Raw genomic sequence first — 114,581 nt, 5'->3', positions numbered from 1 at the left:
ATGGTTTACTAAGTCAACATGCTCAGTGCAGACTACAGGAAAGAAGCGATTCTATTTTAAAGATGACATGTTTTAAATATTTCATGCTATGGGAACCATGGTGTTCTAGTTTGCAGGACATCTGACTGCCACGTGGGAGAGCTTGGTTTGATTCCTGGGGTGAGTGATCTTCTTTTTTGTAGCTAATCAGTGGTGATTTATTCATTCTAAGTTTTTTTGGACTTTTAACCACTGTTATTTAAAAGAGATTTACCAACGTTTCGGAGGCTGCATCTGCCTCAGTCTTCAGGGTAGCGTGTCTAAATGGTTGCCTTGGAGGATTATTCTAGGTGGCCTAGGCTCCACCGTGTCCGTCGGTCACAAGGACCTCTAGTATATACAAAGTTGCCAGGTAGGATTATCAGTGGCCAGGCTCCACTTCTTAAAATGACCACGTCGAGGTCACGCTGTATATACTAGAGGTCCTTGTGACCGACGAGCCTAGGCCACCTAGAATAATCCTCCAAGGCAACCATTAAGACATGCTACCCTGAAGACGGAGGCAGATGCAGCCTCCGAAACGTTCGTAAATCTCTTTTAAATAACAGTGGTTAAAAGTCCAAAAAAAATAGAATGAGTGATCTTAGGTTGAAAATTTTCCGGCCTTGTATAAACTGACTCTGGGGCTCACCCACACTCAAATATGTACACTTCCCAACATCTTATTTGACCGCCCCGAAAGAATTCTAAGTCCCGATATCGTAAACTTACCAACATTGCACTTCGGCTCCAGGTGAGAGTAGCCAACTTTGGGACGAAAAACGCTGCGGTGAGAAGTTTTCAATTTATCACTTTCCATGAACTTAGAAACTATAAACCGCTATTATAATACACAACCAAACAGAAATAATAAATTGGAAAAAGAACCTTGAGAGATATTTATGATTCTGCTTGCTCGAATTGAAATTTGGGAGGTTTGAAACACTGAAGAGAGTTTTTCTCCACCTGGAGGAAATTGCCATCAAGTTTGTGCAGAAAGGAGGAGTTTATGCGACATTTTATTTACAATAGCTTGCATAATATCGAACAGTTCTCAAAAAATAATATTTTTCACGACTTGTGAAGGAAATGAGCTTGGAACACAGGAAGGTGGGAGTTTTCATAAACGTCAACATGTTTTTAAGGGCAGTACGTCATGAAGTTAACGTAGAGCAATTGGTTAGGCGCTGCTATCCTTTCTTTTCGTCAAGCGTGAAAGGTCGCAGGTTCAAATCCCACCCTCTTTTTTTTTTTTTTTTTTTTCCTGAACAGAGACAGTTGATATTAGAATATTTAAAAAAATAATCCGATGCACACTTGAGGGACGTCCCTTCTGCGCATATTTTCCCTTAGAAGTTGCAGATTTCCAGTATTTAAAGTTAAAACTTTTCTTTTTAGTTATTGGTCATATGTTGTGTTAACACACACATCATGATTAATTCACAAATCACATATATGTATTTAGGATGCAAAATGTATGTTATTTAAATTATGTATTGTTTGTTCTTCACTGACACCTAAAATATTGATTATTTGATTTTGATATACTAAAAAAAGATATACAGTTATTTTAAGTAGTGATGTAGTGCAGTACTGTAACGAAAGAGAGCGTTTAATGAGTTCAAATTGCTAAGATTGGTAATTTTATGTCCGTTCCTTCGTAATGACTGTTGTCAATCCCCTCACCACCATCTTACCATGCTTCTAAAACTAATAGTAAATCGCTAATTAACATAAGTAAATAGTTATTGTGACGGAAACTACTAATAAGTATTTATATAGCGAGTGACAAACAAAAAATACAAAACCTCATAATGATCGTTAATTCGTCACTGCTTTGTATGTAAAATGTTTGTCTTATTTGAACAGAAAGTACGAGTATCAGATTTAACAAACTTTCCCTACTGACTTTGCAATATTCGAAACCACTATTACAGACTTAGCTCTACGTAACTTGATAATGGGCATTCCACGTCGCATGTGACTTCCTCCCTCCTATCATCGAAATAACTTCCTCTTACTATTTCCTTTCACCTAGTGAAATACAGAGACCAATGTTAAACTCTTAGCATGGTAGATAAACTTTACTTTCAACGATAAACTACTGAAAAAATCCTGCCTAGGTGGAGGATCGAACCTACAACCTCCCTTGTGAGAATCAAGCATGCTACATCTTCTCCAGGTAGCTAATGTTAAAATTTGGTTCCAGTTTGAAGAAACCAATTCACACATAATGTCATGTCTCCCTAGGTATAATTTCCTCATGGCAATTTTCATGAGGAATCAAATTCAGAAGAAATCGAGAAATGCTGAAAGGGAAAAATGATGAACATGCCTATTGGTGTTTTGTCATATTTTGTAAATTGCGTAACAATTCCATGTTTTGAACAAGCAATCGTTTAGTTACGAAGTCTTTTGTCGTTTGTTTAAAGTAGGAACAGGAGAGCGAAAAGGAGTAATTTGAACCAGAACCGGTTGCCAAGAAACTTCAGCTTTTCTTCCAAAGACTGTATGAAAAGAGAGAGGAAATGGATATTCAACGTATGGAATATAAAATATGTTTGAAATGAAACCAATGGAAACCTTGCAAGATAATACTAACAAACTTCAAACTATGAAAATCATATTCTCGTGGTGGAAAACTGCAAGTCATTTTCGAAATATGAACTTGATTTTTTTCTGTATTATAAAGTGGAGATATGGGATGATACGACCCCTCAGCAAGAAAAAATTAAGTAAGCCGCCTCCTTCCCTGCAACTTTTTCAATGGTCTTAATTAGTAATTAGGGTCCGGAAGTTGATGAAAAATCAACTTTTTTTCTGACCCTTAAAAACAATGCTAAACTTGATATCATGTCTGTTTCCCTTCAGTTAGAGCATGAAACACTTTCTATTTTACATTTTTTTTACATTTTTCGGCTTTTAGTTTATTTGTTAGTATTTTTAACAGTTTTTGTTGCATTTTTACTTATTTTTGAGGTTTATTTTTGTCCTCCCCTGTTGTTTCGTGCTTTTTAAATGCATTTAGTAGTAAAACTTACATATTTAGATATCTTGACATTATCCTTTTAGCAAATTCACCATGAATCAAAAATACTGTCAATGGAAAAGCATAATATTATTCTTTACTGCAATGTTTGGCAATGGATTAAAATACTTTGTGTGAAGACTACTTTGAGGTTCTTTTTCTGGACACTATTATCGCTTTAATCTGTGGTTTTAAAGTAAAATTAGTCACAATATTACATGAAATTATACTCTGGTATACGCGAAGCAGAACTGTATTTGGATGCTGGCCGACTACAGTATCATAGAAGGTCCACTGTGAAAGGAGATGAATTGATTGATTTGGTGTTTTAAGTCAATTTTATGGACAGTAAAGCTAATCGAGACTAGACCTAAAGTTTAAAGTGGGATCCGAACCACTATGTGCTTCCACCAGAACGTAGATGAATGATTTATAAAGAAAAACTTTGAGGTATATTTTATGTAACCTTGAAGTAAACAAAGAAATCTACATTATCACTTAGTTGCTCTTTTCCCCTTTGCTTCAGTAGTTTCAACCACCAAACAACGGGCTTCATTGACTTATTAGATTACTTCCTCTCTTGTAATTTATAACAAAGCATTTCCGGATGCAGAAGGATGCGATGTAAAGTCTGAGGTGGGTAGTTTCAAATGTTGAATATATCATAATATTTGTGATTGTATCATTTAAAAATCCGACATATATTTTAGGTCTGCAGTGAAGAGCACAAACAAAGAACATCGTATCTGTGTGGGTGTGTGTAATATGGTATGTGTGTGTATGTGGTGTTGTTTTAAGTCTACCTTATGCACAGATAGGCTAATCGGGACTGGACCTATAGTTTAAACAGGAATCCGAACCACTGTGCAATGAGCCTCCACCTGATATTAAAACGGGGACACCTTGATTACAATATGCTGTTTAAGAACATGTATTTATGATATATTAATTCTTAATGTGTGTTAACATAGCTTTTGACAGCTGAATGAAAAGAGAGGTCTTGCCAAAAATCCTGCCAATCACTGAAAAATCAAGAAGATGAGCAGAAACATTCCCGAGGTATGCATCGCATAAATGTTTACAGTGATTTGATATAATCTTATATTACATTATTACAACACTTCGTACTCGGTAAATAACAATAAAAAAAAGAATCAGGAGTGGGTGAGATTTGAACCTATGATGTTTCGCTCTCGACGAAAAAGTAAAACGAGACGACTGTCTAACCAACTGCTCCAGGAGATTACTAACATGAAACTCTGTAAAACAAGTTGGTCTCAGTTGAAATAACATATTGCTAGAGTTCCAAACTTTTTTTCGCCAAAGATCAGGGAAAATACACACTTTGTAGAATCGTCCGGTATTGTGCAATTTATCTCTACTGTAATTTAACCTAAAATCGAGAGAAATTTGCTTCATTGCATTGAAATGTGATTTCAATTCTCTCCAGGTGGTGGAGAACGAGTTCAGTGTTTCCAACTGCACATTAATTCCGCTATTTTCTATTTCTGAACGAATACTCTCTAAAAAAAATATCAACATTTGTATTTCCAATTTACGATTTTTGTTTAATTGCGTATTATATTACTGGTTTAGGGTTTCTAACTTCATGGAATGTGATATCATGAAAGAAATTCACAAGAGCGTTTTCGTTCAGAAAGAAAAAACTGTGTCTAAGTTGGATACTATTTGCGGACTCTGAAGTGCTATGTTGCCAAATTTACGAATTCAGGACTTTGATTTTTTTCAGGGCAGTCAATTAAGATGTTGCGAAGAGTACCTGGAGGGCAGTGGCATGCCCAAAAGGGGTGGGGGGCGGGGTTGGTGGACAGTATTTCTTAAAAAAGAACGTGAAAGGTAGGAAAATATGACAAAATGAGGGCTGACTACCAAGAAAAAGTATACATTACCCCTCACTTTTGAAAATCCTGAGCACACCACTGCTGGGAGGTAAAGGCAGCAGGAGCATGGTGTTGATCACATCACCTCCAACTTGGCCGAGATGATTGGGACCCTACCCCCACATCCCCCTATGGCATGGTGCAAAGTGCAAGGGGAACTTTACCTTACCTTACCTTGTGCTATGTCTTCACAATTTTGAAATGCCTTCCCATATTTCCATGAAAAAGACTCATTCTCCTTTGCCATTTCTTCCAAATAGGTTTCAAAATTTGAATTATATTCTTCAAGAGAAAATACACATATTCAGTAAGTTTTTAATGCCGAAAGAAAGTTTGCATATAAAACACACACTAACATTGCCATCATAAATTAAGTGGGAGGAAAAATATTACATGAGGGAATGTTCACTGTTGATAAAATCATAAATATCAACTAGAAATGTATATTTTGCGCAAAGTTTTATCCATTAAAGTGGTAGCAGTGCAGACTGGTGGTCCTTCATGTTGTGCCATTTCTAAAAAAAGAATCAGAGATCTGAGGGAAAAATCCTGTCTCAATCTCAACTTGGGAAATTATTTCCTGATTTTTGAGACCCTAAACAGTCAGGAAGTGGCCATATATTAAAAGTGAATAATTGTCTAAGTTTCCTGCATTCAGGGTTGGAAATTTCATGGAAATGTCAGCTTTCTGTTCAGAAATGTGAAAAAATCACTTTAGGGGAAAATACAGCATAGAAGCCGAAATTTTCATAGTTGGGATATTCTGAACATTTCCCATCTCAAATGTTTCGATTTTTGTATTTCCTGCCAAGAAAAAAAAATTCTGCCCTACAGATACCCTAATCATTACTGAACGTCTAAGTTCGAAGTGAGACGTGAATCATGGCTATACTGGGGATAACCTGAGACCCTTTGATTAATATAGACAGGGACGTCGTTAGGGGGGGCATGCGGGGGCACTGGCCCCGCCAAACGTCCACGTGGCCCCGGGAAACTGTTCTGTCTTTGCTGGAAATTTTACATTGATGACAAATATTACAAAATAATTCTTCAGTAAAATTTGGTTGCAGTTTGAAACACTTCTTCAATTTTCAGTAGCACAAACCCAAGCAAGGCATTTCTTTCTTATTTCCCTGTTTCTTGCTTGTTGAACACAAACAGATGTATTGGGAGGGGATGCAGTTAATGGTTTTGTGGTCCTCCCCGGTCAGGGAAGTCTGAGACCTATTGAAAATGCACTTTTCCTCCCTGCTGCACACCAGATCCAGGATCCCCCCAAAACCAGCACTTTCTCTTCATCTGGCCGGCACTGGCTCCATGGGCGCCCAAAAGAACGACACAAACAGGAAGATTTAGCTACGGGTGGCTAGAACTTTCTACGTTAATTATTTTACGGTTCAGAAAAGATATCCCCATGCGTTTCAAATTCCATTAACAGAATTCTATTGCTTGTCCCTTTTTCGGCGCGGGAATAAATGACATAGCGGTTCTTCTCACATGCACTCAACCCTCCTGCTAATGACCTGCCCTGCAAGGAGGGAAAGGCCACTTTCTGAAAATTTGGAGAAACATCGAAGCGGTCGGTTCATCTGTTGATTTGGTGGACAGTTGATATCTGTCAGTTTGAAGTAGGATTTGTTGTCCGAGCGGTGTAAACTTCTGTATACATATATACACTAACATGTTCGTGATTTCGTTTTCCTACATCGCGAGTAAAATGTCAAATGAGAAGCTGCCAGATTGTCTTCCTCTGGAAACAATGGATCAGGATCGACTGATCGACCAAATATCCAACATATTGGCATTCTAAAAGAGAGTCTGACTACCACACAAGATCCTTGGTTCGACTCCCAGGGTGGTTGATCTCATGTATAATGAAGAATAAACCACGTTTCAATTAAGGAAGGAAACTAGGTATGTAGAAATTGTTTTTACACCCTATTGCATGCTCTATAAGTATTATGTTACATAATGTGTATATATTTCTCACTTCCTGTGATTTTTCTTTATTTAGCCTCCACCTGCAAATGCGGAAGCTGCTGCTGCTTAGGTGGCTAGGTTGGCTAGACATACAAATATAATTAATCCCTAGTTATACAGCTAATAATATTTATAATATAATCATGATTTATGGAGAAGCAAATAACTTATCAAGCATGTTCTGTTGTGCAGTGGTTAACAAGGTGCATTACGATGGTAGGGGTCTTGGGTTCGAAACCCGGACTGGGCGTGTTTGTTCTATATGATGGTCCTCTCATCAATTTTACATCACTCATTGTCATCTTCATCTTCACGATTAGCCAAAAAGTGTCAGAAAAGCGAAGTAAAATAAACCAAATCAATCATTTATATATTTCTATATTACGGCGCTTTTCTACCTCTTGGGTTAAATGCGACGATGAAGATGATTGATGAGCCGAAGGAATGGTGATGGGACAGACATGATACAACCATGCCTGTCCAAGGTCCGAACCTTGGACCTCTGGTTTCGTAGCGTGTTATAGCCTACTCGGTGGAATTCTTAGGAGGAAAAACTGTAAAAGTAGAGTGAAAAGAAGCAAAATTGTACGATGCATAAAAAGCCATGTTTAGTTCTTCTAAAACCTTCCAATTATCGAGTTCGTGTTTTAAGTCCACTTTGTGAAGGCTAATTGGGAATCCGAACCACTATGTGCCTCCACCGGGTGTGGAACCCGGGACCCCTTGATTGCAAGGCGGCGACGCTACCACTGTGTCATCGAGGAGGCCGAGAAAAACTTACAATTAGTCAGTAAAATTAATATTGAGGGACAAGGCCTGCGAGAGTTCTTTCATTCGGTTGTGCGTGGTCATCACATCGAGTCCCATAGTTTCGAGAGCAGAATTTGCTTCTATATCACTTTCAAGTACTTCCCAAATTGTCCTCACGATATTGGAACAGCACAGAAATTTTGGAACTAATACAAGCAGGCACATACCCAGGGAAGGGGCTCGGGGGCTGGAGTCCTTTCCCGAAATCCTACAAATATCTGATTTTAATAATGTGTAGTAGTAATTAAATTTACTTCATTAACAGGATTAAACATCTTGTATATGGTAAGTTGCAATATACCAAGAAATTCATCTTCAGCGCTTTTACTCCTCCCCCCAACCTTTTCGTCTTTTGCTAGCGGCTGCCGATAAGGGATAAGCCCCTTCCGAAATCAAATTCTGGCTACCGGTCTGACCACCAGCGATTGAACCTTGAACCTTTCGATTGGTTGATTAATTGAACTGGTGTTTTAAGTCCACTTTTTGCACAGTAAGGCTAATCGGAACTGGACCTACAGTTTAAAGTGAGATCCGAACAACTATGTGCCTCCATCGGGAATCAAACACGGGAAGGTTGTTGAACCTGCCGAACCAAGGACGAGAGCGTAATCATTTGAGCATGTGGGAACTTTGTTTTATCCAGTGCCATCATATATTCAGTTTTCCACACACAAACAAGATTAATTTTAAGAAATTAGACGTGTGCATATAATTTCTTATCATCATAATTTCCCAAGTGAACAATCAGATGCCATAGAAGACTCAGGCCCGCCCTTGAACTAAGAAAATACCGGATTCGATTCCGGTATGAACTGTATACATGAGATGCCTAGCTTGAACTCATTACGCACACATTTAATATTTGCACTGTTGCCAATACTTGTAAACCTGGTTCCAGCACTTTATATTTAAAACCACGGAAAAGGGTTTTATCTACTTCTCAATTTTTTCCCCAGCAAATTTACAAATCTAAAGACTAATAACATTGTTCTTGGTGTATCAGCCATTAAGCTAATGAGTTCATTCTGCATTTAGTTTCCCGAAAAATGGCTGCGGATTATATAAGAGTATATCCGTAGACTGTTGGGGGCTACAGAAGAAAATGATGTTCCTTTCCAATTTATTGATTGATTGAGTTGGTGTTTTAAGTCCACTTTATACACAGTAAGGCTAATCGGGACTGGTTCTACAGTGTAAAGTGGGATCCGAACCACTATGAGCATCCACCGGATATCGAATCCGGAACCTCTTGATTACAAGGCGACGATGCTACCATGCACCACCGAGGAGGCCCTTGATCCTTGTCTTTCCAAGACTATATATATATGTATACACACACACACACATACATATATAATGTATGTATACAGCATAGGCCTATATGGTGTATAAATAGTTTGTTAATTTATAATACTTTGATAGAAAGAATCTTACGTTTGGGCCCCCCCAAACTGATCAACCTAGCTACGTCCCTGACTATAGAGCAACCGCAAACAAAAGAACCTAAGGCCAATGTCTGTCATGCACCTTCCCCTTGATCCGTTAAACTGTGCCCATAAGGAAGCCCCCTCCATGTGGGAGTACGATGCACATGAGTTTTGGGTCTGCACAGGCTCTTTTGTTGGTGGTTCCACTATAGCAGTACTTCCTTCCAGGGCGGTGCCAAGGATGTGCCATGGGCCACCTGAAATGAGGATTGCCCATCCTCTCAGAATGTAGTAGGTAAATTTTATGACAAAAATAAAATCTAATATCGTTGCACCAATGCCAAAACCGAGAATGTGCAAAATTTAACATTTCTCCTAAGTACATTTTCTGAATACTTTTCAGTGACTGATTCCTATGCCAGAGTAACACATGTGTATGATCACTCCAATGTGAGTTATTTTCAATTCTTAAAACACTTATGTTCTTCAAGAGTAGCAACGAATGTGTCACATTCATGAGTTTGGCATTGGACTTGTAACAAAAGGAGCACATTCAGTCATCTGTATGTGCTTCAAGACAATGTCCTACAATGTCAAAGCAACGAATGTGCCATGTACGTGAGTTTAGCATTGGACTTGTAACAAAGGAGAACAGTCAGTCATGCTATTACAAGAGAATGCTTTGTCTTGTTTTCTTCCTGCAATAATGTAAGGTACCATTATTGTGGTTTCTTTTGAACAAACAAAAATAAATTTATTGTCGAATCATTAGTAAGAGTAAGATGGAGCTGAGTAGAGGTGCAAGATGTGTGGCTCTAGCGCTTCGTGCTTTGAATGACAAGGATTTTGATGAATTCAAAGATTCTGTGAGTTCATACCATCCTTCAGGTGATGATTCTGCATATGACAATGCTGATGAAACCAGTAGTGCGTTACATCCAGGAGCAGATAACAACGAAAGTGACATACCTAGAAAGAGGAAAGGAAATCCGTCTCAGTGGAAGAAGAGTGGGAGAAAGCCTAGACGGCTGAAAGGAGAATTGTATACAGGACACCGTGGAATTGAACATGCTGCTCATCCTATGTTACCTGCCCCTTGCTCTAATAAAGTGAAGCACAAATGCTCACCTTTTATCAGTAAAGCCGATAGAGAACAGTTGTATTCGGAGTTTCGAAATCTTTCCACTATTGACGACCAGCGCCAGTTCATAAGGAACCACATAGAACAGAATCCAAAAGGAAGAACCACAAGAAATATTAGAGATTCAAGAAGACAATTCTCAAATTGCTATTCCTTCACAGTTCAGGATGTGAAAAGGCCAGTCTGTCGAGAGTTCTTCATGTTAACTTTAAATGTCACAGATGCATTAATAAGAAGTTCCCTAAGGAAGTGTACCGCAATAGGAATACTGGAGAAGGACAAGAGTGTGAAGCACATCCCTCATAATGAGCTAAATTTGGCTGCCAAAGAATTTATAAGAAAGCACATTACCTCATTTCCAACTGTGGAGTCTCATTACTGTAGGAAGTCATCCACAAAAAAGTACTGGGATCCTTCGTTAAGCATAAGTATTATGTACAGGATGTATAAGGAAGATTGTATCAAGAACAACCATAATGCTGTAAGTTTGGAAAAATGTAGGCAAGTGTTCAACGAGTACAATCTTGGGTTCTTCAAACCAGAAAAAGATGCATGTAAAAAATGTGTGGCTTATAACAACATGACCAAGGAAGAAAGAAAAATGCATGATGATGATTATAAGCTTCACATGGAAAGAAAGAACTCCACAAGGAAGGCTAGGGATGAAGATAAAGCATTGTCTCATCAGGATTCAAACGTATTGTCTTTCAATTTTGACCTTCAAGCAGTATTAAATACACCAAAGGGACCGGCAGGTCCAATATTTTACCTGCGCAAATTGGCAATTTGTAATTTGCCAATATACAATTTGGGAAATCAGAATGCACGCTGTTATGTCTGTGATGAGACTCAAGGGAAGAGAGGAACGACTGAAATTGCTTCTTGTGTTTAAAATGACATCCTTCTTTGCAAATCATAGATGATAGATTTTTTTGAAAGTGGACACAGAGAAATGGAATGTGATTCTGTACATTCAGTGATTGAGAGGAAATCAAAACATGTTCTGCTTTACACCACTGAAGGATAGGTGCAGCTGCCCGAAGCAAACCTTCGCCACTGATTGTGAAAACTCTACTTCATGACGATTTTGATGACTTCAAGTCATTTTCTCAAGATCAAATTCCGAAAAAAAATTCCATGGAGAAGCATTTGTTGGTTGCAATACCGAAGAATGGAGACCAGGAAAATATTATTTAAGCTTAATTTCAATTCTGATTTCCATGAAGTCATCCTGAAGCAGTCAAGAGGCAGACCAAGCGACGGCCCACTACCAAAGGTCTACAATGAAGAACTTCCAATTGCTGAAGCCAAGTTATGGGACCCTTCAAAAAATGTGTGATGACTTAACCATTCCAAGGGAGTACCATCCATTTTACAAGTCACTGAAAAGCAACAAAATGGTTTGTAATAGCTTACCTGAACCTGATGAAGATTCGGATTATGAATAATAATTGTGTGTTCTCCTTTGTACTTTTTACAATACTATCTGTAACTTAATGTCATTTCTGATGTGTGTATTAATAAATGTATACCTACACTAAATAGTAAAAACCATAAAAACTGGGACAGGTGCGCTCTTTGAAATTGTAACTATATTGTAACTGTAGAGTTCATAAAGACAATCCCATTGGTTTAATCCTTTAAATATCCTTAAGGAGAGAAATAAAAGACATAATTTAACACACCATAAGTGGGTACAAATTTCACCAATGACAATATTTACCTAAATGTAAAACCTGATTTTTCTTGGGTCCTAGAATATTAAAATCTGTTTATCCCAAAACTAACATTTTGCACATTCGTGGTTTTGGCATTGGAGCGATGATATGATAGGAGGATTTTAGTTTGGTTCATGTAACAGCAATGTGAATATCAGTGGTGCAGAAACAGGGAAGAGTACATTGTACACCTCCAAACTTTTGGAATGGGTACAGTATCCCCTAAATCATTTTATCCGAACTGTATTCTCCCCAGGAGTACTATATTTCATGAGTGAAAATCTGTAATACTGGTGATTGGAAGGGGAGGGGTTTGGGGCCGGACACAATAAAGTCGTATGTATGTACACAATAATTATTATGAACGGTCTCATTGTCATGTTCTTTACACTTCTTTATAAACGAAAAGTTATTTTGAAATCTACCATTAAACTAACAATTTCTTTTCAGTGTCATAATGAACTAAGCTTCTATCTCACAATGTCAAAATTTTGAAAACTGCAGGCTGAACAGATAGGCACTCTAGCATGGACTGCTTACAGTAAGAAGCTTACTATACATAGGGGACAATATAATGGAATATTACTGCAAACAGAAGGAAATAAAACTAGCATTATTACTAATTGTTGTCGGCAAGTACATTGAGATGTGCCATTGTGAAGTCAAAAGATCTCTGCAGCACATTTTTGTAACTTATTATCCTCTTCTATTATTGAGAGGGAGAGGATCAATGTACAGTTAAATTGTTTTGTAAAATGAGCATTTTAAAATTAGGTCTCGATCATTTCTGCTTTCACACCTGATTTATTGGATATTAAGTGCGTCCCAAAGAAGCTTTTCGAGACACTGGACAAATGATACCATTCTCGGATTGTCCTGGAAAATCCAAGATGTATAGCAACCCAACCCTACCCCCCAATAATTTGGCAGACTTTTAAAATGCTACCATATAATTTTTTTTTAGCTAAATACAAAAACTTTATTATGTTTATGTTATCTCCCTATCCAAAAGAAGTCAAACCAACGTGAACCTAATAAACTATATTGTGGTACAGTATACTTGTTACCTCCCTTGAGTTGTGCTCTCGGATGGAATACTTTATAAGGTAGTAAAAACTGTTTAAAATGAGGACAAAGGGATGAAATAAATGTGGAGGGATGTATTGAACTTTGTTTTAAAAAATACTGTTAAAACCATATTGAAAATAGTTATATTTATTTTTAAAGAAAAATCAAAAGCATTTTGAAAATGTTATTATTATTATTATTATTGGCAGTACATCAAAATGGCAAAGATCATCCTAAGCATTTGTCCATCGCTTATTTTCATTATTTTTTTCTGTTTTAAGGATTCGAAGCAATATCTAGATGTTGCACTCTGCTGCACATGGCATTTTTTTCTAATTCACTTGAAAAACAGACTGAATAAAAATGGTGATGGACAATTCTCTTTTTTTCCATTTTATAAATTGAAGCTATGTGGCCTGTCCTGCCCAGCCCCACCAAATAAAAAAAAAAAGAAAGAAAGCTTGCTTGTGAATATCAATATACATTTTTAATTGTAAATTTGCCCTACCCAAATCTATGAAAGCCATCAGGCAGCCCGGCCCGCCCACAAAAGTGTTATCACTGAATGTACTGTTTCTTTCAGTAGATTTGTAAAAAGTTAATACAGAATATTTGATAGTCAAAATACATTTTCTGTACATTTTGTAAAATCTTAAATGAGTGGATCAAATGGGTTTTGACTCCACCCCCCCCCCCCTTGGGCACGTCACTGCGAAATATCATTTAATTTGTAATTCTTGTAGTTGTATATATTTTATACATATATGCAACGAATGTTATATGATCTATTCGTAATGAGAAACGTATTAACAAAGAATTGGTGTTTTTTCCTCCGATAATGGATAAATCGGAGGATCCATTTTCTGGTGGTTACTTCATACAGCTTGTAAACAAAACAAATTACGATTTTCGTTCAAAAGTGGGTACGGGATTTAAAACAAATGTGGGTAAATATATTTGTGCTTTGGGATATTTTTATTGTTTAGTGTAAGTGTATGTCGTAAGGGAGCATAAGTACGAGCTTGAGGGCGTAAGTGGAGACCTGAAACCTCTGTGCGTGAAACACAATTACTCCAAGCCACTGAATACTCAACATCACTCGTCTTTCAAGAAACAAAACTGCGCACGTAAGTAATTATTTATTCAATTTATTAATTGGTTATTTCTTGACAGTGATGCAGATACTTATCATACATTAGTTTTGCATTTACATTTGCATTTTTTGGTGTTAATACATTTGAGATTGCTATGTGTGATCAATATATTGTTGCTTTCCTGCCATGATACACATTTAAAATTCGGTAATGAATGTTGGCCGCTCTTGAAAGGAAAAAATGACATGGTGGCGCACATTCCTGCACAAATCTAGTGAAAGCAAAAAATGCCTACGTTGTTAGGTAGCTAGGTTTAGTTCTCTTAGCCTGAATAATAATTTGTCATTGTATTTAAGCTAATGAAACCTAACCTAACCTTGTAGGCATTCCTCGTTGAAATAATGGGTACTACTTTACTATACCTGAGACACCTGGGAATCATTTCTTTCGCACTTTTTTACATTGCTAACGTACTATTCTGCGTTCCGGAACACTTATTTAGGTGAAATAATTGAATTTGTTAGGAAAGTAATGTATATTTCTTACATTTACGAGTACTTACTGTTCTGGTTTATTTCCACACACAACATGGCGATAGCTTACCGTTGATCGTTCCTTGAGCCAGAAAAACCATTGACGTTAGCCCAAAATTTCACGATAGCCCCACAAACCATCACGGGGACGAGGTATGCCTACTAGGTTAGGTTAGGCCTGTTAGGTTTGGTTCCATTAGCACTCCTTTCGTTCAATTTAGCATATACGGACAATACGAGAGCATATTGTGCTCTCATGCAGGAAGCAAATGGCGGCAGCAGCAATAGCGCGTCGGAAATAGATTTTCGTACAAAACCACATGCATTCGCATTAAAATGAATCAAAATTACATTCCCGAACATCAAAAACGCTACAGAAAATGATTTGCGTAAGTACTTTCTCCTGTAAATTTGAAGAAATCTGTCTCAGGTATAGTAAAGTGTTACCAAATAATGAAAGTAACTGTGCGTAAACAATATGGACGCGAACGAATAGAGAAATGCATTGCTTTTAGTAGCAGGAAAAACATTTTTCATTGTATTTATGCTATTGGAACCCAACCTAACAGGCCTAACATAACCTTGTAAGCATTCCTCGTCTGAAATAATTAAAGAAACTGTACGTGTGTGGGTGGAATCCGGAACGACAAATCAACTCGGAATTCAGTGAAACGAAGGGTCTCACTTATCGCACAACACTTGAGCAACCTTGTGTTCTGATGTCACGGGAAAAAGCATTTTTATTTTAGCCTAGCTTGGTATAGTTCTCTTAGCCCAAAGAATAATTTTTCATTGTATTTATACTAATGAAACCTAACCTAACAGGCCTAACCTAACCTCGTCTGACTTCGGAACACAAGGTAGCAAAACTCTTGTGCGGAGAGGAAGACCCCGAAACAAATGACAGCAACTGTGCGTATTGCGTCAACAGTGTGGACGGAAACAAATGGAGAAATGCATTGCTTTTAGCAGCAGGAAAAACATATTTTACGTGCAATAATATAATAGTGGGTACTAGTTTACTATCCTTCGGACAGATTTCTTCATTTCTACAGAAGAAACTACTTACCATAATAAGTTCCTGTAGTGTTGTCTAACATCGGGAAGGTGTTTTGTGTGAAGTTCAGGTAAGTTTTCCATATCCTGGAAACAGATTTCTTTAAGTTTAAAAGTTTGGGGCAGGTGACTCTGGCCAATTTCTAACATGCCTTTAAGAGGGAGTCTATAGAGAAAGCCGGGGAGCCGGAGCGGAGGTGGGGCTGCGTTAGCAGTTGGGGGTGGTAGGTCAATTACACCAGGGGCGGAGCCCGGAATCGGTGGGAAATTTGAGTCAAAAATTTCAAACGAAAATAATTTTTTTGTTTAAATTTCGCATCGATTCCTGGATGGATAGCCCTAAAAACCATTCACGCAATGTTCCGCGAAGCAGATAGGTAAGTACAAATGTCAAAAATTGACAAAACTCAGAAGTTATAGGTGTCCGACGGATAGTAAACTTTTACCGCCTTTTCTCGTGTTACAAAATGTTCTATACAAGTACAGTAATGAAAGGAAATTTCAGATATACTGAGGGAACCAAACATCACCCACAATCTAAAAATTACAATAACAACAAAACTAAATAACCTAAGCTACTCGTGAAAGCAGGCAAAAGTAGAGACAATTTCCATGTTGGGTAATTGCACCAATGATTATGACTAGCGAATGGTAACTGTTCAAAATGTTGAGTGGTTTTCGCAAGTTTTACAGGCATATTAGGAAGTGTTTTGAAATACTGGGAATGATTGTGAAAGTAAATTTGAAGCTTGGAAAAACCAATTAGTACAGTTAAAAGCTACACTAAGTATTATTTAATGGAGAATTTTATGATTTGAAAAGTGGCCTCGCTTCCCAGAAGACAGCCGTTCTTAGCTTATGGTCATTTTGGACATGAAATATTGGCACATTTTTTTTTTTTCCCCGAGGCTTGAAGAGGGTTTTCTGATTCAGACCAGATATTACGTGATCCGGTTTGGCAGCATTTAGGGACATTATTTTAATGCTAAGAATCCTAAATCTGACCATCATTTATTTTTTTGGCCGGTAAATCATGTATTTTTCAAGATTAATGTCTCTCTGATGCACAGAAGCTGTTGCCTCTATGTCCTTCCACTACGTGAACTAAATGTTGCATGCGTTTGATGATGTAACCCCCGGTCAGTGTTTCTAACCACGCCGTTCTTTTGCAAGAGCATGACAATTTTGAAGATGACAATTTTAACTATGTTTTCCTAACCTAATGTAACCTAACCTAACCTTGCTGTGCATGGTTCGTGGGGCTATCCGTGAATGGTGTGTGGGGGAAAGTAGGTATTTTTCAGTGAAGAAGGGTGGAAACACTGCATACCCACTGATGATAGACAACACTAGTCAAGATTGCAAGGGAAAAACGAATGAACAATAATTACTCGATATGTGGAAAATTGAAATTGTTTTAGTAAATAAAGTGAAATCCCACCTTCAAGAATCCTTAGCAAAATAGAATACGTAAGTAGGAATGTGAAAAACAAAATAAACAAATTTGAGACGTTTGGTGGAGATTGAAATTTTAATCAAATATGCTCATAGAGGAAGGATTCTCCATAAAAAATACAGTGCTGATGAAATGTGTGTTAGCATACATAAATAGAAATCGAACCATCGCCCATGCCCAGGCTGGAATTTGAACCTCGGACCCCTCGTGTTTTAGCATGGTGTGATAATCACTCAGCCACAGAGGCCGGTAATGTATAATTTATGTCCAGGGATGAATGTAAAATTGTTCTTAGGTCTCAAATGTAAATACGAATTAGGCTTTTATGTGTATTCCATATTTTCTTTCATGACATTGTGGCTGAGTAAAACATTAAATTGACATTGGTAACAAAAATGCAGTAAGCCAATGTTAGGATAACAAATTTTAGACACAAGGGAAGTGCATGGAGTTGCTGCTCAGGATCTTGATGTACTTTGCTTGAAGAAAAAACATAATCCGAGTAATTGATATGATAGGTGCCTGGTTTTGCAATCGTATGTAGAGACAATTAGATGGATATAAAAGTTGTGGTATATATGCATGCAACACATAGTTCGCTACAGCTGATGAATATGCAAAGTAACCTCTAGTGGTTCCTGCTGAAACCAGTATAAGTACTAGTCTCTTGATTAACAAGTAGTGCTGGTAGTCAAGCTGTTCTGGCAGATCCATGGAATCACCAATAAAGAGATGTATACTGTAAAAGTAAAGGTAAAGTGCTCCCCTGTGCTTAGCACCATACCATGAAGGCGTATAGGGAGTGTGGGGGTAACGCTCCACACTTTTTTGATCCGGTCGTGAGTGGGGGTGATGTGATCAGCATCATGCCCCTGACCGCCTTTACACCCCCCCCCCCCCCGGTTTCCCCCAGGTACCCACGTCATTCGATGCTGGGTGGGGGCGAGGGCCGCTTCCAACATTAGAAAAGTTCCCGGATTTGAACCGGCGGGGGATCAAACCCGGGACCTTGTGCATGGTAGTCATATGTGTTACCGACTGGGCCACCGCGGCCATATATACTGTAGTGTCAAAATATCTGTGCACTCAAGAGACAAGGGAGGGTGTTTTCCCCTGTGATAGTACTTATAAATACAGCAACGAATTACTGTTTCTTTCCATTTTCCTAAGCATAAAAAGGTACCAAACAGGAAGATACATATATACAAAATTCACTCCCCTCCAGACACAAGATTATTAGAAAGTTGTTTATCTGGAACATTCATTTCCAGGTGTTCTAGCAGGTGGCCTTCCCCTGTTATTTGTTGTTTCACCTGACAGGGGATTGAGATTTCATCTGGAACATAGTTGGACTCCTTATCTCATGTTCTTTTTCCTTTCTTTCTTCATTCCTCTTTCTTCATTCCTCTTCCTTCTTCTCTCCTCCTTCACTCTTGTCCTTTCCACTCTTTCTAACACCTTCTTCCATTCCTTGTTTATCTTCAGTCCCCCATTCCAGTTCATTGTGTCTTCTTCACCTTTCTTCTCTATTTCTTTGGCCTCCTTCCATTTTCTCACTAGTACTCTCTTCTCCCTTCCTATCTGATCTTCCTGTTTTGTTCCTTATGTCATGTCCTGTTTCTCTCGTGTGCTTAAATATCACATTTTTCTCTCTCTCTTAAGTCATGCTTCATCAATATGTTCTTTCAGTCACTTTTTTTTCTGCTATGTACACACTCTGACATTCTTTACACTTCACTTCGTAGATAATCCCTTCCTCTTCTCTGTTTTCCTTTTTCTTGTTTGCATTATTCACTATTTTTAAGATGCTTCATCCTCCCTTCCAAGGAAATAGAGAAGAAAGGGGAAGAAGATACAATGAACTGGAATGGGGGACTGAAGATAAACAAGGAATTGAAGAAGGTGTTAGAAAGAGTGGAAGCGACAAGAGTGAAGGAGGAGATAAGAAGGAAGAGGAATGAAGAAAGAAAGGAAAAAGAACATGAGATAAGGAGTCCAACTATGTTCCAGATGAAATCTCAATCCACTGTCAGGTGAAACAACAAATGACAGGGGAAGGCCACCTGCTAGAACACCTGGAAATGAATGTTCCAGATAAACAACTTTCTAATAATCTTGTGTCTGGAGGAGAGTGAGTTTTGTGTATATGTATCTTCCTGTTTTGTACCTTATTTAATTTGTATTTGGTACAGAGTGTGAAGAAGACTTTGCTAGGAGGTTGAAACGTAATGTTTAGTTTATGTTTTAAAAGAAAATAAATTTTGCTTTGGTCAGCATATTTAGTTTTTCATAAAAACAGTACTTGGAGTAGATTGCATTTGACAAATCAGTGTTGCCAACACAGATTGATATGTTCAAACAGTTTTTTTAAAATACGTTTTACCTGTTTTCATGGACTTATCCTTTGCAGTTGTCCGTGTTACCACATAATAAACATTAAATATTAATTTGTGTACTTTGTCTGTTATGTATTTTTTTAATTTTTTTTCAACATTGTATTGTGATGATTCTCAAGAGCTATGAATGCTTTGTGCTAGTTGATTAACCAACTACTTTAAACATCAAAAGATGGAGTAAGATGAAAGTACCATGGAGGGAATGCTAATTTTTTTTTTTTTTTAAAAAAAATTGATTCTCATGCTGTTTTCTTTGCAGAAAGGAAAATGTTGCCGTCCACCAAAGATCGAAAGGCAAATTTCCACAGCTTCATGGGTTGTTATTCAGATATCTGCAAACTTCATAACTTGTATCCATTGCCAAATGTCAAGGCTCATCTGTCAAAGAAGGTCTTGGACTTCAATGCTGATTCTCTAAAACTGCTTGACTGGGGTCCAGTTATCAAAGCTCTAAGCCAAGATCAAGCTCTTCATTTCATAGCCATCAGGAGTAAATGCCCCTTAAAGAAAGGTAATTGAACTTGCCATGCTTGGTGTTATCTGTTTATGGCAGATATTTTTTTATATTGAATTAGAAAAGACGTTTAATAATTCTGAGGTTGGAGAATAATTTGTTGAATCTTTCGTTGTGCTCAATGTAGGTAAGCCTATTTAGAGGGAGGAGGTCCAGGGTGTCTGTAACCCCAAATGAGTTGCAAAGTACTAAAAATAATAAACAAAATTCATATTTATCTATTGTTGCATCCTATTAACTTTACTTACTTGTGCCAAAGTTACATGAAGACAAGAATTTGATTAGGATGAATCAGGTTTCTATTGACAGTGCATGTGCAAATTAATTAATAATAATAATATAAGGGTCATTCCACGTCAAATCATCCAGGCCATGTCACCCACCATCTCCGATTTTGATGGAATTCGGTATACTTATAGAACTTTTGATGCTAATTACAAAAATGACAACTTTTTTGAGATTGGTCAAGGGGTTCAGAAATTACGCGATTTTAAAAATCTCCCTGTACGCCACATGCGGCTCCACTTTGACTGACATGCATTAGGTTATAAATTATAGTATCTTCTCTCAGGTTTGTGGTAGAAACTTCATGTTTGATTTCTTTTGCTCAGGATAGTGTAAGCTTTCATTTAAATAAGGTTTCTGATCAGTGTATCAATAATCATGTATTTTATGTATAGTTTTATGTATTTTTTTAGAAAAATAAATGACTAACTTCAAGAGCGAATTTCGTGCAATGCCCCCCCCCCTTCAATTTCACCTAAATTTTATATACAGGTAGCTGAGAGTGGGTACTAATGCTTAATGGAAAAATTGGGATGGGCAGTTCAGAGACAGGGTGACAAAAAAATCATTTGCATTAAAAGTTAATCTTATTAAAAATACTTATGTATTTAGCACAAAGTCTGAAGTACAATATGTTTTGAGGTATAACATTCAAAATTTCTGTTCACTATGTGTGATGGTAAGCATAGGCGTAACCTGGTGGGGGCAAAGCGAATCATTTTCCTTATCCAAAATGTATAGATTAATTAAAACCTACAAGTTAAATATATTTTGTGAACCTCCTGGCACTTGAGGAACAAACAAAGAAAAGAGTAATTATTGTGATTTTTCAAATGTATTTAGCAAATAATCTTTGACACTATTTCTATGGGACTGAAAACTTTGATTCTCTCAACCAAAGATAGTTCCCAAGTTCCCAAGTTACGCCCATGAAGATAGTACCGAAAACTCAATTGTATTCTATGCATTGCCAAAATTTCATGCACTATAAATTGTGCCGTTCACATTTTCTGTTCCCAACTGTAAAAAAAATATATCTGTACCTTCTCTGGATGCTACGTAAAAGGATTTTCTTGGAATTGCTGGCCTGTCAAGGAAGCTATGCTTTGTTGCATGCTAACTTCATCCACGCTTTACTTCAATTCATATCTACTTGTATGTGAAAACTTCAGTGTTTTAGGTGGACTGTCGAGCTAGGAAACAGTCATCGTTGAAGGAGTGGATCTTTGGATTTTGTTGAACTTGGAATGGAGGAGAAAGAAATAGGTGCAAGTGGAATCAATGACACCATATTCAAAATACCGTGGTCAGCATTCAAATGATTTCTTAATTAAAATCGTTCAAGCAAAGTTGATTCTGTGTTTCATCATTTATTTGCAGTAGTAATGTAGGTTTATGATGACATACGGATTATGTACTAGAAACACAATTTGTAATTTTTACACAAATCAATGATCATTAACTGTAAGTTTCTTTCACAGTAACTGTAAAGTAACTCAGTTACTTTCAAAGTACCAGTAACTGTAACAGAGTTACTTTTTAAATGAGTAACTTACCGAACACTGTAAATAACCTGTAGCCTAAGTTCAAAACAGTGCATACTTAATCTTCCTGGTGCTGTTGTATAGTACTTTGCAATCGCTGACACGTTGTACTGCGGGTTGTTATCATTTCACCTTACGTGATTAATAAGAAATTTATGCCTCGAATACTATTTCTATGGAATTGGTACTTCATTGCTGAACTTGTTACTTGATACTGTTGATGTCTATACAAGTCTAATAAGTGTTCCAACCACCCCACCACAAGGAGATTTTCTGTGGTATGTGGCAAGAAAAGCTCCATTTGGAAAACCTTCAATCAGCACAAATGTGTATTATTAATTCTTACTTCATATTACATATCTCCGTGAAGAGTATTAAAAAAAATCCATATTGAGATAAAATGCACAAAAAGAAGAATGTTCTTGAAGAAAATTTGCTAAGCTTGCGAATGCTAATGACTATGATTATAATATTTTTAAAAAATTGAAGACAGTTGAAACTAACTTAGATAGAGTGGAACTTCGATTTTACGTTGTTCAGGGGACCAAGCTGAAAAAACTTAGAATGCGAGAAAATGTAAAACGAGGAAAATTTGCTATGTTGGGACCACCAATATTGAATGTAAAATGCAGGGAAATGTAAAATCGAGGAACTTGAAATCGGGGTTCCACTGCAATTATTATTTGTAGGTTTTAATTAATCTATAAATTTTGGATAGGGAAAATTATTCCCTTTGCCCCCACCAGGTTACGCCTATGCTTACCTTCACACATAGTGAACAGAAATTTTGAATGTTATACCTCAAAACATATTGTACTTCAGACTTTGTGCTAAATACATAAGTATTTTTAATAAGATTAACTTTTAATGCAAATGATTCTTTTATCACCCTGTCTCTGAACCGCCCATCCCAATTTTTCCATCAAGCATTAGTACCCACTCTCAGCTACCTGTATATAAAATTTAGGTGAAATTGAAGGGGGGGGCATTGCATGAAATTCGCTCTTGAAGTTAGTCATTTATTTTTCTAAAAAAATACATGAAACTATACATAAAATACATGGTTATTGATACACTGATCAGAAACCTTATTTAAATGAAAGCTTACACTATCCTGAGCAAAAGAAATCAAACTTGAAGTTTCTACGGCAAACCTGAGAGAAGATACTATAATTTGCAGCCTAATGCGTGTCATTCAAAGTGGAGCCGCATGTGGCGTACAGGGAGATTTTTAAAATCACGTAATTTCTGAACCCCTTGACCAATCTCAAAAAAGTTGTCATTTTTGTAATCAGCATGAAAAGTTCTATAAGTATACTGAATTTCATCAAAATCGGAGATGGTGGGTGACATTTTCACAAAATTCTGGATGATTTGACATGGAATGACCCATAAATAATATTCATAAAATAATAATTAGTGTTAATATTTTTTACCAGCTGGGACCAATAACCTTTTTGTTATTCTGTAAATCTTCCAGTTTTCTATTTATTTTGCCATTAATTTCCTTGATAGAACATCTTTTTTTTTCTTAAATAAGAAACCAGATATTATTATTAATAGCCTTGTTTAACTTAATGATAATATTATTATTTTTCGACTTAACTAACATATTTTTTTGCCCTAAAAATGTTAATAAAGGGCATGGAAATGACTGAACAAACATTAAGTAGATTTTCTTTCTCTTATCTTCAAAGAAATGTGTATGTAGTAATTATGTAGAAAAGTTGGTATTGTATATAAATTAAATAATGTGGAAAGTAATAAAGAGGCAACTATTTTCTGGAAATGGTGTGCATCATCAGCTGAAAGAAAATACTAGACAAATGTTCCTTAGTGTTATCATCCTTCTATGTGCTTCCTGCTCTTTGAATTTAGCAGTAAATGAAGATAACAGTTTCTCCGTTTTTGCAGTATTGGAAGACATTAACACAGAAGAAAAAACACATAAAGTCAATAAAAAGCCTGTTCTGCTCACACGTTTCATTTTCTATCAGCTGGTAGAGGCTCTGAGAGATTGCCTAGTTAAAACAAAATCACTTTCTTGCATCGAGTTGGATGGATTGCCAATGTCAGAAGAATATTTGAATATCTTTGTGAAGGTCAGTGTTTTTTTGTTATCGTGTAAGCACAGAAATATAAAATGCATGCGAATGGGGAAACTGGTGACTTTATAATTATTTGAATGGTGTGGTGAACTGGATGAATTGTTGAATCACTTGCAAACCTTACATGCAATAGTTTTATTACTCTTCTACTCTCGACATATGTACCCATAGATACTGATGAAATAAGCATTAAACATTACAAAATAATACAACAAATGCTACTTTTAAAGTGGTTTTTATTCTTGTAGCAACTAACAATATATGTAAAAACACACACCACCGTACATGACTAGTCACTAAAAATTCTCTAAATGTTAGTGACAGTGGTTCTTCATTAGCATGCAATGTTAATTTGACATTATCCAGTGTCTAGTGCTTTTTACTAAACTTATTCTAACACTGTGTTGTAAAGGGCACCTCTTCTCTCGTCTTCAGGTGAACATATTTGTTTTTGATGGTGATCATTGTGAGACGCACTCACGAGATCTAATTTTGTGATGCATTTCATGTTTACCTGGAAAAGAGGTAAACTTCTCCTTACACGTCATACCTCTGTGGAATCTGCGAGATTTGATGTATTTCATGGGCAAGATGCCTTAGATGAGAGACACCTGCAGTATACCATGCATTTTATAAAGATAAATTCACATACCACAAATCTATTGCACATTCCAAAGAATGGAGTTTAAATACTGTGAACAAAATAATGCAATGGTAAAAATATTGTGGATCTGCAGTTGATCTCAAGATGCTGCTGCTCCCACAGCTGTAGAGCAACCACAAGGAAAGTAACCTTCGACGAAAAGTCTCTGTGCAGCTTTTCCTTCCTCCATTCAGCTTGGGCCATAAGAAAGCATGCTCCATTCTGCCCCTCCCCTCTATGCGGGAGTAAGGTGCACAGGAGTTGCGGGTCTGCGCAGGTTTTATTGCTTGTGGTTCCACTATGATGATTTCAGAGGCAGAAGTAATGAGGGCTTCTGAAGACTTTGTGAACAATATCATCGCTCCTGCACAAAGTAATGACACTTGGGCCCTGGAAGCATCGACTGTTAGTTGACCCAGTGGAAACATTCACTGAAGCCATGAATGAATTGGGAAACCCCTTCTCCCACTTAACTAAGTATTCTATTGTGCTAAATACAAGGGGTCAGTGTCGATGCTACATAAAGGGCAACTAGGGCAGTGCCCCACAACAATTTTAACATAAAAAGTTCATCTGAAGAGACGATCGGTATATACGCGTAAATATTTTTTTTCCCCTCAACCCCTACGTTGCTGCAACCAGACTTACAGGGTATGCACCCTGTGCGAGGTTAATATATTTCTCCGTCCTGTTGGAGAGAGTTCAATCTCGGCTCTGCCCCGGAGACGTGACGTCACTGACTGATCCAAACATTTACAGCATCGGCAAGGGACGGTCCCCTCACAATGGAAAAGCGCAAAATTCGTAGCCGTCTCTGGGCAGGGAACGAGGTGCCCTGCCCATTCATGTTTGCCTCTTTCACCGTTCAGTGTTTCCAACTCTTGGCAGGCAGTTCTTCCAGCCTGCAGCAATAAGATAGAAAAAAATCCCTCGAATGGTTTTCTTCACGCTTGTTCCGGCGACCTGAAAAGTTGACAACACTTTTTATTGCACAAACTAGTCCCTCGTATTTTTAAAAAGATCCTTCTTTCTTCCCATTGTAATACGGATTTGGATTTGAGTTAGTGTGTGAGTTTGCGTTGCGTTCCGTCTGTGCGTATTGGTCGCTTATGAAATAATTAGTTTTTCGCGAATTTATAGTTACTGTACGTGTTTATTTATTTGTGTAATTGTGTCTGTGTTCCAGCAATTTGACATGCAGAATATCTTCGTAAGTATAAACGAACTTTTTGGGGGTACATGGCCAATGTAAAATGTTGTAACTGAACTTAACGCTGCATCATCTTCCTAGTTAGTCATTGATATTAGTGGTTATTTGGTGAATATGGCATTGAATCATGTAGAAACTTTAATATCTACGCCTTTCAATTCATTGACAATCGAAGAGAAACTGCAGTGTAACATTTTCCTAATCATTCCAGTATCTACCCAAAGTTTAGTTACTGCAAGCGTATAGGGTTCCGACGTCAATATTCGATTTTTTTTTTATTCATGTAATTTGTTCCATACGTTGCTGATTTTTCGTATTCCTACGTAGTGAGTATTTAATGCTCTTTGGAGAGATATCTTGATCAGAATGTTAATTTTATTCCAAATTGTTCGAACAATTTACTTACTCCATATCAAGGAACTCCCCTCAAAAACCTTAAAGAGGAATATAGAGGTAAACTGCCCCCCCCCTCCCCACCCAAAAGAAAAATGTGCCCTGCCTGACTGAAAAGGCACGCGCCGCCCCTGCAAGGGGTATTGCTAGTAAATAAAAGGCATTGGTATGGAACAATCCCAGATTTTCTTTCAGACCTATCTTTTGGACAGAAGTTTCCGACTGGAAGATGTTATTTCCAAAAACAAAGTGCATCTTTTTACTAATGGGGAGAATGCATGCACATCAAAATCAAAAAACAAAGTGCTATCTAGGTCTACGTCTTCTCTCCTAGAGTTAATCCAGAGTTTCATGATTCGCTATGTTCATTGCACCTTGCACTTTGGTGCAACAGAAGATGATCGTTACTCGAGGATTACCCTGACCCACAGATCCTTTTACTCGCAAGTTAGTACATCGTTGGTGCAAATGGGCATCAGTGGCTGTCAGTATCACAGCTTACTGGTAATATCTGCAGATAAATCAGATTAAATAGTACACTGGACATTTCAAGTGTCAAATGTAAAATCTTTCCTGCACTGTATTATACAACTATGAAGGATGTGGGTGTGGGAACTGATCAAATGACAAATTCAAAACAAAATATTTTGTAAATAATTTTCACTATTATAAAAATAAGAGAATAGTATTCTCTGAATTACAATCAATCCTTTTTTTAGAAACCAAATTGAATTGTTTGTCAGTTGTATATATATATCATAAACATTTTATTTAAGGTAAATTTATAAATACTAAAAAAAATAGTAGTTTAAGTTTAAATAGTTCATCTAAAATTTAAATATCAAGTCTAACAAACATTACTTAACTTTACAATATATAAAATATTATTTTTGGATTCGAGAATTACGTGGGGTATCCAGAAAGTAACTTATGTTTTGGAATAAATAAAACCCAAGTGAAGGGAAACATTTCTTATTATATAAATTTGAAAATCAAGCTCTTACACTATTTTTCAACATTGTCTCTGTACAAATTGAGACACCTTATCATAACCATGCACCAGCTTATTAATTCCATCGTCATAGAATTTGCCGCCTGGGACTTCAACCACTCATTCACGCCCGCTTGTAGTTCCACGTCGTCATTGAAATGCTGCATTGCGAGCCAGGTCTTCATGTGTAGAAACATATGATAGTCGCAAGATCCAGTATGTATGGTGGATGATCAAACACCTCCCATCCAAGAGCTCTCCGGTGCGGGTGGGCGTTGTCATGAAAAAAACAACAACTTGGAACTCAACTTTCCCCGATGCTTGTTTTGATTCACTCTTAACTTTTTTATGTTTCACAATATCTCTCAGAGGTTATTGTTGAATCACATTCGAGGAAATCCAGCAGAAGCACACCCTCTCTGTCCCAAAAAACGGTCGCCATGATCTTTCTTGCTGACAACATTTGCAAACATTTCCTTGGTTTTCTGGGAGAACATGTGTGTCCCCACTCCATAGACTTTTTTTTGTCTCACAATTCACGTGTTTTACCTAAGTCTCGTCCCCAGTTACAACACGATCGAGAAGTGAGTTGAGAAATTTCAACGATGCTGCCATGCACTGTTTTTTTGTGGTCTTCTGACAAGAATTTCGGTACCCATCTTGTACAAAACTTATGGTAGCCTAGCTTTTGCATCATAATCTCATGCAACAAACTTTGTGAAATTTGAGGAAACTCGGGCAAGAGCTCCGTAATTGTGAAGCGGCAGTTTTCATGAATCTTTGCATTGGCCACCAGTTCCGTTCATCAGTCACAATGCTCGGTCGGCCACTTTGCTCTACATCATGCACATTAGTGCAGCCATTTTAAAACATATTGCACCACTGCCTTCACTCATTACGTCGTTTCCGTACACCTCACAAAGTTGCCGATGAAGTTCAATTGGTTTGTGGTTTTTCACCAACAAAAATCTAATCACTGACCGCACTTCACAATTCGCGGGATTTTCAATTGCAGCACACATTTTAAACATTCACATTGAACACAGCAGAAGCAACACAAACCACACGCTACCACAGCTGGATGCATACTGAGTGAGGGGATGCTCTGACACCAAGATGGCGGCATTATCCCTGCCTCTCGCCCCACTCCACCAAAACGTAAGTTATTTTCTAGATAGTCCACGTATTAATGCTTTCAGTTTGCAATTATTGTCATTAATGTTACACAAAGTGAGTTTCTACAAAACATTTACTGATTTATTATGAAAGTTTACACTATTTAGAGTATTTTTTTAGAAATTGGATCTTGATAGGTGTCCCCATTACTGAGATATATCAAATTTAAAAATGTCCAGTATGGCAGACTATTTTCAAGATGGCTGCCATCAGCATGCAGATAAGGAGTGTGTTCTAAACTGAAAATTACTTAAATGGTATAACAATTAATCATACCAAGTTTCTTGCTTTCATCAAAAAGTGTAACAATTTTTCTGTTTCCCACCAAATTACTAAGATTCAAATGTGATAACTTTTCTCTTTAATGAGAAGATGGTGAAACATTAAAAAAAGTATTTAATGTTTATTTTAAAGTGTGGCACTTTTACTACTAATCAAGGAAGTAATGTCTCCATCCCAAAAAATCACAATTTCAGTAAGGTACTTCATTAATTCCAAATATTCATGCTATTGGGATGAAAGTATTGGTAAATCTGTAATTGAAGAGAAGTATAGCTACTTACTTTCAGCAAAATTACTCTTCAAAGTAATTCCTTTTTTTAAACTCCACTTTAAACTTAGATATGCTAATTGGGATGGAACCTGCAGTTTAAAATAATGAAATCTGAACCACTGCAATGAACGTACTTCAGTTGCTAGAATTGTAAGTGCTTTACTAAGTATATTTCTTGCATCTCATTCTCTGCTAATCTTCCTTATACAATTTTATTTATACTCTATAGGGGATATCAATGTGCGAATCACTTCAACATATTTCCCTTGATAAATGTCAGATAGGAGATCAAGGATGTGAAACTATTTGTGTCAATATAAAAAACCTTCCAAATCTTACATCCATAAATCTGTCTAGCTGTAATATAACTTACAAGGGATGTGAGATGATTGCAGGCTTAATAAAGGTTAGTAAATTTATTTATAATATGTACAGTGGAAACAACATTTTATGTTCCAATGTTTTTAGACCTTCCCACATTATACATTGACTTGTTCATGGTCCCAATAAAGCCGTGTGTTACACAGTTTTCCTCAGTTTTTACACTGCCTGTAGTTTAGTTTTTCATTGTGGTCCCTGGAAATGTAAAATTTGTGTCCCACTGATTTTTTAAAAATTGTAAATTTGTTCTCTGTAAGCAGGTAAATTCATTTTCACAGCCTGTGGGTAAATGATGGGCTACTAACAGAATATGTGGGAAAGAATTGTGACATGTTTGATGTGATCAATATGATGTATGTACGTTATCCAGCAAAATCAGTGTTCCACTGTATTATCATTTTTAAAAATGTATTGAAGGTATCTATATTCAGATTTAATACTCGAAAAAATAGTAATATATGTGATCCAAGGCAGTCATAAAAATGTTTAAAGTATATGGGGGTTTTAAAGTGGAAGTTTAGGCAATGTCTGGAAATGCAAATGGCATGATAAAAAGGAAAATTAATATACTTGGAAGCTTTTTAATTTTTATTTTGCATTATTATGCTGTTTGTTTTTCTTACGTCGGAGAAAAATGGATTCTGAAAATTCTCAATAATGTCCACTAATTTCATTGAGGTTTGTTAGTTGGAAATAGGAAGAAATATTTGCTTCACTTAGGTTTTTCCAGACATCCTCAGATCTGAATACTGCAACAAAAACTGGTTAAACAGTCTGTTTTCTCGTGGCACCTGTGGATATGAGGATATCTGTTATGAGAGTTTCGTACTAAATTTTGAATTACCTACTCTGATACAAGATTTGTTGTTTCAGCATCAGAAATTGAACAGGTTTACAGCAACGTGGATGGGTTCGTTGAGGTACAGACATCCAGATCTGGATTCAATGCCTGGCTTGAAGAGGATTTCTCTGAACAATAACAATGAATTGGGGGACGAAGGTGCATCTGAGTTATGTGAAGCGCTTATCGATGATCTCTGGATTAAAGGTGAGTGCAGTGTTCTTTTCTTTGAAAAGTATAACCCAAGTCTATGCTCATAGGTTAATTGGTAGTGAAATTTGTCTTCCTATCATGGATTGAACCTAGTAATCCTTTATTTTATTGTCTTAATCTTTAGGGCATCAGAGGTCCTATTTTCCTTTCAATATAACTGTAACATTCAAAGTTTAATAGTTCGGATTTCTTATAAGTACCTGAAATAAGGTGTACACTAACCATGTATATGACTAGATCATAGATATACAGAACCTTGTCAGTATATAAAGCAGTGCAAGCTCATGTGGTTAAGTATGCAAGTAATGTGAAATGAACTCAATGCACATTTCTGGCGAGTGTTTATTTGCATGAATTTGTGTGATTCAATTTTTAAATCCCCAAAGATGAGCTGTGAGTTAAGAAAATGTGAAATCATATTCTTCATGTTCATCAGGAATAAATGAATAAAGTAACTATCTTATCCCACGTTCTACATAGAGCATTCTCCTACACGTTAACAAACCAGAGAAATAATGAAAGGAACAATACATAATAACATATTAAAAGTCTAATGTTTTGTGGGTTTCCCACCTGTAGTAATGATGGAAATGGAAAAACGACTAAACACAGGTGAGATTGTTGAAAAAGGCCGATGCAAATGATCATATTACAGTGTGCATAATGTTGCATTTTGTTTCTCTCTTGTTAGTTTTCAAAATCCCACCATCCCGTCCACTATGGTGCAAGTAGTAATGCAAGATCATGGCGAACCATCCTTTCTCTCTTAATATAAATTCAAAGTTTTGCAATTGCATTGATTTCTTGTGTGTGCTACCATCTTGATGAACATTTTCATTCTTTAACCTCCCCCCCTTTTTTTTTACCTTTTAGCATTAGATCTTCAGAACTGTGGGCTCAGCAATGTTGGCGCTAGACATATTCTGAAAATTCTCTCTCTCAACACATACCTGGCCATTGTGGACGTCCGTAACAACCCTTTAGTGAAGCAAGATGTCTGCAGCCAGATTATGCAGCAGTTAAGTGACAACAACAGATATAGAAGAAATGAGGTATTCAAATCAGATATTTCACATGTAATTAGTTCCAATAACCAGTGTTTAGTTGCTGTGGATATATGAATAATTCATTCCTCCGAATGTTACTATTTTTTTTTATCACTTTTCGGTTTTTGAACATTTGTAGAATTTATAATTTTGCTTTCCTGCTTTCCCAGAAAAAATTAGGCAGAAAATGACGGGATATTTACTAGCTTAATTTATCTAGCTTGTCCCCTCTCACCCTAGAGTTTCATCATGGCTCCCCAGATTAGTTGTAACTAAGATGCTCAATGGTGAATTGATAAAATTGTGAACTGTTTACCTGTGGTATAAATAAATATATGCAGCCCATTTCCTATGGAAAAGCAGGTGTGAGATTTTTTGAAACAGTGTAAACAGTGACGTGCCCTGGGGAATAGTGAGTCTAGCAATGATAGATCAATCGATCTCACATCTCTATTTATTTTCAAATCACAATATTTATTGTCTTCTCAAAGCCAAAGTTCATATGCAACACTTTTTTTCACGTGCTTCTGAACCCCAGTACGATCAGCAGGTAGACTGGAAGGAGTTACTCTACTAGGCTTTTCGACCACCTGACCACTTTCAAGTAGAGGCTGCCGCAGAAAGGGAAGGGGAAGATTTCTGTGTCTACTTTTCCCTCCCCCTCACCTTCAACCCACCGGCCAATGCAATGGTTGAAAGCTTGTGGTTTCAGGTACCCCAGTCTTATCGGATTAAAAATTATGGATGCTTGTAGACCTGCATAAAAAAGTTACATAAAAACTTAGCTTATTCAATGCTGAGTTAAGCCATGGTTACCAAAAATATTTTTGACTATGCCTTCAATCGTCATGAAAACAAAAAAAAGTGCCAGTTTTTTTGTTTTCCAAGTGGCTGTTTTCAATGATGAAATTGAAATACAATGCAGGTAGAGAAGTTTTAAATACAATTCTTAATTCAGATTTTTTTAATTGGCCATGAAAACATTCTTATTAATTTTGTGGAACAGCTTTTCTTAGTTTTGGATAGTCCTATAAATATGATCTTGGTCTTGTTTTAAAGCTCTTTGCAACTGCTTTAAAAACCCATTATCATTGTCAATTCACATTTTGAAACCAATCTTATATAGATTTTTATTCAACGGAGTAAGCATGTGTGTTGAACGTGGCAACACCATACACAGTGACAGCCCGCAGTTTCCATGATCCATGGACATCGCTATAGTGACAGCACGTGTGGTGTTGCCATTTTCAACACATATCTTTACTCCATTGAAAAAAGCTATATAAAATTTAATTACTGTAAATTATGCATAAAACCTACTAATTTTACATTGTATCTAAAGATATCTGTTTGGCGGTTACTCTGAGATAGGTAATTTAATTAACTCTGATAAACTTACTTTTCATTTTTCCACATGAATTTCTTTCGCGATCGATTTCGCCACCCATCTGGTGGCTTCGTCAGGCATGTACTGTCTTGTACTGACAGTACATGCAGAAAAATGAAAAGTAAGCTTATTTAAATATGCATAAACAGTATGCAGTAAAAGTGAATTTTTAATTGATCACTATTTTAACATTTCGATTTTCTCTTGTTATTCTTCAAATATTTTGAAGCGATACTCAGGTAGAATTATGTATTTTCATTGACATTGTACACTTACATGTTAATATTTATAAATATTCTTAACACAATTTTCAATTTCTACAGTGTTCAACCATCAGTGTCGGTGGGAATCAATATCAGTTCAAAGTGCGACGCCAAGGGTCCCCGGTTCGAATCCCACTCGGGCTTGGTTGTTTGTGAATGTTCATTCATCAATTTCATCATTTCATCACTCATCCCCATCTTCACAATTTCATCACTCATCCCCATCTTCACAAATTAGCCAAGAGGCACAAAACGCAAAGTAAAACAAAGTAAATCAATCAACCAATCAGTCCTAATTCATATGCTTATTAAACTGAAAACAGATGAGTTATATATATTAGGGCTGAGCCAATACCACTTTGAACTGATACCAATACTTAATGAAATTATTTTTTAGTTCCATTGGCTAAACATTCCAACTCCATCTCACCTTCCTACCCGAAGCTCCACAGCAAGGGTGATGTCTCAAACCAGCCAACGTACTGGGACTCTTCACAGGCAGAGGTCAGCTATCAATGCATCTGAAGCAGCATCGAAGCATGCATCTTCAAATTTGAGGTAAATCCCTTTGTATTCATAACTTTGATATACAGTGGAACCCTGATTTCAAGTTCTCGGATATTACATTTTCCAGCATTATGCATTCAATCTTGATGGTCCCAACATAGCAAATTGTTATAAAATTTTCCTCGATTTTACATTTTCCTGCTTTTTAAGTTTATTCAGCTTGGTCCCCTTGAAAAATGTAAAATCGAGGTTCCACTGTATTTACTCAAGAATGAATAAGATTTTGCCAATGAGCAGCCTAAGACATGTGGACATTCATTTAATTAAGAATAAAGGAAAATATGTTTGAAAATGTTACTGAGAAAAAAAGTACATTTGTTTCTCGGGTGTTTTACTTGCTACAACATGGAATGATGAATTGCTACATAGGGACAGTACCAAACATAGAGTCTATTAGTTTAAAAAATTTAAACACATTTATAGAAGCACAGTATAAATTAAAAAAGATTAGAACGTCCTACTTAAATTGACCAAAATTTCAAGATACTGAGGTAATAATGCTAGAGTTCAATCAAATATTTCATGCAACTTTGAACCGATTCCAATACTTGAAAATTTTAACAAAATTTGTACAAAATAATGATGATTAGTCTAAATATATAAGAATTCCATTGCAATTATATATATGTCAATGTACTAGAGTTTTACTTTAACATATTCAAGAATTACGTGAAAATATTAAAAAAGCTGTCATTTACACACAGAATCCATTTTTCTCAGATAATTACACTGCAAAAATGTTGTGATATCTTTGTGGGCCCTACAAAATATCAAACTCTGAAAAAGTATGGTGTGTGTGTGTGTGTGCTGTCTGTCTGTCTGTCTCTATCTCTCTATATATATCTCTTTCTCTCTCTCTCTCTCTCTCTCTCTCTGTGTTTGTGGGGGGGGGGGGGGCGTGTGTGTTTGAAGGAGAGAGAGAAAAATGGGTTAGATGAGAGTGAGTGCATGTGTACATGTGCACATATACTGTGTTTATGACAGAATAACTACAATGACTTTTATTGTAGAAAAATAAAATATACTTCATACTTTTGGAAACAGACTAAGATATCAAATTGATAAAGTTGTTAGCAATTTCACTAATATATCTATTATATGCTATCATCAGATGGTGCTAAGACTAATTGTTATAGAGTGACCATAAACAAAATAACCTTTGGCCTCCCCAATAGCACAGTGGTAGCTTCGTCACTTTGTAATCAAGCGGTCCCGGTTTCGGTACCTGGTGGAGGCACATAGTGGCTCGGATCCCACTTTAAACTGTAGGTCCAGTTACGATTAGCCTTTCTGTGCACAAAGTGGACTTAAAACAATTCAATTCAAATGAACCTTTGGCCAAAATCCTTCGTGCACCAACTCGAGCCATAATAAAGCATGCTCCAATCTGCCCCTCGCCTCCATGTGGGAATACAATGCACAGGAGTCTCGGGTCTGTGCAGGTTCTTTTGCATGTGGTTCCACTATACTGTATTCGGTTTGCAATGTGTAGACTGATCATATCTGTCGATCCATGTATAATGATTGATTAGTCATATTAGTTCTTTGTTTGTTGTTATATGTTAGCTGTAAAAGTATTTAGCTGTAAAAGTATTTAGCTGTAAAAGTATTAATAGAAATGAACGACTATCACTTGAATGGCTTATATTTACCTACATTACATTAGGTATATTAGAATCATATACAGGGTGTCATTTTAATGACACCCACGGACCACAAAAACGTATAGAGAACATCAAAACAAACAACTTTTCTCAGTAACATTTTTATCGGTTCGGCACTAGTGTCATTAAAAAAAAAAGCCCGTTTTTCCACCTGAATGCTGGCAACACAACACAACATTTGATCGCATCTGTGATGTCATTTCCTGCTGCAAAACAGTGCACACCAGTGTTGCAAGTAATACATAAATTTTGGGAAAAATGACAGACTACCAACTACATTATGAACTGTAAAATGAAGATAGGAATGCATCCAGTAGACCGAACATCTAGGGTAACACAGCCTACCAGCCAGAAGACCAGCAGTCATCCCAGGAAAAGAGAGAAGTGAACCAATGATACGAAAAATGGTAGGAAGCCAAAGTAATTCAAAATGAAGTAGCAATATCGAATTTTGTCTCTCAGCCTACATGTCAAATATAATCATCATCAATATATTTTATTGGAATTACAGTTTAAATCTGGCTGTTTACACCCAGCTGCATGTCAAATATTTGCAAATCTCGTTGCAAGATTGATATCTACAGGTTTGTATATCCATTTGTCCTGATACATGCATTGTGGTATCGTGGTGCTGATAACGGAAGTATCCGAGGTTCACGTTGTTACATTATGGCTGAAACACACAGAACCACAGTAACAACCTAATAATGAATCAGCAACGAATATACTGCCATATTCATAGTTGCAAACTATTACATGTGCATCCGGTGCAGTAGCGTATGCAGGATTTCATCGGGGGGGGGGGGGGGGGGTTATTCCTAAAACTTCCTCCAAATTCACATTATCATTGTTTTATTATTCTTTAATTAATTAATAATACTCATAATTGATTAATTGATATTTTAAATTCATTTAATTACTACTAATAACACTAGTAATGCAGCTGCTGTTATTACTATTACCACTACTACTGTCAAGTAGTAGAAATCTTCATAAATATATTTATGAAAGCAATAGAACAAAATTACTTTCTAGTCATTTGATTTTTAACAAATTCTAGGAGAATTTTTTGTTTCTTTGTTACGAAATAATTGTCTAGTCAACGGCTATTTTTATATGATAGGTGAGACATTTTAAGTGTGAAGAAAATCCATAAAAACAAGCAAATATATTAAAATAAATTGAAATAATCAAAGGATGGAACTCATCCAAGTAGTCGCGGTTACCTATAGTTCAAATCACAAACCCTGACACCTTCTGTAAACAAAACCACCTGCATGCAGAAAGCATTGCAAACTCATAGAAGTAAAATAATCCACACGAAAATCCAGCGTTGTTACAGGATTCATTACGTAAGGTAAAACAATGGCAAATTTGTAGTATGGGATACGCTGCCGCAAATGACGTCTCACTTTAAACCCAATGCTCTTTCTTTTTTTACTTATTGCTTCACCTTTATGGTTAACTCTTTGCACCAGTAATCATTTCCCATAAATTTGGCTTCTTTCTTTGAATATATTTTACTTGCATTTTTTAGACAAAATGATATAACATGGTAATGTATATTTCTAAGGTTTGATATAGATAGGAGTGTATTTGAAATTTGTTTGTAGATTTTATGTAAATTGTATCTTATGTAAATAAAATATATAATGGGCATAAACAGCCATATGCATTGCTGTAAGTCCAATAAATATATTGATGATGATCAAAACAAGACAAAAAGTTCGTAAATTTATTGCGGTTGGAAACTTTGACAAGCATCCTAATAACGATTTTTGTTCCGCCAAATATAGTGCACTTCGTAAAATAACTTGGTGACATGGCAAGGCAAGATAAGTGTGAACATTTTGTAGTAATATGCATTGTAACTTTCAATGAGCTTAGAGATTTGTGTACATAATGATATTTTATAACATTGGTTATTTTCTAAAAATAATCATGTGAACAGCAAGGAAGTAGTGCAACTTAGTAATATAGCCTGACTTAGCCTTAGAAAAATAACATGCCGAGTTCTATGCGTGAGGAAAAGTCTCCGTTTACTCCGAGCTTGTTTCCAAACACCAGCAAGGACAGCCTTTGAAAAGGGGTGAGAAACAGATTCTACTCAATATTTATGTAACGTTCTGTCAGTAGTATCCTGAGAAACCAGTAAAGGAAGTGGTTAAGTTGGTATCCCAGTGCAGTGGTGTGTCAGTGTCTGCAGTTTTAAGGGTTATGAAAGAGAGAATGACCGGGAGAGTAACAATGTATGCGGCTGCATATTCGTCTGATGTTTTGAGAACGGGTTCTCACATTCAGAAGCTCTTATATAAAATGAATAGGTGCGGCGAACTATGAGTGTAACAGCAGATGATTGCGGTCATGGATCAGCTGACGCGGAGTGATACGTCGAATCGGTGAGACCGTTTGTTTACAGAAGGTCTCAGGGATGGTGATTTAGACCTTAGTGGGTAGGGCGTTAGACAACCACGTGGGAGATTCAGGTTTGATTCCCAGAATTGGTTGGAATCTTTCAGCTCTTGTCTTTGCATAAAGTGGCTCCAGAGCTAACCCAGTCTCATATCAATATGCATATGAACGAAACCCTGGGGGGATAAAGGCTGCTGGAGCATGGTGCTGATCATATCACCTCCAAAATGGCCGAGATCGAGAATGTGTCTTTCCACCCCTACATGTGCTTACATGGCACAGTACTATATGCACAGGGAAACTTACATTACCTTTACATATGGAACTCACGCAGAATGATAATGAGGCACGATGTAGAATACATATTGCTAAATTTCACTAAGTCTATTCTTGGATTCAAAGTAAGTTTAAAGACATTCCAACACGTTTATCACTTCTAAGCCAAGTGTCAAGTCAACTTTGCAGCAGGTTTTCGCATATGTAGATCCAAACGTGCATGCAGAATATAGTTCCACTGAGACGGGTTCTATTCCAACACAACTGCATACTTGCAAGAAAACAGTTATTTAATTTGTAAAATACAAACAAAATAATACATCCATTAGCAGGTATGTACTTGATCGGTTGCAATCACTGTGCAGACGAACTAGGATCCACAGATTTGCCAACTGGTGTTTGTATTGTGCTGAAGATAAAGAGCGAGTTGAGCAAGACTGAATACGTTGCTGAGCACGTGGAATCTGTAATACCAGTGTTACACATCCCACTATTTTAACCCTATGTTTATTGTGATTGATTAATAATGATGCTATACAGCGGCGAGAATGGCTGAATCGAGGTCTCCTGTTCAGCACGTGGTTTTACCCGAGTGTTATTTTGGGCTTCATCCGAAGGATAAAGCTCTTCAAATCAAGCAAGTTGCTTTAAATGCATAATCCTCCTTACGACAATATGATCAAAGTAAAACAGGGCATGAGGTGATTTGCCGTCAATGTGCGCACGAACTGTATCATGGGTGCTGAATGATTTGCGGTTTAAGTTTAGGAAGAGGATTGTTTGTTGTTTGATGACAAAAGAATCTTCGCGGTATTAAAATATATCGCCATGATAAGAAACATGTTTATTATTTGGATGAGACGTGCTTTAACTCGGTGGGTGTAGGGTGCGGGGGGCGTACATTGAACCAAACCTTGAAGGACACCACCGCCAGGGCTGAAGAAACCGACGAGAAAAGAAGAGGGGAAGGGGGATGCTTATTGTTGCACCCACTGGCGGCAATGCCGTCTTTGTTGAAGGTGCATATTGACTGTTCCGTGCAAAGAAAGGGTGATTATCAGCAAGAAATGGACAGACCAAGATTTGAATCCTGGTTTAGTGAAGTGATTCATAAATTGAAACCAGAGTAATAGCAGCAGACAATGCACCTGATTGTCACCAATAACAAATCGTGCTTTTTTTTGCTGGTATAACTTCAAGTGTGTGTGTCCTACAGTAACGGATGTATTGTGAACGAAGCAACAAAGTTTTTCATAAATGTATTTTTTTCTAAACCAAAAACAATAATTTGTCAATACATTCAAGAGGGGCCTATCGTTGTTTACTTTTATCTTTGTTTATTTTTGTTTTTGCATGCTCGAAATATACATACATGCTCTCATGTTTAGAAGTTATTTCGCATTTATATTAAGTGATGTCACACTTATTAAATAATCTATGCGCAGAAAGCACTTTTAAATTTTATGGGTCAGGAGACAAAAAGAAGCAAAAATACATTCTGCTTGACATGCATGCAGGTTTTGATGTGTTGTGCGGTTGGCAATACTGTGGATTTTCTCAGTGTCTATGATGTAAGCAGCTCAGCAGTTGAGGCAAGACTTGCACGGAAGATTCTGAGCTCAGTTCTGGTGCGGATTGATACATAAAACCTGCTGCGAACTTAGCTTGACGCTTCGCTTAGGTGATTCACAAAGCACTTCTTCAACATTATTTAGTGATGTGGATGTAGATTCAGCATCACTTTTAGTTCACAAGGGGATGTGAAATCAGTTCTGGGAAGAACGTTTTCAACAATGTTACCGGCCTCCCCGATGGCACGGTGATAGCGTCGTCTCCTTGTAACTAAGGGGTCCCGGGTTCGATACCCGGTGGAGGCACATAGTGGTTCGGATTCCACTTTAAAACTGTAGGTCCAGTCCCGATTAGCCTTACAGTGCATAAAGTGGACTTAAAACACCAAATCAATCAATCAAGCAACAATGTTACCACACTTCGACGAAGCGAGGACTTTTCACAATTCTCGAGAGAGTCATTGCATGATTGCAAAATTGAATTTTGAGGTTGCTTAGATTGTTTAGACACACTGGTGTATGCAGAGGGGTGTTCTGAAGGGGATACAGCTCTTTCCAAAATTTTGAGAAAATCAACATTTTCAAATAAAAGCAATGAAGAACTTGGGGGGGGGGAACCAGAGTGGCAAATGGAAAGCCTCCTTAAAATAATACAGTTTCCAGTTTGAGAGAGGAAAATTCTAAAAATATGAAATATCGTATTGCATATGCAACTCACCCCCAGAAAGCACTCCCACCATCGTTACAATTCCAGTCCCTCCCGAAAAAAAAGTCCTGCATATGCCAGTGTTTAGACATATCGACGGATTCCAAATGACACTAAAAATTTATGAGAAACGCGCCAATACCGCTCTCAAAATCTACCATGCACATGCACAATAATTCACATCTGGATTATTTTGTTGTTCTTACCAACAAAACATTTTACAATAGTTAAGCTTATTGTCGTTCGAATTCAAAAATAGCTGCTTAAAACGAACCAAGAATTTTCTTTAGTTCACAGAAAAAAGATACGTTTAGTGAACTTGGTTGCAGCTGAGATACAAGAAAACTTTTTTTCTATTTAAAATCATAGTTGCCCTCATATTTTATTTTCAATAATTCGTGTTTATTTTCAAGACGTTCACTATTAAAGACGTGTGTGTTTGGAATGCTGTGCTTTTCTCTGTGCTGCATGGGAATATTAATTCAAATTATTATTGTTAGTAGTAGTAGTAATATTGTGGCAGATCTTTGACTGTGATAAATTGACCATTTTATTTTTAATTTTTTTCACAGCATTTTTCATGGGGGGGGGGTTAAACCCGATAAACCCCCTCCCTTGCATACGCCACTGATCCAATGCATAGATAAACACAGTAAACCATTTTTGTCCCTTGCGGCATAATGTCCTGAATATACATTACATTATGTGTTACTTAACCGTTGGAATTTTGAGTTCTTTCATTTCTATTTTGTCAACTGTTCAGTGTGTCACAGACAACGAGTATCAGAAGGATGAAGAGGATAAGACTAAATTGTAAATACCAACTTGGGAACGAGATTTGCAAATATTTGATATGTAAGCTGAGAGAAAATTTGATATTACACTTCCATTTCAATTCCTTTCTTTTTTACCATTTTTCGTATCGTTTGTTCACTTCCTGTTGAGTTAGAGAACGTCTTTTGTCGCTTTGTTTTACAGTACATAATGTGGCTGATTGTAACTGTCATTTTTCACAGAATGTGTGTGTTCGTGGCAACTCTGGAAAGCATCGCTTTGCAACAGGAAATGACGTCTAAAATGTTGTGTGTGGTTGTCAGCATTCAGGCGGCAAAAAGCCTTCTTTGAACGACTGTAGCCCTGAAACGATGCACCAATGAGAAAAATGTTACTGAGAAACGTTGTTTGTTTTGATGTCCTCTATACATTTCTGTGTTCCGTCGGCACCATTAAAATGACACCCTGTATATACAGTGTCTCCAAAAATAGTGTTTACACTCTTTGAACGTCAATAACAGGAACACTAATAACAGCCAGCACAAACTTTTTTTGGCGTCACATACCTTAAAGTTATAGATGTTCAAAAGACCACCATTGGCAGTAAAGTAATACATTATGTGTAATCTGAACAGATCGATAAACAGCAGGTACGGTTTCTGTGGGAAGGGAAGCGTAGATTGTCTCAGTTGCGTGTTCCACGTTACTCAGTGTCTCTGGCATTGTGGCATACACAGCATTATCACAAGTTCCCCACAGGTAGTAATTTAACTGTGTTAAATCAGATCTGGATGGATATTCGACTCTTCTTACGTTTCTCGAAAGAAAAATTTCTCACCTCTGCCATTTTGTGTACACTAATACTAAAAACAAAGGAAACACATGCTCAACATAGACATGGCAGCTTCAAATGCAAGAAGTCAAGTCATCTTTAATAGTTTCTCTGTTATTAAAGTTCAGAGAGTGTGAGCATTATTTTGGGACACTGTATTATATGTAAGAACTAAACCCATATTATTTTTTATCTCCTACAGGAGCAAAGTGACAATTACAAATGGCATTCCATGGAGAGTTTCAAAGAGGCTGGAAACACGGAGGTATAGACATATTTTTGCAATTTTATTTATTTATTTTTCAAAGTATAACCTGTGTTAAAACTCTTTGATACACTGGTCATCACATAAATGAAAAGAAAGAAAGGCACGTGCTCCTTTTGTTTTGGGATGTGTTCATTGACTCTTATGTATGGTTTGACCTGACTCTATCATGAGAAGAATTTAATGTTTCTTAAATATTGAAGTATTAATATATCTTTGTTTTAGTCGTATTGTTCGTTCATGAACTGGGATCGAACCAAGAGACTATCACGTATCCACAGATACACTTATACTCGCTTATCCAACTGCGCCCCGTTAGGGGATGCCAGAGGTACCTAATTTTACATAAGTCACTGAACACAGTCAATATTCATTTTAACACCTTCAAGACTGAGGTTGGCACTGGGTGAATAAGGATAAATGGTCTTACTCCTGTCTCGATTCAGAACACAAATGGTAGTAGCTTTGTCTCCAAGATGTTCCTCCTCTCGCCATTCAAGCAAAAAGCCCCCTTTTACCCATGCTCTCCAGACTTTTATTATCCTTCCCCCATGCAATGACCTTTCATGTTTCATTTACCTTTGCTCAAGAGCGCTCAATCATTTCCACTGACAGGAATGTCTTACTCCTCATTCTTTGGCCATTTCTGTTCTGAGTCCTGAATGACAATATGTTACATAGTACAAAGTATTTGAATGTGTTTTTTTATTGCATGTCAAAATAACATCATCAAAAGCAAGTTTTTTTTTTCACTTAGGCATTTTGACTGAAAATTCAACATCTTTAACATAAAAATTATAATCTAACAATATTATCTTTGTTGCAATTGTAGCTCATTCATGAAGTTAGAATAAAAATGTCCAACTCCAATACATTTGTTGTTAATATTTTTTTTCCAGAGATTATCCACATGAAGCTACACCAGGAGTTCCCAATGCATCTCCATTGAAAGGAGAGGTTCCACCTTTGGCGAAGAATTCATCTCCTAATTTAAGTAACTTTTGTCAGCTGAAGTAAGTACATATTGTCAGATTTTCATTATAGTGCATCATTATCTAACATAAACACATTTGAGATAAAACATAGTAGGCAACAGTTGTCACGACATGGTACTGATCACTATTATTTCCCTACTTGCTCCCTTTATATCATTAGAAAATGTAGTAACCAAAGGCATTTATGTCAGGGTGACAATAACTGCTGAAAATTTCTGAGCTCAGAGAATCATGAAATTTTCTGTCACTTTGTATAATGTAGTGTACATTATATCTAGAGGAATTAACTTGATGGGTGATGCCAAAAATAATATACGTATTTCCTTACCTGCAAAGGTTTTTGGTGGAAATTGTTGTGCTGTTGCTTTGTAGGCTTCTGGGATGTATTGAGTTTGCAGCTCACCAGATAATGCTGTCGTTGCTTGTTTGTATGTGGCATCAGATGCTACTCTTGGGTTTTAATTACTGCACTAGCATATGGTGTGCCTGTCTGCCCTGTTTAGTTCATGTGGGAAGTGCATAATGGCATATTTTACCTATCTTTGTGCCTTCAGAGAGTGAGCTGCTTGCCTGGTGTATACTTCTTGGATTGTGTGGTTATTGTACTTGATATGCTTGGCATGATGGTGAGATTTTTTTTAAAGATCTCTTAAGTGCTGCTGGATTTATTTGTCAACGAATCTGATGGATCTGGCAATGTTATTACCTATATACATTGCACTCACCACTCTGTGTTGTACACCTCTGCGCTGTGTTGTGTGTGGGGGGGGGGGGTATTGTTTATGTTTGCTGGCTATTTTAGAGGTAGGCTTGTGAGCTACGTTGATGTTGAATGGTCAGAGAACTTTGTTAGGTGGTTTGATCTTGTTCAATGATAGGGGAAGGCAAGCCACTTCTTTTTTATAATGCTTTTCTGAAAAATTATCCCACACATTTGCATTTTGTTTGGGTGGATGAATGGAGAGAGCATGAGTGTATTGGTTGCCTGCATCTGGTTTTGTGTATACTGTGGTTATGAATTTGTTTCTTCTCTATCTGATAGCGATATCGAAAAAATTGACGTTGCCTTACTTTCCCCTTTCTATTGTGAATTTGAGTGGTGTGGATTTTGCCAAGTTTCTTCATCAAGAAGTATAGCTCCTTCTGGTTTTTCTTTATCACAATAGTGATACAGAATTGCAGTGGCAGATGATAGGGGTTTTTTCCCCCCGTGACTAGGCCCTCAGTTTGCATATGGAAATCATCCTCAAATTGAAAATAATTGTATTTGAGGCAGATGTTCAGCAACTTTGTGATTTCTGTCAGTTCCAACACTGAGATTTTAATGATTGAAACATCTTACTCCTGAACTTAGTGCTAAGTTCATGGGAATAGAGTTGTATATGCTCACATGTCAGTGCTAAAGTTTGGCAATGTCAGCTTGAACCATGGAAGTTACCAGTTGCTAAACCCTTAGGTTAGTTGGTGCTTGAACTCTGATAATTTGCTTTTTAACCAATTTGTTAGGTGGACTCTTTAGTGGTTGAACTTGGCCATTACAAGATGCATGGGAATTCGTGGTTTGTGCATTTTGGGGATATCATAGGCAATAGTGGGTGATGGTGGTTGGGGTTGAGGAGGACAGGCACACTCATCTGGATCCCCTTACTGCAGCCGCTATCACCCAAGAGTAGTAAATGACACTGCATATAACAGGTAATAAGAGGGCACTGAAATTTAATAGAACTTCAAACAATTTTTGTGGATAAATGAGTACTTTATTCTAGTATACTACTGGGTTTTTCATTCCATTATAAATTAGCCATACTTATTCAATGGCTAATCAGAATCATGAAAAATCAGTTACTTGTAGTGTGTATGTGAGAAAATATTAATAAGTTAGTGAAATAAATGTTATTATCTCTTTGTAGTTTATTTCCCCATTATATATTATGATTTTAATTTTTTTTCAATTATGCTGTTACATTCTTTTAAGGTTGTACTTAATGAATTGTTTTTATATGTATACATGAAATTTCAAATGATAATAAGTTTTCCAAAACCATTCAGCTGCAATAAGATACAATCATACTTTATACTTTAATGAAGTATGTTAAAATAAATGTATTGAATCAGTAACAGAATAGTAGGGATGGGACCAAGGAGGATTGATTTAAATTAGGTGACCTTTTTTTAAGAAAGAAAAAAAAATTATAGAATAATGTGCATAAGTATTTTGTAGATATCACAATCACTTTTGGTGATAGTACATTAATCTCGTAATCATTTAATGGTGTTTATTAGGCCCTAAGAAAGGAAAATAAAGGTAGTAAAATACATGTACTGATGGTGTGAAGCTCATACGAAGGAAATGTAAGCACACGTTTCTCTTGATTTAAAATTCAAGAATTTTTATAGGCAAAAATAGCAAACATTTTGTGTAGAAAACTATACAAAGTACTAATCATGTTAAACCATAAATAGTGTCATTATCATTAAACTGTAAATAAACATGGCAGCTGATACTACCATTTTAAAACTACCATTAAAAAAGAATCGGCTACGAAGACTATAAAAATATTTAAGTTAATATTTTAAGTTACTCTTATAGAGCAGATCCAGAATGTTTATTATCACTGGAAGAAAAGTTACTGAAAATTATTATAGTTTCATTAACACACTCAACAAACATTTCCATAGTAGGTACGAGGGTCACTATTTATATTTTGAGCCTAACAATGAAAAAACAGGAATTTGGCATTGAAAACTGCTTTATTGTTTTTCGAAGTATTCTCCTTTATGGTCAATACACTTTTGCATTCATTCGAACCATTTGTCAAAGCAGTTTTTCCAATCTTCTTGAGACACCTCCATAATATGGTTTTTGAATGCATCAACGGCGTCTTCCACCGACGAAAATCGTTGTCCACGCAATTTATTCTTGACATTCGGGAACAAGAAGAAGTCATTGGGTGCCAAATCAGGACTGTACGGCGGATGACCCATCAATTCGATTTTTTGACTGTTCATAAAGTCGGTTGTTAGACGATATGTGTGACAGCTGGCATTGTCTTGATGAAGAATGATCCGACGGCGTTTGTTTGTTTTCCGTATTTGACCAAAGACCTCTGGCAAAGAAATTGTTGTGTACCATTCAGAGTTGACCGTTCTACGTTCCTCTAAAGGCACAGTTGCCACATGACCAGTTTTCCAGAAAAAACAGGCGACCATTTGTTTCGATGTGCTTCGAGCACGAACAACTTTTGTTGGATTGGGTTCATCTTGAAACACCCATACAGTTGACTACTGTTTACGTTCCGGCTCATATGCATATATCCATGATTCGTCACCTGTTACAATCTTATATATGTCTTTTGAAGCACCACGATTGTATTTATTGAGCATTTGTTTGCACCAATTGACGCGAGCGTCTTTTTGAGTTTTTGTCAAATTGTGTGGGATCCAACGAGAACATACCTTTCTCACAGCTAAATGATCATGTAATATTTTATATATGCTGGTGGAACTAATGCCTATGGTTGCCTCAATCTCACAGTATGTCACATGACGATCTTGCAAAACCTTGTATTAGGTTTTGCACAGCATCAATGTTTTCTTGAACAACAACTGATTTTGGACGACCTTCGCGAATCTCGTCGTTGAGCGAATGGCGGCCACGATTAAATTCGTTATACCATTCGTTATGGTTATACCAGCGTTTCACAGTGGCAAAGGATGGAGCTTCATCGCCAAATGTGGAAGTAAGTTGATCGATGCACTCTTGTCTTGATAATCCATGTCGAAAATCGTAAAAAATCATCGCACGAAAATGTTCAAGAGTTAATTCCATTTTATTGTTGTCGCGCAATCTCCAAGGCAACATAAACAACACAAATGAAGCTATTGACAAAACATTTGAAGTACGTTATGGTCAATAATGCCAGATGATTCCGTGCAAACGTCAAATCGCACCTAACTTCAATCAGTGTTGCCAAGGCTCAAAATATAAATAGTGACCCTCGTACAGTATCAGAAACAGAAAAATGTTTATTTACATATAAGTTTTTAATTGCTTTAATCAAATTATTCAAATATTTTACAGGTCTGCTTATTAGAAAAAGCCTTTCTTTAAAAAACATTATATCTATATGTATGGTACCTAAAAACATACAAGCAATTTTAAGCAGTTTTTTTTAATCAACAAAAATATTTTTTTTAAATAAAAGTCGTGATTTTTATCCACCCTGGATGGGACAGATTGATCGGTACTATTTCGGTAGCGGCCAAAATAGGTACAAGATATCAGTATATTGGTTTATCGATGAAATTACTGATTATTTTACCGATCCGATATATCTATACATATCTTATAATTTAGTACAAAATTCTACCATTTTTTAATAATTTTTATGGCTAATCTCCATACCCTGCTTTTTAAAAAAGTAAATGTCTAAATATGCAACTTCATTTGCACTGCAGTCACTTCGAACCACACATTTAATTAGGAGGTCAGTATTCCATTCAGGTTCTTCAAGGACCATTTTGAATTTTATATCGGATCGGTAGAATATCGGTTATCGGTGTTGGCCAAAATTTCATATCCATATCAACCCATCCCTACAGAATAAGATATTAATAACTGTGGGTTGTATATTAATCCAAACATTTTGTGGCTGCAGAGAACCATTTGTACCTGGATAATTTTCTTGTTGGGGCTACGTTTTTCTCCTGAGTGTACCTAATTCATTTTTCACATTACCCTAATGTGTTACCTTATCATTTGAAATAAAATGTTCAGTTTTTATTGAAGTTCAATTTTAAATGCACTACTTGTACAGAACCAGCAAGTTAATTATAAAACTCCTAACCTTGGTGTTTCTAATTTGAGCAGGGATGCTATGAAGGATCTGTCACAAAAATTCACTGATGAAGTGGAAAGAAGAAAGAGAGCAGAGATAAGGTTAATGGAGATTCGGAAGCAGAATGGCCAACTGGTGGAGAGATTAAGGAAAAAGAAAAAGAAGTTTATTCTGCCAAGAAACTCTGTATTGTTAGAAGAGAACACCTTGGATGCTGTGGAGAAAACATTGAACGACTTCTCCATATTCCTGGAATCCTTAAAGGGTAAAAGGTAACTGACAATTACTGTTATGTACAAAATATACTTTGATCTTAGGGATATTTCATACTCAAATGACAAGCAGCATGTTGCGTAGCATCCAAGCGACGTCACTTCAAAATGTACCTCAAGAAATAAATACAATCTTTCACACTAGAGTGGCATGATAAACTGCACATGCCACATTCACTTCAGATTGGAGTTTTTCTTCTGTATCTGTCATGTGTGTATAGTTTGTGTTGAGGTGTCACTTACCTTCAGTGATTGCTACATGCAGTTTTTTATGCCTTGAGCTCTCTTCACCTCAAAATGGATACTTGTTTAAACATACAGTCACACTGATCTGGAAAAGCTGGAAAAAAACATGGAAATTAATCTATGAGTGAAAAAGTTATGGAAAAGTTGGGGAATTTTGAAAACCTGACGTTCAGAGAAAATAAAATGTTTTTTGTACTTACCAAAAATTGAAAAAGAAAATAATTCCACTTTATTTTTTAACCAGCCTCCTGATGGGATAGAATCATGTAAGAAAGTGGTTTTAGTAATTTATTTTTGTCCATTTATTTTGACCACTGTTGAATTCTCTGTATTCTCCTGAATAAGTGCAGTTTAATGCTAAAGGCAACACCGAATGGTTTGCAAATTTATTTTTAAATTCCCTGAACAGTCAGGGTTTTATTTTGTCAAAATAAGTGGGCATGGACTTGTCTCCACTTATGAAAGTATATGCATTGCAAGGAAGTATTTTCTCAAATCAAGGAAACCATTAATAATAATAATAACAATAATAAAAATACAAAATTAATTTTCAAAATTTAGTTTTTAACAGGAGTTGTTCCAATTCTCTGAATGCTAGTGGCAATCGTTCTACATTAGCATGCAATGTTAATTGTACATTATCCATTGTCTAGTGCTTTAAACTATACTTATTCAACACTACGTTTCAAGAGAGCACCTCTTCTCTTCAGGTGAAATTTCCTTTGTCGGTGGTGGGATTCGAACCTATGAGACCTGTGATTTTATAACAAATCTGGTGCTTTAACAAATTACTCCAAATATTTTATTTTATGTGGGACTTCACAGTGTCTGATTTTTCATTTTTTCACAGCATGAATGTTCTTTGTAGCTAATTTACAATTTTCTTGGTTTTAGAAGGATTACTGTAAGTTGAATGTATGGGGGATTGTTTTAAATGAGACTGTTTCGAAGTTACAGCCACCTGAAGTTGAATTTTAGTGAAAAAAGAAAAAGAGACTTAAAAATGCATTTTTTTAAATAATTTAATAGTTGTGCAACAACAAGTAAGTAATCTTGGAACAGATTGAACAAATTGTATAACCCACAATACAAATTTTTCCTTCCAAGTTCATGGGTCTGATGATGCAAATGAGAAGTTTGTGAAGCATTACCTGTTACAAAATTATCAACATCCTATTTTAAATCTATTGTGAAGATTTTCCAGCACAAGGCATAAAACATGTTTATTGTGCAGAGTTTCCACTGACCTGGAAAAGACACAGGATTTTGAAAATACATCCACAAACCTGAGGAAGTCAGGTGTTTTGAACTTGCCAGTATTTTGAAATTAAAATTAATGGCACTTCTCTTGTTGAATCAGCTTTTTGATGGGATGTATTCTTCATATATACACAGTGTTCTTTCAGTTTATTTTTGTTTGTTTTTTAACAATGTGGAATAAACTTGATTCTTGTTAATATCAGTTGAACACTCAAAACTTATTTATAAGCATGTTAAAACACTGCAGAATGGTCCGGGAATTTATTTTAAAATTGCCTGGGAAACCTGGAAAAGTAAGGGGATTTGTTTTGCCAAAAAGAGTGAGAATCCTGTTGTGTCAAATATAAATAATGCCTACATTTACATTTTATTGTATTTCTTGTACATAGCATACTTGTTATCTCACCTGTTGAAGACTGAAACTGTTGAAATTTTGTGTTAAGCCAAATACCAAGAAAATTTAACATAAACATCACTTTGTACATGCATGTTTATATTTCAGTCATTTCAAAATTACCATATGTCTTCAAATAGTAGCAGTAAGAACCTCTGAATAAATTCAACATATCTGGTTTTAAGTTGAAATATTGGTTAAAATATGTGGTTTACAACAAGTTTTGATGATCATCTACGTTGTGAAACGATAACTTTATTCAAAAATATTATATCCACATACTTGCCTTGTGCTCTCTTAAATTTTTACTATGTTTTTATGTATCAAAGCTGATGCATTTTTGGTTCCTTAAAATATACATTGTATGGATCGGACAGATTAATTGATGCTCTATCGGTACCAGCCGATATAGGCATATTGGTTTATCGGTAAAATTACTGATTATTTTACCGATCCGATATATCTGTAAATATCTTATAATTTAGTGCAAAATTCTGCCATTTGTTAAATAATTTTTGTGGATAATCTCCATGCCCTACTTTTTAAAAGAGTAAATATTTAAGTATGCAACTTCTTTTGCATTGCAGTCACTTGGAAACACTGTTTTATTTAGGAGATCAATGAACCATTCAGGTTCTTCAAGGATCATTTGGAATTTTATATCGAATCGATAGAATATTTGTACTTTATCGGTACCCCTAATACATTTTTAACCTACAGTAACTGAATAATAATATCTTAAAGATAATGTGTTTTTATACTTGTATTTACTTTCAGCTTTAGACGACTTGATAGAGGTTTCACTGAAACATCACCACCTACTTCAAAGATTGGTATTGAACGTTGTAATGGATGGCACCAGCTTCTGAGTGAAACAAGTGATAAAATCCCAATCCCAACGAAAGCAGTCTCAGAATACATTAAGCACTCTTGTAATGGTGAAAATATGTTCAAAAGTGTTGGCAGTCTATATGGAGGAGATGATCAGACAAAATCAACATACGATGATGATGTGAGAAGCAGGACTTGTACTGCATGGGAAGGGAAAAGTGTTGTAACGCAAACATATGAAGCAAAAAGTGATGTTTTAACCCAAACTGATTTCGCAGGGACCCAGGACAATGAAAGCCAGACTGTTGATGGTAGGGCCGAGGAAAAATATGGGAAGGAAGTATCGGTGACTAACATACAAGCAGAGCATAAATTTATAAACTTGCTTGAGCAGGTAGTTAACGATGGCTTTTTAAACATTGGAATGGCTGTTGCACACAAAAAGGAGAAAAAGAACAACAAAGTCATTGAAGACAAGGCAAGTACTTCAGCTGAATCCTTGCTTCCATCTGTGGAATCGGCAACTTCAGTTTCTAGCAGCTCAACTGACATTGAGGAAGGGGGATGCAAAATCCATGACATTTTGTGTAAGATTGTGCAGCTGGAGAGGAACACTGAAGGAAAAGGAGATAGTGGATTGGTTGAAAAGAGTGAGTCTGTAGAAGTAATGACCAAAAAAAAGATAAAAGAGAAACATGCACGCATCTTACAACCAAGAAGTTTCAGCGTTGGTCCTATTCCTCTAACAGTTCCAACACATACAATACAATTAAAGAAACCACCTTTGGGCAAAAGTGGTGTTTCACTTTCATCCCGTCCTGTGATCTCAAAAAGTGGTGATAATCTGAAGAGAGATCGCAAGCTAACAGATCAAGAGGCAAAACAGATATTGAAGACATTGTTGCAGGATGCATCTCTTCCTAAAGAGATGAAAGGCAGAAATGAGTCTGAAGAAAGTTCCCCTTTGTGGTCTATATTCTCAGACCATTCTTCGCCAGCACCTACGTATACAACGGAAGAAGAAACATTTTAATTGCCTTTTGGTATGCTTTAGTGGATTGGAACAATCTGAATTCTTGTAACTGTTGATCTTCAAGAATTTTTGATGGCTTCCCTTGCAAATAAAATTGGTCTTTTACTTTATTGCAGTGTGAATGAACTTTCTAAAACAATTTTGATATACACAATATATATGTTTTGTACATTGTTACATCTTTATTAAATAATGTAATTGTTTTTGCAGTGTTTATTTTTTATGCTTATAATACATTCAGTGTGGCCTCCCCGATGGTGCAGTGGTAGCGTCGTCGCCTTGTAATCAAGGTGTTCCGGGTTTGATTCCCATTGGAGGCACATGGTGGTTCGGATCCCACTTTAAACTGTAGGTCCAGTCCACGGTCCGCTTTATTAAAAGCCGGAATCCTTAAATTTGGCAATGCTGTCTCACCGGCCTAAAATAGCATGGGCGCGAATAGCAGAATTGATGTTGACTCTTAAAGAAATAAGGGAATCTGTGTAAAATGTTTTTCTTTTCTAAATCTGGACAGAAGATTGACATTACGATGTAAGTGGAAAACATACATTAACAATAGAAATATCCCATTAAATAACTGGAAATAAGCAGAAAATACAAGGCCAACTTTGCATTTCATACTCAGTATGGAACTTTACAATAATGTGTAGTTTGCCCTTATTTTAGTCGCTAGTATTTCGGAATGACATTCGAATCTAACAACTTAATATTTAAATGATGGAAGATCTAATACACTGACCTAAAAGTTCTAAAAGTAAGACGTACAAAGTAGTTGTGGATGTGATAAACCAGCATGAACGAGTGTTACATTCAGAGTAAATAAATCTTATGCACATATTTCTCTGCAGCATCTTCAATTTAGCAGTCTATGACATAATTGCCAAGATTTTGTTCAATAGACAGTACATTGTATCCGATGTGCATGCGTACAAATATTTGTTTTGTTTGCATATAGCCGATGTATGTACAAGGCTAAAATAATGCTGAATGCTGGTGACTATCTATACTCTCTGCGAGAAAGTGGATAATTTTGCATGGCTTAGAAATTAGAAGGTGTTACATTTCCATTATATTTCTCTTGCGGAGATATGCTACAGTGAAGGAATTAGTGATTTTGTGTTCTACAGTTTATGTTCGGTTAGGCAGTTTTATGCTCTTAGAGGTTTGTTTGAGTTTGTATTATTTCCCGAATTCTTGTTTGAGTGTTGTAGTTTAACCCTTGTACTTAATACAAGTAAAAGCTTAGCGTGCGGTGCCTCATGCACACAACTTTTCTCAGCGTCAGTGTGAAATTTGCTCTTTGCGTAAATATGTTTTAAGCCTCTATGTCATGGTTATAGCTCTTCTATGTTGCTAATTTATTTTGCACATGTTAATTAAGAATATTAATGACATCAATATTGGACATTTATTATATTTGATGATTCGTCACATGTGAAAAATACGGAATGCTCCGTGAAATGCTGGTATGCGGCACAAAAAATGTAATGTTTGTTTCTAACAACTTAATAACATACTGCTTTACTTATGAATACACTAGCTAATACAATTTGAGCGAATGAAGTGATTACGGGATGAATAAGCTACATAAAATTATTACTTTTTTACGTCTGTAAGTTCATTCTCTAATGTTTCTTCCGAGTAGCATCAGCCGGCTGATGTCACGGTTTACAGGGTTGCCAAATTAAAGGCTCCGGCCTCCAATAAAGCTGGCTGTGTAGAGTTCCAATTAGCCTTACTGTGCATAAAGTGGACTTAAAACACCAAATCAATCCAATCCAATACATTCAGTGGAACCATAATTTTATGTTTTTTCAAGGGATCAAGATGAGGAAACTTAAAATGTAAAATCTGGGAAAATTTCACAACACACTATTGGGCGATGAACATTGAATGCACAGGGTGTTCCAGAAGTCACTGATAGATAGATTTCAGACTAATAACCCAAACTATTGAAAATAGCAACTTAAGTTTTATTTTATTGTATTGCAATTGGCAAAGTTGTATTGTCTCAGATCGTCACATGAACATGGACAATTGACGTTTTGGACTTCGTTCCAATGACACAAACTTCGACTTCTTCCTCACTGTTTCCATAAACTCGTTATGCCAAGCCTTAGTGTTTTTTGCAAATGGATGGTGTCACTGATACCTTGTTCTGAAGTTTATTTGTTTGGCTAACAGATCGAAGCAGCAAGCAATAAACAACACTTGCCACTTGGTAATAAACCTTCAGAAATAAATGCAACTTTTCACATTGGAGCAATGTAACACTCTACACTGGTTTCTTGTGATAGTGCATGTGCAGAGAATGCTTTCAGACTTGCATGACAGCCATGAAGTGGCCATTCAAGGGTATCTGCAGAATTTTGCCAGGTGGGGTGGGGCAAGCAAGGCATTTCCTCCTCCCGAACACTGCCTCTAACGAAAGGAAAATAGGAACAACATACTCGCATATGTAAGTACAGTTTTTAACATTAATTTTTTAATGTCTTTTTTATACTCAGTTTGAAGTTTAATGTTCCCGCGATTCCATCTATCAGTCGTACTTTTAATTGCCAGTCATTTATAATACTTAACGCAAATTACAGTGACTGAAATAATGCCAGATAATGTCATGTATTTTGAAAATTTGAGACAGATAAATGCTAGTTTTTGCTTGAATTTATTGGTATTAGTAGCCAAGAGAAGGTGAAAAATAGTTCCTCCAATATGGTCTTCAACTTATCTAAGGAGAAATTCTGAATTATCTTGAATAATCGTTACTTGCCTTATTTATATAGAAGAATATTTTGCTAGTGTACACAGTGGTCCCTCCAGTACTGTGATGTGTCTCCCTTTCTTTAGTAGTCACGTCTCACAAATGATTGGTTCACATCATGTACTAGCAAGATAAACTTGTTCAACTTTTATTTACATATATAAACAATGTATTATGTTATGTAAAATACTTAATGGGAAATATTTTTTGTTGTTGTAGCCCCTATGCAAGTAGTTTAACACAGGCATTATTCTTTTTTTTATATGACTTAGTTTAAAAATGGCAGCCATTTTCGTTTCATGGCCTCTAGCACTTTTGCCCTTTGCATGCAGTTGCGATAAATTTGATAACCAAGCTAAGGAAAATGATAGAAAGCTGAGGTAATAATCATTGTTTTCAGTACATTTTATGTTGTGTACCTTTCTTTACCATCTCTAATGTAAGTGATTGGAATTTATATGGTCAAAACTGATATCAACAATTTTCTGCCGGAAGCCATGAAACAAAAAAATAATGGTGCCATTTTAAAACAGTCATGTAAAAAGGAAATAATGCCTGTTTTGAACTACCCTTGTATAGGGATTACAACAGCAAAAAATGATAAACCAACCAGTGCTGGACCATTTATTCTAGATTGACCCTTCTATTTTATACGAGGGTTGTTCCGAAAGTTCATGGACTGAGATCACTATTTGGAGTCCGAGTCAGTACAAGATTTGGTGTGAGTTTCCTTTTCGAAATAGTGCCCTTCACACTCTATACACTGATTCCAGTGATGCACTAGCTTCTCAAACACATGTTGCAGACCATTTACTGAGAGTCTGTGTAAGGTAGTGGATGTAACAGCTTTCACTTTCTGATCCGTGCTAAACTTCTTTCCACGTAACTCTTTATTAAGTGTTGGAAACTCCCAGAAATCACAGGGTGTGAGGTCTGGGCTGTATGGAGGATGATCTAGAGACTCCCCACCAATTTTCTCCAAAGCTGCCATAGTTTGCCGTGTTACATTTGGCTTAGCGTTATCCTGCAGGAGAATCCATTCTTCATGAAGCAGTTCACATCTTTTTCGGGTGTTCCTTAATGATTTTGTGACATCTGTCTACACCAAAATTCAGTTTTTTTAGCTGCCACTTCACGAATCAATAAACTTTTATCTTCTTTCAACAATGTATCTGCTTTCACAATGTTCTCATCGTTCACTGATGTTGATGGATGCCCACTTCTCGCCTTATCCTGCACATTGCGTTTACCTCCCTTAAAATGCTTCCACCACTTGAATACGGCCAATCTGCCCATTGCTTCGTCACCGTAAGCTTCTTTGATCATCTCAAACATTTCCTGGCCACTTTTGCATAACTTCACACAAAATTCAATAGCAATCCTTTGTGTGATAATTATCGGTATCATTCTCATCGCCATTGTAATACTCTCTGCACTTCGACTTTTATAGCGAGCAAACAAACAGCAGCTGCATGTTGGTTCACTCGTACATTAACAAAGCACACCACAGGCTATCTTCACGTGCAACAATCACAAAATCGGTGCAGTGTTGCCAATATACGAACTTTCGGAATCTCCCTTGTACAATAAATCTTAACGAAATTATTATGCACACAGCAGTTAAATAACACATTGGAAGATTTCTTGTTCTTCATTTTATCTAATTTCTGTGGCCTTGTGGAAAACTTCACATTTGATTATTATATTAGCATGTTCGTAACATTAAAGAGAGTATTATAGGTATTCCCTTAAAGCAGTAGCATGCACTAAGGAGAGGCAGGGTAAGTGCTGCTTGATTAGGGCTCTGGCCAGCTGAAAAATGGTCAAGAAATCACCTTTGCCTTCCTGACTTTTGGTGTCTGCAAGAGTTGCAAACTCTAATCTACAGTGCATTGATCTTACTCATGCACAGAATGGACGATGGAAGTCTTTCAAAAATATTTTAATCCGTTAGGCCAACATTTAACATTGTGTCTTAGAAATGTCAGGAGATTTTGCTATTCTTTTTTGGGTAAGAAATAGAGCTATGTATGTATTCATGGAAAGAAGTGGAGGAATCACTGAAGAGAATGAGGAGGGGTAGAGCACCTGGAGTAGATGAAGTGCCAGTGGAAATTATACTAGGAGCTGGAGTGATTGGTGTGCAGTGGCTATACAGTGTGTTGAAGACAGTGGGGCAAGATAGAGAAGTGCCAAGAGATTGGACAACGGGACTAATAGTTCCCATATTCAAGAAGGGTGACAGATATAAATGTAAAAACTACAGAGGAGTAACACTAATGTGTCACTCAGCAAATGTGTATGAGAAAAGAATAAGGGAAGTAAGTAACAGAGCTGAACATGAGAGAGGAACAGTATGGATTTAGAAGAGGCAGATCAACAGTAGATCTGATATTCACCATAAGGCAAATGCAGGAAAGGCACTACGAGTATGGAAATGATTTGATTATGGTATTCCTAGATATAGAAAGGCATATGATAGCATGGACAGAACAAAGATTTGGAAGGCTCTAAGAGAGAAAGGAGTCGAGGAAGAGATACTGTGTACAGTGCAGAGCACATACAAGGCCAACCAGAGCTGTGTGAAGACACCAGTTGGAAGAACGGAGTGGTTCAGTATAAGTAATGGACTAAATCAGGGAAGTTCTCTTTCCCCATTGCTCTTCATAATTACAATGGATGCAATTAATGAAGAGGTGGGGAAGAAGATAGGCGAGGAAGAGATGAAGGCCCTGTTGTTCGCTGATGACTTAGTAATATGGGGGAACAGGGAAGAAGAAGAAGTACGGAGACAGCTTGATAGTTGGAATGAGGAAATCAGAAGAGCAGAAATGAAATTCAATGCAGAAAAGAGTGAGGTGCTAATAAGAACAAGAATAAAGATGGACACTGAAGAGTTGAGGGTAGTGGAGAGCTTCAAATATCTAGGAATCATAATTGAGAAAAGTGGAAGAATAGATGAGGAGGTAAACAGAAGAGGACAAATGGGTGGTGGACTATATCAAAGTGTTGGAAGATTAATATGGTACAGGGATGTACCTATGAAATGCAAGAAGATAATATACGGACAACACATGCTATGTGCCAATAATTACATATGGAGCAGAGACTTGAACAATGACAGAGAGAGACAAAAGAAGATGCAGGCAGTGAAATGAAATTTTTAAGGAGTATATTCGGGACTAGAAGGGATAGAATAAGGAATGAGGAGATCCGACAGACAGTGGGTGTGGTGAAGCTTCAGGACAGGATAGATCAGGCACAGATGAGATGGTTCGGACACATGAAGAGGATGGATGCAGAAAGACTACCAGTAAGAGCTTATAATGCACAAGGAGTGGGAATAAGGTCAAGGGGGAGACCAAGATGTCAGTGGAAAGAGCAGATAGTGGAGAGTGTTAGGAGAAGAGGACAAGATTGGAATACTGTGGAAAGAGAGGAGTGGTGGAAGACCAGGACAAATTGAGATTCTTGACTTCTAATCCGATCCAGCCAGAGGCAGGAAACTGCATAGGATGATGATGATGTATTCATGAATAATGGTTGTTTAGTTACAGTGAACAGGGGCATAGAGTACGCAACACTCATGGACGTGCGGAAGGGGGGGCATGCCCCTCCCCTGGAAAATGCAAGTCAACCAAAAATTGTATATTTCACACATATAATTTAATTTCAGCCACAATAATATGAGGGAAGAGTGAAAAGTTTTGAGCCTCACATGGAAGGAGTGATGCTAGGTAGTTAAAATTTTGGAGGATGTAAGGTGTGAGTTTTAGGACACTCTGTGCGAACTTTTATGAAATTCACATGTTTTCTTCTATTTTTTTTGTCAGGTTGAAAATGAATGAAGTGTCAGAGAAGAGAGTGGCCTACAGGGCCATGATTCGGTACCTCACTGCACAGGCTGCTTTGGTCGAGTGTGGCTTCACTGCACTTCCCCATCCACCTTATTTCCCCGACCTGCCCCATCAGATTTTCATCTTTTCCCTGCTGTGAAGAATTCACTTCGAGGACATCACTTCCTCATGGACAAAGTCAGTCATTCAGAGGTGTGAGACTCAGGACAAATCATTCTACCAGATGACTTTAAACAAATTGCAGCACAGAATGCATAAGTGCATCGATCTGGGGGCGATTATAGAGATTATGTGATTATGTAGAGAAATCATAATGTGAAACTGTAACTCAAACACCCCTTCCCTGCGAGGCTCAAAACTTTTCACTCCCCTCATACATGCTAATTATTGCATGAACATGATAACTTCAAATTGAATCAATGTTTTTTTTAGGGGAGAACACTATTATGGGAGAAAATGTGCCTTGTTTGCCCCCCCCCCCCCCCCAACCCCCTGGAAAAAAATACCTTGCTTGCCCCTTCCCGGGAAAAAATCTTGCGGACGTCCATGGCAACACTGTAGTAGGGTAAGGAAGATCAAGGGTAAAACCATGTCCTTCCATACGTTTTTCTTTCTGTTAACTTCAAATATTATACTTCAATCTTGCAACAAATACAATTGATAAAATATATGAAGCATCACTATTTGAAGCAGAAAAAGAAAATTAAATTCGTACAATGAAAACAAGACACTTGTATTCGTCGCCAAGTGAAGTTCAGGGAGACAACATTAACTTTCCATGTACACTAGTTATAAAGTACAATTTCTATGAAAAACTTAAACATATTCTGATATAAAGTTTCGTAAGTGATAGAACAACAATCCATAAATACATTACATATTTTGGTAATTAAATTATTGATAGTTTCCATGCAGAAAGTGGAAAAACTTAAGTGAGGGGGTGTTTGTTTGAGCCTTTGCAAGTGGTTACTTGACATAAATTATCATACCCAAGGTGATGGTGCCCTCCACTCCAAATACTATATTTAAATTCACTGGTACCTACAATTTACAAAGGAAATAATTGCCATTTGTATCAAATTGATAGAAATAAAAAACAACACACAACTTGCATTTATAGTTTTTATACACAGCTCTTTTGAAAACAAATGTGTGTATGTAACTACTTTGTTACTACAGGGTGTGTATAATTGTTATACACAGCCTAGGGAAGAATAAATTTTACAAAAGTGTATTTACACAGGCTGTGTGCATGGTGATTATATATACCATCCAAATAGCTCCTGCCTCCAACAATAAAATTAAAAAATCAACCTGCCAGTTAAAAGTGTTAATCTTAGAGAGATCGATTATTACATCATCCAACAGAAATAACCACTATATAATCATAATGGCATATAATAATAATACTTTATATTGCAGGTTCGAAGTTCACATGTGTTGTAATATAATAGTGGATGCAATTAGTATTATTACTTATTTGTGTGAATGAAATGGAATCGTATTCAGTCGCATGTTTAACTCCCGGCAGAAAGTTAGGTGGGGTTAGCTGCTGAAAAAGTATTTTGGATGTTATAGTGGGCAGGCCCATGTCTAGAAATATAGTTCAGAGGGGTCCATACCAAGTGTCTCAGAGGAGATGATGATAATAATAATAATGTTTAAATTCAAGTAATTATAATTATATTAAATTTAAAAAAATAATATTAGTTAAAATATGTAAGTTAGTGAATATTTTATTATCATCATTACACTAATAAGTAAATAGACAGTTTAATAATAGAGATATAACAGCATGTATTCATTATCTAGTTTACATATAGTTAAGATTGCCAGAATTTATGTAAAGACAAGTTCCCTGGCAAGAAAATTAGTCAAATAGATAAACAATTTAATATTTATTGAATAACAAAAAGGATGTTAGATTCAATTGACGAAAAATAAAGTTCCTGATTAATATTTTATGCATATTTTCCTAAGTAGTAGTACATACAAGGGTCGTTCAAGGTTGACCGGGACTTTTATTTTTGCAGAGGAAATAGGTAACAGAAGAAACACCAAACTATGTCAGTTTTTCAAAGCATTCTCCGTGCACGCTGAGGCACCGTTGCCATCGTTCTGGCAGCTCCCGAATTCCTTTGGCATAGAAAGAACTTGGTTGTTGTCGTAGCCACTGGAGGACATCGCTCCGCAGTGCTTCATCTGTCGTGAATTTCTTTCCTCCCAGATGGTCTTTAAGGGGTGCAAACAAATGATAATCACTGGGGCTAAATCCAGACTGTAGGGGGATGGGGCAGAACTTCCCAGCGCATGTTGGCCAGAGTTGTTGTTGTCACATTGGCCGTGTGAGGGCGGGCATTGTCATGGAGAAGAATGACATTTCCAGACAACATCCCAGGTCTTTTCTTGCGAATGGACTTTCGTACAGCACCACTCAACAATGTGGAGTAATACTGGGCATTAATCGTGCTCCCTTTGTCCAGAAAATCCACATGGATAACGCCCTTCATGTCCCAGAAGACACTTGCCATGATCTTTCCAGCGGACGGCAGCGTTTTGCTTTTCTTGGGGGGCGGGGAACCTTTATGCCGCCACTCCATGCTGCATCTTTTGGTCTCTGGGGTTGAATTGTGCAACCATGTTTCATCACACGTGATGATGGATTGCAACAATTCATCACCTTCTGCTCGAAACCGATTCAGAAGCTGTTCACAGACCGTCCTGCGTGTCCACTTCTGATCGAATGTCAGCTGGAGGGGAACCCACCTTGCACAGATTTTGCGGAAGCGTAAGTGGTCGTGAATGATTGTCTCAACACTCCCGACACTGATATTCACCTCGGCAGCAATATCCCGCACTGTTACTTGCCGGTTCTCAAGAATCATTTGCTCAACACGTGCAATATTCACCGTTGTGACTGCAGTCTGGCGAATGTGTCCATGCGCTTCATTTGTCACCAGCTCCCGTCCTTCGCAAAACTGCTCAAACCATTCCTACACTCTTGTCCGCCGACATCGTTTGTTCACCATACTGTGCTTGCAATCGTCTGAAAATCTCAGCTGGTTTCACTTTCTCCTTCATGAGAAATTTGATTACACACCGCTGCTCCACAGCCACATACACACTGCTTGGCGCCATGTTCGCTGCAACTGCTGCGCATGCGCGAAATACGTCATGCCGGGCGCTAGTTACACTACGTCACCCGCACGTTTCATCATGATCCGGCTATTCATCGATTTTTTACGTACAAAAATCCCGGTCAACCTTGAACGACCCTTGTAATTCTTCTTTGGTACTGTACAAATCCCTATGATATATGATCTTTGCCTTCCAATAAGTTCCAAGGAAATAAATAACCGTCGATTATCCAACAAATTCTAAACAAGTATATTTTCATTATGTAATTTGTGTACTGGGAAAGTCTGGGGTGGGGGGCATTAACGGAAGGGTTGTGATGGGACTATTTCTGCCTCAAGTGACTGTTTTTTTCTTGTATTATAAACTGCCATTTCCATGGTGCAGGAAACGTCGAGAAATAGCGACAAACATGATCATTTGTAATTTTCAAATTGTTCAGGTTCGCGAATCCGTTCGAACTACCCTGCCGGTGCTCTTTAATATATTCATTTTTAGCTTGACAAGAATGTTATCTTCAGAAACTTATGACTTGCTGCATTATCTAAAACGCTTACATTATTTTTTTTTATTATTATATTTTCTTTGGAGAATTTCAACGAAAATATTGTTTGATAAGCCAAACTATCGCGCTTGAATGGTAAAGCTTAGGGCAACTAAAGGTAAGAATTGACAATATAGAGAAAGTCTGTAATTTTGTTAATTTTCGGTATACTAAACTTAACAAATTTTGGCCTCTTAATCACGAATCTGTTGTAAAAAAACGGGGGCCACGTCTGAAAATTGTACATTGTGATGAAACATTGTTCGTTAGCCCCAAAAACCATCCGCGGGTAGCCCCACAAACCATTCACACAAGGGGTGCGTTCCGAAAGTCTTAACGAAACGAACGCATTCAAGGAAAATAACTGGACTCGTGAATCTGGTGAAACCAGTTATTTTACAGACTTTTGGGACACCTTAGGCGAAGCGCAGGCGCAGCATTTTGTTTAGAGAAAGTTTCCGCATGGCGTCAGCGGAAGGAATGTCCTTATGGCAAAAATAAACTCTCCTGTGGACACTGTTACTCATTTTAATCACATTCTAAGAACGGTCAAGACATACTCATCTTGTGCATGTTGCTCAGTGATGTGCGTCTACGCGTAAACAACGATAGTGAAAATAAAGCTATCTGAGAAAGAACTATCTACTGATATTTGTACATGGCATAGAAGTAAATCGTATACATTCTGCATATTATGAGCACAAAAATATGTTTTAATGATTGATTGATTGATTTGTTGTTTTAAGTCCACTTTATGCACAGTAAGGCTAATCGGGACTGGACCTACAGTTTAAAATGGGATCTGAAACACTTGTGCCTCCACCGGGTATCGAACCCGGAACCCCTTGATTAAAAGGCGACGACACTACCACTGCGCCATCGGGGAGGCCCGAATATGTTTTAAGTTCTATTATTATGACGCAAGTGGTGTTCCCAGGGTCTTTTTACGGTCCCCATTTTGTCATCTTTTCCTTCCTTTGACTTTTTTCTTAGATATACTGGGCCAAAAGGGGGTTATGTCTACCATCCACCCCCCCCCCCTTCGCCCCGGGCACGCCATTGAATGACACTTTATTACTTAAATATTAATGTACATACTCGTTCTGCTGAAATGATTCTGATTCCTCCGCGTAATTTTTATCTCCAAACTGATATATCTTTCCTTTGTGACGGATAAAATTAAGGAAATAGGTTGGTATCACTTTCTGTTGTTTCAGAGATTTTCAAAGTGATCTTGTGTGGATGCTTGCATTTGCAGTTGTGGAAAGCGCGTGGGATAGTGTGAGTGTTTGTTGCTTCGTGTTTTGTGCTGTGAATTTATCGGAATGAACGCGTATTTAGGAACGGTTGATGTGAAGTGCGGGTGTATTATTGAGCAATTGAAAATTGCTTCGTTTAGCTCGAGAGAGATAAGTGTTAAGTGTTAAAATGAAAATCGTGGGGGGGGGGTCGACCAACACCAAGAGTTTGAAATTTATTGTGGTGAGTACATCGTCTATGCATGTGTTTCTTTGCTTTGAAATGATTTTTTTATTGTTTGTGTTTAACTTTTTATTTAGTGTTTAAGTTACTCCAATGCGGTTTTTAGGGTGCCCAAAAATACTAAATTACATCATGCAGCGTAAAATAAACAAATCATTCCCATTTTTTTTAATCTAAATCGGTTTGGTCACCGTTTGACCATATTAAATAATAATGAACAAATAAAGGTACTAATAAGTAAGTAAGAAATTCCGTCTCCCTTTAGTCGTATGCGGAAAGTTCGCCTATGCAAAAAGTTTAATATCATATGAATAACGTTACCTGGATTTTTTTAAAAAAGTAAATGTGACGTTTGCGGATCATATGGTTTATTTTTAGTACAATCACTTTATTACGATATTTTGACAAATCCAGCGACTGGGTAAATGAGGCTATAAACCTTGAATCTTCCCCTCGGCATGTCGTTGTACTACATGTTTTGTTGTACTGAAACATTGCTTGCCTCCTTCGTAAGACTACGCTTCGCTACTGCTATTTATCTTCCTCCATAGTTGATAATAGAAGAGAAGAGAAATTTTGTTTTAAATAGGATTCTTTTCATTTCGTTAGGAACCAGTATAGTTGAAAATTTCACTTTCCTTTCATGAAACCCTTGAAAATTAATTTTAATGTACTTTAGATTGTCTACGTAGTCTATGTAAACTACAACCCAATGTAATCTACGCGTAGATTACGTGTAGACAACGCATGTAGACGTAAACTTATAGTCTACGGCATATCAATCAATGATATTGCTTCATATCGGTCTCTGTTAAAATTATAATACATTTTCCGAACTAGTGCAGTTTGAATCCATCAGCACGCGCCTTGTCTGAAAGCAGCGCCTCCTGGCCCGTGTGTTTGGTGAATCTCGTTCTTGCACGAAACTCACGGAATGCGACTTTTGGGACAGCATAATGAAACTCACGAAATGCACGGAAGCACTTATGGGACAGCCAGTTACCATAACTCGTTTAACGCGTTAAATTCGTGCAACTTTCGGAACGGGCCCAAGGTTAGGTTAGGTTCCATTAGCACCCTAAATCTTCTATGCCTAAATTCATCGAAAAAATAGGGTTCGTACTAAAATTGAACATCATAAATTATTTTCTCGTAAAACAACGGCGTGGTTGGAAACAATGATAGGAGATTGCATTTTCGTTCGTAAAACTACGCATATACAACTATATATATAAAAAAATTCAATTGGTTCTGTTTCAAATTTGCAGACGTGTCCCCCGTTTTTTTTCAACAGATTCGTGATTAGGAGGCCAAAATTAGTTAGTATACCGAAAATTGGAGACTTTCTCTATATTGTCAATTCGCTCCCAACTAACTTAAATGACGAACGAAATTATCTAAGAACATAATTATGCTGGCGCCGTTGTAGCAATGCTTTAATCTGAATTATTTGAAAAGAATATTTCACTTTCCAACGTAAAAAAGCACAATGAAAAAACCAAGGTAGTGTCTGCTGCCACGTTCTTTTTCTGCTGGAACCTCAAAAAAGATGCGTGTGGCAGTCGACTCGGTCTTTGTTTTATCGTGATTTAATCATGCTATGTATGCAATTACGTCTGTAATACATACTGTGAAGTTGTAGCGATTACTTTCACAAAAATGTTTTAAGATTAGGTCCCTCAGCATTCTTCTAATAATAAACCTAAATGCTCTCGTAGTTAGGTTAAGTTTTGTTAGCATTAAAATAATATCGATAAATGCTTTCTAAAGAAAAAGGTTCTAAATTACCTGTACATTCATTCCCACTAATCATAAACTTGCATTTCTCTCGTCTTAATCTGTTCTTAAGATTTGTAACATCCTCTTAGCAGACGAATTACGTGGCAGCAGCAAATTTGACGCTTATTCTTACTGCTGACACGTGCGTGGCAGCAGACTCGGCCATGAACCAAATTAATTTTTTTACCACTTGCTTCCCCCCCCCCCTAACCCTCACTTCCGTCCGATCCGAACAGAAAATCTGAGAGGAGAGAGGTTGGATTGTATTTGTGTTCACTAACACTTTCCGTCCTACCGTTCCGTATTCCGTGTGTCGATGATAGGCAAAGTTTGATGTACTTTTTTTTGTAATTTAGTTGGATCTCATTTTCATAAGGTAATATTGTTGAACTAGTGCATAATTTAACTATTGTAAATGTTACTGCAAATTATTATTTTGACGGAATGATATCGAAAACACAAGACATGTAATTTCTATACTTGTAATTGGAAACTGATTTTGACACAAGGAAGGTGACGTATCGGTGTAACGTAACTTAAGCAGAATGCAAATTAATAATTATTATTATTATCTTAGAGCTAACAATTTACAACTGTAATGATGTTGATAAGTTCAAGTTCTTAGTAGGAAATTTTCATTTATAATCGTTCTATTTTTTGCAGAAAGTTTGGTACTTTACTATTATACGAACTACCTCATTTCAGACCGTCTGTTTTCTGGGAATGGAAAAGAAACACTTATGGACATATAGGAACACTGGGTTAGGTTAGGTTAGATTATAATTTAACGTAGACAAATGAGGTAGTCCGTATAATACTAAAGTACCGAAAGTTTTGTATTTTTTTGCACGGTTTCAACTTACGTGTCTTATTTCGTTTTCAGAATTTATTTATCATTGTAATTGTAAAAAGTTGCCTTTTAAATATTTTTTATAACGATTTGTATTATTATACGTATATGTAGAACAATCGCAAGTGCCCCTCCCGTTTGCAAGGATAGTCCGAGAAAATGTAAAAGTAAGAGTAGTCTTAAATATTCGTACACCCTTACAAATTGTCCATTATGAAATTTAAAATCTTAGGTACTACACTTCAGTGTACGTTATATATTTGTGTATTGTCAAAGCATTCAGGTCAATTCATCTGCATAGTGAGGAACAACAAAGGGGGGGGGGGGTCATGAATCCTTACCGAAGAAGCTTTTTGGATTAGAAAATAAAAAGGTCTGGCCGCGGGAAGTTTTTTTTTAATAGGAAGGAAAAGAAAGAATGGAGAAATGGGAAAGAACAAAAGTGTGGAGGCCCTTCCCCATACTTTCTCTCTTTATTTTATCTCTATTTCTCTTGAAGAGAGAGAGAAAGGACAAGAGAAATACAGGGAAGAAGAAGTACACAGGAGAGGAAGATATAGAGAGAAGTACACAAACATTTTTTTGTCATAGTTCTCCTCTTCGCTCGTTGAGCAGACAGGTCATTTACTCGATAGTGCGTGCTCATTGATCAAAATATAATTATCGTCGATGTAAACGTATTGTAGTACAAAACTAACATTATAAGTATTGCTTCTCAAAACAATAAGAGAGTGCTTATGAATGAGAACAAAAACTTTTTTCACAAAACTTAATTCAAAATTTTCTTTTTCACACTTTCATTTTAATATAGTTACAAAAAGTGGAAAATTGTATTACCTTCTGTTATGTGTACTTCCTCTGTAATTACACTATATCGCAAGCCGTCAATCACAAATCCATAAAGATATATTCTGTGGCTTAAGCAAGGTTGAAGTTCGCTCAGTGAGCAAGTGAGCACCACTCGCAAATGCCCGTCAAGTAGCTGAGCGATCATGTTGCTCCCCGAGTGCTCAGATACTCGGCGCACCCCAGGCGTGCCCTGAAATGAAGATCTGAGGAATGAAGCATGTGTTCTACTTGAGCGTCAATTGAAAAAGTGCTTCTATTTGCACTTGTAAAATTGTACTTGGCAGTACAGAAAATCTGAGATTTGTTTTTAATAAATTTAAATTTAACTTAAAAATATATTAATTTTTCTCATTCAGCCATTTCAGTTGTCACGGACGTTACAGTTTTACTAATTTAAAGCTCTTAACATTAAAATTAAATGTATTTTGTGAACTTTTTTAAACATGAAACACAGTAAATGGTGATGACCTCCCTACAGAAAAAACTATGGTGAGTAAAATGTATTACTATTCCGGAAACTGAAAAAAATGTTCAGTCACGGAGGTCACAGAATTTGTGAACTCACATTACAGGCTGTGAACTAAAATTTAAAAATCCAGGTTACTGCCTGAGACAAAATTCATTTTATACTCATTGTGTTGATCTGCAAGCTTTACAGGTTCTAGTTCTGGTCTATTAATTCACAAAAACGAAAAGGAATTGATTTTATAATTGCTTTATTCATGTCACGGATGTTACATCTGACATAATATATGACAGACAGTTAAGATTTGTACTGTTCTATCTTTCTTAAATTAATAAGATTACATGGTATAATTAACACAATTATGCAGTGACACATAATTAAGTCTCTAATTAGAAATCAGAGCAAATAATTTTATTTATTGGAAGAAACCATGGATTGAAGAAAAGTCTTGTGTGGTCATTATCCAATTTGTAATTATTATAACACAAATAGGATTTTAAAGACTTTTCTTAAAAATAAAAATCCTACAAGCAGATTTTGCTTTTGAAATCATAGATAACTCTACTTCCATTTTCCGTTATAGTTGGATTAGATAGAATGCGGACCACCTGCTTAATGTTTGTTTATTTTTCATCCTCTTTATTACGTACGAATAAATTGCCAGTTTTTCCATACTGCTTCAAGAAGATCACACGTAAATCACCACTGTTTCGCAAAACACTTGTCTGACACACTGCAACATAGTTATGGCTAACCTGAGTCTTTCCATGACCAGTGATGCAGACTTCAACATATACTCAGGTACAATATTCACATAGGTCTAATTCTTCGGTTTTCGAGTTATGTCCAAGTTCATTTATGTTGTTTTCAACAGATGCATCATCATCACAGTCATCAGAATATGATTCAGATCAATTTTCTTGATTTGATGTATTTCTTGTATTCCTGGTGCCGTTCGCACGTACTCCCATCGTTTGTTCAAAAATACTGAAGTTTCTTCTGTCTCTTGGTTACAAAAAGAACCTCAGTTGACTTACATTGAGCTTCAGTGACTTTGAAGAATTCTTCAGCATTTTGAACAGTACAAAGTAGTGATTTTACTGCTATTGAAGAATATGAGCCCAAAGCTGAAGGGTTTGGAGGTGTATTGGTCTTCATCGCTTCGGCTTTTTTCCTCCTCCACTACTGTACCCTCAATCTAGTCTTTTCTCTCCTCAAATTCAAAAGGTTTTTGTCTTTTGCACACTTTTCCTTTTCTTCTTGCCTTTTTAACCTATTTCTTTCTCTATCCTTTTCCAAATATGCAGCCCATATCTCTCGATTTTCAGATTTCATTTTAGCTCTCATTTTTGCCATTCTAGGAGCAGACTTTGCAGGTGGCATTATCTGCAACAAGAGAAAACATAAACTTGGACCAAATTATAGGTTATTTTATGTTTCTGTTAGCTACCACTGATTTTAAGGACATTTCATTATAACATAAAAAATAAATTCTAGATGGAACGAAGAAAAATAATTTCATTTTACTCTATGACTTAATAAAAATCAAGTTCTACACATTAATAATATATTTTAAATATCTCTGAATTATACCAGTAATAGGTTATGTAACATGGACTATAGTTCATAAAGTTAGACAACCCAAACCTAAAAGTATCAGTGGTGATAGAAATGTAACGTCCGTGACATCTATTTTATTCTTATTTAAACTCAGATAATATCTTTAAGATGGTAGGATGCAAGTATTTTACTAGAATGTCAACATTATCTACTTTTGACAAAAACAAATTTAGTTCAATTCTGTATTTTTAAAAAGTATCTTCTTTTTGTCACGGATGTTACACCATGTACATCTAATTACTGTTTTACATTTAATTCATAAATTTATTCACCTTGGTCTCTGTAATTCAGTGTGTAGACTCTCAAAACATAAACTCAGCAGTAAACTTCCTGAGAATGGAGTTAACAGTTGAACTGCATGTCTATAAGGGAGCTGCCAACTTAGTGAATGCTACTGGCCATGTATTGCCAACTAAAAGCAGCTATTTCTTGTAACAATAAAACATATCAAATATATTATTTTTCAAAATATCTCGGCAGAATGCTTAAATGAGAAGTTTTATCTACTCATTGCATGCAAATAGAACATATTTTTGATTATTAATTTTTTTTGGTATAATTCCCTCTTTACCCGGAATGGCTGCATTATTGTGAAAGAAGTGCTTGGATATATGATCCCTGTATACATGGGGAGGGGATTCTTAGGGACAATACAAAAACTCTAAAATAGACAGGCTAATAAACACTATGAAATAAAAATGTATCAAATGATCATTAAGTTATTTGTTTTCTTTGCCATTTGCATACATAAAGGTGTGTATTGGCATTCCAGTGAATCACTATACAGTGTACGTGAACATGAGTTCAGCCAATACGCAGTCAGTGTGGGAAACACAATGTCCAATATTCCGCTTTTTATATATAATGCATGCACGTGATATTTGAGTACAATGAAATATATATAGTAAAGAAATCTACACAGGATTATATCATATCAGTGCAGCTAGAAGAGAAACTCGCACCTGAAAGAAGTTTGAAGTTATTTATTGTAAGGGAACTGCAAGGTCATCACTCATCATCATCATTCTCGTTTCTGTTTTCTGGCATGTTTCCCAGGAGATTTGAATAGGGGGTCACCAATTTCTGTGGTAGATACTTTACCCTGTTTTATAATACGCAACGCAGTATGCTCACATACACCACACGCTTTAGCCATAACTTCTCGACTATGAGAAAACACTTGTTTCAGCACGCACTTCTTCCGGTGCCAATTCACTGTAAAAGTAATATTTCTGTCTTGTGAACGCATTATTTTACCCTTGGTGCCTGTACTGCTGTTACTAGGTTTTGACAGCGAGATTATTAATTTGATTTGATTTATTTTACTTCGTTTTTCTATCACTTTTAGCTAATTGTGAAGATGGGAATGAGTGATGACATGATGAGATTGATGGATGGACATTCACAAACATCCATGTCCAGGCCGTGATTCGAACCTGGTACCCCTGGTATGTTAGCGCAATGTGCTGACCACTCCACCAAGAGGCCGGCGCGACATGATTAAATAACACTCGCGGAACACACACTATTGCACAACTATCGAACATAAGGGCTGTATTGCAATATTGCAATATATACGCTAGGGGTCCTGGCCTGGAATCCTAGCCTGGGCATGGGAGTTGATAAGTGTCCCTTCATCATACCATTACCCATCGTCATCTTTGCGATTAGCCAAAAGTAGCAGATAAGCGAAGTAAGATAAATCAAATCATTTAATCAATCAATAAGGGCTGTATTGAATATACCGCCCTTATTATGAAAACGCTGAACTGAAAGTGACTCAGACTCGCAATGTTCGTGAAGGGCCATTCTGTATATTCAGCAGAATTTGACACCCATAGCTTTACCAATACACAACAACTCACTGAGTCAACAAGGTGGCAACGGAGGAAAAAAAAGGAACAGACGGAAGGAAAACTGTCATTGTGTGTGTTTAGAGACGTGTTGTTTCCCTTGTTTCTTTGAGAACTCTGGCTGTAGGAGACGGAAATTCATGGGACTTGGGCAGTCAGGTTCATAATGTCATGTCCCATGTAATGATGAACCTTAAAGTGGCGAGTTTTATAAAAATCTTCTTGCATGCAAAAAAAAATTACAGAACACAGCGTGTGACTTGCGAGCCGCAGTTTCCTAACTCTACAACGTTGCACTCCTGCTATTGGATGGTCACCAAGGTCACGCTGTCCGTAGCTCTGCCCGATATCGCTTCTAAAACCGTGCGTCGTATAGTGAAACCTGCCGTAAGCTGACCCTTTATTAAACTGAAATATTTCCCATTCTCGTGACACTAGAGCAAAAAAAGTGTTGAATTCCCTGGATTAAGTGGAAACTCTCTAATGCAGAGATGGATTTTTTTTAGAAAAAGCCTTTATTCATAAAATTTACCACATTCAGGAATGCATTCTTCAGAAAAAAATGTTTATATGTTCTCAGTGGTGCACTATAGTTTCCACTGGAATTTGGTAGTGACCATGTAGTCAGGTGGACCGGGAGCTTGTGCAAAGGTTTTTGACAACTCCTGTTTCAACATTCATGGCTTCCACTCACTAGCATTTGCTTTGACTCCTCTAAAGTAGCATTTGTATCTGAAAACTCACTCAAATTGTGTTTTCATGTTAACAACATGCACATTTAGATCAGATACTGCAGCTTTGGCTCAAAAGTTGGGGAGTAAGGAAGATTTTTTTAAAAAGAATTGGCAAGATTATGCCAAATAGGCACTAACTCTCACAGTAACATTACAGACACTATATAAGTGCATTATCAGGCTCATAAAATATGTACTAGATGTGTTTGGTGTTTTCATTATTGAAGTAAGACATGATGACTCTCTTCTTTCCATTATTATGCAATTGACACGTTACGGGACTAAGCTCAACTTTGTACTCTGATTTGATTTCTAATGATTTTATAAATGTAATACACCCCTCACAAAAAGTTTGGAATATTCTTACATGAGGCACAACAAGTTTAGAATATTATTATATTAGGCAATAATTGATAGGCACTGTGGCATATGTTGGCGAAAAGACGAGAACGTCCGCCAGACAGATACCATGTGTAGTTACATTCCATGGCCATGTCTATCACCTATTGTCTAATATAACAATATTCCACACTTTTTGTAAGTAGTGTATAATGATTAGTTTTTCTGGTTTCCGACTTAAATGGCCTTCATTTTCTAGTTTCTATTAATTCAAGAATAACAGAAAAGTGCATTTGTAATTCTAATTCTGTTCCAGGATTCAGTTCCAAGATGGTTGCTGACCAAGTTGCTGATGTTGAAATGAAAAATGCAGACAGCCCTGTGGGTGATGGTGACACAGGTGAAACAAAAAAGGATGTTGACTTACTTACTATTGAAGGTATTTTTGCTTATAGTACATTCTAGTGCATATTTATGCATAATTTCTAATACTTACATTGTTATCAAAAGTTTTATGTTTTGACTGTCAACAAAGTTTTTATCAATTATCCTTATTATTGCAGTATCTTATATTAATGTTAGACTATGTATCTGTATGCAAAAATTGAATCCTCATTGTTGACCAGTGTTATCTTCACTGATTAAGTTCATATAAAACATAATAAAATTGATAAGAGCCTGATGCAAACAAAACAATATGGATAAATAAAGAAACGCCTTGCATGTTTCAGTTTAGTGGTAAGTTGGATATTTTAGGATGTCGATATTTACATGACAGCTTCTAAAGAAAATAATTTTTGCATGACAGGCCATTGTCATTGTGAGTAGAACCTTCTGACTTGTTTTTATCAGTTTTCTTGAGCAAATACAATAAAAATTATTAATTATTTGCTTACAATGTGAACTTAAAGATATGTGCTTTATATTACTACATCAAACCATTTTTGTTATTCTTAGGATATTTTTGAATCATTAATTGTGTGCATTGTTTGTTGAACACTGCTGGCATAACAACAAAAATTTTGTTTAAACAAGAATTGTATTTCTTTCTGTTGCTATTTTCTTTTGAAATGTCAGCTCTTTCATCAGGTTAAATGTTGCTGATATTCAACGCTGACATAAAATATTTTTGTAAAAAGATGGGCCCAAGTTCCTTTTGTTTTATTTCGATTTCATCATGCTACAAATGCAATTTTAACATGGTTCGATTTCGATTTACTTCTGTTAACACATACTGCGGAGTTTTAGCAATTAAGGTTTTGTTCAATATATGCTTTCGTAGTTACGTTAGGCAGGCCACGTTTGGTTCTCTTAGTATTCAAATAAAGTCCCTAAATGCATTCTACTAAGGTTCCGATTTACTTGTACATTCAATCCCACTAGTCTATGATACAGTCACTTGTCAACGGAAAATACATTGTCCATGGGAAGCGTGCATGCTTGCGTAAGGTAATCATTAAGTTGGTTTTTCAAGATAAATAACTTCATGATATGTGGTTAATTGATGAAAAGGCTATAATTTTTTGTAATGAAGTTTGATTTCGAAATCCACACAGTGCTCATTACTTTAAGGAAGGTTCAAATTTTGTGTGACGATTACCAAAATTCTACGATAATTAGTCTTCCTACTAAGAAAATTTGAAAAGAATCATGAAACAATCAGAACCATTACCAAAAGGTTTAATACATGGTGTCCCATAAAAATGTTTACATACGAGGGAGAGTCCGAAAATAAGTTTCCACTGGCGACTGTGGACAGAGATGGGAAGGAAAAGCAAGAAACGTAAATGAGAAAAGGAATAGCATACTTACTTTATTTTTCCACAAAGGACATTCAGACATTTGTCATACCGCTTGATAAGCTTCAAAAAACCCTCATGGAAAAAAATGAGTGTCCTGTATACGGAAGAAGTGTTGCACGAAATGTATCACCTCAGCATTGCTTCAAAAGTGCCTTCCTCCGAGAGCCTTCTTGAAAGCCAGAAACAGATGGAAGTCACTCGGTGAGAGATCGGGACTGTGCGGCGGATGGGTAAGGTGCTCCCAACCAAGGGTTGCAAGATGGTGTTGCGTAACTCTTGCTGAGTGCGGTTTCGCATTGTCATCCAACAACAGCACACCAGATGTGAGAAGGCCAGGCCGCCAATAGCCTGCTTGAATTTGGACAGGGTGTGACAGTAACGTGCAGCGTTGATGGTTCCTTGTTCCAAAAAGTCCAGCAACCAACGGATGTTTCCACTCCATTGATGCGACCTTTCGATTCGGGTGTGCTATGGTGGACCCATGTTTCATCTCCCGTCACAATCCGAAAGAGAAACTCATTTCCTTCCCGGTGATAACTCATGAGATGCTCCATATCTGCCGGGCCACGACTGAGAGGCACCTCCCTTCTGTTGGATCGTGGTCGTACTTCACCCACTGGTGTATGGGTGTCTGTTGTGTTCCAACACGGCCTGGTTTCCCCCATTGATGTACGATTTCCCTGGAAAAATGGGGGGGGGGGCTTTTTTTTTTGGGCTTTTCCTCGTACTTTGAGTCAAGACAATGCTTATTAAGATACATTGTAGTTATGTTCTAATTTAAAGATGAAAAATGCATTTTTTTAATAAAGATGTCAGTAATGTCCAGACTGAAGGCCATTCTGGTTCAAGCATTCGATCAATGAAATTAGAAATTTCAAATGATTTTGCTTGTTATTTGGGAACATTCTTTTTCCATGTCTGCGTTCAATTCAGTGATTTGCACAGGTTTTACACCACACATCATCTTGGATGTGTTCCAATAAAAACTGTAATGGTGTTTGATCTGGTGAATGAAGGACATATTTAGTGCCACCTCTTCACCCATTCCATCTAGTCAGTAGATTTTAATCAAGATAGGTTGTCACATCAGCATCTTTTCTCCAACCTCTGTTCAACTCCTTATCTCTCAGATTACGTTACATGACATGATTGATTCATGGGACACTTCAAGATAAATGAATGCTCTATTCTTGTCTTATGAGCTTCTTGTTGAACATTTTTTGAGGTTAATGAAGTTTCTCCTCCATAAGGTGAAGTGCCCCGTTCACGGTGCCATGAAGGCACATTTACAGAGTGGGAGGTTGGGGGTCATAGGGCCCCACACATTCTTGATCTCTGCCGTTTTGAAGGGGATGTGATCAGCACCATGCTCGGGCTGCCTTCAACACCCCCCCCCCCCCCCTTTCCATTGATTTGAGGCTGGCTAAGCCCCAAACCTGCTTTATGCAGGGACAAAACTGTAAAGATTCCGACCTTAGATCACCCACCCGAGGAATCGAACGCAGGTCTCCCACATGGCAGTCAGCCGCCTTACCGAGTAGACCACCGAAGCTATATACCCTGCATATGCTTTCATGAAAAATGTTAAAAGCTATAAAATTGATGACATGGAGATAAAAATACAAAGTAATGTTTCATTTTTATTTTGGTACATGTACTCACCTTTGCAATATTTAATAGCACAGGAATATATTTATAATTTTTATGCTTTTCAGCCAATTATTTTTTCATGCTGACGTTTTTGTATTGCTATAATTTTCCATCAAGAGAGATTATATATAAAAGTAAATGGTACTGTATAATAAATGTTAGATATGTGATAAATATGTACCAATATGAGTAACGAACAATTTATCTGTTGTGTTTTGTAGACATACGTGAACATGCACGTCAGATTGAGAAGGCAGTGCACAACAAAGAGCCAAGGTTTATTCTGAGAGTGCTGAGAGCTTTACCCACTACAAAGAGGAAGCTGAATCCTATTGTTTTGAGGAGAATAATCAATGGTTTCTACACCCACTCTGCAAAGGACAAGGATGCCTTGCTGGCATTTGTTGAAGAGGTATGTACCTGCAAGATTGAATAGTCTTTAAAATTATTCACGACTTTCATCAAATAGCAAAACTATGTGGTGAGATTTGATTTTAGAGTGCCATTTTACATTGGTATCCCTAGGCTTCTATTGGATAGTTGATGCAATATATTTATCTGTATAAATAGAAAATGAAAATTTCAATTTAAAAACACACTGAATTTCATGTTCAAATTTGGTAAATAAATGGCATTTCCATGTTAGCATTGTGAATAAAATATCAAATTTGATTTAGAAACTTTACACTTATTACATAATATAAAAAGGCTAATTACTTTTTAGTTTAAACAAGTTATTTTCCATTCTGCACAAATTTGATGCTTAGGAGCTTTTAATCAATATTGCAGAATTTGGCACACAGAATGTTACAGATTCAAATTTTGGGAGTGAATGTTGATTTGAAATCCTAACAATTTCATGCCTAAGAGCTCATTTTGCACATGATTTTACATCATCTGTATACAAAATATGACAGGAAAATTCATGCCTTTATATTTTGAAACCATTATTACGACCTGTAATTTCATTGTATCATGTTTCTTTCATTAATGAAATATACATGTTCTTATTAATGGCATTTCAAATTCTTTCTTCATCTGTGGTACTTGTCATGACATCATTTTGACATTCTCTACACAAACTTTGCCACTAAAATACAATTTATGACTAAATGAATTTGTGTAGTAATTGCTGCAACATGGACATTTTCATTACTGAACGTGGTACAATCTGTTAACATTAGCATAAATCAATTATAGTATTAGATAAAAGCTATTTGCACCATATCATGGTTTTATAAAATGTGTATATAGAAAACTAAATATATGCTTACAGGCCGAAACTAAGTGTTAGGTAATAGTGTTAGGTAATAATTAAAATATAATTATTGATAATTCATTTGAACCAGTTTCCAAATTCAAGTACTTAGGAGTAATATTTACTAACAAATGAAAATGATATTAAAGAGGAAATAAAAAGCATAGTTAATTCAGGAAATGAATGTTACTTTTCTTTTCATAAACTTTTGTTGTCTCGTTTAATATCTAAGAAACTAAAAGTTAAAATATACGAAACAGTAATTTTGCCTGTAATATTATATGGATGCGAAACTTGGTCCCTTACATTGAGAGTGTTGGAAAATAAGATCCTTAGGAAAATATTTGGACCTAAAAGGGATGAAGAGACAGGTGAGTGGAGAAGGTTACATAATTTAGAAGTACATAATTTGTATTCATGTCCAGATATTATTAAAATAATTAAATCAAGAAGACTTAGGTGGGCAGGCCATGTGGCACGAATGGGAGAGGAAAGAAGAGTTTACAAGATTCTTGTTGGTTAACCTGATGGTAAGAGACCAGCAGGTAGACCAAGACGAAGATGGAGGGTTAATGTTGAGATGGACCTACAGGAAATTGGTAGGGATGGAAAAGATTATAGAGATCTTGCTGAGGATAGGGACAGATGGAAGGCCTGTGTTGCTGCAGCCATGAACCTTCGGGTTTATTAAGGCTAGAAAGTTAGTTAGTTAGTATATGTACCTATTGGATATTTGTGTTAACATTGATTTTTGTCCACCTTCCAGCCTATGGAGACTGATAGCCATGTCACTGTCCCTACCCAACGAATGAGGAGTTCCAAGACATCAGGCTCTCCTCTGCTTCCTGAAGTGGATGCCTACATACATCTGCTTGTACTCCTGAGACTGCTTGACACTCATAAGAATCAGGAGGCTGTGCAATGTTCAGGTAAATGCTGTATTACTTGTGCTATGTTTATAGTTCGGGAGGTATTATGCGTAGCATGAAAGAAGGGTAGAATTGCAATTCCTGGGCATTATACTTCAATGAACCTTCGAGCTGCTGACCTACTCCAAACAGTCATTGTCCCTTCAAATTTAGATAGAGTAAATTCTCTTCTAATTTTCTTCCTGGCCATTGTTACCACCTCATGAGAGACATAAACTGGCAGACCATGTATTCCTGCACAAGTAACTGCCTTCTGCAGGAATTTCCTTTCAAGTGCCATCTCGCACAACAAGAAGCACTCAACTTTGAAGACAAGGTTGTGCCTCATACAGCGTTCCCTGCTCTACAGTCAGAGTGCTGCACATCGGCCAGAATCGCTTACTAGGCCCACCTGGATGGCTATCGGGCGAGTAAAACTATAGACCTGGGGTTTGACCCATCAAGCATCAAAAGCCCATGCAAGACGAAGTTCGCTTATCTTCAGCGAACGCTCATTCTGGTTTTGCACAGTCTCCAGATACATGAGTCACATAGTCACCGTTGCCAACTTTTAGATTCTAAACTGGTCAAGGAGCACTTACAATGTTCATCACTTTTATCAATTTGAAATTGCAGATATTTATTCCTTGGTAGAAAACATTTGTATCACTCACATCCAGTGGCGGCGATTGAGTTCCAAAACTAGGGGGCTAAGGTGCAAAAGTGGGGGTGCAAGGACAGTTTAATTTCCCTTGGTAAATGAGGTTAGTGTGGTGCAAAAGGTGGGCCCCGTGCCTCATCGCTGCCACTGCTGACACCTGTACAGGAGTAATTGTTTTTCCTCATTTCTACTATGCTACACATTCTTCACAAGGATTATGTTTATTTTTGTGTACTTAATGTAATTACAACTACATTAATTATTTACATGTATTAACAAGTTTGTGAAGCCTATGTTTACTGCCTAATTACATGCAAGCAAGTACATTGAGTTTACAATTAGTGCATAGTTGCGTGCAGTTGCCACCTTGTTTAAATTTTTCTTATCTAATGTAGAGTCACAAGCAAATTGATTGATATGTCTCTCCTTTCACATTTTGAACCTAGAAGGCAAGCTCACCCACACTAGCACATTTTGTCTATTAGTTACATGATATTTGTCTAAGAGATCTGGGTGAATATGGCAGGATGATATAGTTATCTAATAACAAAGATGACAATATAAGACATAAAAAGATAGTGGAAACAAGTATACCAAGGAGATTAAAGCTGTAGCACTGATTTGTATGTATGTAATAGTACAAACAAATGCTGAAATGTAAGTGACACTTTTCGATTTGACTGTACACGACTAATTGTCATTTGTCATAAACTGTGATGTTGCTGGATTTATCTTTTGTTATTTGTAGCAATATTTTTCTTTCTTATACATGCATGCCTCTTACATACTCTTATCATTATAGGTCAGCTGATGCAAAAGATTATTTCACAAAATAGACGAACAATTGATTTAGTTGCTGCAAAATGTTATTTCTACCACTCACGGAGTTTTGAGCTTACAAACCAGTTGGACAAAATCAGAGGGTAAGAGTTTATGCTCCTAGATAAGACATGTTCAAAATCTTAGTACATACTATAAAAAAATAAAAAAAATGAACTTTGGTTTAATGTAATTTATATATATTTCATTCTGAGATATTAAAACATGTGTGCACAATGTATAGCTTACTGTATCAAGTGTTGACTGGATTAGGCTTAGTGGCAATATTGTTGATTTGCCAATTCATTATTTCCATAAATAACTTGCGAGTACACAATTCTGTCTTTTCATTACTACTTTTGTGGATATACATGCACAGTTCATGTTCTCTGGCTTGGTAAAGTAAATTCCTAGATATGTTGTTCCTTTTTCCATATCAGTCTCTTTCTAGTATGTACACTCACATATGTATGGACAAAAAAATGTTCTTAATGCTTCTCCAAATAGATTCTGCAGTTCATGTAGAAAATAAAGAGGAAATGTTTTTCAATAAGATATGTAGTCATGATTGGGAAAAGAGAGACGCGGTAGTATATAAATACGGAGAAACTAGTACTCACTTTTATCCGCGAAGCTGTTTTTTCTTCTTTTTCGATTAATTTCAGTGGCCACTGCCACCATCCTCGTTGGAACTTGCTGCGCTGTTGCTTGGCGTAGGTTTCTTCCATTTTTTATTCCTCTTTGTTACACATTTATATTACTTTAGGAAATAAATTAACATATGGTGGTGGTGTACAAAATTCCTTTTATTTTTCTAGGTTTCTACATAGTCGCCTTCGAACAGCCACTCTTCGTAATGATTATGAAGGCCAAGCTGTGTTAATCAACTGTCTTCTGAGAAATTACTTGCACTACAATTTGTATGATCAGGTATGCAGAACATTATAATTTTGCTAGTACAAATAGAAAGCAGTTGACTAGAGGCTAATCCTGTCTCTGCTGTAATTAGTATACAGTTATGTTTATATTGTACCTACAAAAACAGCTTCATGGAGTAATAACACTTCACAAGATTAAAAATTGCCTCTACATGTGAAAATATGTTTATATTCTTTATTATATGTTTGCATAACAATCAGTTCGCATTTCATAACACTGTTAAGCCTTGTTTCCATGTTAATTAAACATTAAAATACTGACCAAGGCAGAATTTATAGTATAAAAAATATATACACTAAAAAGGTAACGTTCCCACCCTCTAACAGGGTCTTCACAATATTCTATTGTGAATATTTGTCTGAAGAAGAGTGGGCCTCCTCGATGGCGCAGTGTAATCAAGGGTTCCCGGGTTCGATACCCAGTGGAGGCACATAGTGGTTCAGATCCCACTTTAAACTGTAGGCCCAGTCCCGATTAGCTTACAGTGCATAAAGTGGACTTAAAACACCAAATCAATCAATCAATGATTGTCTGAAGAAGACCCTGTTAGAGGGTGGAAACGTTACCTTTTTAGTGTATATATTTTTTATACTATAAATTCTGCCTTGATCAGTATTTTAATGTTTTATTAGCATTTCATACTTATCAGTCACATGTCAGAATGGTTAGCACAACATGCTACAAAACAATACATTGCAGGTTCAAATCCTGGTTAAAGAATTGACTTTTCATTGTATTTTTCCACCACTCATCATCATTGTTAACTTGGACAAGTTGAAAAAACGACATTAAACAAAAGTTAAAAGTATTTCATACTTGATGGGAAGTACGTAAATAAGTATTGACAACTTCTCTTGCAGATCAATGAAAGTAATATGCTACTAGCAATGTTTTATGAAAGTAAATTCATTGTTATTTCTTATCAGCATGTTGATGCATCTTAACTTTTAAAAGCTTGATTTTTATAAAAAGTTTTAAAGTTTTTAACTGGAAAATATCCAATATAATTCCAATATGACTTTCCATGTGCTTTGTACAAGTTATTTAGTTTTGAATCTGTTTACTGTGACAAAATATGGAATAAATTCTCTATCTGGTTGACTTGCAACAATAACCCTTGAATTTATTTGTTTAGTATTTGCTCCCAGTTGCTTGGTAACCAGAGACATTGCAGTAATACAAATCGATAGTGCATGTAATTGATAGTTAATCTGGAAAATCTGAAAATTTCAGTGAACATTATAAACCAGTGTAGTTTGTAATACTGTGTAAAGAATTTTTTTCATTGTGTGAATATTAGCTATCTTTCTATCATACATTGACATTCACACTAATGCAATAATTATAACTTATGGTTGTGCGAATTACTCACAATTACAGAATAATATGTATTCTTAAATAATATTTTAAAATATTATTGTACTTACAATTGGTGAGTATATATTATTTTGGAACAACGTTTTGGGGAAACCACTGTTCCCTTCATCAGGTTCTATTTTGACTATCGAACACACTCCATAGCCACGTCAAGTTGATTCAAAAGCCAGGAAATAGGTATGACTCTGGTAAAGGAGGAAATTAGAAATCTTGCCAAAACCTGTTAAAACTTCCATTCCCACAATACTATTTAAAACGACAAAAGTTAAAAAATCAATCTAAAAGAAGTATTTCAACTTAAAAAGTTAAAAAGGCGCATGCCATTTCACTTCCCTGTGGCGACTTCAGAATGCCTTCTTGCCGAATGCTCCCCTCTTACGTACTTCCCCTACATTTCCCCCCTTCCTGCTTATGTCACTTCATATTCAAAGTTCCATGTTTCCTGAGCCTTGTGAATTATGTCCGGGGTAACTTGAAAACCTATTCTTTTGAACTCATGCTTTTCTCATCTTTTAAACATTCCAATCCAAATCTCATCCACATTTCTATCTTCCCTTTTCAATATTCTTGCAAATGTAGGAAGCCTCATATACATTCCTACTAATTTGTTTATTTTAATTTCGAACGACCTCCCGTTTCTTAATTTCATGTCCCTCTTCAATAATATGCTTTGACAGCCCTGTTCTAGGGACTCCTTTTTGCATTCGGCGAGAAGGCATTCTGAAGTCGCCATGGGGCACCTTTTTAACTTTTTAAGTTGAAATATTTCTTTTAGATTGATTTTTTAACTTTTGTGGTTTTAAATAGTAGTGTGGGAATGGAAGTTTTAACAGGTTTTGGCAAGATTTCTATAAATTCCTCCTTTACCAGAGTCATACCTATTTCCTTTTTCCTGGATTTTGAATCGACTTGACGTGGCTATGATTTTCGATAGTCAAAATAAAACCTGATGAAGGGAACAGTGGTTTCCCCGAAACGTTGTTCGGAAATAACGTGATGAGTAATCGTAAGTACAATAAGTTTTAGTATTTTTAAATATTATTTAAGAATACGTATTAATGCAATATTTGCTAGATAAAAAAAAGGTTGCTAAAACTAATCAAAAATTTGTTCTTTTACCATAGGCTGACAAGTTAGTATCAAAATCAGTGTTTCCAGAGACAGCCAGTAACAATGAGTGGGCTAGATTCCTGTACTATCTTGGGAGAATCAAAGCAATTCAGCTGGAATATTCAGCAGCCCATAAGCATCTTGTTCAAGCTATGCGAAAAGCACCCCAGTATACTGCAGTAGGCTTCAAGCAAACAGTAAGTATAGTTGATACTGTCTATTTATTACAGAATTAAGCTCTGACACATATGAAAGATAATTGTCAGTAAGTAGAAGATATGATTGTGTGCAATTAATATGATATTAAAATCTGTATTGCATTGTATGTTACACATGTTGAATAATTTGGATAATATCAAATTGAACTTACTTAATGATATTATAATTGGAATGGGTTGATATGAAATTTTCGCTGATGCACTACGGATATACCAATACTGATAACAATATTGTACTGATCCGATATAAAATTCCAAATGGTCCTTGTAGAACCTGAATGTTTCATTGACTTCCTTAGAAATGTATGTTACATAGTAGAAAGAAAAGTAGGGAATGGAGGTTATATGTTTATGTTCATGAAAATTATGACAATGTGTCTGAATATTGCACTAAATTATAAGATAGTTATAGATATATCTGATTGCTAATATTATTGGAAATTTTACCAATACACTGATATGCCTGCATCAGCTGATACCCAGAGTGTACCGATTAATCTGTCCTATCCCTATGATATAATGTTTTGAGCACATGGTTTTTCAGGTGTTGAAATGCAGTAACAAATTAGTTTTTAGACTCTTTATGATCTATTTTGCCTCAATTATATGTATTTGAGTCCATCATTTTCTCATATAATGTGAATACCATAAGTGATATGTTAATGCATGTACTGATATTGCATTGTGGTGAAAAGACAGATTAAAACATGTTTTTATTAAGTCAGAAGTTATGTGTGTGTGTGTTTTCTTTTTGGAAGGTACTCAGATATCTATGCAGCACACCTTGGAAAAGTGCATGAAAAGCACTAACTTACAAAGTATTTTGTATATTTTCTTATTCTTATGTGTCATTACAATGTATGTAATAAGTGATTTTTACTACAGGTGCAGAAGTTAGCTGTAACAGTTGAATTGCTACTGGGTGATATTCCAGAACGGCAGGTGTTCCGCCATGCAACAATGAGAAGAGCTTTAGCTCCGTATTTTCAACTTACGCAAGGTAATAACAATTACATGATATAGGTATGAAGAAAAGTAGGTTAGAGTGCAGATCAGATAAACATATGAATTCCAATCAACTTTTATATGTAGGTCCTAACTACATTTTAGACACTTTGGTATTAAGCACATTTAAAAATTAACACAAAAACAAAGTATTCCTGCAAATGCAACAAACTTATTGATGTAGGCATTTAACCCATTTGTTTATAAATTTTCTTCATTGACAGTTCTCTTTATAATAGAGTTGTTGAGTTGGTGTTTAAAGTCCACTTTATGCACATTAATGTTAATCAGGACTGGACCTACAGTTTAAAGTGGATCCGAACCACTTGTGCCTCCGCCGGGTGTCGAACCCGGGACCCCTTGATTACCAGGCGACGACGCTACCACTGGGCCATCGGGGTGCCCTCTTTATAATAGAAATAAGATAACTTTTACTTTTGCTTTAATTCAGAGAAATGTACATTCTTACAGTACGTGATTGACACTTATTACCTATCTCTACATAACCGCCAAACATCAAATTGATGATTGTCTGATGTACACTTCAAAACATTCAGACAGATGAAGAGGAACTCAAGATTGCCATATCCTCTGACTTCTTTATCCCTTTTTGCAACAAATGACACTTGTTTTTTCTTCTTCTCAGAAACTAGTCAAAATTTATCCAGTTCTTTACAGTTGCAGGAGTGGTGTGCTTTCAGAAGGTATACTTTTGGTGAGCCTCCTTGATGCCAGAGTGGTAATTATATTGTCTTGTAATCAAGGGGTCCTTGGCTAGATCCCTACTAGATCCAGTCCCAATTAAGTCGACAAAACAAATTTTCCCTTACCTCTGGTGTCCCAGAAATAAACATGCACCTCTAGAAAGCTTCAGAAGTGTTTGAATGAACCAGGGAGGATACAGTGAGCAACATCAGTTGGAAATATTAATAGAGGCAAAAATAGTGACCCACATACCGTATTTACGCGTGTATAGTGGGCGTGCATTTATAATTCGCACCCTGGTTTTTGATGGGTAAAAGTGACAAAAAATTATATCTCATATATAATGCGCAGAACAATCCAGTTTCAAGAAATGGCTTTCTTAGTTGTAGGTTGTGCTATGCTGATCAAGACTGAATGACATCATACCTATTCAATTGCTCATTCCTTCTTTTTTAAAATATATACTTTTTCTTTCCGTGACTAACGTAACATTTATACGAGGCACGTTCAGGACCTTCCAAATAGCAGTTAGCACCACAAGATTTCTTCCATTAAGAAATTTACACACTCCATGTATGTCATATTATTTGGCCAGTAATACATTTTAATTTTTATTATCTTTTTCCTTATGTTTTCTATCATCCAAAGTACCATAAAAATCTGAACGTTTCTTCAGGTTTTGATGAACTTATTTCAACCACATTTCACATTAGTGTTGTTATCTTGTATGGAATACTGTTTCCATATTCAGAAACTGCAGGATTTATATAACATGATAGGGTTCCGTAAACATGAAAAATCAATTCAAGTGTCCCAAAATCATGGAACAACCCTGTATGGTTTCATGTTGGCTGTCTGAATTATTTCGTGCATAATACGCACCACAGTTTTTGGGGACAAAAATTTTGGAAAAAAGTGTGCATTATACATGAGTAAATACGGTACTTACAACTTGAACATCTCAAATGACCTGATGGCCAAGCTGAATTAGGCAGGCATGAGATGTCACAAAAAGCATTTGGGTTACATTTTAATTTATTTTAAAATAATTCAAAATTATACAAAAGAATCCCCCTCATGAAAGGAAGTAGAGATAAAATTTTGTATTTTTTTTATGTTAATGTATGAAGATTAATTTGTGTTTTGTAGCCAGTATTATTATTATTATTTTAAGTTTGAATATATTTTTGTCCTTAATTTGTCCTGGAAGTTATGTATCATTATAAATTTCAAAATTCTTGTTACTTCTTTTTTGTAAAAATTATTGTGGTAATCTTCACCAATTTTTAAAGAAAATCTTTAAGTAATATACTTTTCTTTTTCTTCCAGCTGTAAGGATGGGCAATTTGCAGCGGTTTTCTGAAGTACTTGAGAACTTTGGTCCTCAGTTCCAGACAGATTACACCTATACACTAATTCTACGTTTGAGACACAATGTAATCAAAACAGCAATCCGATCCATAAGCTTATCCTATTCTCGCATTTCACTAGTGGACATTGCGCAGAAATTGATGCTGGATTCCCCAGAGGATGCCGAATTTATTGTAGCTAAGGTTAGTATTGTTCCTTAATTACGTTTATTTTGTAATAGAAATCAGGTTTTGTTCTCTTTTTTTTATGTATAATATTATTGGGGACAAACATTTTGGGATTAATAGCTATATATGAAAATGCCATTAAAGTTTACAGTGGTGAAAACTATGTATTACACAAGATAAAAAATTCTTTCCATTCACTTGTGTGAAATGCAAGGGAGTCAAAACCATAAGAATCTCTTGCTTCATGAAGTCTGATAGTGTAGTGTTGTCTTAAAATCTTGATTTGAAATAGAGGTCTCCGAAAATATCATAATACTAAGGAAGACACCTGGGTTATTCTCATAAGAGTACAGTGACTGAAGGGAAAATTGTGCCCTTTTAATAAGAAACAAAATTTCTGAGCAAATTAAATTAGGCTATTCAAGTATAAAAACTTCACTACATGTGTATTTAGATTATTTTATGTAGTTATTGGTGTTATTAAATACAGAAAAACTAGTACTTACTTTTTCTGCAGAACTGTTTTTCATAGTCCTATTAATCCAGTGGCTCCTGCCACCATCCTCATTGGAACTAGTTGCACTGTTGCTTGGCATGCTTCTATTGTTTTTTAGTTCTCTGGTGCGGTTGTCAACTGCCCGTCTGCATGCGTGTCTTCTGCTATTGCCCTGCGTTATCTGTTGTAGATGGGGAATCCAAGTGTTCTGTGCTTGTCCACTATCGATTGTTAGTGCATGATGGCATGCATTTCGTTGATTTTGGTGTCTATGAGTATGTGGGCTGTGCGCTTGACACACACCTCTTGGATTTTATGGCTATTGTATTTGATGTGGGGTTGGGCTTTTTTTGCATCAGGTAGGTGTTTAATTCTTACATTGGTAGATGTGATGGACCTGCCAATGTAATGTGCCTAGCAGTCACATTCTGCATCATATACACCTGGGTTATAAAGGGGGGAGAGAGGAAGTACCGTTTGTGTTTGTTCAGTTTGTCAGCTATTTTGGCATTAGGTTTGTGCACTACTTTGATGTTGTATGGGAGAAGGGTTTTGTATATGTGGTGAGATGGTAGGGGTTTGTGTGTCTTGGGGATGCCATAAGCCAGTGAATCCCAAAGTGTACGCCATGGACCCTGGGGTCCTGTGGCTGGCTTACAGGGGCACCGTGAAATGTTCCAAAATATATTCAATCAATGATATGATTGTTCCAAATATGTGCTTATTTAGTACTTTTTACTTGTAAAATGTTTCTGAATTTGAAATATGTGTTATTTTTAAACTTAGAGCAAGCAACCTAACGACAATAACTGAGCGTTGCAAGTGTTAAATAGGCCTACATTCTGACTTAGGTGCCGTGGATAAATCTTGAAACACTAAGAGTGCTGTGAATCGAAAAAGTTTGGGAACCCCTGCAATGACAGGTGAAGGGTGGGTGTTTAGAAGGAATTTGTAGTTTTGTTCTGAGTATAACACTGGATTTCACTGCATTTTTCACTACTCTATTGTACCTGTCTGTGGAGTCCTTTGCGATGATACTGTACGAGTCACTGTCTAGTATGCGTTTCCCTTTTTTCTTCTTCTTTTTCTTTCCCTTGTGCATAATTACAAACTGCTTGGTTTGTCGGATTTTAGACACCAGCAGTCATTAATGTTGAGCCATTTGCTAAAATTAGAGAAAACTGATTTTATTTTTTGGTTCACCGGGTTATGTTTTCTTGTTTCATTTTTAGCTCTCACTTTTTAAGGTAACTATGAAAAAACAGGTTTGCGGAAAAAGTGAGTACTAGTTTCTCTGTATTTACTACCTTATCTCTCATTTTCCCAATGTGAAGTGTTATTAAGTTTATTCTTGTGTAAAAAGTCAATTTTTCATCCAAAATATTGCAGCAAGATTAATCAAAGTTTAAGATTTAACTTGCAGGATAGTTCAGTAAACTAACTCGAAATTTTTATATTTTAAGAGTTTATTTCTCATTTTGCACTTGATGTAGCATCACTTTATGATAAAGTATGGCAAGAAAATGAACCTCATGCCTTTAAAAAGCATAAGAAATGAGCATTACAGTGTGTAAGCTCACATTTGATGTTTCTTTCGGAACCCTATATATTATTATCAGTGTGAATGTATATGCGCTAAGAAACTCTCAAAGAGGCACATATACTTGATGCTTTGATTTGTATGGACACATTAAATGTTGAAGAGAATATGGTGTGAGATGTGTAAGCAGAGAAAGATAGTACAAAGTGAAAAATAACGAGAGAGAAAGGGAGGGAGATTGGAGAGAGAGATAAACAATTAATAGTAATTTAATCTCTCTCTCTATCTCTCCCTCCCCATCTCTCAGGGAATGCAAACAAAATTGATAAGTAACCTAAATATTTTTTCATGGTAAGCATGCTAAATGTGGTTTTAGTATTGTACAGGTGATGTTTTGTATTTCCACATTGCAAATGTAATTTTTTCAGATTCATTTCGAAGGACAACTGGCTTCATTAACAAAGGTTATCGCATCTGGGACAGAGATGATGATCATTTACATCCGAGATTCCATAACCTTTGTTAATGAAGGCAATGGTCCCTCGAAATTATTCGTTAAACTAATTAAATTCGCTATGCGGAACATCAACTGTACAACAAATATTTTTTGTTTACATGCTTATGACTGTTTCTTTTTTTTTTTTTTTTGGGTGCATCAGATAAGAGAAATAAATGCATATACTTTGGTTGTAGGCAATTCGAGATGGAGTGATTGAAGCTACCTTGGATCATGAGCGCAGCTACATGCAGAGCAAGGAGACAACAGACATCTATTGCACCAGAGAGCCGCAGCTGGCTTTCCATCAACGAATCACTTTCTGCCTTGATATCCACAATCAAAGTGTGAAAGCTATGAGATATCCTCCTAAGTCGTACAACAAAGATCTGGAGTCTGCTGAGGTAAGTACCTCTTTATGGTAATATGCTTGATTTTATATTGATGTAAATACTGTAGAACATCAATTATACATTTCTCCAGGGAATGTGATAAAATTCGATAACATTTTGCTTAATTGGGATCAGAAAGGTAAAGTGTAAAATTGGGGTCCCCTATATTTAAACATGAATAGAATGGAAGGACATAAGGGCTTATAGATGAATTCACCAAGTAATGAAGAAAGAGAACCGTGAGGGGAGATGGTGAAATATTGCAGTTACAGATTTACATTTCAATAGGTGTGGATGAAGTCAGTGTGTTTCAAGTCCTCTTTACGCACAGATAGGATAATTGGGACTTGGCCTACTGTTCAAAGTGTGAACCCAACCCCTTTGCGCCTCCACCAGGTATTGAATCCAGGACCCTTGATTACAAGGCGTTATCAGCCAACCTCTGTGGGAGATAGGCATCCCTCATTCTTATCTTTGTGATTAGCCAAGAGTGGCAGGAAAGCAAAGTAAAAATAAATCAAATCAAAACAAGGTGGTGACGTTAGCACCATGCCATTCACCAGGCAGAAAGATGTAAATAAATGTGCATGTATGTATAGTACGAGGGCAAATCAAAAAATCTTTGCCCCTATTTTTTTTTCCAGCTGAAATACTAGTGTGTGTGAGAAACCAAGATATGCATTCAATGCAATAGGTTTTCTTGGAATGGCCCAGCATTAACTCTCAACTGCTCTGCAGCACTGAACTGCTGTCAGTTTGCAAAGATGGTTGTAGTACTCAACATGTCCACGTGGTGACTGTGAAAAAATAGTGGAAGGTACATAGAACAATTCCAATATTTTGATTTCCCTGCATGTTTATTATTTTGGCTGAAAATTAAATTGGGGGAAAGACTTTTCGATCTGTCCTCGTATATAAGAAAATATTATTGAAGACAAGATCCTAACTTATTCCTTGTTCCATGACGTTGTTCATTACAATCAGAAGCATGACTTTTCTGTCCATCCCTTTAACCATTCAATCTGAGGAAAGTGAAAAGGTAATTCCAAGTGTCAACAGAGATCAGTCACATCTTAGGATACTTCCATGGAAATTGATGCCATATTTTGGCACGTTTACCATTTTTCAAGCTGAAGAGACAACTAGCACACACACCCGCATGGAAGATTGTATGAAGGATCTTTCTGCTGTAATTGAGAAGAAAATGATGTCCCAATATTTTTACAAAGAAAAAAATTCATGCAATTTGCATCACAAAAAAAATTCAAAAAGGAAAACATGTAGTCTACCTGTAATCATTAAAATATGTAAAATACGTTGATGTTTTAACCCAAAATGCTAAGGGTCCTCAGAAAAGTGGAAAGTGATGCAGATATGTGGAAAGTGGTAACCTACATAATTGCAAGAACTATAATTGACAATGCAATGCATGTTATACTACTTAGACTGAACTCTACAAATTCCAATATTGTTATCCTTCTGGTACTTTTTTCTTTTCTAAGAATAAGGATCCAAACCCTTGTACTTATTGTGTACTATTTTAACGGAAATTTGTACATGTACATCCTTACACTATTTATGAATGTAGTCACCTTCTCTGTTGAGTCCCTTGTCTAGGTGGGAAATCCATTTGTCAAACCCCTGTTGATAGAAGATGGGATCTTGACCACGAAGCCATGTTTGCACCTCATGCTTGATGTCATCCAATTATTCGAAATTCATGCCATGACAATGATACTTCATTTTAATGAAAAACGGATGGAGCCAGATCCAGGATGTAGGGGTGTGGGTGTGCAAGAATTTCCAAACACCAATATTGATTGTAGAAGATACACTGTCACCTTAGTGGTATGCAGTCTGGCATTGCCATGCAACATGAACACCCCTTTGTCTGAAGAGTGCGGTCTCTTGCTTTGAACAGCTCTCTTCAGTTCCGTAAGTGTTGATTGATAAGTAGTAGCATGGGAGAACAAAACTCCACTAGAAGCACGCCATGCATATCCCCAAAACACAGTCACCATCAGTTTGCTAGTGTTGGGTGATGTCTTGACCTTTTTGACAGTGGAAGATCCTGGATGCTTCCACACCACGGATTATGCTTTTGCATCAGGACAATACTGGTACACTCATGTTTTATCTCCAGTAATTACACTGATTAACAAAAAAATAATTTTGGCGGATATCTTGGTATCCAACACGCGTTCTAAGACAATTGAAACATGCTGATTCAAAATATGCAAACCACTTGTCTGTAACACCCACCATTCTTGAGATATACGACATCAACCATTTATATATGTTTAACATTGTATCAAAGCAAACAACTCACAGACGTAGGTTTCACTAGAGGACTTTTTGCTACATAGAGTACTATTGAACATGGCTTTAGCTAAGAAAATAATGAAAATGCATCACATGACACATATACTATATAGTAACATCTAGTTGAAGGTATAATACACATATAAAATACATACATATAGAAAATACTTCCTTAATTTAAGGTCTTTGGTTTGAATTTCTTGGCTGTAGAGTTGCGTTTGTGCTGAGCATTTGGCATGTCGCGCTGAAGCCTCCAACAGTAGTCAGCCTACATTGCTGCACTCCATCGATACTGATAGCGCGATTCCATCACCGATATGTCCTGATGAAAATGTTCACCATGTTCGTCGCTGACTGAACCTAGGTTCTCGGAGAAGAAGTCAAGATGTGAGTCGAGGAGATGAATTTTGAGGGACATGTTGCAACCCAGCTGTCTTCTGTACGCACTAATGCACTTCTGCACAACATTCACATAGTCAGCAGATTTATAATTTCCAAGGAAATTGGCTACGACTGACTTGAATGCCACCCATGAATCTCTTTCAGTGCCACCCACTAAGTCTTGGAAGGGGCTGTCAGCAATGATCTTCCTTATTTGTGGAGCTATGAACACACCTTCTTTCACATTCGCATAACTCAACTCCGGAAACTTGTTGCACAGGTACCGAAAAGCCTCTGAGTCATTGTCTATTGCCTTCACGAAATTCTTCATGAGTCCCAGCTTCAAATGAACCGGTGCCATGATAACTTTTTCACTCTCAACCAACAGCACACGGACATTTTTACTTCATGGCTGCATTCTATCTCTGATCAGCCAATTCTTCTTTATGTAGTGGGGTGTAAGGGGTGCTCCTTCCACATAGTGCACCCAATAGTAAACCTCACTTCCACATAGTACACCCTGGACTGCAGACTAACGAGGCTCTGGTGACTGGCCCCATGGCCAGTATATCTTTGTTTGTGTTGTCCTGTGTTTTGTCCTTATTTGTGATGAGTGCTCCTTTACAGCCTCAGCTTTTAACGAAAGTCAGAAGATTTTAATATTTTATATTTCATGCTTTTAGTTATGCAACGTTAAAGTTGATATGTGTAACGATAAGAGGCTGGACCCCGAATAATGTGACGGGTGCAAAATAGTCTTAGTGCTGACGCACCCAAAATTTAAAATTTAAATTCAATCCTTTATGCAGTGGTGCTTCCTATCTCTGCTATCCCACTCGCAGATGAAGCAGCAGTACTTCTTCGCCTTCCTTATCCAACCGCGCAAGTTGCGTGCACATGTCAAACATATGAACTGTGGTGCCCACGACTTACCACTATCTACCTTCGAATCAAAGTATAGTTCATATGCTTTCTTAAGAAACTTTGTAAAAGTCTTCCGATGGGATTTCTGTTAGATAGCCGCACACGTAGCAAAATAGATCTGGTGAAATTATGCAACCTCTGGATGCCATAATCTACTGTCACTCAAAATAAAAAAGAAACAAATGAAAGTATAGTAATGCGATCTCGAAAATATTTCGACGTATTACATTAAGTATAACTGTGTTCACAAACGACGTAAAAAAATTTGGTGTTGCACGAAAAATAACTAAAAACGACAATTTTGTTTTTGAGGAACGGTATTGCATGAAAAATAAAATTTTGTCGATATCATCAAAACCTGACGTGATAGTGCAAAACGGTTTTCAGATTTGATATCAGAATGAAAAACTGCATTAGAAAATGTCAACATCATGTCAGATATCTACGGCTTGTTTATCAGTGTTATCTGTTGAAGAAAATTCTCACTATGCTTATTAAAGCAAAGGATATTTGTGAGGGATACGGTTTCTCTTGTGGTAATTTATCAGTTGTTGAGGGACCCACCTGAAACAACCTATTCTGTATTCTAAACATTTTTAAACAATATCCGGTTCAAATCCGGGAACTTTTCTAACGATGGAAGCGGCCCCAGTGCCCACCCAGCGTTGAATAACATGGGTACCTGGGGGAAACCCTGGGGGGTAAAGGCGGTCAGGGGCATGATGCTGATCACATCACCCCCACTTATGACCGGATCAAGAAAGGGTGTGGCGTTACCCCCACACCCCCTATACGCCTTCATGGTGTGGTGCTATGCACAGGGGAGCACTTTACCTTTACGTTTTTTTTTTAATCCAATACTATGTCATGTAAGAGATTAAACTGTTCTTCCAACTCGTTAAGTGACACTCGTCTATTAGCTCACAAAGCCTCCTCAATTGCAGAGAACACATTGTCCGCTCCTTTACTCATCTCATACTCACTTGACCACCACTAATTCCCTGACACAACTTACACAAATAGTGCACAGTCATCACGCTTGGACCACAAACAGAATGAAGTTCATGATGAATTTCTATTGGTGATGTCTCTTTTGCCCATTGACCGCACTCCCTCTTGTGTCAGCACAGACAGTGCAGTAGCCATTTTGAATATGAATTATTCAGGATGAATATTTAACTGAAAGCGGAAACTTGTGCTACATAGACGTCAAGGTATAAAGTTCCTCTCAACAACGAAGCAGCTCTCGATCTGGGATGTAACAAAAAATATGCATTGTGAGAACCTTATTTTTTTATTTCCCCTTGGATTACCATATTTCACCACATAATCGTTATACCCTATTTTTTCAGACGAAAAATTGGTTTATAACCTTTCATCGCATAATCGTCGCATCAGATAACAAAACCTCAGAATCTTCGGACACAAGAGATGAAATTTTGTAAGGCCGTACTTCGCAAGACTGTAGTATATTTTTTCAAGTGTAATATTTCAACTATACTGCACAAATCAATAACAATTAATGTGTTAACTTTTTCTCAGATCAGAAAAATATCTGCTAAACTACCACAAAGAAATGATGTGTGTCAATTTTGACTATCATATTTCTTTTTTTAAAAAAAAAGAATAGAAAAAGTTTCACATAATGTCGTAGCCCACTTTTTTACAAAAAAAAGCATATAATCTGCGATGATTATGCAGTTAGATACGGTAATTGACAATTTTTCACCAAGTCAGAAATTTTTGTGAGCTTTTCTAAGCTTACTCATAGCATGTTGTGTGAGGTAATATTTTTATTATTCATTCACACTGTTGAAATATTTTGAATTACAACTATACTTCACACTGAATATATATTGTATGCGAAGGATGAGCAGACTTTAACACAATTTTAAAATTTAATTGCAAGTTCTTAGCGCTAGATTGGTTTCCATAATGTTGTTATACTTACGTTGCAAGAATTAAACAACACAACTCAACTTCCTAAATATATTTAACTTTAAATCATTCGATACAAACTCATTTTGCAACTTTTGACACAAGACATTTTTTTTTAAATCAAGCCTCTTACATATAACAAAAACGAATCAAAATCTAACAACTTAAAACAAATATCGACATTGATACAGCGTTCTTAATTTCAATGATTCCCTGTTAATTTCATAAACTTGTGTAAAACAGAAATAAAGTTAATACTAGTTATTTGTGAATGTAGAAGACAGTCACAGAATCAATAAATAAAATGTGTTGCAAATGTGATTTTTTACAAATTATAAAGTTTATAATTTGAATTAAAGTGGAATTGTGTAAGGTTTTTCCCAAAGAGCTACCACTGCTGTATCTCAAGGTCAGAACATTAACTTCAAAGTGGTGTGGTTCGACAAATCTACTCACATTTAGAGCAATTTCACAATGATGAGATAAGGGCCAGGGCTTACCTACCGACTGCCTGCGTAACTCCCACCTGTTGAGGTGGGAGATATCCAACCAGTTTCAAGGTGATGTGTGGTCAGCACGACAAACCCCAAGTCGTTCTTGTAGGTTTCCATGACCAGGTTACACTACTCATTTGTGACTCCCCAATTTTCTCACGATGGTGGGTGGCCCCCAGTTCCATACACAAGCCGAAATTTCAAGAGAAAAGTTGTTACACTTCCTCCAGGAGACTTGAACCTGTGCACATTCCAGAGCTCAAAGCATGATGCCTTAGACCACACGGCCACGGTGTGGGACACAATCATGAGGTTGTCATCTTTTCAAGAGAAACTAATTTGTGAAATGATATAAGAAAAGCTTAATGTTGGATAAGAAAAATGTACAATAAATTATGCATGACCTATTGTATGTGAGAGTGGTTTACTGTTGTGCATCAAATTCTTGCACTGACATTTTTTTAAGTGGTAAATGCAGAGTGCGAATTAACGAAGTGTTGGGGGAGGAGAACAGTGATTTTCCCCTCACTAGTCCTAAGAAAGTAAAGGTAAAATTTCATCCCTTCCAGATATAACCTCCCCCCCCCCCATGCCATTAACAATTTAATGCAAATTTGAACTTGTTAACAGACTTTGTGGGGGGAAACATTTTTTCCTGCACTTCTTTTTTTCTTTTTCAGCCTTTATCTCCCAACTGTTCCAAATCAATGAAAATACATTAGTATACCTTGGTTTACATAATTTTACGTGTTCAACAACTTTTTCAAATGATGCTTGTTAATAATAGCAAGGATGGATATGTTGTTTTGTAAGTCGAGTATGTCATACCTTCATATGTACACAAATAAACAAAAAAGACAGAATTGAAATATTATGTGTACTTTTGAAGAAATGTCATGTTAATTGCTGCCACGTGGGGCTTGTAAACATAGCTACCAGCACCATGCACCTGAAAATTTTCACCTGGCAACCAAATTTTTAAATTCAGTTCTAAATTATTATTATTATTTTTAATATTTTGAGTTCGCTTACAGAACTTTTCATTACTTTTTTTGAATAACAAATACAGTTTTTTTTAATGTTTGCGTAAACATGTAGCACGTGTAACATTGTCAGAATAATAAACATGCCATTATAAATTTTTTGCACCGTTGGTAGCTGAATTTTAAAATCTGCAGCTGCAGCAATATGGTAGAGACTTATGCCTTCTTTAGGAAATCCACTCCAGTGCAAGAATTAATTACTTTATATCCAATCTTGTATTAATTAATAAATGTTTTAAGGTTATACAAGGTGTGTCCCACAATTTTCTGGACTAGAGGAAGAAAGAAGGAGCCCCACATGCAATGACAACCTTGTGTGTATATTATTCAAAATACATTCCCTGTGCTTCAATACACTGAATGCAAGGCTATACAGCTTGTGAAAACACTTCTGGAAGTCTTGGACGGGAATGGAATTGCGATACTCAGTCAAAGCTCTTCGAATGTCTGCAACAGCATCGAACTGGGTCCCTTTCAGCTGCAATTTCAATTTCAATCACAAGAATAGGAGGGATGATCAAGCAGAACAATCCTCATGGAGGCCAAAATCTGATAGACAACCACAAATCGGTAACTTGGTGCATTGTCAATAAAAAAGGATCATGTGCTCTGTTCTCAGTATTGTCGCCATGCTATACCTATCGAATTTGAGCCCACAGGTGCTTCAAGACCTCAAGGAAGGTAGAACTTCCCTGTGATCATCTGTCCATTGGGAACAAATTCTCTATGAATGAAGAATGTGATGAGCATCATCTTGATACCTACAGATGGGACTGCTGCAAGCAAACTTTCTTGGGTTTTGGGGTACCCTTGGCTCTTCCACACCAATATCTGTGGCTTTGTTAAAGGCTCGTATTGCAAAAACTACTTTTTGTCACCGGTCACAATAGTTTTCAGGAAATTGGAATCCCTGTCCGCAGCCCTAATCAGGTCTCAGCAATGTTGAACCCTTTGGTTTTTCAGGTCAAACCCTTTGTTTTTTCTGGTCATTTCTGACATGGTGACCTAAGGTGGTTACTTTTGTGTTACTGTAACTTTTAAGAGTTACAGCTCAACAGGCTGAATTAAATATTAGAAATCTCTTTTGTAGTAGCAAACTGATTTTATTAAATACACTATTCTGCAAATGAAAAGTTTTTTTCTGCAGTATGAACCTCAATAGGCAACTTTTACTAATTGTGATATGCTGATTTTGAAAATCATTAACTTATCAGCACTAACCATTCAGCTTGGATCTGTCGAAAATGGTTTATCAGATAAAAAGCATCGAATATTCTGTTTATGAACTTCCTTATGAACATAAACATTAGCCTTGTCACTGTGAAGGACTTTTCATTTAATGGAAGCATCACACTGTAATTGTTCGCGACAACCATTCATAATGCGCAGCTCTTCATGGATATATCCGATTAAAATCTTGTGCAATGGCATGCGAACTTCTCTCCCTAGGCATCACTTTGATCTCGATGGGTTACCGATGCGCTAAACAAATTTTAAGTTATTTTTCTAACACCTCGAAAAGGAGCAAATTGTTACAAGAATTCAGTCATAACTTTTTACTGGTTAAAGATACGTCGAAAAAACCTTCACCATTGCATTTCTCGTGAAATTCTAGCCTGATTTGATATATCATATCACCCCTTCCCATTTAAAATTCTGAAGTTGAATTCAAGATGGCGGACATCAAGATGGCCGCCGACCGCACGGGTGGCGTCAATGTGGTTCCCCCTTGGCCTGGCAACGATTGGTCATCACCATTTCCACGTTACGCGCTGCAGTGGCCTTGTACCGAGGGTGTTAAGTGACTTTTTGAGCCACCCTGTATTACGTCAGCATATTTCACAATATGTTATTCATTATTATATGAATTTATCGATAACAGGAACATTTAGAAATATTGTAGAAATTGCAAATGCTTGATAAATACAGTAAGTTGTAATAATATAGTAACAAATACATAAAACAAAATATAATTACATTTATTATGTAATATATGTGTCAAAATACGTGGGCTATCCAGAAAGTAACTTACTTTTTGGTAAAGTGGGTCGAGGGGCAGGGCGGGGCTAACACCACCATCTTGATGTCATAGCGTCCCCTCACTCAGTACGCATCCAGCTGTGGTAGCATGCAGTGGGTGTTGCTTCTGCTGTGTTCACTGTGAATGTTTAAAATGTGTGCTGCACTAAAAAAATCCTACGAGTTGTGAAGTGTGATCAGTGATTAGATTTTTGTTGGCGAAAAACCACAACACCAATTGAAATCCATTGGCAACTTTATGAGATGTACGGAAATGATGTAATGAGTGAAGGCGGAGTGAGGCAGTGGTGCAATATGTTTTAAAAATGGCCGCACTAATGTGCATTATGTAGAGCGAAGTGGCCGACCGAGCATTGTGACTGATGAACTGGTGGTGAAAATCAATGCAATGATTCGTGAAAACCGCCGCTTCACCATTACTGAACTCTCGCTTTAGTTTCCTCAAATTACACGAAGTTTGTTGCATGAGATGGTGATGCAAAAGCTAGGCTACCATAAGTTTTGTGCAAGATGAGTACCGAAATTCTGAGCTTCAACGATGATGCAGAACTGTAGGCAGTCATGAATGAGTGGTTCAAGTCTGAGGCGGCAAAATTCTATGATGATGGAATTAATAAGCTGGTGCACCATTATGATAAGTGTCTCAATTTGTACGGAGACTATGTTGAAAAATAGTGTAAGAGGTTGACTTTCAAATGTATACAGGGTGTTTCTAAAGGTCGTTTACAACGCATGGGAGGTGATTCCTCACACGAAAACAAGCAAAAAGTGAGAGTTCAATTTTTACGAATGAGGCTTCGTTTCCGAGATAGGAGCCTCGCAAAAGGTGACAAAGTGAACGTCACACCTAACTGGGACGAATACTATCACAGATAGAGAGGCGGTTCCAAGGGAATCATAAAGGAATCGTATGTGCTCAGTCTGGAAGTCACTATGAAAAGTTCACTGCACGCATGCGCAATGGAGTCCTCAAAGGAATTGGGGATTTCCAGCAAGAACAATGCATGGAAAGTGTATGTAACGCATCAAGAAGGACCGTGACAATGAGAAAAGCGTTAAAGACAACACATCCCGACCTCAAACATCAAAACATGAGCACGGAACACATAATCCGAAAAGTTGAGCATTGTTGCATACCCCAGTTACATGCGAGGAATGAAAGAATCATGTCATGTGGCATACGAGAGACACATCACTCCACCAGGAGGAGGGAAAGAAAAACACAATATCAGATGATTGCGACAACGTGTATTTTTAAACGCGACAACTACGTAATATCCCCCCACACACAACAAACAACAAATGCTACAATATCTTACGCACGGACAGTGCGTTTCACTGTACACCAACTGAAGATGTCACTTTCACCACACAAATGGGGTGGGGAGCAATACCAAGAGTGTTCGCGAGCGATCACTGTGACGTAAAAGAGACCAGTTTTGAATGCGCTGCGTAGGCAAGTCTGGCTCTCGTAGTCTACATTTGACCTTCATGGCTGCTGTACCCACGAGAGGAGCTCGAAAGGTTGGTTCTCTCCGGCAGTCGTCCCAATGTGTTGCAGGTGCTGTGATATGATCAGCAGTTTGCTCTAGGTTGTCATACGCATTGAAGAGTACTAGTATGTTGTATTTAAAGAAGTTGACGTGGTGGAGTGGGCAAGTCAAGTATTGCAACAATTGGTCTTTGGTGTTCGTACGGTGATACGGCCAATTTTTGCAGTGTGCCAGTGTTAAACAAAAACGATACTTTGCAGTTCCAGCTCGCTATTACACAGATGGCTGCGTATACGACCCAGCAGTTAGCAGACATGCATCTCATGTATGGGGAGGCACGTGCTAATAGCCGTGAGGGAAGGTGTCTTTATGGAGAACGCTTTCCACATAAACGTTTACCGTTTCACGCCTTCTTTCAGGTAGTGGACAGTCGACTGCGTGAAACAGGGTCAGTGTTACCACCGTGGCAAGACGTTGGAAGACCCCGAAGTGTACGCACACATCAGTTTGCAGAAGATGTGTTAACAGCGGTCGCAGAACATCCTGACACCAGTACGCGCGTGCTCGCTCGGGCACGAAACACGTGTCATGTGAATGTTTGGCGAGTGTTGTCAAAGGAAGGAATGCACCCTTTTAAACTGCAAAAAATACAAGAACTGTTACCTCGTGACTTTCGACCTCGTATGGAGTTTTGCCAATGGTTGTTGAATCAGCTGGATACAAACCATCACTTCTGGGCAAAGGTATTTTGGGCAGATGAAGCCATTTTCACCAGGATGGATGCCTTCAATAGTAGAAACAGTCATGTCTGGGACTTTGACAACCCACATGCACTTTTTGTGGCCCATCACCAGCACAGGTTTTCAGTGAATGTCTGGTGCGGGATAGTACATGATCATTTAATTGAACCATACATTCTCCCTGTTCGCCTGATTGATCGCACGTAGCATGCATTTCTTAGTGAGGTTCTGCCTGAACTGTTGGAGACCGTACCTTTGGCACTGCTGCAAGAAATGTGGTACTAACACAATGGGGCAACAGCTCATATCGATCGTAATGTACGACATTTCCTGCATGACGTGTTTCGTAATAGGTTCAATGGTAGGGATGAACCTGTGGCTTGGCCACAGAGGTTGCCAGATCTCAACCCTCTCGATTTGTTCTTCTGGGGAGATATGAAAACCCTCGTATGCTACACACCTATCACATCAGCTGAGGGCCTCATTGCTCGCATCAACGTCGCCGCCGCGACGGTAGCATATACACCTGGCTTGTTTGCTCGTACTCGACAATCCTTGATTCGTCGCTGTCATCTCTGCGTAGAAGTGAACGGCAGACATTTAGAAAACCGTCTGTGATTATCGTTCTCGGCAAATCCCATTGAGAACACTCTTGGTATTGCTCCCCACCCCCTTTGTATGGTGAAAGTGACATCTTCAGTTGGTGTACAGTGAAACGCTCACGCAAGACATTGTAGCATTTGTTGTTTGTTGTGTGTGTGTGGGGGGAGGGGATTTACGCAGTTGTCGCGTGTAAAAATACACGTTGTCGCAATCATCTGATATTGTGTTTTTCTTTCCCTCCTCCTGGTTGAGTAATGTGTCTCTCGTATGCCACATGACATGATTCGTTCATTCCTCGCGTGTAACTGGGGTATACAACCGTGCTCAACTTTTCGGATTATGTGTTCCGTGCTCATGTTTTGATGTTTGAGGTCGGGATGTGTTATCTTTAACGCTTTTCTCATTGTCACGGTCCTTCTTGATGCGTTACATACACTTTCCATGCATTGTTCTTGCTGGAAATCCCCAATTCCTTTGAGGACTCCATTGCGCATGCATGCAGTGAACTTTTCATAGTGACTTCCGTACTTAGCACATACGATTCCTTTATAGTTCCCTTGGAACCGCCTCTTTATCTGTGATAGTATTCGTCCCAGTTAGGTGTGACGTTCACTTTGTCACCTTTTGCGAGGCTCCTATCTCGGAAACGAAGCCTCATTCGTAAAAATTGAACTCACACTTTTTGCTTGTTTTCGTGTGAGGAATCACCTCCCAAGCGTTGTAAACGACCTTTAGAAACACCCTGTATAATAAAAAATGTTTCCCTTCACTTGGGTTTTATTTATTCCAAATCGTAAGTTACTTTCTGGATAGCCCATGTACATAAATTATATATCCTACGTTAAATGCAAGGCATAACAGTTGTAAAATGTATACGAGAATGCCATACACAAACAAACCAAATTTAGAAACAGATGTAGAAAGGACCCCCATGTTAATAGCTGACTTACCTGTGAGAATGGATATTACTTGTCTTGGGTTTCCTTATTTCTTGTAATATTTCCAATTTCTAGTAGGTTTTTGCGTATATGGCATGGGAAATACCTAAAAAAAGAAGGGGGGGGGGGGTCTTTCAGCCTGCATGTGCTAGCATATATGTTTGACAATCAAGGATGCACCATTGTTGACCGCAGTGCCGTGCATCTCGTGTATGTCACTAGTAATACGGTGCTTCAGTCTTCATTTTTGTCTCACTTCTGAAACAGGATATACTCATAGTCTTCCATCATGAGTTTTGAGGTGCTGGATAGGCAAACTCCTTTTTGTATTTATGAATTAATTGGAATCGTGTGGGGCCTCCCCGATAGTGAAGTGGTAGCATTATCACCTAACTTGTAATCAAAAGGTCCCAGGTTCAATACCCGGTGTATGCACATAGTGGTTTGGATGCCACTTTAAACTGTAGATCCAGTTCCAATTAGTCTTTCCCTGCATAAAGTTGACTTGAAACACCAAATCAATCCATGAATAGCACATCCATCATGGGATACAACCCTGGAATCTTTATTTGTCTTGGTACAATACAATCAAATTGAAAATCCTATTCTGTTCTGACATCAACTGCAACAAGCTGGTACTTACAAACACTGAATGTCTTTGATGCATCTTACTACAGTAAGCAAAAGTCTGAATGTGGAAGAGGTAGAAAAATATGGGATATAACCAGTACACGTCTTGAGATTTGGGTCTAATAAATTTTAGGATATTGTATCTGTATGTACCAGAAACATTTTTAGGATACCTAGGAGGAGGGCTCAAATTCCCCCTATGGTCACTAAAGTTGGTATATACGGTGTTTTTCAGAAATAATTGAGGGGTTACAAAAATGTATTGCAAATAAAGTGTTGAACTTACATTAATGAAACCAGTCCAGAACGAATGAGGAATGCAATTTTTTTTTTTTTTGACACCTACAAAAGTTCAATGTGTGCAGCATGGGTGATATGGCACACATGGTTTCAAGGACAAATGGTTACAGAAAACCCTCCACACTGTTGATTTTGACATGTCCAGTTCTCTATCTGTGATTGCGTTGATTTCTGTGGGTTGCACCTGATCTTCCTCGGAGGTTGATGGGTGACCAGGTGGTTTTACTTCACACACACAATGTGTTTCTGTAAACCGTTTGTACCATGAGCTGCATCTGAACAAAACACTGAGTGATGCGAATGTCACCCTAGTGGCAGGAATGTGAACTCAGCTTAACAAAACACACACACAACAAACTGCTTGCGTTCCTCGTTCATTCTGGACTGGTTTCATTAAGGTAAGTTCAATAGTTTACTTGCAATAAACTTTTGTAACCCCTCAATTATTTCTGAAACACCTGATAGTTGTATTATTGTTATAATTATCGTTTATAAACTACCACTTCTACGGCACCGCAGTCCGATGTTAAGCTCTGATCTTCACCCCATCCCTCTTGAAGAGGTAATTTTAACTGTACTTCGAATTGGAGTATACAGTCGTCTCACCCATGGTGATTTGCTGCAAGGGTTGTACCCTCTGCTTTATCAAGCATGTAATGCTATTTTAAGTGTTTGGCATATTCTTCTCAAATGTGCGTATTTTACTATCCTCAGATGTAGTTTTAGCCTTCCCAATGATTTGTCATCCATATTGGGAGATGATGACAGTGTTTTAGCAAATGTTTTTAGCTTTTTGAGAAGAGCAGGCCTTTTACACTGTTTCTCAGGAAGACTATCCTTACCTTTTTTAATGTGTTTTGTTTGTCCTCTCAGGTCCCTTTACAACTTGCACTTTTAAACCTTTTTCAAGGGTCTTTTTACAACTCTTTTATAACTTTAAAGTAAAGTTTTAGATAAGGGGATAATCCTCATATACTTAGAAGGGTGCAAAATGGCCATACGTGCTGAAGCACCCCAAAATTTTAACTATACAACAACAACAACAACATAGTATAGCCCTTCCATGCATCTCTGACTCAAGTCTTCTCATAAATTTCTTGACTTTCTACATTGTGTTCACGCCTTCTTCAACTATCCCCATTCATCTTTCCGTGGCATGAAAGGATTGCAGTGGAAGGGAGTTCAAAGTGATTTCAGGGTCTAAAAAGGCAATTTTTTCAACCTACGTCAGAACAAAAGTATTAAAATAGCCCAAGTTGGCTCAAAATTAGAAGTTTTTCAACTTACCAAGAATATCTACCAGAAAAGTATTGAATTTGGTTTTGTTAAACAAGTGAGATTCTTGTTACGTGTTTGAGTCGTGTGCATGTTTATTTTGATTAAGGAATCATTCAATCATACCATTGTGATTGGCTCAAAAATGCAGAATAGCTACCTGCCTCATATTGTCGTGATTGATTTGGTTTATTTTACTTCCCATTTCTGCCACGTTTGGCTAATCGCTAATATGAGGATGAATTATGATACGATGAAATTGATGAAGGAACGCTCACAAGTAACACTCGTGCCCAGTCCGGGATTCGGGCCCTTGGCATCGTAGCGTGGTGTGCTAACTACTCCGGCCCGGAGATCGATCGACCCACTGCACATTGCAACCAGTGGCGGCTCGTGGTCTGACTTTATGGGTGTGCACATCAGACTCATGTCCAGAAGAAGTGTTATTTAACCCCTCTCAAATACTCGCACCCGTTTTTGCGTACACTATGATGCTAAATGTATTGGCAAACAAAGTTATGAGAAGGGAACGGAACTTAGGTAAATAAATGTTTTTTCTGTGATAAGATAGAGACCCTCGTTTTTGCCAAAATTCCGATCATAACCTTATATATCAACACAGCAAATTTTATTTTACATAAAAACACATATTTTCCAGTTTTCCCTATGTAAATACATATTTTACGAATTTTTATTTTAAATACATAAAATCACTCATTGACTTCAGCTACCTCGAAATCCTCGAAGGAAAAATGTTTATTCTCCGCACATCTTTCATATCGAGAGTGCTAGGTTTGTTTTGTCTTTGAACACGCAGGCTGGTAGACTTCTGGCGCCTCGCCTACGATCCTATTGGGGGGGGGGGGATTACCCCCACTGGATCTAACGCACAAGTGCTAATATCTAAATGTAGAGAATTTTTGGGGAAAAACCAAGGTTTTCAAACTTTGTGCCAAATTGCACGTGTTTTGGAAGGTGAGGAAGAGGAAGCTTTGGAAAACTTCAGCGTTAGTGACATTTCGTGCTTCAAATATGCAAGAATTGTTTCTTGTGACGTGGAGCGATCTTTCTCACAATATAAGATGCTTTTTAGAGATAATCGTCACAGATTTAGAATGGAGAATTTGGAAAAGACAATGGTGATCCCCTGCAACTTTTCTAAAAAATAGCTCACTAAGAGGTAAGCATTTAGAAACTGATTTAAGGTGTTTAAAATACATGTAATATTTTGTTTTTGTTACCAAATGGTTTTTATTTTTGTCACAGATTTTCCTGTTTTTATCACATATTTCAACATTTATGACACTCAAAAAAAAAAAAAAATCTGAGTTTTTTAGCACATAAATTTCTGTTCCCTAGTTATGACCACCTTTTACTGAAAATGAGGCTATGGGAGAGTTTTATTTCATAAAATTTTCAAAAGTATTAATATATATAAATTGGAAATACTTCGGTGAATTTTCCGTCGATGACGAGAAGAGCGATGTTATTGGGTAGATAATTCAACATTCGATAACCTGACAAAATCACTATAAACAGAAATACCGATCTGTAGGTATTAAATAAACATATACCTACAATAAACGTGTTCTTGAACAGTATTATATTATTTTTAAAATAAGGCTATTATTTTTTGTCATTAAAACTGTAACTATATAACATGGTTATGATTTATATTGGAGGAAGGTGGAAAGTAGTGGGCGCCAAAATCCCACCTCGAGTCACTCTTGCAAACAAGGTAGCAGATCCAACGACCACATGCAGAAAATCAGTTTTAATCTATCTAGCAGTAGTTTACTTCTAATGACCGACAGAAGAAAGTGAAATCAAGAGAATAACAAATATTAAGGAAAATAACAGTACTCACTCGGTCCACTCCTCTTCGTACTTCAAACTTTGACTTTCCCTTCCGTTATCCGTATTATTACTGCAGTCACTGCACGCTTTGTAGCTAACTTCCCTCCAAAAAATCAACAACGTTAAATATTACGTCTCTGCTTTCGCTATGTACAGTTTTTCCTTTCATAATGAAAGCAAACACTTTTCACTGAAACAGAAAGGAGCTTTTGACAGTGCAACAACTTTGCAAGGCCTATGGAGATGCGTAGATTTGGATGATCCTTTTCTGCTTTTATTTGACTCCAATACTTGGAAATAACTCCTCCTGATAAAAAGTGTGATGAGAACTTTGGTTGGAGCAAGACGTGAGCCTTGAACATCCCTTTTCACGAACAGATACCATCGGAATTTGCCGAAATATTTGATTTTTGTGTCATGCAAAATCCTGTCATCATATTCGTGGTGTAAGAGACACCCAAATATCAACCTCACTTCCACGAAGTACACCCTGGACTGCATTTTGCAGACTAATATTGCTCTGACATCTATTGCCTCCCCGATGTCACAGTGGTATCGTCGTCGCCTTGTAATCAAGGCCAAAGTGACTCTCACAGCTTTCACCAGGAGGAGTTATTTCCAAGTATTGGAGTGAAATAAAAGCAGAAAAGAAACATCTAAATGTACCCAGCCCAATAGGCTGTTGAATAGAGAAAGAAGAAAATAAGGAAGACAAAATCAGAGAAGATTACAGTTGACATTTGGTTGCGGAAAGAGGAAATCTTCATGGATATGTCGAAATCAGTTCCTAGGACGTACTGAACTGTGTCTTTGTAGTGCAGATGAAGAAAAGTATTTAAACAATGACTTACAGGACAGAGACTCAGATCAGAGTGACGAAGAATTTGCATAAAGTGACTATATTGATGACATGATATTTCCCAAATGATTACAATAACTCGATCTTGATTACAGGTGAGCTGCTTAAATTTCAAAAGACAATGCGGAATTCACTGGCGATGTTATTACTCCTTTACTGTTTTTTTATAATAATAGTAATAATTAATATTTTTCACTTGGTATTTATTAACAGAAAATGCCTCTGGAAAAATCTGATAAACGAACTCTAAATTAGGATATGGACAGTGTTTCATGTGCAGAACCTCCAAGGCTGCCATCTTGGATTTGGGAAATCATGTATGGTCTCTGACACATTATCCAGCAAAACACCCGTAGTAATACATGATTGCATGCCTCCAAATGAAATCGTCCTCCATGCGCATGTCTTCCCTTCGTTTATAACTCAACAAACTTACAAATGGTCAAAATTACTCCTAAAGGAGTTAAGGAGGTAGGGTCGATTTTGTTTGTTAATGTCTGCAGAGGCAGCCATCTTGAATGTATGATGTCACACAGGCAATAAGCCACAATAGTAGGCATCAAGAAAATATCACAGGCAGTAATTTTCCCCCTTTCTATGCCAGAATGTCAAGTAAAGTGTAAAATATGCATCGAATCCTTGCAGGAAAGGGCACGAAATAGTTTCAGTAGATACACTGGCTGACAAAAAAAGTTAAGCACCCAGAAGGAGTGGTTGGACGTGAATGAAACTACATATGAAAGTCCATGTACCTTTATTGAACTGATTACAATATAGGATGCAAGAGTTAAGGCCGTTGGCAGTTACAGGTGGAATGGTGGCGCCAGGTCAGTAGGGTGTCGCACCCCCTCTGGCCGCAATGCATGCCCTTATGCGGTTTGGAATAGTGTCAAACAGCCTTTGGATCCTCTCCTGAGGCACGTTTGTCCACAGGTGTTGCAGCTGTCCCTCCAGATCCCGCAGGTTGGCACTAGGACGGAGTCCCCGTCCAATGTCATCCCACACATGTTTAATGATGGAGAGGTCCGGGAATCGTGCTGGCCACGGGAGGACCTCAACATTCTCTAGGCAGTCCATAGACACATGGGCTGTGTGTGGGCGTGCATTATCTTGTTGGAACACTGTCCCAGGGTGCTGTGCCATAAGGGGTAGGACGTGTGGACGCAGAATGTCTGTGACGTATCGCTGTGCGGTCAAAGTCTGCCGAAGCACTATTAGAGGTGACCTGAACGTATACAATGGCTCCCCACACCATGATGCCAGGGGTCACACCTGTGTGTCTCTCCACAATGTAGGCAGGATGTGCCCTCTGCCCTCGATGCCGCCACACCCGCACACGATGGTCATCGGAGGTCATGGAGAAGCGGGACTCATCACTGAACATGATGCGACGCCATTCATCCTCTGTCCATGCCTCCCGAGCACGGCACCACACCAACCGCAGGCTTCGGTGTTGTGGTGTCAACGGCAACTGGCGCATGGGGTGGTAGGACCCGAGTCCGGTAGATGCGAGTTGTCGAGACACTGTGAGGGAACTCACAGGATGTTGTAGAGTGTCCAGTACATGTTCTCGGATGACGGGTGCCGAAGTTATGGGATCCCGCACTGCTTGGAGCGCCATACGACGGTCCTCCCTCGGGGTGGTGTTTCTTGGTCGACCTGAACCTGCACGACGTGCATGGGTTCCCTCATGTACCCATTGATTCCAACATCGGGCCACTGTGACATCTGAATGGCCCACATGCCTGGCAATTGCCCGATACGGCCAACCTGCCTCATGCAGTCCCACAATGCGGCCTCTGTCAAATGCTGTCAATTGCCGGATCGGCTGTCTAACGCGTCTGATAAACATCGCCGGTGCTTCGTTTTCCTCTCTGAACTTCGTGCTGCAATGTCTGACTCACAGCAGGTGACTGGTCCCACCTTATCAGCAACAGGAGGTGACGTCACAAATGCCCTCTGGTGGGCGTTCTACACATTGCAGATCCTTGTACATCTAATCATTTACTCACACATCAATGGTATGCATGTATACCGAAATGGGGTAATCTTCGACCACTCCTTCTGGGTGCTTCACTTTTTTTGTCAGCCAGTGTATATCTCCACAACAGTGCGAGATACGAAAAAACTAAGAATAATTTTTGTTCCTTTTTCAATTCTGAACAAAACATGTATGTATAAAAAAATCCAAAACCACTATTAAAGGAGTTATGATCGAATTTCTTAGTTAGTGCACGAACCGGTAGCCATCTTGTATTTATGACGTCACACAGGCCTTCTGCCACAATTGCGGGTAAAACACCTGGTAGTACGTTATTGTGTACCACACTAGCAACATATTACTGGTAATCATATATTCCCTTCATTCAAAAACCCACGGGATTACAAATGCCCCTGGACTAATAGAAATTCCCTTTTCCAAAAAAATATCCCTCGATTTACGACGATGTGTGGGTTGCCTCTACTCCGCTACACGATCTCGAATGGAACGGGATTGCAACACTGCTGTATCGTGAACACAACGCTAGAAGTGTGCGTGGAGCCCATAATACCGGGATCTAGAAGAGTGAATCTCTTCTCTTTTCTTGCGTGTTGCAAACAGCGGCAAACGAGCACAGGGCGACTTGTGTTCCGATCCGAGCGAACGTACCAGTGGCAGGCGCTGGTAATGCGAACCCGATGAGGCGATTGGGCTTCGGAACGTTTGATATTTTGAAGGAGATAGTGTCCAGTGAATAAGTATAAAAAAATTAATTGCATTGCAGATTTATTTGGGTGTGCACGATCTTGGCCATTCTGGAGGCTTTACATTCCTTAAAAAATGAAATATATATTTTAAAAATGAACTCCATGTCGCAACAGCTCTCTTGAGGTTTTTCCATTTGGCGACTCTTGGTCAGCGCATCGCCGCTCTTGTCTGTCTTCCGAGAACGGAGCCCGGCACTACTTTTCAAGTATCTCCCCAATTGTCCCCAGAGGCGCTTATGCAGGGACATTGCCGGAAAAAATATTCCCACCTGAGATCACCTAATTCCGCGCGTCAATCCACTGACTTGAGCACCGCGACTCTGAAAGAGGTAGAAAAGTTAGGTAAAACGAGAAGAAACAAAAACCACGATTCGGTGGTGTTGAGCGAAATGCTCTTGATTGTGCGAGGACGACTTGTTTCGATCCATTCATGCGTTCTTGGGGAACAACGAAAGTGTGAAACTGTGTTAATTAAAGCATGGCCGTGTCTTGACTTTTGCTCAACAAATAAAACCGTGGAATGGGTCAACGTGTCCCTGTAGTTGCCGAACCAGTTGCCGTGCGTGGTAAGACATGGAGGATCTTGGTCGTGAGCGGGGGAGGGGAAGAAGTAAGTGGGGAAAAAAACAGGTAAAGAAGATCCTTGCACGATGGTTGAGTCGTGAGAACGCTAGTTAGCTCCGCAATGCCACACCCGCTTCCCACGGCTGGTCGGAGAGAAGTAAAAAAGTGTCTTACGGTAAAGTCGCTAATTTTTCCTTCATGTTTCTGGTACATAACCTTTTAATACCCTCCTACGAATACTAATGCCTAAGACGCGTTTCTCATTGCCCGAACCAAGACGTTGAAGATGTGAGCGGTTGTGATTGCAGTTCATAGAGACCGAAAAAAATGTAGGTACATACGTACATTGTATTTTTCAAGTGGATCGTTTCCAATTCTTCGTCAGGGTCCTGGGTTCCTTGTAAGCGTTCCTTCGTCAATTTCATCGTCGCTGTTAGTCAGAAATAGCAGGAAGGCGACGCTAAGTAAAAATCGAACCATTTCTTCGTATTAATAATAGTTGTATTAAAGACACACACACACTATTGGATTATTATTATTCATATTTTTACCAGAGCAATGGTAGCAAGCAATTGATCGAATATCTGAAAAAAATCATCCTCGCAGCTGATAGAATATTGATTTATTGAATCGTTGTTTTAAGTCCATAACGCCGAATGGCTAATCGGGACTGGACCTACAGTTTAAAGTGGAATCCGAACCACTATACCATGTGCCTCCACAGGGCATCAGCCCGGCCGATAGCATATGTAGTAGGCGTCAGTGGTCTAGTAGTTAGCGAAATATAGTTCAAAACTGGGAACCCTTGGTTCGAATTTAGGGTAAGTTTTCGGCTAAGGACTTCTGGGTTTTTAACTCCACCTTCCGCTCAGATTGTGTGTGAAAGTACTGTGTATTGAGTGGAAAAACCTAGGGCAACCCATGGCGGAAGGATCAGTATAACATGCTACGGAGCCAGAAGCCACAGATTCGAATCCTGCTTTAGTTATGGATGTGTCCTTGTTTGACCCATCATCTAGTTCGTCCTCATCGTCACGATTAACCCCAGAGATAGGAAGAGCGGCGTTAAATAACCGAAATATAAAGGAAACTGCTATGTTTGTTCACGAGGACAGTGGTAGTGAAAAGGGAAGGACAAAAGCAAGACGAAGCCATAAACTAGCTATCTGTGGAAAGGTGAGGAGTGGGAACAGAACTGTCTCAGTTCAATTCTCGACTTCCACTCACCGTAACGAAGCTCTAATGAAAACCGAAGTAATTAAGAATGGGACTATGCACTTGTTTCAAGTGTAAGTCCACTTTATGCACAGACAGGCTAATAGGGACGGAACCTAGATTTAAAAGTTGTTTACGAACCATTATGTGCCTCCACTGGGTATCGAATCCGGAACCCATTGATTGCAAAGCGACGACATTACCACTACGCCATCGGGAAGGCACTTGTTTCATAACCAGAAATAAACGTAGAGTCTGACAGAAAAATACATGCATGTTTTGGTGGAGATATGTACCTTGTATATTTTTGACACGAGTTCATGTTATCCAGTATTCAATTGCCACATATTTGTCCGTTGGAGGGGACGACCCCTCCGCCTCTCCTCGGGATGCTTCATAGTGCAGTTCATCTGTATCCTTGAATTGCACAGTTTTTAAAAAATCTTGAGAATGTATGTCAACAAAGCTCCATTGAGTTTTGTATTTCCCTAATATTGCCCCGTTAGATTCAACTTCCGCTCAGTCCTTGAATGGAAAGAGCTCGTCTGCTTTCACGAGAGAATTCTGCAAGAAAAGGAAGCCATGAAGAAGGTTGTCCGTGATGCTTTTACCAAGGTTTCAACCCGGACTAAGAAACGCTCTGGGGCACCAGGAACACGAAATTGCTGGTTGCAAGAGACAGACAGGCTTGATTCCGGTCGCAGGGAAACTGCTGCGTATTAAAAACGTCAAGGTAGATTTAAGACGTTACCCTTTATGGTGAAGTCGTAACTAATTCACCACCGTGGCTTTTTTTTGCGTTCATAATTTATGTCGTTTATGTCGATGGAAAGGTCATTTGAGATAGATAGCGCCACGTACTCTGCGCTATGCTGTGATTCTATGCATATTGTGAAGTGGCAGTAGAGACTTTTCTTGATCTGAAACTAGGTAGCAGATTTCTTCTGGTTAAACGTTAGATGGTTTGTTGTTGTCCCAAACATTGTCTTCTGTTCGCTTTTCACAGGAAGGATCTTTTTAGACTGATACATGTCACAAAGCTTGTTTGTAAACACAATTGCTTACCAGGGGGGAAACGGAGAAGTCATACCTGTCTGGTCCATGGGTCTGGTGAGGGGTACATGCAGCTGCTCATAGTCCCTAAAACTAATTGCTCTAAACCTGGAGCCCCTAACCTACGGTTCCACTTAGTTCTAATAATGCATAGGACGGCCAGGTTTAGAGCTCTTTATCAATTAGTTTTAATGACTGAGCAGCTGGATGTGCTCCGCACCAGACCCTCTGGTCCACGTCAACAGCTTTTCCCTCCCTTACCTTCGTACATGGTGCATCCCTGTTAAGATGCCGATTACCTATTGCCGAGTAATCAACGTGTAACAGGTTTCCCTGGTTTGGAAGCAAACTTGACCATAAACTCAACATTTGTACGTTACGGAAATGCATATTGTATTGGGTAGTATCTTTGCACGTATATATCAAAGGCTTTATAATTGCTTTATATATACGTATATTTTTCGCTTGAACTTCTTATTTTAACGAGGTTGTGGAAAGTTTACTTGTGTTGGAAGTACATACAAAATTGCTATGCTGTTCATTGTGTAGTAACTGCAGGTCTCAAACTTTATCCGAGTTGTTCACCAGTCTATCGTGAAATGCATTGTTTCAGCTTCAGTAATAACAGAATACACACTAATGCTGTTAGTTTTCGAGGTTAAGAGGATAGAACCCGTGACGTTGCACCGGTCTCCATGTTGGTCCCAGGTTCGAACTCTTGGTCACCCATTTCATCAGTTTATCATTGTCATTCATTCATCATCACGGTTAACACAAGAGGTTCCAGAGCGAAGTAAAAATTACCGCAATGAAGAGAAAGACAAGTTGCAGAAATTCTAGATTACTATGTAGATTTTGAAAGTGATCATACTCTTGCAACTCGCTAACAACCGTCGAGTAGGCTCATCCCTTTTGATGCATCACGCTACGGAAACGAAAGGCTAAAATGTGTGAAAAATCACTTCTTGTTATAATCCTACTCCTGCTCACGCGAGTAATTTAGGCAGACACGCGATTCTACACGGAAACAATCTTGCATGTGGAGCCATATTGTACGGAAGGGAAGGAAATATTTAGGTGTCAATTTTTAATTCGGGTTTTCTATTAAAAGTTTGCATTGAAGATCGCCCAAGTTATTGCGGTGGTATGTTTAAATACTGTAGATTTGACAGAAATCATAATTGAATGTGCTGACACTTTTATTTCTTTCCAGGAGCGGCGCGAGAGGGAGCAACAGGATTTGGAGCTTGCTAAGGAGATGGCCGAGGAGGATGAGGATGGATTCCCTTAATTTACTTACTTTTAACACGTTTCCGTTGTCTTATTATATATACTAGAGTGAGTTTGTGAGCTTTGTTTAACAATCAAATAAATCGTTAGTAAAACAGTTTGTGTAATTCGATTTTAACACCCTTGCCCTTTATCCTCTTGTGGCCAGCTGGGATTACACCGTCCTTGCAGTTTCAACCCACAATCATCTATTTCATTTTCATGTATCATTGTATTTGTAACATAGACTAAACTACATTTTAACATGTAGACATGGAGATAAGGACTGTGTTTACTTAAGTTTCATTAAGTCTTACACTTCACGATCCATATTTGAGGGCCCACTACCACAGACAAATTACGGCTCTACGTGTACTAATGGCTTTGGAGCGTGTACAGCTCATTTTGCCTGTTCGAGCGTCGCCCGTGCAAAATCGAAAGCGTGGGCTTTCAAATGCACAGAAATGTTTTATTTTGGCTGGAACGGCAAGGGCTTTTATGCAATGTACTGCGATGACATTCCATTTTGACACAGGCGCAATTAGAAGAAAAGAGTAGTTTACTCAATAAATCCCTCCCACATTAATCTAAAGTGAATAGAA

General features: G+C 37.4%; 2 protein-coding genes across 2 annotated transcripts; both read left to right on the top strand.

Moving 5' to 3' along the window:
* Window positions 1–13,967: 13,967 nt before the first annotated feature.
* On the top strand, window positions 13,968–52,313 carry LOC146003107 (centrosomal protein of 78 kDa-like). Its single transcript, XM_083141286.1, has 11 exons — window positions 13,968–14,218; window positions 19,886–20,137; window positions 23,884–24,071; window positions 29,273–29,449; window positions 30,298–30,472; window positions 31,352–31,530; window positions 33,572–33,732; window positions 42,179–42,241; window positions 43,141–43,254; window positions 48,107–48,346; window positions 51,024–52,313. The coding sequence occupies exons 2-11, from the start codon at window positions 19,894–19,896 to the stop codon at window positions 52,108–52,110; spliced, it is 2,628 nt and encodes an 875-aa protein (XP_082997412.1). The 5' UTR covers window positions 13,968–14,218; window positions 19,886–19,893; the 3' UTR covers window positions 52,111–52,313.
* Window positions 52,314–65,921: 13,608 nt separating this feature from the next.
* Rpn3 (regulatory particle non-ATPase 3) lies at window positions 65,922–114,090 on the top strand. Its single transcript, XM_083141273.1, has 11 exons — window positions 65,922–66,044; window positions 72,696–72,818; window positions 76,053–76,243; window positions 77,856–78,018; window positions 79,461–79,581; window positions 80,296–80,407; window positions 82,918–83,100; window positions 84,007–84,121; window positions 86,161–86,384; window positions 89,099–89,305; window positions 113,924–114,090. The coding sequence occupies exons 2-11, from the start codon at window positions 72,710–72,712 to the stop codon at window positions 113,999–114,001; spliced, it is 1,503 nt and encodes a 500-aa protein (XP_082997399.1). The 5' UTR covers window positions 65,922–66,044; window positions 72,696–72,709; the 3' UTR covers window positions 114,002–114,090.
* The last annotated feature ends 491 nt before the right edge of the window (window positions 114,091–114,581 follow it).

The sequence above is a fragment of the Lepisma saccharinum genome, chromosome 1 (genome assembly GCF_977018435.1).
Source record: "Lepisma saccharinum chromosome 1, izLepSacc3.1, whole genome shotgun sequence".
In the NCBI taxonomy this organism is placed as follows: Eukaryota; Metazoa; Arthropoda; class Insecta; order Zygentoma; family Lepismatidae; genus Lepisma; species Lepisma saccharinum.
Note: the sequence above shows the minus strand (reverse complement) of the source record. Positions and strands in the feature narration are given on the sequence as shown.

What these genes read in the sequence shown, in the direction of transcription:
- LOC146003107 (XM_083141286.1), top strand. Translation starts at nt 19,894, where the DNA reads ATGTTGCCGTCCACCAAAGATCGAAAGGCAAATTTCCACAGCTTCATG. An exon ending in ATTTGAATATCTTTGTGAAG is followed by an intron (nt 24,072 to 29,272) that starts GTCAGTGTTTTT and finishes TATACTCTATAG; the next exon opens with GGGATATCAATGTGCGAATC. An exon ending in GAATCCTTAAAGGGTAAAAG is followed by an intron (nt 48,347 to 51,023) that starts GTAACTGACAAT and finishes ATTTACTTTCAG; the next exon opens with CTTTAGACGACTTGATAGAG.
- Rpn3 (XM_083141273.1), top strand. Translation starts at nt 72,710, where the DNA reads ATGGTTGCTGACCAAGTTGCTGATGTTGAAATGAAAAATGCAGACAGC. An exon ending in GGAGGCTGTGCAATGTTCAG is followed by an intron (nt 78,019 to 79,460) that starts GTAAATGCTGTA and finishes TTATCATTATAG; the next exon opens with GTCAGCTGATGCAAAAGATT. An exon ending in CAGTAGGCTTCAAGCAAACA is followed by an intron (nt 83,101 to 84,006) that starts GTAAGTATAGTT and finishes TTTTTACTACAG; the next exon opens with GTGCAGAAGTTAGCTGTAAC.